This window comes from Cupressus sempervirens, chromosome 11 (assembly GCF_028749045.1).
Source record: "Cupressus sempervirens isolate cs-2001-9-10 chromosome 11, ASM2874904v1, whole genome shotgun sequence".
NCBI lineage: Eukaryota > Viridiplantae > Streptophyta > Pinopsida > Cupressales > Cupressaceae > Cupressus > Cupressus sempervirens.
The window spans coordinates 475134571-475278749 of NC_143128.1; the positions used below are offsets into that span (position 1 = coordinate 475134571).

Sequence of the window (144179 nt, forward strand, 5' to 3'; positions counted from 1 at the left end):
ATATTTCTCAGTACTCCATATTTGTGGTGGGGTGACTCCTTTTGCATCCCTGGTACTCCTTCCAGGGCCATGCAAAGGCCATAACCCAAGAACCAACGATAGAAGATTCTTGCAATTGGAGAAGAGGGGTCACAAGAGAGGGTAACGGAAACTCTTATGTAAGGCATAACAATAAGTAGCTTATTTAACTCTTATGCAAGGCACAAAAAGAAGTCGCTCATTAGCCAATCTCCACACTCAGATATACGTAGCCTACTGTGATATCCCTGATTTGTGCCAATTATATATCTATCCCTCCTAGAATTTTGTCAAACAACTGGCGTGAAAACTATTTATCCAATGTAATGGTGTGCTGAAGGTTGAGCAGTTTTGAAGTTTCACTAATTAGAAATATATAGGAATAGGGCTGGCTGTGAATTTGCAGCTCCTCTCACACGAACAGCAGCAACCAAAAATACCTGGCGATATATGACTTCCTACCCATAAGTTGCGAAACAATTGAGTTATCCATGCCCAGATCTGATTCTTCACCTCCAAGTATTTCCTGTGAGTGGCTCAAAACTCTAATGAACTGACTCTATCACAAGACACACCATTATCCCTTTAGTGGCGTTAATCCTCTAATCTCCATGCGGTGTCCAGATAAGGTCTTCACTCACTGATTGAATAAGCATTGAGATATGACTGCTCTTGCTCCACAACCCATGATATTTTTTTGTCAAACCTTGCGTACTGAAATATCTGGCCTAAATAAATGGCTAATGCATCATATGCACACAGCAAACGCGCAGGTTAAAACACGGCTTAGAAACCTTCAGCTACTATATTCCTCCACACGCAGTGTCTTTACTGCCGGCACTGATATCTATTAATCGCTAGAAAGGAAGTTGGAATGGAACTGCTTGGTTTTAGCTTTTAACCATTTTCGTTTTAGATATATGTCACTGTGGGTGGCTGTCTTGATATATTAATTAATATTAATGTAATATGATATAAGAATATATTTTATTTATACAGGCATATATTTTATATTAGTATTATTCAGCATTGATATTATATCTATGATTTTATCAATATTATATAAATAACATACATAATATTAAATAATATATTATATTCTTTCATTTATATATTAAATTAATTTTAATAATAAATAATTTTACTATTTAATCGTTTACTAATTTTTTTAATTATTTATTATTAAATCATATTTTAGAAAGAGAACATTACAGGTTTCCAAGGAACAGTTTCATCAATTGAGTAGGTGCATTGCATCGATCATTGTTATCCTCAAACTTCTCTAGCATAGCTTCAAACTAGCTGAGAACTCATCCTTACTAAATCTTTCCTCCAGATTAATTTTGTTCAGCAGCCAATCTTTCATCCAAATATCTGTAATAAAAAATAGATATTAAGACAAACTTGGGACGGTTGTAAGGAGCTACGGGAAGGGAAATGGCTCACCTCAGCGGGTTGGTTGATGATTAAGGCAGTACTATCTGCAATCCCAATTCACTCAATGTCATGTATGAAGCTCTCAGCCTCTATTGAAGATAACCTCAATCAGATCATTCACAGATTCTTCTGGAACGGGCCAAATAACACACATAGATTCCCCATGTTGGCATAGAATAAGATATGCAAACTGCAGACAGTAGGTGGAGCTGGTGTCAGGCAATTAAGCATTATGAATTTAGCAATGGGGGTCAAATCAGTCTGGGTGATGTGCAGGGGGAACCAAAAATGGTTTAGGATATGAGGAAAAAATATTTGAAAGAGGATCCTATCAGAATCATAAATAGTCCAAGTCTGCCAAGAGGGTTTGCTATATGAAACTTTATTTCTTTGAGCAGACATCATCTCCAAACGTATTATGTGGGAAGTTCATAACGGATGGAAGGCTTCCTTTTGGGAAGATTCCTGGGGTGAACATCCCAAACTTTGTAACCCATTGAACCTTGAGGAACTAAGGAGAGAAACAGCCAACGTTTGGGAGAAAGAAGTATGCAATTCTGGCTATGTAGTAACTATAGATGAAAGGGAGAGATGGCTTTGGTGAGATCTCATCGAGATCAATGCCCCACAAGAGCACAAGGACGAGCTAACAGTGATATTAAGGAATAGAGAGATCCCTGATCTGGATTCAGAATAAGGTGGTGTGTGTCTTCAGATGGGGAATATAAGGTAAAGGTTGGGAGTAAGATTAGTGAAAATGTGGTGGCAAAAATTGGGCAATTTGAATTTCTCTTCTTTGGGGAAAGCATGTCCTACCAAAAGCAGGTGTATTTTCATGGTTGGCAATACAGAATAAGATGCTCACTTAGAACAGGTTTGAGAAGAATATTGCCCATATGTAGAATATTGCTGGAATGTTTTTACAGTGCAACTAAACTTCCATACCCCTCTCCCCTGTGGAGTAAACAATTGGATATGTGCATAGGCTTGTAAGTTGACTAAAGGTGGTCTTAGCACTATGTGGCAGATATCACCCTCCACAGTATGCTGGGAATTGTGGAAGTAAAGAAATCGAAGGATATTCAAGGATCAGGCCATGAGCAGAGCACTATTGGTCAAGAAAATTGTAGCCTCTACCATTCAATTGGTGAATACTGATGCACGAAGCAAAGCTATTGATGGAAATATATATACACCAACAGGGATAAGAAGCTTCTAAAAAAGTTTCAGGAATTATTTATTCCTACTCTCTGGCCCTCAGGTAACAAAGGATAAGGCAAAACTGCCAAATAGCATGGTTTGGTGCCAGCTAGAAGATGGGTGAGTTAAGATCAACTTTGATGGTGCTTCATGTGGAAACTCGGGGTTGGCTAGAATTGGTTGTATTGCTCAAAATTCATCATGGGAGATAACTGGACAGAATGCAGAAACCATTGGGGTTGCAACAAATAACGTTGTTGAATTTAGAGCATCCTAAAGTGGAATTGAATTGGGTTTAAATTTGGGTGTTCCCGGACTAAATTTGGAGGGAGACTCCCTCATCACAATAAATTCAATCAGGAGTAATTATACACCAAATTGGATACTTCAAAGATGGCTAAGTCCTCTATCCAGATTGATCAGAAAAAATTTAGAATTTAAGATCAGCCACATTTATTGGGAAGGAAACATGATGGCGGATGAGCTAGCGAAAAAGGCAGCAATGAATAGTCTCTAAGAAGGGGTGTCATGGAGCGGCCTGAGGAATGGGCAGAGGACCATCTGCATGATGAACAGGTGATGGCCCCTGAGGACTTAATGGTCACCAATCTGAGCTTGTTTGATCTTAGGCATCCGGGGAAGGATGGATCGAAGATGATAACAGAGACTTCATTGAGATGATCTGGTGCCCAGCACAGCATCTAGCCTGTGGATCAGAATGCCTCGCATGGCCCAGGCATGGTCAATCCACAGATGAGGACAGATTGGGAAGAGGAAACGTCCTCAGGTGAGGGAAGTTAGTGGGATTCTGTGCCTCTGCTTATATTTGTAGTATATAATATCCACATCTTGGTACTATGTGGCTGGCTGGGTAATTCATGGAGCGGATAAGATCTCAAATGAGATATTTGTAATAAATATACTGACTGTAAACTCTTTAATGATCTAATACAATGGGCGCTGGAGAATGCTAATATATGTTGGAGAATGCTGAAACTGTGGTTATTTGTCATTTATAATGTCCCAGTACATAGTACATATAACATTTCAAGCCTCATCTAGGTAATTGAGTCTGTGTTCTGGTAAGAAGAAGATGTGTGTTTTTGCTCCCTACATTTTAAGGAGCACATCTGGCTCTGTACTCTTTATTCTAATAACACATCACCCTTAGTTATATATTATGAACTAGGACAATAGTCTAATTCTATTTCTAATAATTTAGAAGTGCAAACAAGTGAATATTTCAGATATAGCTTAATACTTCATTTGGCCTCAAAAGGATTCTTAACTTATATCAATGTCTGTTTCACCACATGTTAAAGGAGATACAAGAAGTATGTAAGAAATGTGCTGGCGTGTTTAATTAGCCATACACCACTCCAATATCTGACCACTGAACATTGGAACAATTGTCCCAAAACTGAAATTATATTCCTCTGGTACTTGCCAAGAGACCTTCTGCATGGTGATCTTAGATGTGTTACGAGGGAGGCCATAGAAATCAGGTCCATTAAAACTTGCAAATGCCTCAAATCTTTCAAGTGCTCCTGCCTGTGGACCCATTTTTAGAAATAGAAATAGATTAGGAAAAATCACCATCATTGTAAACCATATAGTTAATGAACATTAAAAACATATTTTCATTCATCCTCCTCTAAAGTTGACCAAAATAAATAACAAGAACCATATGTATAGTTTTTAAATGAAAATTAAAGTGATGTGTTCATGGATGGAGGGTCTCATGAAAGAGGGTTCAACCTTGCAGCCCTAACCCCTAGATCTAAGAATCAAACACCCAAAAGTCAAATCAAACAGTGAAACATTGCAAAATGAACAGAAAATAGTATTAGGCTTGAAAATGAAAGTCTTGAAAATTTACAACAATCTTAGACCAAAATGTCAAATAATCCAATAAAATAGACATCAATAGGAACTCATTCCAAATTCATACATGATATATAGATCTATTCTACACTTGAACACTACCGACAGTATTCATTCAAATAACTAAACCACAAGCAAGGCACATTCAGATCTTCACTAATGCAACACAGAACTTTTGATTATGCTACTTGCATTCACACCTGGGTTAGGCCTCTTGCCCGAATTTTCAACTTCACTCTCAAAGCTCATCTACAATTGCTGTGAACTTCCACATTCCTAGGTCCATACACCCCACAAATCTAAATGCTTGGTTTATGAAGGCGATTACCAAAGGAAACTCATTGATCTTTCAAGGTAAGAAAAATTCACCATCACATAGTTGAAAAATAGCATTGTTTTTTACATTTCTAAACGTATCCTTTGACTGAGTTTATGGTCAATAAACTAGTATTAGTTATATGAAAAATAGCTAGGTAACAATGTCAGTCTTCCAAAATAAATTTAAAATATAAAAGATCAACTAAACTATCTAGACATATTTCTTGATTGTTAAACTTTACCTCTTCGAAAACCTTTGCATAGAGAGGCAAAGCAACCGGAGCACTGTATATGCCAGCGCATCCACAGGAGCGTTCTTTCTGATGCCTCTCATGAGGAGCACTGTCAGTGCCTAGAAAGAATTGCTTACTTCCGCTTGTAACCGCAGAAACAATTGCTTGTCCTGAATGACATGATGGAAAATTAATGACCACAAACAAATAACAAAAGAAATACAAAAGAGCCAAGAAGATACAAGCCTTTTTAAAGGATATTTTAAAATGCTAACAGATTCGTCACAACTTAGGCTTTAGCCCAATTTGATTTCATCTTTTATATGGAATTTATTCAAAGTAATTTCAGCTTGACATTTGCAATTACTCAGGTTTCAACTCATACATGCTGAAAAAAATGAGATAACATTGCATAGACATGAAAATTATCTGGGTTGTTACATGAAAAATGCATGCTGATACATCAAATAAAAAAATTTAAAGTATTGGAGGCCTTCATTTAAATAGTTATGATGCACACCTCTTCCCAAGTACAAATTATTTGAAAACTGGGACAATGCACCCACAGGAAAAAATAGTCTTCATGTGATCTGATTAGACTAAACTGTATGCAGAGATTGACACTGCTTGTACAACATTGCCATGATTTTTAAATGGATAACTTGAATCCCTATCCATTAAGCTTATTAACTTTTAAGTTTTTTTAATCCAAATATCTTGTTTGCGTTAAGACTTGTTACTATTACACTTCCAAGAATTTTATGTGCCATGCAACTTATGTTTGTGTTTATTGGTGAAAAATCGTTTAAAAAATCTGAAATGAGAATCAGCAACTTATGCAAAAGTGTTTCAAGTATGTAGACTACTGTTATTGTAAATATAAAGGGACAAAACAAAATATGCATATAGAAATTAAAAAGTATGCACATAATTTTATGAATTAGAAAGTAGCCAGGATGGAGACTTACTATGAATCTCTCGTTTAAGGATAGGAAGGCAATAGTTATGTGGCTCAGCAACTTATGCAAAAGTGTTTTAAGTATGTAGACTACTGTTATTGTAAATATAAAGGGACAAAACAAAATCTGCATATAGAAATTAAAAAGTATGCGCATAATTTTATGAATTAGAAAGTAGCCAGGATGGAGACTTACTATGAATCTCTCGTTTAAGGATAGGAAGGCAATAGTTATGTGGCTGCAGTCCACCTTGAAATAAAGCATTTCTATTCAAAAGAAGATGTTGGGGTGTCACTGTTGCAGCCACAAGACCTGCAAGAGAAAATATCAACATGAAATTTTTTCAACCCATTGCCCACAAGGACTTGAAATCTGAGTTTTGAACTCTAACAAAGATTAGACAAAAAGAAAGCTTAAAGAGTTTTTTACTTTCTTTTTTAGATTTTTTTTAAAGAAATTTAACAAAAGCTTCACAGTACGGCAGAACTTGAAAGATCGAAGAAAATTTCACAAAATTACCTTCTACAGATGACTTTACAAAGTTTACAGCATCAATCGTCGTGATGTGCTCCATAACTATTTTAAGATGTGGTAATTTATTGACCAATGGCTTTAATATATTCTCAATAAAGACCTTTTCCCGATCAAAGACATCAACATTTGGATCAGTCACCTCTCCATGAACCTAGAAACATGTTACAATAGAGTGGAGCTGGTATTTGTCAAATCAGTGTTCATAATAAAGAAATTGTTAAAAGAGAGTCAAAGCCCTCAATTTCTTTCACTGTAGCTATAATTTAAATATTTATCCATCAAGCTCAATTTGAAAATATCCAAGATGTTGTCCTTGACCAGAATACTAGGCCCTAGCTTTATTCTTGTGACTACTAAAAAATGCTTCATAGTTTAAATTATACCAGCAATGGCAATCCACATTCCATCATTTCCTTAAGAACAGGCATGCATTTTCCAAAAAGGTCTGTTACACCATCCTCTGAGTTTGTAGTTGCCCCTGCAGGGTACAACTTCACTCCAAAAACCAGTCCACTCTCCTCTGACTCAAGAAGAATTCAGTGTAATGATATAATCAGTATCAGATATGACATGTCAGATCAATAATTGAAATTCGGTATGATATTATGAAGTTGTTCATTTAAAGTCCATTGGAATAACCCTAAGAAAGCACACTCTGCTCTATTGAATAAATTACTAATGTTAACTGTCTCAGACACCCTACTTTCATGATAATGTTTTTATAATTAGGCATCATCAATTTATCTAATAAAGACAACAGCCCAGAGATCTGAAATCCATTATGCATTAATTATGAAAATATAAAATGAATAGCACTGTTATGGACTCACTTGCAAGTCTAATCTCATTGTGATTTGTGTTATCTGTAAGGTAGAGTGTCATGAGGGGAGTGAACTTGCTATCAGATGGTAAAGCCTTTATTATCCTTTCCCGATAAGAAACAGCATCAGCCACAGTAGTTATAGGAGGCTTCAAGTTTGGCATCACAATAGCCCGCCCAAATATTCTTGCACTAACATATTAACAAATTCAGCAACAGAAGAATACAAGTTATTTTTGGCAAAAACAAAACAAAAAAATCACTAATCTGAACCAAAATGTTAGTTGCAAGGTATACCATTATCACAAATGTAATGAAAAGATGCTAAGGTTCAGCAAATTTTGACGAGTTTAAGAAACTCTAAGTTGCCCCATGTAATATTTCTCACTTGTACCTATGAGCAATAACAGATTCAAGGAGGTCACCATCTCGCAGATGAAGATGCCAATCATCCGGTCGTGTCATTGTGAACTCTATGCTCCTAGCTTTAGGGACTTCCACCTCCATGTTTCCCTTCAACAGAAATAATTCTCTTGATTCCTATAACACATTGCAAGTAATAAAAATTGCAAATTGGTAAATTTGAAAGAACAAGGCCATATAAATATAGGGAAATTTTTAAATATACAATGAAATTTGCAAATATACTTGTCATTCATATGAAACTAAGCACAAAGCATGTCATTTAAACATTATAGAACCTTAACATACACCATTTAAATGCCATCCAGGAAATAATAACCGATTCAGTACTCAATTATAAATATGTATTAAAATTTAACTCTAGTCCATTTTGCATTTATAAAACAGTTTCAATTGTCAATATGCATATCAGTATGTGAACAAAAATATAAGTTTAGCAGTGGACAATATCATAGAGATCTGAAATTTGTCTAGAAAACCAGTCCGATCCTAAGACTTTTTCCCCATTATTAGGCCTCACAATGCATGTTTGGGGTAATATTTAGCAAATTGTGCATTGATTTCTAAGTTTTTGACATGTTGCAGGTCTGTCCTCAGAAAATTCTCATCTGATTGGGAGAAAAATGAAGGGTTATGACTATATATTGGAGAAAAATGTGGGCTTATTTATGCATTGGTAAGGGGGTCTGATCTGTGCATTTGGGAGTTTACATAGTCAATTTAATCATGATCTTGATGTCCAAACAGTCTGGTTACACCTATTTGCAAACCATGTCTTTAGACTTTTGCCTTCAAACATATGTCCTCAGAAAATCTCTCAGATTTCATGACTTCAAAATTCTAATTTTTTTTAGTATGTAGCAGAAAAGGGACTATTTTATGCTCTAAAATTAGGTTTCAACATTTTATTTTTTATTTTTTTATGTGATTTAATGTTGGGGATGGTTGGCCGTCCTCAGTACGGTCAAGAGACATCTATGACATCCCCGGCCAACCATCCCCCATTTTTCCCTGTGACATCCCATCATTTTCGGGACGTCTCCTGCATTTTTCTGGATTTTAGGGACATGGGGGGACATTATACCCATCCCCTTGTCCCAGGGATGTCCCCAATTCGGAAACTTTGGGTTTTTAGGCAGGGACACGTGTCCAGGTAACATAGGTCTTGTGTGAGGTTTAGCTGTTACGGAAACAACTGAATAAAGGGGTCAAGCAATTATTGTTGGGGGGCTTACCTAAGAAATTTCCTCAAGAAGATATTTCTGGTGCTTGTAATTCTAGATCCTAACTCACATCAATAGTGATGAATAAGTATGACAGCATAGAAAGAAAGGCTACCGATTTTTGTGGATGTGAGTACGAAAGAACTGCGAGGAAAAATTTGTATTTCTACTTGACAATCAAAGAATTATTGTTTCAAATAAGTGGAGAAAAATAAGGCTAGCATTTGTTTTCTTCAGTGATTTGATTTTTTAAGATGGATGAATTTCTTCTATGCATGTCATTTTGTAATAGCTTCTGTAAGATGGATTGTCTGGGATTCCTGTCTATTTTAATGGAACCAAAGATGAATTATGATTGATGATCAATGATTAATTTGATGTCCCTAATTTCTAGCTATTTGCATTCTTCCTGCACAAGCAAATATTATGATAAGGGGTGGCAGACCTTGTCTCTTGTACATAAGTTATGATATATTTAGAACTAAATGAGCCATAGTAAGGTTCCTAATTATATGATGATTGATGCACTTAGTCCATCATCAAGACATTGGTACTCCATGCAGCCAGTATTATAACGATACTATCTAAAAGTGATTAATGTTTAGATCACTCTTAAGCGGTACCACAACCATGTTGACTTCATGAAGAGGTAGTGGCATGATGGTTGGTGAGGCCTGCCTATCATCATGTAAGAAGCATTCGTGACATGCATAAGAAGTCATAAATTGCATTCATATTCCACATGTTTCATGTCAGCCATAAACTTCCATATTCCACCATCAATGCACAATCATATTCCAATTTGCATTATTTGTTGGCCATGATAATTACCAAGAAACCGTGAAGTCTTATAGATAAAATGGTTTCCTTATAGAGAGAAACAGAGATAACAGACGATACCATTGATTTCCATACTTCATAATGGACAGTACTATCTCATGCATATCTTAGACATATTCCACATCCACATTCATATTGCATTTTCATTCTTAACCAGTCAACTATGGAGATTGTTAAATAAGATGCAGTTGATAGCTTCAATATCTTGATCGACTAGGTTGAGTTGATGGCTTGAATATATTTATTGACTAATTGAGTTAACATGCAACTTACAGAGACTAAGTGAAAAGTGATTGGTATAATAAACTAATCAATGACAAAAAGAGACACACTTTGCATAACAAACCAATTTGTTTATGCTTGAAGACATACGATTTGAAAGAGATATATCTCTTTAATAATCAAGAAGTGCAATCCCTTCAATATTGCAAGATATAAGAAGGTGTTCAAACTCATTCCATCTCTCATCATCAAATACTTGATTTTATATTCTTATCCTTTATGGATTCACTCTGCTTAGAGCTCATTGCCTTATGGAATATTTAGTGCAAGTTCATATAGCCTTATTCAGAGACAGCATCTCCACAGTGCATAATTAATTGATTATATCAGATGACCATCATTGTTGTTGTAGGGACATAGTTACAGATCAGAGGCAGCAACTATATCCACTCTAGCACTATCATTCTCAGACATTGCATATACTAAGTAACTTTATCAGAAACATAAAGTATTTATAATGATTGTCTAGACTCTACACAATCATTCTATCACTTTATGTAATCAATTTCTTGTTGTTACTATGACTATGGAGTTATGTAGACATGGTAGTAATAAAAATTGGGATTTGTTGATCAACAAAATAGTGAGAATATTTCAGATTGATAGAGCTGCTAGTTTCAGCCATGCTGATTGCATCAGAGTGATATAGAAACATTTTAGGCAGATTTTTGTATTCGTCAGTCCAAAATAAAAAGGCAAAAGCCTATTCGCTGATTATTGGAAATATCCATCATCCTTCATGATACAAAAGACAAGGAAAAAAGGCATTGGAAGAGATTCCAACTAATGATTTTCCTGGCATAAAATTTCTCTTGATGGTGCAAGATTTTTTGATTTATATGTCTACAATAGAAATCCTATTGGTGAACTATTGGAAATCTTCACCTCTTCTTCCTGGTAGAAGATAACCTACATTTAAGGTCACTCCCAAGTGACAAGAATTGGTGGATGAGAAATCCCCTTATGTAAGCATTCTACAAAACCACTGATTTCCCAGTTACCTTATTTATTGTTCACATGATGATGAAACACACATTTCCACATTAAGTTGCTAACGTGTATTCTCCAGTTCACAGCACACAAGCCTTCATTGTTATGTAAACCTAACTTGTGCTTTGGGCCACAGAACTGCCACAAGTGGAAACCCATTCCAACAAAGTCACTCTGATACAATCAGCATGGCTGAAACTAGCAACTCTATCACTCTGAAATATTCTTACTATTTTGTTGATCAACAAATCCCAATTTTTATTACTATCATGTCTCCATAACTCCATAGTCATAGTAACAAGAAGAAATTGATGATTATAATGCGAAGGTGGGTTTTAAAATTCTGATTGCATGTTTTCTCTCTTAAAGTTTTCTTGTAAATACACATGAGAATGCCCATTTAAGTTTGAAAAACTAACTATATGCAAATGGTGGCAATTTTGGGGGCTAATGCATGCCTTTAATCAAGTTTAAATATGTATTTTGTGTTCAAAGTCAATGGTGGTGATTTTTATAGGCAGTGCACATATTTTAAACAATGTTATAGCATGGTAATGGGCTTAAACAGCTCGTTATGACTAAAGGTGGCATTTTTTAATGCTCCTTGCATATTCTAAAATGCATGTGCTCACATCGGAATAACTTTTGAAAACCTGTTATCACATGTTAATGACCTTTTTATTAAGTTTTGCATGTGTAAATACTAAAGCCTATTCTAAAACCTGTCAGCAGCCTTGATGAGTTTGGGGGCCTTTTTAAATGAGTTGTATGTATTATATCAAATGATACAGGTGTTTTGAAAACCCATTATGACTTCTTAGATGCATGTATCATAACTTATGAATCCCATATTGGGCATTTTAACTTGCATCTTACCTTCTCTGAGCAAAAGTGCTGATTTTTGAAGCAATTACATGGTTCGCGTTAGGTGTTTATGGCCTCCTAAAACCCGTAAAATATGTATATTGGTCTCAAAATCTGATTTTTATTATCAAGCGTCATTTTAAGGGCATGTTGTGTTGAGTTTACAGCCCATCACAGTGCATTATATGCTGCGACTTGGCAATATTCACTTCCAGCAATTGTGTAAAAGGCTTTTGAAAACCCATCACTATTTCAATGGGCATCATTTTAGCTTGAAACATCCAATGTACAGCCCGTATATGGCATTCAACACTTGCGTCCAAGCTTTTAAAGCCTGTCTATGGAATTTAAAGCTTGCGTTTTCTCTTCCATAGCCCATTTTTTAGCAAAGATAACTCATTCAGCACTTGTGTTGAGTTTCTAAAAGCCCGTCTAGGGCATCACTCACATGGTTTTATGGTTGCATCATGGACATTTGTCAAAAATCTCTTCTTGACTCATGACTGCATTTATTTTGAAGAAGAATTAAGCAAACTTATTTGCCTATATAGCTTCAATCTTGGGATCTTTTGCTCAATCCAAAATCACTTGGATTTGACCAAGATTTGTTCAAAGATTTTGGAGATTCTTTCCTTGCATTTCGCTAGGGAAGGTAAGTTTTAATTTGCAATTTCTAGGGCTCCCTTCTCAAGTTTTTGATATATTTTCATTCATCCATGTTAATGCAAATCTCTCATTTCATTTTCAGATTTATATGTTTTTGTTTTTAGTTGTTCTTTCTATTTATGTCTCAATCATTCTTCTAAGTTGCATATGCAAGAATTTCGTCATGCTTGCAAATGCAGTCGGGATTATTAAAATGTTCTACGTAATTAACCACTCCAAAAAAGAGCAAGTATTTCCCTTATGCAATGCAAGGTAAAATGAACCCACTTTTTTAGTGTTTTGCATGCACTTTTCCTTGCTTTGAGAAGGCTGTAAATGGATTTTCTAAGTTGCATATGCAAGAATTTCATCATGCTTGCAAATGCAGTCAGGATTAAAAAAAATGTTCTAAGTAATGAACCACTCCAAAAAAGAGCAAGTATTTCCCTTATGCAATGCAAGGTAAAATAAACCCACTTTTTAAGTGTTTTGCATGCACTTTTCCTTGCTTTGAGATTTATTTCCTTGCATTTCTCAAGGGAAGGTAAGTTTTAATTTGCAAATTGTATCAAGGTCGAATGATATAAAAGCAAATTGTATCAAGTATGTGAACAAGAATTGGTTGATACACAAAAGACCAAATCTCATAAGGTGGCCCAAGATCATTCATAGGTCAGATTCCACAAGATTGAAGGTCTCAAATAATCTAAAAAACTTTGCACCATGGATGTATAAGTTCATCTCCATTATCGTGAGATCAAAATAGATCTTTTGGGGAGAGTTGATTAAAGTTACACTTTATAGATTTTATGAGATTGAGTTTTGAACAAACAATTACGTGGGTTTGTTTTCTTATTCTGGAAGGCCATTACAAACCCGAACTAAGAAGTTAGGCACTTTTTTTTTTGAAGGAAATCATCCTGAAAAGTTTGGCAAATGTTGATGGGAATTCTTCAGCTTCAGCAATTATCTGATGAGAAGATTATATTAGCAATATTAAATTGGGAGTGAATATATATGGATGTCGGCCTCTATATTTTTTGCAGAAGAACTATTGAAAAGATTTCTATTGAACCTCTATTGTTTATTCAGAAGCAAGATTTAATAACACTCCTCAGGTTTCTTATGCTATGTGGAAACATTATTGCCATGAATTATGTGGAAATAACCTACTGAAATATTAAAAATCTGGACCTATTCTTCAATTTGAGAATGCAGTATGGTAATTAAAACAAAGGAAGATAACAGTGCTTCAACATCCTGATATACATCGCAGTAACCTTCAGTGAGGACGAGAACCGTACTGGACAAGAAAGACCCTTGGATTGGTAGCCTCGTGATCCTTAGTCAGGTTGCAAGAGTTGGCATTGATATCGTAGAGATTAAATGTTGGGTTCAAACGTATGGGGAATGAAGGTAAGTAACGCTCCAAGGTTGCAATAGCTGGGCCGAGCATTTAGCAGGAGCACGTAGGACATAGACGAGTGGGATTCTGGACGTGGGCAGTGGGAAAGCATAGTAACACAGAATCGGCTTCCATTACGATATCCTCCAATGCAACTAACAGTGTTATATGGTGAATGGTCATGAGCATGGAATAAGTGCAACAGCAAACCCAAAATACTACAACAGCATCCGCTCTTGTCTATAAACGAACTTGTAAAACGGCAGATTAATCTTAGGAAGATTTAACCATCTGCAACCCATCAAGAAAAATTCAATCGAAGATTGTCTAGGCATGCTACCGGGTTGAGAACAAGAGGCGTGTTAAAAAACGACGACTACACAATTTCAAAGAGACTCGGAAGTCGAAGTTGAAAGGGCACAACTCGTAGCTTCCTCCTTGTGTTGAGCTAGAAGTATCATTATAACCAACGTAGTGGTATCACCAAATAGAAATTAACCATCGTGGTATCCTTGTTGGGGGAATTTAACATACGCATAGCTCCGAATAATCTAATAGGAGACCTGGGTTGTGTGCGTAGCTACAAGAATCAAACTCGCTTCTCTTCTAGAAACCAACATCACTTCACTCTTCGTGCACAGGTTTTCCAAATTCTAGAGAAACAATGGTGGACAAGAATGTAGGAATGGTTTTGCATAGCAGAAAATAAAATCGGGATAATAATTGGTAACGGAGGTAAACTGGACAAGAGACTTTGCAACATAATTTTGGAATATATTACCACTATAGCCAGAAGTTGAATCTTTTCCAGAGCGTTATTATTATCACTAAGGTGACCAGAAGGGTGTCGTTACTTGATAACACATTGAATACAAACTTTGGAGTTTGCGAAAAATATCCTTTGCAAAAACTAATTACGAGGCCACTTATCACGAAGCATTATTTTACCCGGATAGCGTGCTCATTCCTAGCAGAAGATGTTATTCATCAGATGCAATAATCAATTCGATTTAAGTTGATAGGTGTCGAAGAATGTTGCATGCCAAAATTGTGGGATAACATCATTTTCTTCAAGTTCAGATTGTCAAAATTAGAGGTTGGTGATAATGATGGAAAAGCTCCTTTAGCGAAAAGGTTACGACGAGCATCTTCAAACATTTCTCAAGATGTTGCCGGCGAGGAACTTTCTCTTTACAACTTAACTCCCAATAACAAAGATTCATTACAGCAAAAGGCCTTTTCATTTGCTATTAGGGACAGTTTGGTTAATGTTGGTCCATTGAAGGACTTTGCTTCTGGATTGAGAAGCAATGTAGATGTTAATACAGTGAGTGTTGCAAAGCAAAGCAACTATGTGCTGGTATGTTGTTCTGGGCATGGAAAGAATGGTTCCTTGTGCATTCTTCAACAGTCTATCCGTCCAAAGTTGATCACAGAGGTTGACCTACCTAGGTGCAAAGGAATTTGGACAGTTTATCACAAGGGTTCACGAAGTCATTCATCTGATTCATCAAGAGTAAATCCAGATGAGGATGAGTTTCATGCCTATCTGATTATAAGCTTGGATAACGTAAGGACTTAACATTAGAGCTTCTGAGACATTCAGGGATACACAATATCATTAAAACAGAGCAAGTTTCTTAATTAGGTTTCTAGCTCTTTAGGGAAATTTAAGATTGCAAAAAACCAAACATTGGTCTATGGACGAAAACATTCATCACAATAGGCTTTGACAGTTTGGTTTTAGGTTTTGAAAAAAAAAAATACAATCAAATAGTACCATTAAGTATTTAGCACTACTAGACTGTCGTTGGATAGATACTATCAGGTACAGGAAGTAGATCAAACTGCCTAGATTACAAAATCAGGAAAGGTACTATGAAGTTGCAAGCGCAATTAACTCAAAATTCAGACTACATTATAAGAGCGGAAATACTCGACATTTATGGAGAGTACAAAGAACTTCCTACCCGATTCCAGAATGATTTATCATTCAATGACTACTGGGATTTTTATCTAGGGCAACGAAATATGACTGATATGGCAAAAAGAAAGTATCTGGAGTTGGTCTATGATCTCTTTGCAAACGAACAGCACATAGGGGTGTATGAAGAAATTCCAATAGACCAAAATTATCATTTGGATGATCTTGAAATAGAGGAGCAGACAACTACTAGAGATGAGCAGCCTTCTCGCAATCACATAGAAGATGTTACGCAAGGTACAAGTTTCTCCATTGGAGACTTGGAGGTGATCTTTGTCAAGCAGAATAATGAAGTAGATTGCACACAAGGTAACAACAGTTTGGGACCGTGGTGTCATGAACCATATATACATGATACTCAAAACGTGAATTTAGAGGAACAACCTAGGATGACATTGCAAGACAATGAACAGTTTCAGCAGGGAGATAATGAAACACATGCCTTACGGAATCAACTGAAGATTAGTAAAGACATAGTTGTGGCATCCTTGGTGCAATATGACAGTACCTACAAGCTGGTTGAGGAGCTCTACAGGAAGATCCCAAGGGAAGGGGAAGGTGACTAGCATGTGGCCAAATTACAGAAGGTCAAAATAGCCCTCGAGTCTATAGAATCAGATTACTTATATCTGTTGTCCGATAAGGATTACATTCTCAAGGTTGTTGAGATTTATGCAGCATAGTCAAATAGGGAAAAGGATGAGATTGAAGATCTTAACAGGACACTTAAGTATGTTTGAGAGGCACTAAGTGAAACTCAATTTTCTCTACAGAAGGCAGAAAATCAAATCAAGCTCATGGAACACTCTCGGGAACATGAGAATAGAATGAGGCAAGAGTTCTTCCAGAAAGTCACTGATGAACTTGAGAGCATTCAGCAGATGTATGACTTAAATAGCTGCCCCAAACGGTTAAGTAGCAAAACTTCAGAACAATTTAAGCTTGTTGACAACCCTTTGTTTGAAGTTGTTGCTAATTGGACGTCCAACAATCCTCTTTTTGTGTTAAATGAGGGATCATCTCTTATTTGCCATGAAGAGGAAGAGCTTGATTTCAAACTTTGGAATCCTCGCTCAGATTCTAGCAATGAATCCGAATCTTAGCATGGGAATGATGAATCAACCTTTGTTGTTTATCACTTGATCTGCCCCAACATATTCTCCGATTTCACCAAATTCAGGAGTTGGGTGAATTTTTTCTTTTTTATCCTCTGAACAGTTCTTGGTGGAGTATTTATGTGAGGTTTGTGGTTAGATTCTCAACATCTTTCATATTCATAACTCCTATGCATTGAAGAATTCTCCAAGTTTATGTCGACAGTATGAATTTTGATGTCCATGGGATGGTGGTTTCATCTTTTGAGTAGCTCATTTCTTACATCATCCATCTAAGTCAGGTCTTCACATTCTACTGGATTATACATGGACCCTAGATATATTTCTATATCATCATAGCAACAAGGCAGCATAACAAAGTTTGGGATTTAGATGTTTGCAGATTGTATCTATGGTTGGACGAGGATTTTATTGTGGTCCTATTAAGTTTGAGGCTGATTATGGTGATGATCAGTGTTGATCAGTTTACAAACATAGCATTTCTTTGAAGAGTAATATGGGATCAAGGAATTCGGTTGACAGGTGTTTTGCAGAGTGGTACCATGCTTCACAGTTGGCCAGGTCTGTTGTCAGTTTGGGCCACTGGATTAACTACAGATTTATATAGGATCCTGGTACATATTGCTTGAGGGCAAGCAATCTCAAAGAGGGGAGATTTGTAATGTCCCTTCTTTGGAGACATTAGAATTCTTAAGAAGGAACGAATTTACAATATTAAATTTGACTATGTAAGCTGGAGATTTATTATTTAAAGTCAAATTAATATTCCTTGTGGTCACAAGAGGACGAGGAGGAATAAGACGATTTATGAAAGAGAAGTTGAAGAGTCACAAGGAATAGGACAAAAACCAGAGAGGAGATGAAGAGTCTTGGTTTGTGTATTAAAAGGGGAAAGAGGCTCATTGTTACCATGCTTGATTTATTATTCTGATTTTCAGTTCTCTCCTGTGAGAGTCATTCAAAAAGCTTCAGCTTTCAGCCAGTGTGAGGACATAGCCCCTTGTGTAGGCAAGCAGCGGATGCAAACCCATTGTCCTTGGAGATATCATTTCAGATGTCTCGATTGTGCTTACAGGTTCTTCTTTTATTTTCCAATTTGACTGTAAAATCTGGGTATAAGATTGGATCATGGTTAGCTGGTTATTGTATTGCTCTTGTCTAATACAATAACATTTTAGTTGCTAGTTGTTATATTGTTGTTGTATAAGGCAATAATATTGTTTACAGAATTATAAGAGTTTGTTGGTTTCATCTCATCAGTTTGTAATTCATGGTTATCTGTTTGACAACTTGAATGTTATTTTGGAAATAACGAATTGTTATCTTGTGGAGAACCGTTGGTTTTATTGTTGTCTCGTATTTCTTTTGTTTATAATTGAGTCTGATATTATATTCAAAAAAAGGCTGGATAAGTGTCGGTTGGTATTTCTACTGTTTACAATTGTGCTGGAAATTATTTGCAAAGTTTTATTGCTGATTATATTAGGAAAAAGAAAAATTCAATAAATATCCAGTTCAGGATATTACAAAAAATGGCGTGTTAGCATGGAAAATCAAGAGAATTGCAAAGCTTACCGTTAAGGGGGAAGAAGTTGAACCTAAGAGAATCCAATTGTCTGATAGTGAGGAAGAATTACAAGATACTAACACTCTTGAAGCGTTTCAGCTTTAGAATGCAAAAGTGATACCTACAGCACCTGAATCAGATTAAGCTCCAATGTCTCCACTCAACACATATGTGGATCCCTTCTCTATTGTATACCTCATGTGGGCCCTTCTGTATCACACCTTCCATGTCAATCTCTCTAGTTGTTCCAGTACGTACATCAAAGAATCAATATGGTAGGACACATACTCTACATTTCCCACCATACTTAATGCACCTATGACATTGATTGACACTACAGTTGTATAGTTTGAGCAGTTCATGGTTGAGGTTGCATGGAGTAACCATACACCAATAGCAATTCAGATAGAAGTCCCTGCTATAGTCACCACTATTGTAATGGTGGGGACAATGACTAGAATGACTCCAATACCAATATTCAGTTCTTCTTTTTCCTCCTTACCCCCATGGTTGAGTTTTATCACCCAAAATGAGGAAGTAGGAAGTTCCTCATGAAGAGTTTGATTTCAGACAACCCTACAAGGCTAAATCTCTAAAGAACAAGAAAGAAAAAATGATTTCTGGAGTTGGTTGATGATTAGGAAATCAAATATGTTGAGATTGTTGTGCTCATAATTGATAAACCAACCAAAGGGTTACAAACTCTTAACTACAAGTTCACCAGAGTTGAAATTGGCAAACAAGCATGGTTGGAGTGTCAGCAAGATGCACAAGACATAGTTACCTTGCTTACACAAAGGAATAACAAACTGTGAGAGAAGCAAAACCGGTTGAAGGAAGAAAATGCATGTCTTTTGGAAACAATCAAGAAGATAAACTCCTCACAAGGAGTTTATCCCAGCTCCTCATCTCTCTCAGAGTACTGTTGGCTAAAACACTTGCAAGTCACTATGACCACAACTTACAAATTTGTGACTTTAGGCAACATCTCATGAGGTCTCTCTCTCCTCTCAGCAATAAAGGAGGCTCCCTTATTACCATAGGTGGCTTCATTTGGAACTTAAACTAAAATTACAAAAAGGGATGGTTCTCTTAATCAATTCCTCTTTTTTAAGAATAATTTGCATACAACTACTACTTTCTAACTTAACAAAATGTGTCTTATTGCTACGATAATACCAATGACCTTGGAACTAGCGTAAGAACAATACCAGGGGCAACAATTTACCTTTTTATATTTTGTGAAACAAAAACAGAAATCCAAAGTCTCTTGTGCTTCTCTTGTGAGGATTTGAGCAGAATAGCTAGTAAGGCACAAAGTCTCTTACTGGATACTCCCAATTTTAATATAAACACTTACAAATGAAGCCTAGTCTTCATCTCTAAGTAATTTCGGCCACTAATATCTATCAAAATGTCCTTTTGCAGCACAAAATCTTCAAAAGTTCAAATTGGCTCTGAATACAACATGCAACTCAAAGTCTACACTATTGAATCCAAATCCCTCTTGTATGAAAGCATCAAAACCCACAAACAACTCAAGAAAATGTTGTCACACAATAGTTTGAATTAGCACAAACTCTCAAAACAATCTGCCTCTTTTATTAAAAGCAATCTAATTTACATCCAAGCAAAAAGTCTTAGAGTGCACAATACAAATTGACAGAAATTTCTTGTCTTGCAAAGAGATGATTATTTACAATGAGCTCCCTCCTTTATATAGGAAAAGAGAGGAGAGAAAGGTGAAGAAAGAAGGGGAAACACTTGATCACCTTGACTTATTCTCTAACAAACTTCTAACTAAGTTTGACTTTTTCTAAGTTGCACGCCTGATGCACTTGTAACCTGATTACACGTTACAACTTTACACGTGATACTATCATATGCAATTACATCTTATTTTTCCATTGCATGTAATCTCTAAATTACACATTACAAATATATGATGAAAATAATCTAAGTGCCAGACAAGACACGACTTCAATTACATCATCCTTTATTAGTCTCCATGCTGCTACAGAATGTTTTGTGAATGGTGTGCTCAAGTTTGGTGGAAGTATCTTGGTCTGAAATATAAATATGCATCCTTGATTGTTTTGTTGACCATTTTTGTCTTTAAAGTGTTCTATGCTTGTAATCATTTTTTCACCTCCTTGCAGGTTCTTTGCATGCATAAAATCAGCTCTTTAAATGGGGTGTAAAACTTAAGAATGGGGTTTTTTGGGAGCATTGGATTTAGAGTATGGCTGGAAACTTGTGGGACAACAAATGGATGCAAATGTTTGAGCTCATAAACATGAGTTTTTATTGTGAAAAAACCTAAACAGGTTTTTAGAACTGGAAACATATGCGGACAACGAGGGTATTATATGTTAAATGCATACAATTGAATGGGAAGACATCTGCTTATAATTAGATATTGTATTTTCATTATAAGTAAATGCACATGTAATGTCCCCATTTTTAGTAGGTTCCTGCAGTTGGCTAGGTCAATTCATCATCACGACCCTCATGCGCTAACAGTGAGTTTTGAGGTCTTTAAGGCAGACTTGCTATTTATAGTAAGTCTATTTTGGGCAGTTACTATATTTGGCAATGTAGTGGTGGCTTCATTATTATCAATGAGGCTTCATTATTATAGAGTACTTTATGTTACAATTTGGCGTTGTGAAGTTGAAGCCTCTTAAGTGAAAAGCGTCTTAATGAAGCCATGTGCTAGAAAAGTTGTCATTTAAAAGAATTAGATGGAAGCTTCTAATAAATGGTGTGATCATGAAGCCACTTTAATGAAAGGTGTATTGGTGAAGCTAAGTGGCATTATGAAAAGATGGCCTCATGAAGCAAATAGATTATCCAGTTGTCATTTTCTTTTTATTATCTCTTGTGACGGTTTGTGTTGAGTTGAGAATTTAATCCATTGCTGAAGTAAAATGGATTTGGAATGAGATTTCAGTGGCTTCTCATACTGTTGCATACTGCAGTTGAGAAGTGAAGAATTGTTCAGATTGAGGTGGTCTGGTAATTGCAGTCTGAGGAGTTATTTGTCATCTTCCCTTACTGTATTTACTGTGGCTAGGGAGATATTGAGAGATGAAGAATTTTGGTGGTTGGAAGTGTTGATTTTGAGCTGAGAGATAATTGCAATTCTATTTGCAATTGTGTGTTAATTCTGCTTTCAAATGCCTATAATTTGTGTTTTGGAGTGGCATTTAGGCGATCACAATTACTGAATAACCACGCCCTCATTCAGGTGTTTGAGCATTGCAATTGTTTGTAGAGTTTTAAGGGGTTTAGGCATCACAACAAACTGAAGTTGGACACCACATTTTGGACGCAAGTCTCTGCCATTATCATCAAACTTGGGGGCTCATACTGCTGACGTTTGGTTGGGTAGCATTTTCCAGTTCTTGGCCCATGCATGTATGGGAATAGACATCTGGTTGCGTGGGGTGTTCTCAACAGAAGATTGAAATCAAATTGGAGTTGCAATTCAGGTTGTGTGTTTATATGTGACTACTGTACATTGACTTGGGACTAGAAATTAAAGGTTCCTCATATTTTAATGAATCCATATTGTTCATCTATTTGATTCAATAAATCAGAAATTACAAGTTGAAGCTTAATTTCAGAACTGGCATATTAGTTGAATTTGTCGTTTAATATTTCAGTACGGCTATTTTAATGTATTTATCTATCAAAAAACCAAAACAAAAAACCATTATATCAAAAAAAGAAACTACAATATCTTCAATGAGCAATTGTGAGTCGGCTTAGGCTCATTACAGCGCAAGCATTTGCAAGCAACCACCATCATGAGTTCTTAAATCATGTGGCAGCGGTATGTAAAGTATGAATGGAGCGTGTGCGAGTATGAAAGTGGGGTTGTTGAATGCAACATGATAAATGAGCTCACTTTCTTTGACAGTCTCTTTCAAGAATAGGTTTTTTAATCCCGTCTACACATACAAGTAAGGTGAGGTACTTGCACATGCAACTTGGAAAATGTAGATGGAAGATAGAAGGAACACATCATATATACAAAACAAATGCAAATCTAAAAACAAAATGAAGAGATTTGCAAACAAAAATGTAAGAACATATATATACAACTTTGCCTTATCAAATTCACAAGAAATTCTACCTCTTTACACCAAAAACAAGAGAAACTAAGTCTCTTCAAATCTTTGTGCATAATCTGAAGCAAATCCAAGAGATTTTTTAATTAAGAAAAGATTGCAGCTAAGAGGCATACATAGACTTTGAATCTTGACTCGCTCCTTGCAAAATGGACGCATTCTTGAGTCAAAATTCATAGTTTTCCATGTGTATAATGTTGGAGATTAAAAATGCATAATATAGCAACCATTTTGACCAAGCAAAATGTAATTTGCAGTGCATATTAAAAATGGCGTCCAAGGCATCACATGCAACATGAAAAGAATTGTAAACAAGCTGGAAATAATAAACAATGCCTTAGAACTTACCTTGAGGCAATAAGTTAAAGATTTGGTCAAACATGAGGCATTTTTGTGCAAAAGCGTGCCCTAAACAGGCTGTAAAGTGAATAAAATCCTTCTGAATCTGCACTTTTGAGGAGCCAAGAATGATCTTTGAGAGATTTCATACAAAAATGACCCTATTAGAGGCAAAAAACTGAGTTTTGATGATGAATCTTCTTCTTCTTTTCTTAAAAACCCATTTTTGCTGAAAATGCCCAAAATAAGTGGGTTTTTACAACTCATAAACATGTGCTTTTCACTTGGAAATCACCACTCAAGGTAGTTTCATCAAAAAGACATAAAGTAGTGAGTAAAGACAGGCTTTTACAAGTCCAAAACATGTTCGTTGCAGCCTCAAATTGCCACTCATGCTCAAACGCACACAAGGCAAGTAAAGACAGGTTTTTAATAACCCAAAACACATTCTTTTCAATGCTAAATCACTACCTTTAGTCCAACGGTTGCAAACTCATTAAGTGTGCATTTTTTTGTAAATTTGTTGTCAAAACACATGCTTTGGACTTCAAAAACACCACTTTATATTATGAGTAAAGATGTGCTTTTGGCAAACACTTTACATTATGAGTAAAGACATGCTTTTTAGATGCAAAAGCATGTTCTTTTGGCAATAAAATCCCCACCATAATGAGTTTCTAGTGTTAAAGAAAGTAGTGACATATTTTTAGAATAGAAAAAGCATGTGCTTCTCACTTCAATAACTCTGCCCTATGCATTAACATGTCCAAACGCTTTTATTGGAGAAGTATTGAAGGGTTTTTAAGATGCAAAAGCACATGCAATTTAAAATACACAATTATGCATTTAAATAAACTCAAGTCAAAAAAACATATTAATGGACTTTTAAAGTGTAATAATATGTGCTTTTGGGTTCAAATTCCCCACTTATAAGCATTTAAGTGATATAAAAATATATTATTGCATATAAAAAGTCCACCTATATGCATTTAGGACTTATATTTTATTGGCAGTAGGTTTTAAAAGATTATTTAGATGTTGATGATATGCAATGAGTGATAAAAACCTCACCTTTATGCATTTTAAGCATCTTGTGCAATTAAATTTAATAGATAACTATAGTTTTCAATAAAATAACATGAAAATAGAATAAAAATAGCCAATTTCATTAAAACATTAAAAACTATGGTCAAATCAACTCAAAATGAGCTGAAATTTTAAAATAGATGTCAAGATCCACTTTAAATATTAAAAATAATTCTATTTCATGCAATTGCAAATAAAAAGCCCACTTTTGGAGATTTTTTAAACAAGCCATGTTGCCCTAAAAAAACCCACCTTTGCCTTTATAACTTGAGCTAGACAACTTTATTTGAGGCCTATGTTAGCTCAAAACAAGCGAGATTCCAAGGGTCATTATCCTAACTCTTAAGTGAAAAACAAGATTAAAAACTACTAAGAAGAAAGGTAAAAACAAAGCAAGGGTGTGAAAGTTTCCAAAAATCAAGCGCTTGCAATCAGAGAAAGAAAAGACTTACTAACAAACATTTGAAGATTTAACTTGACAGAAACTTTCAAAAAGAGCGCACAAATAAAGTTACATGAAGCACAATTCAAGGATGATGAATTGCCTTTATGATGCTTTACTAATACGTTAAAATAAAGAGGATGCACCTACAAATCCATAAGAAAATCATGCAAGGTTGCCACAATTTTGTGATGTCAAAATTGAGGACAAAAAGGAGCATAGTAGACAATAGAGCAACTGGAATGCAAGGCCAAAACTATTGATGATTGGTGCAGTCACGTAGAGTCACAAGATGTGCAAGTGATCAAGATGGACTCATGGTATTGAAGAATGCTAGGACAAGTGTTGCTAGCTTGAATGAGTACCTTGCATCATTCAATCAACAACTAAAAGTGTTGGATGAAGCTTTGAATGTTTGGAAGACTATGCCATATGTGGATTTGGGAACAGTCTTAGTATGAGACCATTCCCTTGTTGGAGATGTACCGCATCTTTTTAGACTTGATGACCAACAAACAACACATCCTCCAAGGGCTAGTAATAGAGTTGGAAGCATTAGTTGATTCGTGCAATGAGCACAAGCGCATGATCAAGGATGGCTTTCAGGAATTGGCATAAAATGGTTACTAAGAATGGGGGAACTAGTTGAGGAAGATGTTATAATGACAAAGTTCATAAAAGTGATTCACCTACAGCTTGAGGCAAGTGATTCTGATTTCACCATTAATAAACCAACAAAATACAAGATTTTGCTGAGCAATCTTCGAAAGGACATTAAAGAGTACAACAAGCTTATCTCCAAAGGCACAAACACAATTTGCAAAACAAGTGTCATAACATGTAATAACCTGCCTTGTTCTGCTATTTTAATGTCTATTTTCTTCCACTGGAATTTTGTCAAACAACTGGCTTGCAACTAATTTTTTGTTTTCAGCTTGATGTTGATTAATGGTTTCTCAAGATTGTGTGTGTTTCATATGAGATGCAAATAGAAGGCAACATAAAACCAAATGCAGTTAATAACATTGGCCATTCATTTATTTCTTGTTTCCAGATTTTCCGAAAGTTACAACTACCATAACAAGCATATCGTCTATTTAAACTCAACACATTATATCAATTATAGAGTTCAATAATGGCCCATACCAATTGCGGCTACAGCAGTGTTAATAGTTTTTTGAAGTTGCTACAATAACTTGCAGCTACAGTGATCCGTACTGCTACAGTAACTTGCTGCTACAGTGCCGCACTACAGTGACTCGCTGCTACAGGAACTCGTTGCTACAGTACCCTGCTGCTACAGTAAACTTGCTGCTACAATGCCGCGCTACAGTGACTCGCTGCTACAGGAACTCGCTACTACAGTGCCTCGCTGCTACAGTGCCGCGCTACAGTGACTCACTGCTACAGGAACTCGCTGCTATAGTACCCGCTGCTACAGTCCTTGTTGTTTCAATGTTTGAACCTCAAGACCATATCTTTCAATAGCGTCAAGATTTTCAGCTTGAAGGGATTTCGTCCTTCAAACTATTGAGACATAATCTCCCGAATATAACCAAATTTCTTGATATTTCCAAGCATGAATAAATGAGAGCTATCCTCTTTCTTTTAATCCCTTCCTCACTTGCTCCACGCTTCCATCTTGCCAATGTGGGATAATACATGACTTTTAATATTACTTCTTTTTTTTCTTTTTTACAAAGTCCATGTATGTACTCAAAAGGGGGACTCTTGATTTTTATAAAGTGACTTTATGAAACATTATAATATTTAATTTAAATAGTCACTTTAACGTTGTAACTTCAAACATTAAAATAATATACCAAATAAACTCGAAATCCCACATATAATAGCTCATTAGAAAGAGCCCAACAAAACGCATCTCATCCTGTCACTGAAAATTGAAGGCACTACATCCCCCTATTGGCTTACTAAAAATAGTAAGTCTTCCTGACAACCCAACAAACGAACTCCGTTTGGCCTGTAATTAAATTTGACTAGGCCAAATAACCTCAAGATCCCTTTTGAAGTCCTGGTTAGCCCTCGGGACCATACAAGAATGGGCTAGCGACAACATACCTCCAAACTGGCTAAGTGGGGGACATTACATAGCACAAAACAAAAAAGCGCCAAATTCAGTTATTGTACACTCTATTTTCATAAATTCTCTTTAAAGATAGCTCTCAAGTGTCGGGGACACTTAACATTTTTAAATGCATTAATAGAATAGGTGTAGTTTCATTTACAGATTACATGCAAAGCATGTACTAGTTGTAAATATAAGGGAACATGTACCAATATCTTAGTTTCATGTAATCGTATTGCAAGTGCTTTAGGCCTTGTAGCATCGAATAAGTCATGTAGAATATGATGCAAGAGCATCTTGAGTGTAAGGGCAATCTTACATCACCCAAAAATATTGTCTAGTTTTTCAATAAGATTTATCTTTGTGCAAAGTTACTATTTCGGAAGTTGCACTACTTAGGATAGAAAAATAAAATTCCTTTAAACACTTGTTTGAGTTTCAAAAGTTGTTTGGGCCGTACTCCATGTAAGAGAAGATAAATAAGAATATTTTAAGGATGGTTGGCCTCAAAGTTTAGGGTTAAATTTTTCGGAACCTTCTAGAGTAGTTAAATTTCCCCCTATATAGAAAAGATTGTGCGGCTATCTAGGGCAGTTCTAATGTTGCATATGGTGGCTCTATCTTGCAAATATTGTAATGAAAAGGCCCATGTGGCTGTAGCATGTCATATTTCTGGATATTGTAGTATCGCTTCATTAAAGATAATAGAAAGCAAGTTTGATGTTCTTGAAATTGTTAGTTTCTTGCAATTTGTTGTTTATTTCTCTATTATGTTGTGTTTGTGTTGACAAGGGAGTACCATTTATCACAATAGTTCAAAGGTGGTCAAGGGTTTCCCCTTTTTTCTCCACCCTTTCCTCAACTCCTCACCTACATAAAGGAGTGAGGTCCATTGCATGTTTTCATTTTTTTGGGGGGGCAAGAAGGTTGTGCTTGGATTTCTTGTATCTTGACTACTTTGCATTTCATGCTGCAATATTTTGAATTGAACAAAAGAAGCTAGATTTTCCAAACTTTGTGTTGCAAATCCTGAAACAGATTCATGTATTCTTATGTTGCATGAGTTAGTCTTTCTTAAATTCTTTTAGCTTCTCTTGTGTGAATCATATGAGCGTTCAATTTAGTTTCTTGAAAAGTTTGTGCTTCAAGGAAAAAGATTGTTATAGTTAAATAGTGGATGCAAATAGTGAAAGTTGAAGACTTTGGGCTTTAGTTTTAAGTGTTTTATTTAAGTTTAAGATAACTAGTAAGAGACTTTGTGCCTTACTAGTTGTTCTAGTTGAATCCTAATTTGGATTTATCATAGGAGACTTTAAGTTTGTGTATAGTAAAACTGTTGTCTTAGGAGTTGTTCTTATGTCAACCACCGAGCCACTGGTATTATCGTAGCAATAGGCACTTTTTCTTAAATTTGAAGTTATAGTTGTTTGCAAATCATTCCTAAAAATCGAGAGTTAATTAAGAGAACTGTCCCTTTTGTAATTTCAATTAAGTTCCGGTTGAAGCCACATATAGTAAGCAGGGAGCATCCCCTATTGCTGAGAGGAGAGAATGATCTCAGACGTTGCCTAAAGTCCTAATTTTTTAAGTTGTGGTATCAATGACTCAAAAAAAAATTAGCCAACACCTTGTAGGTAGAGGACTTTCAGATTTTGTAATATTCCTCATTTTTCCTTTAAAGATATCAATAGCCCTCTAGATTCTTCACATTGTAATTCAGAGTGTTGACTCATCTCATGCATCTTACACCGTCTTGACATGGGCACCTCTACTAGGAAGAGATAATAAGAAAATCGGCTGTCAGAAGTGGGAGGATTATCTAATGGTGAGTGTACACCATTATTCAGATTCATGTTCCATAATCTCCTCTAGTATCCTTGATTATTGTTGAAGGTACCCATAATTGTTTTCTTGATGCCCTTGGTTGTTGCTTTGGTATCCAGGACTATTCTCTTAATACACTTGAGTGTGTCCTTAGTGATTTTCTTGACGTGCTAGAGGATTTCCTTGATATCCTTGATTGGCACCTTGATGTGCTTAATAATTTCTTTGTGAATTCTATAGTTGATTGTTTTGATTTCTAAGGTAAGTGACCACTGTGAATAGTAAACAGTCCCTTGACTTGATCTATCAAATCCTTCACCACATATTTCTCTTCTTAGGTTTGTGTGGAAGGTGTCATGTTCTAAAGGTAAATGGGTTGTGCTGAGATTGCTTGAGACATAGGAGCTTTTGGGTGTGGCACTAATTAATTGGCAGGAATAGGTACCGGATTGATACCAGGAGCATAGATCATCATTCCTTGATTCAACATGCTAGCATTCCCAAAGTAACTACGTGCTCAGTAGCAATTACTAGTGATTGGAAACTAACTCTCTTGGCCTCTGCATATGCTTGTCTCAGATTGGTTGGAGTCGGCTGAGTCTTTTGAACAAACATAGAAGTGAAGCATTCTAAAGCTACATAATAAATGGGCCTAGCTGCACCATTGTAATGACCCCTACTTTGAAACAATATGTATGCCGAATGTTAACAATTTGTAACACCTTTGTCTTGGAGAAATGAAGCTCGAATTTTGAAAATATAAAAATAGATATTTTACCACAAATCTTTGCCAAACATAATAAGTCTTAAAGAAAATTGTTAAACATTGAGATGTATGTATATGGAACTAATAATGCAATATCAGGAACTAATAACAATAAATAATCAGCTTCAACTTCAACTTCAGCAAATTTGATTGTTTGCACAATTAATGACAACTGGAAATGAAATCGCATGAAATTCAATTTGTTTATAAATGGAACCTGAATATTGTGCAGGCTATTTTGTCCAAAGAAGCAATAAACATGCCCAGCTGAAAATCCAAACCCCTCGTGACTCACAGCAGTCACTGTTAATCCCTTCAATCACCCACGTTAGGCAGATTACCAAAGTTTGCGGACTTCAAGCTAGACGCAGCTTCCAGGTTGAGCTGCCTGGGCACCAAATCATGCACGTTGCCACCATAATATTAAACATCAGTCCTTAGAAATTTAGCACAGGCCTTCCAATGTTAAAGCAGACCTGTACAAACACTAACTGCTGCCTTATAGGTGATAGCAGCCTCCCAATATGCAAATTGAACCCCTCCAATAATCACCTAAGTCTGCAACAATACAGACGTCCAATTACAGGCATCCAGATGTAGTAGGAATGGTGTTCTTGAATGCAAATTGAGCAACACAAATAGAAGAGATAAACCCATGCCAACAACAGTTATAAAGGCGCTCTAATTCGAGTACTTTGATCACCAACTTCTTCAATGCCAACCCTCAGCAATAATGAATTCTAGCATACCACAGTAGAGAGGTAAAGAATAATATAAGACAAGACAATCTCAGAAAAAACTGATTCACAATACCTCCGCTGTGAATTACCAGGTACTTCTCAAATCCAAAAACCCTTATACTTCAGCAAGGGCACTAAAATCTAACTCAAAAACTCTTCGCAGGCAACAAAAGAAAATTATCAATCGGATGCTTTATTCATCAAATGGGCTCACATTTATAATCTCCAAATGGCACAAAGTTTCCCAAATGAACTTTCACTTAAGAAGCTTTCCACACACAACATTAGAATATAATAAAGTGCCATTATAATCTAATTTATTAATTGCTTTTGGCTCCAAAAATGACCTTTTCCACCATAACTTAATATTCTGAAACGTAAGGCCACTATTTCTTGTTCCCACAATTTAAAACTTTATGTCCTGGTTCCAACGAGCTATGGTACTGAGGTGACCAACAAACAACACCAAAAACAAATAGCAACCTTAGCGTATTTAGATGAATAATAATAATAATTCATCCATCTTGCGAAAACAGCTGAAGAAGCATCAAAATCAAAATCTAACACCAAAGCGATCATGACGATGAAAGATGATGGATGAACCTAACAGAGTGACTTACTATAAATAGACGCTCCCTCCAAGATTCTTGGAGCCCAAACCACCTGAAATAAAAACTGAGAGCATCACTCAACTCTTCTAACTCAACTGAGCTCATCGAAACCAACAGATTGACTTACTCTAAATAGTAAGTCCTTCAAATGGAGCCAAAACACACCATAAGCTACTAAAAAGCCTATAACCCCACAACTGAGACCCTCGAATCCCACTGTCAACTCACAAGGGTCATGATGGTGAACTGACCAAGCCAAGCGCAAGAACCTACTAAAAATGGGGACATTGCAACCTCACCTATGTGGTAAGGATCACGCAGCCTTGAATAAACTCTTTGAAATTTTTTATTGATGGTGCCCATTGGTTCACGCTCTTGTCTCCTTATCTCAATGAATTGCCTATACAATTCAGATAAGGTAATCAACACTCTAAACTTCCCCAAGAATGCATCCTTCAACTCTTGCCAAGTTTGAATTGAATTGGTAGCTAGATTGATGTACCAACAAAATGCTTCATCGCCCAGTATATAAGGGAATAATATACAAGCATGGTCTTCCTCTAAAATGTTTTTATTCTAGAGAACATCTTCAAAAATCTTGATATGTTCATCTACAGTGAATTGATGTCATTGACAAAGAACTTGGAACATAAATGCTCAAGATTCTTGATATGGCATGATAAGTAGCCAATGTTGTGAGAGGTGATGCATTTTGTGGACACCATTGTTGTGTCATTGTTGAAACTTGATGTTGATCAGTTGCAAGTGTAGTTGCTAGTGCAGGTACTTAACTCATTGCTTGTTGAGTTTGTGTATCTCCTTGTTAATGACTTCCTTGAGTTGATCCTTGTTACGCATGAGTAATCCCCTATGCTCGACACTATGGAGGTGGAGTCTAGAATAACCTTGTAAGATCTCTACACTTTGTGAACTCTAACTTGTTGATGCTTCTTTCTTCCGTAGCCTAGGCTTTGGATCAAACTTTAGCTCTTATAGTTCTTTTGCTTCCAAAGTGGATCTTAGGATTCTTCAATGTAGCTCAAGAAAGAATGAACTGATATGCTTCGGTATGCAAAGTCTTCTTGATATGAACGATGTGTACTAGGCCCTCCCTCTAGCACCAATTTTTGTTGATGTGAGTTTCATGACTGCATTAACAGTACAATAAAATATTGAAGTATCTTATCCTCTCTTGATAAAAATTCCACATATGCTAAGATTGTAAGATCACATAGGTAATTTTCAAGGCTCCTAAGTTGGATAAGCTTAATGTTTAATGTGATAAGTTGGAATTACGAGGGACTTATGTTATATTCCTCAAGTCAACTTCTAACAGTATTGGCTATGGAGTAGTTTTTTTTGGGTGGGGGGCCTTTTACAATATATGTTGAAAGTAAATGAGAGTGGGGTTGAGAGATCTATTATAATCTAAAGAACTTGAAAGATGAATATTGCTACAATGAAATCTACCAAACTTTGCGTCACCAAACTCAAGAACTATGCGAAGCTGGTGCAATATTTAAGGCTTGTCAAAATAATTTTCATATCACAATGAACACCATCATAATGAAAAATCTGCATCAATGATAGAAATAAAGCATCCACATAAGATCTCAAAACCAACCTTACATTGCGCTTAGGAGTCACCTAAGAACAAAAGGTATGAGCAAGATGATTTCACCATAACAACATTATCAATCCCAATCATTTGAGTGCTTGAAAACAAATCTACTATAAGTGAGGGAATAAAGAGAACATGAAAGTACCAAAATACATCAAGAAATTGACAAACTTCAATGACAATTTTATTATCTTGGTAGCTCATAAGAAACAATCTCCAAATTCCCTCCCTCTTTGATCAGACTCAGTCATCCTTTCACATTGCTTCCTCCCAAGCTTGGTGCAGATCAGCCTTTGAGAAGGATTTTCTCACTTCTACAAATTTCGTCACCTTAGTAAATTTTGCACTTTTAGGAGCAAAAGATGAGTCATGCTGAAATTTTCATTTTCTTTAATGTTCCTTCCCATGTTTGAATAGGTGCTCCAAGGCATATATCAGGCGTAATGGAGGAATTTTGGATATAGTGAAAATTCCTTGAAATGCGAGGAATGGCACATTTGATCTTGTACTGGATTTTGATCTTTGAACACATTCCTTGCTAGTGGCAAACTGGTGTTCATATGATGTTTTGAAGCCTGGTCAAGGATTCCTAGTTAGTCCTTTTTTATGTTTCTTGCTTCCTTCTCATTTGGCGCTTAACCGATTTCACCATTTCTTCATGTTTCCTTGACTAATGCTTAAAGAATCTTTGCATTCTCGTTTTTTATGACCATGGATTCTCTAGACTTAGTAGAAATTTATGCCTTCTCTCCTTCAGGTGTCATTTTCTATGTTTTTCAACCTTAACTATTTCCAAGCTTTTCTCCTAGAAGCCTTTTCCACCTTAACCATCTTTCAACCAATTGTTTCACTTTTCAACTTTTCAAATTCAAAACCAGACACTTCTCTTTTCTTGTTTTTGTCAGTGCTCATCAATTATCAAGAGATTTGAGACAACCCTACCAGAGTAGACTTACTATAATAATTAAGTTCATTCAATTCTGAAATCAGGGCAATCTGAGGCTTACTAAGAATAGACATCCCTAGAAAAAGGAAACCCTAAAAAATGGGAAAATCACCAAAAGACTTGAAATTTCATTGGTTCAAATTTGGGAGGATCCTTTAACTCAACACTTCATACAAACTCACAATTCTAGATCAGAAAAACTTCAAAATTGAAATGCTAAAAGGCGGTAAGCAACCCTTTACTCCATACTAAGTCAAATTCCTCACTTCTCAATTAGAATGGGAGGAACTTCAGGAGAACGATGCTAGAACTATTAAGAAAACCCAAGCCAAAAGGGGCCAAGTGAACCAAAAAGTTGTGGATCCCCATTTACAATGGGATAATGTGTGAAAAGGCCACAATAGGCATGTTTACAGACATCAAGGTCTTTGCATTTCCCCCAACTGAACCACTCATAGACATTTTCAGCTTGTGGTTACAATAAGGTGTATGCTGCTCTTCAGAAGTTAGTGCACTAACCATATCACCCAAATCTGAAAAAGACTTATTGTGACTTTGCACCTCTTTTAATTGATGCGCAAAAGAGTGTTGCCTTTCTATACTTGTAGACAATAGTTTTGAGCTCTTCATTTATAGATAAAACAGTAATATTCTCCAGCATTATTATCTCCTGTGTGCCTTTTCTGATTTCATATTTCATTTGCTTTCCATTGTTTTTGCAAAAGTAGATCTGGTAGCGGGTCCTGATAAAGTTCCACCCTATACACCTTAATAATGGTACTGTCACATCTCAGAAAATTAAATAACCCCGAAGCTGCCCTCAGGTTGAGATTCAGGTGTCTATCTGAACCATAAACAGTAAGTGTTTTACACAGGTCAATTTGCACATATGCAAGTAAAAGAAGAATTCCATGTACAGAAAGAAAAATTAGCAAACATCAGCAGTAGCAATCATGTATACCGCAGAGACAATCAAACAAAAAGCAGAGGTTGGAATTCATCTCCTTGAAATATTAATTAAGAGATGTCGTGTTAGTAGTGTCCAATCATTGCAAGGACATGACTCTTCTGCCACAAGGGGAAGGTATATGTATCAAACATTAAGCATTCAAGGGGGCACGGGCAGGGGGAGTGTGTTGGGGACAGAATAAGATCTGATGCAAGAGAGTCATACCCAGAAGTACAGGAGCTTGACATTATAATTGCAATTTGTAGAAGACACCAATCGAAGGTTTATCTGATATGAAGAAGCAATCCAGGATATCGATCTAAGAGAGTCATCCGACATATCAGACTTCACATATATATAACCATAGAAATGGCAGCCATGAATCGGGCAAAGCATAAGGCAATCCTAGAAGTGGACATTACATATAACCTTCGTCTCCCCAATTTTGTTAGGATTTCAGAATAAACTTCCAATTCCTCCTCATGGGGATCAATCTTAGTCGAATTAATCATCACAATGGCAAGACTAATATCTTTTGAAACATCATCGCATGGTCTAATTACCTCCATAAATTGTGAATCAACATTATGTGGTTCATATACTTCCATACCTCAAAATTGGGTTGCTGTATCTTGGACATCACCATGTTCTGTTATTGAGGAATCTTCTTTAAAATCATAAAAATTTGATACCTCTACTGTCCCATGACCATTAGTAGGCTGAATCAAGCAATTGATTTCTTTTCTATCTTTTTCTTCAATGATAAAATTTGAGTTTTCATCTTTCACAAATGCTCCTTATGGCTTCAGCTCTTTGCTCTTCCTATAATGCCCCACCAACGAACCCTCGGAGCATAGGGTAAAATATGCACAGATATATTTTTTTGCAATAATTACAATTTCAAGTGCATAACATAGATTCATGCATAAGCAACAATACAATAACAACAATCGTTTCACAATTGTGCACAAGCATAAGTCTTCAGACACCTCCAATGGTTCCAAGACAACCCCAAACACACAACCAGAACGGAATACACACGTTCAACAAGTTGCCTCACAAGAACTCAGACAACATCTGTTTATTGTACTAAAGTAAATGAATGAATCAATGCATACAAATAATAGACAAGAACAGCAGAACACCTTGTATTATTCACATATGCCAAAGACATTACATACAGCTGATTAGATGCTTTACAATGACCCAAAAGGGTGTATAAATACTTTCCGAAGAACCTTCCTGATGGGGTTTGTCGGCTACATGACAATTACCGAAGGGCCTGTCGGCTACCTAAAAAGAATCTTCTCGAAGGGACCCATCGACTGATGCACACACAACAAGAACCTTCCCGAAGGGCCTCGTCGGCTAATACACAATTTTACCAATGACATCATCCCCCCCCAAAAAGAAAAGTCATCTCCGGACGACCACACAACAAAACTCAACAAATAACTACAAGATAAATCTGCTTCTGTCACATCACTTTCACATTTGTCTCGTGCTTGCACCAAACTGGTCTCCAAACCACGTTGCATCTGCTGCCTCTACTAACACAATACTGTCTCCTTAGCTGACCTTGATAGGCACCCGTGCCGCTTTCTCTATTTCCAACTCCTGAGTACCCTGAGCCAAGTGTCACTGTACTGCCTCCAACTGGATGATCAACTCCTCCCGAGCTCTCTGTGCATCCACCAAGACAACCTCACGTCCAACACCTACTCCAAGTGCCTCTAGTACACAAACACTCCATGTCTGCAGTAGCTCCAAGTCTCATCAATTGGTCACACTTCCCACGACTGATATCTGCACCGACCGAGGGTCTAGGGGGCATCGCCCCCAGCGGGGTTGAGGGGCAGCGCCCCCGCGGGGTCTTGGGGCTCGTGATACAGGGCGAGGTCCAGGGGTAGTGCCCCTTGCTGCCAAGACCAAATTAGCACTCCGAAACCCACACAAAACTACATGGAACACACTATTTCAGCCATTTTCTTCCGATTCCACACTCTTTCTAGCAACTGCTTATGTTTACCCTTCCCTTTGGCATCATGTGTTACTCATTCTGAACATTTTTTATTTGTCTTCATTTTTTTATTTTTTTTTTTTTTGCTCCTACTTCTTCTTTTTTCTTCCACTACCTCTTTCCTGTAGACTCCATTGATTCTTAGGTCGGTTATTTCTCTATACAATTTCTTTTCCTTTCCTAGAGTGAAAGCTACACAATCCCTCATTTGCACCGCTCTAGCTGGCCGTACGGCCTCTCCTTGAATACCTTGCAACTTTGCAAATGGCTCCGTACGGATATAAGGCTATTGGGAGAAGTCGTATGTTGGTCCTTTCATAAGATCCTTGCAAGAAAGCATCAACTATCCATTCAAACAATTGCCGTACGGATGCATCACAAGAAACCCATACAATGTTAAGTTAATACTTTAAATTCTGTGGAGAAGTCCGTACGATGAGCAAGAACAGCTGCAAAACTTCTCAAATGCCGTACGGTGTCAAATAGAAGACTCTCCAAATCCGTACACTGCCAAACAGAAGACCCTTCAAATCCGTACGCTACCAAACACAAGACCGTTCAAATCCGTACGGTGTAGGGAAGAAAGAAATTAGAAGTGCCTCTTTGTACGGGTATGAGTGTTTATAAAGACCGTACGCCATTAATCCAAACCCATACGGCAGCACTTAACCTCCAAACCCATACAATAGCAGACAATCAATTTACTCTTCAAATTCGTACGCCAAACTTTACTCTTGAAATCCATACACCAAATTGTATTCTTGAAATTCGTACGGCAATTGAGAACTTAAACTTCTAAATCCATACTGAAATAAACCAAATCCGTACTGAAGCAATAGGCAACTTTTCATTCAAAATTCGTACAATAGCAATTAGGATATTTAACCAATCCCCAGAAATTTGAATCTCCAGACCTGTATGAAATCCAGCATTATGAAGGTAAACTTCCAATTGTCGTACGGTCACAGGGAATTAGACCTCCAAAACCCGTACAACCCCCAACCAGAGAAGCCAATCGCCAAAATCAATACGCTTAGCAAAAAAAAATTCATCTATTACCTTTCCAAAGTTCGTACGATGCTCAGCTGAGAGTTTAATCACTCTTCACTGCACATGAAGGGCTCTTTTTGGATGCACAAACATCACACTGAATGCCTCAAATATTCTTCTAAAATTTTAATGTTCAACTCTGTCTTTTATCTACCTTTACTTATCTTGCATATGTGCAGTATTTACATATATACAGTATTTACAGTCGTTCTTTTCTTAGTTGTTCATCCACGAAGGTGCATTATTTCTTCCATGGTAGACTTTCGACCCATTCACTGCATCGACTACTTCCTTCTTGTCGAGCATCCATAGTTTTATTGCTCTGTTATCGCCCACTTCAGAGATTTTATATGGCCCGACCCACTTTATTTTAAATCTACCTGGTTTGATCTCGTTGCGCCCATTATACTTCAACACTCGTTGTCTCGATTGAAACCTATTCAACTTCAAGTGCTTGTAGTGCCATGCCTTATGCCTGTTCTGTGTAGCCTTCGTGGCCCATTGTGCCTGCAATCGTCGCTCATCTAGTTTATTCAAGTTACATGATCTCTCCCTCAGGTTCTCCATATCATGCAGTTTGTTCTCGAAACTTGGTACCATGAATTCCATCGACTGCCACTCCTTGGCGTCCATAACTGTATTCTTGATTTTAGAACCTTCACTCTGTACTGTTGCAGCTTTTATTAAGCCCTTCCTCTTTGTTTCTTGTGCAGACTGTATGATGTGTCTTCCGTGCTGCTGGCACCTTTCTGTTATATCCGTGGTTCGATGTAACATTTTCTTTCTGTGCAGTCGTACAGTGATATCTTTCCTTTTTCTGGATTCGTACTGTATGTTCTTCCCCTCAACTTCAGCCGTAACCACCTTTCCTTCTTCCGCTTCTCTGTATTCCTTCAAACATTCATTTTCCTCTTCTTTCTCACCTTCGTCCACCCTTAACATATTACAGCTTGAAAAGAGTTCGTAGTCCTCTATCTGCCAGTGATAAAGACCGTTGACAGAATCCAAATCGTCGTCTCCTTCCAACTGCATACTCCCTCCTTATCTAGTTCCATACGTTGCCTCCCTTTATCCTCTTCTTCTTCGAAATCTGATGACAGAGCTTCTTCCCTGAACATCTAGGTATGTAAATCAATGATGTATTTCCGCCCTTTGTTTTCAAGTGATAGAGTGTTGTTCTTCCAGTCGTGTTTAACTTTGGCTCGAATGAGCCACCCCCAACCTAGAATGGCATCATATTCTTTCCTCTTCAGCAGGATCGCAACGAAGTCAAGCAGGAATGGTTGTGTTCCAATCGTTACTGGTTGTGCTGTCAGGACTCCCAATGTTTTGATTCCATGTTGGTCGGCCGTTAGCAACTGGAATGTAGGTGGCCACAATGTCAGCTATCCCAACCTTTTCCAATTATCCTCTAGTAACACATTGACACCGGACCCTTCGTCTACAATCGTGTCCGTCAAAACAGTCCCGAGTATTCCCATTTCGACGACTGTCAGATGCCCTCTGAATGATAGGGCTAGCAGCATTGGATCCTCTACACTTGCGCCACTTTCCTTCTCCCTTTTGTCTGTTGTACTTGCTCCACTCTCCTGCTCCCTTCATGTTCTCCTGGTAGTTTAGCAGCGGGAACGATGTTTGTGAGGGCCAATCGGAGCTAAAGCATTGTGAGCAGCAAATCATTTATCTTGACTGGTGCTTCGATTTGTAATATCTGTCATACGATGTTCAGTTCCACGCAGTTCCTTGCTGAGGTACCGACAGTATCCCTTAGGTGTGCTTTGTCTGCCTGCGTTGCCTTCTGAATCTCTGCCCGCGCTTCATCTAGTCTCTTCTTTTCTTCAGTCAAGTCGGGGTACACTTTCGCTTGCTTCCATATGATGGCCAAAACCTCCTCTTCGTTCGTCCCGATGGTGATCAAATTTACTCCCAACTTTGGGCACTTAGCATCCTCATGGTCTCCCGGACCACACCACCTGCACAATAACTTCGGTGTGTTTGCCATTGTACAGTCTCGGGCAAAGTAGCCCCACAAATTACATGCTCGGCATTGAACTATGGGCCGGCCATTGGCATCATACTGGATTTGACTCCTACCGCCATTATTATTGTTGCCATTGTTGTTGTTGTTCTGCCCTCGTTGATTATTTTGTATCCTCCCGACGTAGCACCCTCCATACTGGTGTTCCCGCTCCCTCCTGATGCGGAAGCCTCCTATGTCAGGAACACTTGGTGGGGTCCTCTTGTCTTCAAATTGAAAGGGCATTCCTTTGTCAAATGTACCATGATCTGGAAAATCTCACAAAATTGGTCCTTTGGACAAGATCCCTTCGTATGGCCTTCTTTCTTGCATTCGGTGCACCACAACTCCTTTCCCTTGGTCTCCTTCTGCATGTTTTTGAATTCTTTCATCATTCGAATCATATCCTTTTGGAGGGCGTGGACCTTCTTGCTGCCCTTTTCGTCATCGTTGCTCTCCTCTTCTAAAGATGCATCGTCATCTAAATCAGATGAGCTACTCTTCTTCTTCTTCTTCGTCTTCTGCTCACTTTCCAGGTTCATTGCTCGATTGTACGCTTCAGTGTATGACGATGGCAGTACAATCTTCATCTTCTTCCGCAACTTCAGGTGCAAGCCTTCAATGAACCATCTTTTTTGCAGTCCATCAACTGGCTTATTTTCCATTTTATTTATCAAATCTTTTAATTTCCTGGCATAGACTCGAACTATTTCATTTTTCCCTTGTTTTGTATTGTATATCTCCGCTATGATTTCGTTGTCGTCGCGCAACAATTGAAATTCAGCAGTAAACTCTTTCTTAAGGTTGTCCCAAGTGGTTAATTTCTGGGGATCTGCATCGGCGAACCAATAAATTGCAACACCCCGTAGGGTGGCCGGAAACTGCCAGACCCATTCATTTGTATCTGTTATGCCATTTGCTCTCCAAATCATTTCGCATGTTTTACAATGTCGGATCGGATCGGCTGCTCCATCACCATCAAATTTTGGCAACTTTTCCTTTGGTCCTGCCATTACTATTCGAAGTTGAGGGGTTTGTTGTGTACTTGCATTGTTTTGCACTCTCGCGTTGTTTTGGACTCTTGCACTATTTTGCACACTTGCGTTGTTCTGCACACCCACGCTGTTCTATACACCCGTGTTGTTCTGCACACCCGCGCTACTCCCGACAGTCGTGCTATTTGGTGAAGAAGGGTTTTCGTTAACCGAAGCTATCCGTTCCGGAATTGTATCTCAAATGAAGAGTTCACTCCACGCTCGTGCTCCCTTAGCACTCTGAGCCGTGCGAGTCAATCCTCTTCCGTCTAGATTCTCTTCCCTTGGCGTATGCAGGTTCAGAAACTCCTCCCTTGCTTCTTCCACCAATGCCACCCGCTGTCGAGTCTCCTCCAACAATTCTTCCGTACTACAATGTTTGTCAGTAATTTGCTGAAACCTTCATCTACGTTCGGCTTGCTGTGCCAAAATTAAGTTTTCCTGCGTGGTGCATGTTTCGTCCTTTTCCTTCAGCTTATTCTTGTCCTTGTTCAACTGATTCGGCATTAGTCTTCATCCATCTGCCTATGTACCCAGTCCATCAAGCAACGGCGCCAAATGTTTACTGCACTGAAGTAAATGAACGAATCAATACATACAAATAATATACAAGAATAGCAAAACACCTTGTATTATTCGTATATGCCAAAGACGTTACATACAGATGATTAGATGCTTTAGAATAACCCAAGAGGGTGTATAAATACTTTTCGAAGAACCTTCCCGAAGGGGTCCATCGGCTACATGACAATTACCGAAGGGCCCGTCGACTACCTAAAAAGAATCTTCCCAAAGGGACCCATCAGTTGATACACACACAACAAGAACCTTCCCGAAGGACCCCATCGGCTGATACACAATTTTACCGATGACAACGTCCAATGAGCTACAAGAGACTAAGCTAGACAAATAACTCATGGCTTCCAAAAGAGGAGACTAGGCAGATCCTCCAAATCCATCTACACAGAGATTCGTTTGATCTAAGCATTAAATAACGGTTATGGCAATACTGAGCACATAACAATAAATCCCCAAACCAAATAATAACCAAGCATAGTAATCTACAATATCTCAATGACCACATGCACATACATCAGTAAAGCACATGAAACACATCAGATCAATGTAACTGAATTTCCTCTAATAAAATAGAAATCAGACATCATCATATAACATCATTGCACATCAAGTAGAGTCATCCTGCATATATGATCATCACTGCAATCAAAAGTAATCTACAATCACAATGATATCAATATGAACAAAAAGAATCATAAGTGTACTGATTGCATATCACAATACTAATACCAAAATAATAACATACAAACAGTCACAAAATCACATAATAAAGTTTGGCTTGGGTCAAAATGGAAAAGAACGTAATGTAACCATGATACTTCCCATTCATTTCAGTTTCTCAATCCAACTTGTCTTTAAGACAATACTCAAATTCAGCATACTTAGAACCTGTGTCTTTAGCAAACTCCTCAAGCATTTTAAACTCTACATCTCCACAAGCATCAACTTCCTCTTGACTAGACACAATTTGACATTCTTTTAATCTACATCTCCACAAGCATCAACTTCCTCTTTACTAGACACAATTTGACATTCTTTTAATTTTGGTTGAGACTTTGATTCAGCATCTATTTCTTCTTTCCTTTTTCTTTAGTAACTATCAAAAGATTCGGTGGCTTTGACATACTAAGATTCACCTAAGTATTCATTGAAAACCCTGGAAATCTCCTCAGTCACTGCTATAATATTTCCCATAGCAGCAAAAACCATTTAGGGGAAAAATCAGTAAACCAAAAATATATAAAAAATTGAAAAAATTGGGGAAAAAAAAGGAAAATTTTGGGAAAGATCTGATTTTTCAAGAAAACGGAAAAAAAATGTTAAAAAAGTGCCAAAAACTATTTTTCTTAAAAACTTAAGGCATTTCCATAGCAAAGAGATATAGAGAGCAAATATAATAGAGTTTAACCCATGAATTATAGAAAATAGACTTTGTAATTTATATTCATGTTGCTGATTACACAGGTGCATATTCAGACATCTTTTTTAGAGAGCAGCCACCAAATAGTTGTCTTAAGTCCGAGATCAAATATTAGCAAGTCTAGGAAGTAGCTAAGATCAAATGAATTGTATATGATAGATTTTCTCATTTATATACATACTTCTAAATTTCTAATTACATAGGCAAATATTCAGCTAACTTTTTGAGTAGGTAGTCACCAAATAGTTGTCTAAGTTTGACATCAAATATTAGCTGGGTCTATGAAGTAATTGAGATCAAAATTTATCAGACTTTTTAAGTGGCCAGTCGCCAAAAAGTTGTCTAAGTCAGATCAAATATTAGCTAAGACAATGAAATGACTCAGATCAAAATATATCAAACAACAATCTGGCTATTGTTAGGAATTTTGTAAATGGTGGAAGCCATTTTGAAGTGATTATGATTGAGGCAAGGAGATTTGTAGGGGTAGTTCAACATTTGAGAAAGCTTATCAAATCGCATCTACAATTGCAATGCTTTATATTCCATAATGGCAATTAATAAGTCATTTATATGGGGTACAATTCAACAAAAGACATTTGTTTAGTTGGAGTAAAAGATTAGCATGCCACTGGTTTTGGATCTAGCTTGCAACTATTATATTATGCTAATATTAAAGTTAAATATATTGAATGAATTAAAATGCGCACACACACACACATATATATAATTTGAAATTTATTTATTTTTTATCGATAATAGGCCAAAGCCAAGATTAATTATTATTATTTGTTTTAATTTATTATTATTAGTTAAGCTCAAGTAGGCTTGAACCCAAGACCTCCCAGATAAGAGGCTAACAATTTACCATTGTGTTGTAACTTGCCTTATAATTTGACATTATTAATTATATACTCGAAATTAAATATATACATTATAGATTTTACATTATTTTTAATGTACAATTTACTATATAACTATTAATTATATATATATATAGTTAATAACAATTTAAATCTTAAAACTACTTTATAATACCAATTATAAACTAGAAGGATTTGCTCATTCCATATCAAAGTGCCAGCTATAATACTGCATAATGATAATAGTTATAAATTTAAAATTAGTGTATAATATTTAACTATATATTTGTTCACATCAGAATCCATGGGGTGAGGAATGTAGAGAGCTCAGGCCATATCGAAGCTACTATTTAGGAAAGGCGCATTAGTTGCTTTGACACTATCTCATATGCCCCCCATGATCTAGGATGATTGAGGCCCTTTCAAACTCAATTTATGAACACCATTGCTCCTCCAGCTCCTTGCTTTAGGGTTTTCCAGAGGTTGGAAAGAAAACTAAGGGACAAAATAACAAATTGTTTCCAAGCCAATACCACTAACTTTGACTTCCTCTTGGAATGTACCCTTTTTCTCAGTGATTTGGCAATTTCACAAGTTTTTCTAGGCTTTCAAAGAGGGATTTTAACATGATTTTGATGCACTTTATAGGCAAAGGGTCATCAAAATTTGGGTAAATGAATTTTATACAAATTGAGACTTTTTTAGGGAAAAAGTTTGGGTAGCTCTAGGATTCAAGATTAATTGGGTATAATTGCAATGCTTTTGTAGATTATCATTTCTCTAATATTTCCTGTCAATCTTAGATATTCTTGGAATGTTATTTAAGTCAAAAACTTTAGGTATTTAATATACCATCCAACAATCTTAAAAGTACAAATTTTCATTGTCCCTTTCTTTCATTTCTATAATCAACCTTAGTAGCCCACAAGCTGGCAGGATTTTTGGTTCTGATACCACTATAAGAACCTGAGGTCTAGATAGTTCAAAGCTCGAACCCTATAGATTCTGGAGAACTAATTGATGCAATATTAAGTTTTAGCAGATGCACGGATGATTGATTTAAAAACAATACATTCGATGACAATCTCAAAGCAGATTGACTATAGATAATCAAATAAATATACTGAACTCACATCTCCAAAGTAGTATTCAGATTTCCATTAACAGTGATACATACAATTATAACAGCAATAAGCCCAACTTGTAATCAAATATGTGCAACCTGAAATAAATACATAATTTTCCCAACAAGCTAGCAGATCTGATATCATTGTCAGACACCTGAGATAATGCAGACCTGAGTGTGCTCATGGCTGATCGTAGAGGTGTGATTATGTGCAGGAGACACTTATGACAGTTGCCATTTTCTTCCAATATATCTTCCCCAATATTGCCTGAAAAGAGAATGATTGTGGAACTCTGAGAGTAAATACAGCCCAATTTCTCCACAATAAGAATTCTGCTTATAATGTTGCTGAAATGATATTTGTGTAATCTAGCCACTTTTTTGTAGCCTTCATGTTGCTGCTAGATCAAAGGGGCCAACCTGGATAATGGTTATTATTATTTTTCTATTCTTTATAAACTATAAGCAGAGTTGAGAAGGTTTGGCCCTTTAAATTGACTATAATCAGAAGCTGGCTCCTGGCACCATATTCATTGCAAAATACTTGATGATAATGATGATGATCTCTCTAGCACTTGGTAAGGTTGTTGAGCACATGATTTATCATACCAAGAAGCTCCTCTTTCTGGGCTCATACTTTATAATGGGAAGAATCTACTCTATTTCTAACTGCAGTGATAGAAAAGTCTCCTCCATCAGTTACTTTATCCCATCTAACAGGTTTCTGCATCTGTACTCTGCAAGTAACTTCTTTTAGAGTCGCTCCTTATTCCTGTTTTTTTTATTTTTATTTTGTTTCATATCAGGTGGCCTCTACTCTTGATGGAATCGACATTTATTTTAAGAAACACAAATTCTCGAGTTCTAAGGAATACCAATCAGATGATGGTGTTATATTCATCCATTAAAAAAAAAATCTATATTCCATGGGGTTTTGGTTTAGGGGATGGGGACGTGTTTTCAGTATGGGTACAGGTAGGGGATGGCTATTAAAAAAGTAGGAAATATAGAGAAATTTCAAATATGCATATCATAACATTGATAAAGCATTCATCACAGACATTTTAGAAGCTTAATACGTAGCATTAGACTTGAATAAGTTTTCACATGTGCATTGATAAGCAAAATAACAAAATTTGAATGCTTTCATTATCAGTATATGCCATATGGCATACATTTAGCGAAAATGCCCAGAGGCTCCAAATTTCAACTATGGAATAACATAAAATATTAAAATGTAAATACTATAACTAAACTACTAAACAGTAAACATGGAAGTCCGCAATAATATATAACTGTCCATAATCAGTAGATGGTAGGTCTAAGAATCTAAATCAAATAGATTTGATACCCTAACCGACTCTTTCAACTATTGTACACTCCTTGATTAACTGCTCCTCTTGCTGCTCTTCTCCTTTCCAAATGTGAGAATGAGTTTCATTTTCTTCTTTATTGTTATTTTATGCTTAGATTAGATTTTGATATTCTTAAATGTGATTTGGATGTCCTTGTGGGGGCAGCTAGTCTTTTTCTAGAATTTAAAAAAGCCTTCATTTTTAACACTGGCAGTCCAAAAATGGCTTGAGCCATAGGGGACAGCCAAAAGTCCCTGGGATGAGTAAGGGACTTCTACCCATACCCCTGTACCCTGCTGCTCTCAAATCGGCATTTCAGGGATGGTACCCAATTTGCCCATTTTGAATGCCATTGGGGACGGAAAAAGTCCATCCCAATATCGGACCAAGTATGGAAGCAAGTATAAAAGTCCAGGAGACGCATCCCTGTGGAGCACAGAAAAATATGCTAGATGACAATGATGGTGATCTCTATATTGCTTGGTAAGGTTGTAAAGCACATGATTTACTGATACCAAGAAGCTCCTCCTTCTAGGTTCATGCTTTATTGTTGATGCTTGATAGCTTCTATTGGATAAACTTATACATAATTATATGAGATATAAGTATATGAAAGAAATTAATATAATAATGATATATATATGATTAAATTTATTACTACATTAATTATCCGATTAACAAATAAACATATCCCATGAATAGACGTCTATTAATGACTTATACTCAATATAAATATAAGTGATTGTTGCATTTGAAAAACACATACCAAATATTTGGCAGTGCTATTACATTTGCAGCAGATCCAGAAAAATTAACATGGTCTCAGAGCTAGGATGCGAATGTAAATTAAGTGGGAGCAACAAAGAACATTACCAGCCTTAACAATCCTTCTTTGGCATTAAATTTTGTAACGTTGGACTCCAGACTCTCCTATAACCATTGTGGTGTTAGACCATGGGAATATTAAATTTGTGCTGCATATACTCAATTATACAAATCAATGCAAATTTATCTCCATATTGTGCTTTGTGACAGTGGAACCAAGATTGATGACTGAAATAGTGTGAGACATTCGACACTTAACTTTAGAGGATGATGGAAAAAAAAGAGCATCCATGGACGAATTGGAGATAAACCTTTAGAATTGCTACACAATACACAGATCAAACATTAAGTATGGATCTTAATGGCAAACTCAACATACGAATCCACCAACTCTGTGCATATAGTCCTATTCATGCCGAGTATAATTGTCGAACACAAAACAAAGAATATAACTGTGTGATAGGAATGGATCGAGCACAAAGTGAAGACCAGCCCACGCCATTTAATATTTGGGAAGCACGAAGGAACATCTAGTGAAGAGTCATTAATGTTGGAGAACCAATTATAATCAAAGTAACAAGCATCAGATCGGAATCGGCAAGGCCGAATCGAATCGTGAATCGGCCATGAATCGGAATCGGAATCGAATCGGCTATGAATTGGCAAATTTAAAAAACCCTTGAAATTTAGAGATTTTAACAATTTAAAACTTATTTCATGCACCCTTTATTGAATATAACTTAAACACACTATAACATCATCAAATAGAATCTAATATACATAAACAAGTAACATAAATGATAAATCCATCACATATGTAAACTATAAATTTAGCTTAAGTAAATAGAAATCATAGGATCATAATGAGTCACGACATAGATATATAGAATTATAAATGTTGTCAAATCGTAAATGTATGTAAGATGAAGATCCATAAAACCAATGACATCAAATCATAAATGTATGTAAGATGAAGATCCATGAAATATATGTCTATCTATTAACAAAATGAAAAGACAAGTCTATCTGCTCTAGCTCAAGTCTATCTCTCACTTTTCCTCTCTTTTTGTCATACTCAACAAATAGAAGGCCTTTTACAGTTCTACGAAAGAGAAATGTGAAAAAAAAATCATTAAAAAGTTGTATTTTTCTATGTTTTTAAGTTGCCCAATTGGGCTGCCTGATTTTTCCAGCCAATTCATGGTGATTCATGTGATTCATGGCGATTCATGCCAAGAAACCATCAGTTCGATTCACCGATTCACAACAAATTGCCTAGCTTGAATCAAACTGTCGAATCACATGAATTGTCGTGATTCTCGTTACTATGATTATAATAATGAAAACAATTACAATCAACAACAACTGTGATCATTATTACCGTTAAGTAGCATTTTCTAATTTATGATGTTATCTGTCATCATTGAACAATATATTGGGATTGGTAACTTAATTTGTGCTTACTGATTGTGAGTAGAAGAGTCGATTAGTTAACTATATACATACAGAAGAAGTATGCAATAGTTTCTACCAGTCCAAGATAAGGACCCACAAGTAGTTGCTCAGTCATTGTTGAACTGAATGCAAAAGAGTTGAACCAACCACAACCTAGTAAGGTCAGGCATAAGAATATATGGATTCGAACTAAGGACGAGCCACATCATCACTTTATATCGCAGGGATCCACACAAATCGCAGATGATAAAACACATGACTTATTAAAAGAGATAGACAAACTCTCTTGAGGCGGAAGAAGACAAAGTAAATTGAGCTGAATTAAGTTCCCTTTTCTTTTGACAGTATGCATCAAGTGGTCAAAGATACATATTACATAGAAGCGTTAGCATTCCTCTAAGGCAATATTATATTGGCATAACAATAATAAAGTCTATTATTGTTTTGGCGCTGGGATAAATGGATGACACGGTGAATAGATTAAATGTAGGGGATGATAGTTATTTTTGGGATATAAAACAATTACCATCGTCCATACTTCCATGGTTTCATCATGGCGTATATAAAGCAATGTGGACAATAAGAAGAGGACCAAATTACAATCAAGGGCATTTATAATCAATAAATGTTATTTATGTGATTTACTTTTTGGAGGGAATAGAAGTTCATGTGAGGAAGAGGGAGATTGAGATTCAAAGGGAGCCTAACATTTCATTAGAGGCAACCTTGAAAGAGACAGAGCATATAGAGGATATGATTTAGTCAACCTTGGTGATCTTGATCATATTGATTCAGAGGGAGTAAACCATGTTAAGATAGATTAACCTGTGATCGAATAAATTGTATCAAACAAGATGATTGTGACTCATGAATATTCCTTGTGACTGTGAATCTAATGGGCCTACCCCCAGTGTACATCATGAGGAAGTGACAACTTCCAAATGATGTCACTTGTATTTGCAAAAGTTATTGTAATGTGATGATCTTACAATAACTTGGATTATGAGCTCAAAAAAATTGAGTATATGGTGAATGTCTTGCATCTCAACATTTTAGAAGGCCATTAATAAGAGAGTATTTGGTGAATATCATTGATATTCTGGGAGGCCAATACTCTTGATATCAGATGTGATATCAAACCTTATTTTGAGCACTTGGTAACTATCATTGATATTCTAGGAGACCAATACTCTTGATATCAGATGTGCTATCAAACCTTATTTTGCGTACTTTGTGAATATCATTGATATTCTAGGAGGCCAATACTCTTAATATCAAATGTGATATCAAACCTTATTTTGCATACTTGGTGAATATAATTGATATTCTGGGAGGTCAATACTCTTGACATCAAATGTGATATCAAACCTTATTTTGAGTACTTGGTGAATATCATTGATATTCTCGACTACTTTTGATATCAAATGTGATATCAAACCTTATTTTGAGTACTTGGTGAATATCATTGATATTCTAAGAGACCAATACTCTAGATATCAAATGTGATATCAAAATGGTGGATATCTTCCGATCAAAGTTAACCTTAAAATTTGTCAATCCTAATATTATCAATGCTGTAATATATGTCTTGTGTTTATCCTCCCTAGCTAAGCGGGAGTGTTGATGTATGATAGCTTTTGTTGGATAAACTTATATAATTATATGAGACATAAGTATATGAGAGAAATTAATATAATAATGATATATATGTGTGATTAAATTTATTATTACATTAATTATCTAATTAACGAATATACATGTCCTCTGAAGGGACATGTCTATTTATGACTTATACTCAATATAAATATAAGTGATTATTGCATTTGAAAATCACATACCAAATATATGGTAGTGCTATTACATTTGTAGCAAATCTAGAAAAATCAACATTTATAATGGGAAGAATATATGTTGGCTGCTGCTAACTGTTGTAATTGAAAGATCTCTTCAAATTAATTTCCTTCTCCATCAATTTCTTTATGTCATCTAGCAGAGTTTTACATCTGTACTTTGCAATAAACTTATTGATGGAAATGTCATTTCTTCTCTCTTCTTATCTTCTTCTTCTTTAAAAGTTTTTGAGTCATGTAAAGGTCCATGTATCATGTAATTAATAAAATAAAGAGTGCAAGCCTACTTAGCACCTAGATAGGAGTCTGTTTGAACATAATTTGCTAATAATTAGTGTTTTTAGCATTTTTTTTTTGCAAGGAAAAATCCTAGATCCGAAAATCGCATTAAGGATGGGGTTTCCTATAAGTACAGAGATGTAATATGTATTCAAGGCCGACATTTTGCAATAAAGTATGCTATTGGTGCTCTTATTCTGTGTGTAGAGTTTCTTGTTAGAATGTGTGTTTCCTTTTTGAATTTATGTTCGTGAATAGCGATGAAGCCAATGGTTTTCTTGTGTTTTAATGATTGTGCGACCTGTTAGTTCTAGTGTTTGTCATTTGCTAACAAATTCCTCTATTGTGACGAATTGGAGAAAGGATCACCTTCAAATTCTTGCATAGCAATTTGTCTCGTGTGCACGCACTTCTTGTGGCTGCACGATTTGATGAATTGTGAAACATATCTCAATTTCTACTAATTTCATTTGACAATTGCATCGATGGAGTTGAGAACGCGTTGCTCCTAGTTCCATTGGTCTTCTTACTCAATCATTTTCAAGATTTAATTCGCATAAGCATTGTTTCTTTGACTTATGTCCATTAGAAATTTCGTTTTCAATAATTTCTTTAAATTTCTTGTCATCCTAACTCTGTTATTTGCTTTTGAACACGTGGTTAGAATAGGAATTCATATAGTTCCATGATTAGAACTTGCATTCATTAATAAATCTGAAAATACAAACAATACATCAGTTTGTGGTCACCTCTCAAAAGTTTTGGCAGATTTACAGATACCAGGAAAGGCCTCCTTGTAAACATTCACATTTATCTTCAATTGAGCTACCTAGTGGGTTGAAAAACGACCCTCTTGAACCTTGGAGTTGGTTAATTTGATCAACTTTTCAAGAGAGAAATTCGTAAATATTTCTGTCGTTGGCATTGTGCAAAACTACCACGCAACAGATGTGGTGCTAGGAGGGTGTTCTGCAAAATTTTAAAAGTATGAAATTATGTTGCTGCAAAGGCTGTGTTGGTGCGCTAGTGCACTAGGTGCGAAGGTGCACTAGGCGCGTAGGTGCACAAAATCCAAAGGTGCGCAAACTGGAAAATGTTGATCCACCATCTCCCTTTCAACGACCATTGAGGTCCTTGCCCAGCAAACACGAATTCTTGGAACTCAACCATTTCCACAAACCTCGCAATGACAAAGGAATATCGAAGCTCCACCTATTCACACCACAAATTCCATCTTCCTTATCTTCCACCACACAGTCTAGTATTTCCATTCCCACCATTTCACAAAACCAATTCCAAAAGCAAAGTCAGCCGCCACTACTTCCACTGATGGCTTTCTTTGCAAATGCTTAGGATTCACCAATCAACTTGCAACCACCACTCCATGATCTTCCAAATAATCCTGAGAACTTTTTCCCAAAGTTCATCTATGGAGATACACAAACAGTGGAAGATCACATCAAAGTCTTCAAGGAGATTTGTAACAAAAAGCAAATCCAACATGAAGATCTGGTCTTCTACCTATTCCCATACACTTTGGGAGAAATTGCATTCAACTGATACGGGAATTTACCGTTAGCTTCCATTAGGAACTAGGCAGCTTTTGAGAAGTTCTTCTTGGATCAATTCAAGACATTCATCAACCCAGCTATCTTGCACCACCAGTTCTTATCAAACAAAAGGGATCCAGCAGAAATCATCTCTCAATTTAACCATCCTTTTCATATGAAATATTGAAAATTGGATACTCCCTACACCGTACTGCTAGAAGCTGCAATTCAAATCTACTTGAACTCTATGGATCAGCTCACCACCATCTTCCTAAGAAGACTTCCTACCACAAACATTGATACTTTGGAAAAAGTCTTCGAAGAAGCGGTCATCTTCACCAAACAAGCCAATCCTAATGGTGGAGGGAGTATAATGGTTCCAACTAGCACTATCGCAATTGCCCCACCTTATCCTGCAGGCACACAGATAATGCCCAACTAGTACCCTCCTCTAAGTTCGGTACCAATTCAATAAGTACCTGTTGTCGCAACCCCAACCATCACTTATCCCGAGTACGAACCTCCAAAAGCAGCATTCTTTGAACAAAAGATTACACCAGCTATTGAGGCAAAAAACAGTGTGATAGCCAAGTTGGAACAAATGAGGAAGACCATGTCCTAAATAACAAACGAACTCACTCACCTTTGATTATCACAGAGACAAAACAACAATTTCCAACGATCTACTACAGCCTTAAGCAATAACATTTATGGGAAAAAACAATCAAAGAATTTCAACTCATATGGGAATAACGCCATAGGAAATAACTTCAACCAATCAGATCGTGGTAGCGGGTTTCCCAAGCAAAACTGGCAGGGGAAGACTCGCCCAAATAACAGAAGCCTCCCAGCTAATACTAACAACAATGTTCAGTTTGTAGAAATCAATCAAGTGGACGGAAACCAGAATACATCCAATGACAACATGTTCTTTGGAGGAAATCAGGATATGGGCCAAAACTCACATGATGCTAGCGACATGCCCCCTCTTCGGTTCAACACAATGTTATTGGAATCCCATGATACTCCACTACATATGGAGACAGAAGATTTCACCAATGAAGAATTTATGTTCCCATTCAATCAAGAGACTGAGCCCGAACCTGCTGAAATGTTTGTTGTAATGTCCCTAATTTTGTCAGCATCAGAATTTCAGGGGTTAACCTATTATTGTGATCCTCGTAGGCTAATTATTGTGGATAGAGGATCTTCTGTGGTAGTGGCAGTGGCTTGGCTTGGGAGGGTCTTATCTTCTCCACATCTCAATAAGCTACAAGTTGGTCTTCGTTTGGCTCAGATCGGACTTCATTTGGGCTTATTGTTGTGTACTTACTATTTGTGGTAAGTTGGTGTTGATCGAGATGGACCCTTCCTATTTTTGGAAAGTACATTTGGTCACATGAAGAAATAATAAGTATGACTCCTATTTCAGACGGCATATTTAAATGATGAGTATTTTGGCATATTTAAATGATGAGTATTTTGGGAGTTATTATATTTTTGGTGACCAAATTATCATTAATTATTAAATGGCTTATTATAAAGTTATAATTTAACTTTATAATTTCACTTAAGTTGAGAGTTGAGTTATCATTGGAAAGTGTCATTTATTAATTAATTAAGCCAAGTCAAGTGAGAGAATCTAATGGAAGCTCCTAATTAATGTTGTGTGGAGAAGCTTCTTGAGTGAAGTTACTTTTTGGCAACAAAATGGAATCTAGAGGTTATAAATACAAGCCCATTTGTTGAGGAAAGCACACTTGAATACATATTTGCTTTTGTTGCCTTTGTGGCTCTTTCCTAAGTTATGATTTCTTCACCCTTGCTGTGGTATAAGGGTTAATTTTGAGTATTGTGAATTTGATTTCTCAGAATTATTAATCTTCCATTTCTGTGTTACTGTTGCTTTGGAAGAAGTCTTTGTGCAGCGAGTTTTTGTCTTGCTGAAAGATTGAATTGTGAAGGGTTTGATTTGAGGATCCAGTAGTCTGAGATCTGCAATTAATCTACTGCTGAGATATAGTAGATTATTTGAATTTGTCAATTTCAAATTATGGTGTCTTCTTTCTGTATGTGTCGCTGCTAGATGATGTTAAAGATCTGGGAGAAATTAACAATAATAACTATTGTGTATTACATCTCTACTCTGGGGCTCATATCTTTGTTATTGTGAGCAAATTGCTGCTGCAACTTAAGGCAACTTTTAGTACGGGATTGTCTCTGCCTTGACATCAAGAAATCTGGTTTTTGGCAAGGGTTTTATCTGCTGCAGATTGCTACTGTGCATTTGCTTTTAGAGTATCCAAGGGCTGTCAACCCAGGCGACTATCTGTGTAGAGGACGATTGCATTTCTTGTGAGGGCAGATTGCTCTATCGGGTTACTAGATGCTACAACCGATGCTAGTACATATGTTGCCACTGCCTGGATGTTGCTGCTAGAAAATTGTCCCATTTATTAGCAGTCAATCTGTTTGTGGAGGCGCTGCAAGATTGGGACACACACATGACAATATTGGAAAGGGATACCCAGTTGCTTATTTTACCATGCAAGCTGGATTGAGCAGGTCTGTTCAAACTATAGTGTGCTCTTGTACAAATCGACTGGTTAGGAGCAGTGACAGGTTCATCTTTAATCATAATTTAATGCAACATTGATTGGTTTTCAAATTTGCGAGTCAATATAAATTTGTGAGTGTGCATCTGCTGTTAATAATTACAATGCCTGGGCTGCAGTTCGTTAAAGGCTGGATATTTTAGTGGCATACTGTCATTTACATTACCTTCAGCATTTGTCTCTATGCATATATTTATTCAACACAAATAAAAACTTGAGTCAAGTTAGCATTTCCAATTACATTGCCAAAAAGTTTGTTTGACAAGTGTTTGACAAAATGCCAAACATCTGATTAGTGTTAAAAAATGATGAAATTGGAATCGTTTAAGTTATAACCATACTGAGGGTTTTTACATTTGCCTTCCACGATGATAATCGGAACACTTACAATTGGCACAAATGGAAGAAGCCACTAACCGATGGAATCCCTCTAGGATTGCAGCCAACTCCTCCCGATCTGTGAGCAAGCAACAATCCCATGCCTATATGTGCGCCTTCTCGAACACAATAGTCCCAGGTGCAAGGAATTGTTCCCACCATATTAAAGAATCCTACTTGGTCTGCAGAAAAGTACAGTGCAATTGAGGAGCTGAAAAGCATTGAGGCTAATATCTCCATATATGACATGTTGCAAAGTTGTCCCAGCGAAAGAGAAGCGCTTCTGAAGACACTTGATCATACTAAGGCAGTTGTTGGTGCCACCCCACAAAAGATAACCTCTCCTCAGGTCAATATTGTTGAAGCTATGCCAACTATGTTCAAAGACGAGCCATAAGTGCCTCCTTTTCTACTAAGTATCTGAATCTTCATAAGTTCCCCATAGATTCAAGCACTTCATGCAACGTCATACCACTTCCAATATGTCAAAGGCTGGGAGTCACTCCACAACCTACTAACCAAGTGGTAATCCAATTTGACAAGATGGAGTTAAAGGTCATTAGAGTGTTGAAAGATGTACGCATTCAACTGACCACGGATCACAGGATTCAACATATCATGGATATTCATGTAGTTGACATATCCGAGACGTATGGCATGCTCCTAAGTAGGAAATGGACTAGATGCCTTAGACGATGGTTTTCTACAGATTTCACTCAATTATGGTTGCTATGGAAAGGACTGAATAACCAAATTAAGATCGATGACAAGCCTGATGATCACAAAGTACAATGCCCCTAACGAAGCATTGTTCCTCCAGCCAGACTTAAGATCTTACAGAGTAATGGCACTCAACGTCCTTTAGACAAAGAAATCCAATAGCAATCCCATTGCAAGTTGGCAAGAGCCTTCACCCCAAGATGAACTCATCAGTCAATTCATTGACAACATGGTTGCCAATTTGCAATGCCTTGGAGACAATGCGGATCCAAATATCTTACTCCTCCCCGGATTTTGTAGATTGCACCACACGAGCCAATCCAAGTTCGAATGCTCGAGTTGTCAAGACGTCGTTGCCCAAGTGCTGACTCGGCTATCTCAGCCCACCAACATAAAGTTAGGCGATCTCGCAATAACAGACAACCAAGTAACAAATACCACAAATGATCAAGATATCGAGGTCCGCCTAGAAAAGTCTAACACTGCAGAAAACACCTTTATGAAGGAAATCGAAGATGATCTTAATGCATCGTATAGTGACACATCTTTGGATGGCGGCACTTTGTCTTCTTCTCCCAAGGGGATGGTCACTACACACAAAAGGCGACACTTTGTGAAAGGTCAAGGTTGGGTCTCGGTGGTAGTGCACCCCAAACGCCAGACTTCCAAGGTCGCCACATTGATTGAAGAAATTCAAGAGAAATAGAGGGAGCAGACTGTTCCTGTATCGGAGGCAACCAGTAGTAGTGGACCAACTCAACGAAAGATGCGGTGGGTCACCAAGAAGAAGTCTTTCATAGAGCAAGTGAAAGAAAAGGTCAGAACGAATAAATACAAGTCCAAAGCGCCCAAAAAGGAAGCAATTTGGACTCTCAGGGTCAACGGCTCCAAGTGTAAGCAAGAAGCAGGAGCTAGGATCAAACTAATTAACCCCAAAGGCAAATCTTTCTATGCTACCTATCGCTTGCAATTCATATGCACCAACAATGTGGCGAAATACGAAGCCCTAGTGCGAGGACTTCTTTTCACACTTGAAAAGAATGTCAAAGCCCTTGTAGTAGAGATTCTCAATTGGTGAGTCAGCAAGTCAAAGCAATCTATTCTTCCAATAACAAGAGGTTAATGACCTATTGTAAGCGAGTTTGGGACTTGATGGAGGCCTTTGAGGCGTTGAACATCAAATCCATCTGCATAAGTAAGAATGTGGTTGTCGATGCATTAGCTATCTTGGCCAGTGCATTGCAACTTGCTGAAAGGACAAAACTCAAAAGGTTTTCTATTGAACTTGTGTCTGCCCCATCGATTCCTAACATTATCACAAATTTCCAAGTTTTCCAAGATGATCAACACATCCTCAAGTTCATCATGTGCAATAGTTTGATCGAAGGACAAATAATTGATAACAAGCCCAAAGCAAATCAAGGAAGAAGATCTAAATCACATCTTGAACCTCAAAACCAACACTATCCCCAAAGAGATGATGGAGTTGGAACGTATCTTCGATCATGACAAATCCGCACACTACAAGAGAACCCCTGAAGAGAAGGGGAACAATGTGTGATTCATACAACTTGGGCACCCATGATGATCCCAAGATGATTAATATTGGCAAGGCATGTATCGTTCAAGAAAGAGATGAAATGCTACAACTTCTCACTGGAGTACAAGGATGTCATCGCTTGGAGTTATGAGGAACTCAAAACTTATGATCTCGACATCATTACGCATAATATCCCTCTGAAGCCTAATGCTAAACCTTTCCGTCAAGGGTAAAGACCTATGAACCCGATCATCGAGCCACTAATAATGAAAGAAGCCCATAAATTGTTTGATGTCAAGATCATTTTCCCAGTTCGGCACTCCACTTGGGTTGCCAACCTGGTGCAAGTAAGAAACAAAAGCAGAGAAATTTGGCTTTGTGTTGACTTTAGAAATCTCAATCGAGCATCTCAGAAAGACAATTACCCATTCCCTTCGCTTGACGAAGTATTGCAGATTGTGAATGGATCCAAGATGATGTCATTCTTGGATGGGTACTCTAGGTATAACCAAGTGATGGTAGATGAAGAGGATGGATTAAGGAAAACATTCACCACCAAGTGGGGAACATTTGCATACAAACGAATGTTGTTTGGCCTTATCAATGCAGGAGCCACATTTCAACAAGCCATGGATGAGGCATTCAAAGGTTTGGTAAACAAATGCATCATTATCTACATGGACGATCTTACAGTTTTCTCAAAGGAGAGCGGCAATCACATTGCTCATCTGAAGCAAGTACTTAATCGATGCAAAAAATATGGCATATCCCTCAATCCCAAGAAATGTTCGTTTGGGGTTACAAAGCGGAAGCTCCTCAGACACATAATTTATAAAGCAGGCATTTCCATTGAACCAAAGTGAGTAGATGCAATACTCAAACTGTTGTCAGACATCAATCATAAAGAGTTGAAGTCCTCCTTTGGGAAGATTAACTGTGTACAGAAATTCATCAATGGTTTCACTGAAATAGTGCGCCCTCTCAACGATCTACTAAAGAAAGGGCTAAAGATTGAGTGGACACTCGAAGTCAAGAAATCTTTTAAAGACATCAAGATGGCTATTTCTACGCCCCAGTACTTGTCAGCCTGGATTATCAACTGCCATTTAAAGTCTACTCTTTTGCTTCAGAACATTCACGCGCAAGCATTCTTACCCAAAAGAAGGATGGCGAAGATGAGAGGCCGATTGTGTTCATGAGTTGCCCTCTAAAGAACGCAGAAGTGAATTATCCTAACCTGGACAAACAGTCGTTTGCCTTAGTAAAAGCAATCAAGAAGCTTTGTCATTATTTACTATGAAGCAAGGTGTATGCCATTGTGCTTGACCCAGCAGTTAAGTCTTTGCTGATGCAGAATGAGCTAGGAGAAAGGAGAGGGAAATGGATGGCTATCTAACAAGAATTTGACTTGGAGATTCAATCAATGGAGCTAGTGAGAGGGCATGGGTTAACAAAGATGACCGCCAATAACAAGGAACAAGGCACAATATCTCATGTGTATACAAGCGAAGGGGTCATAATGGATGTATAGTAGCAAGGCATCATGTATTTTCTTCTACATAACCGATGCCCTCAAGGGATGAACAGTTCCCAATGCCAAGGTTTAAAGATGAAATGTGAGTCCTATATGCTCTAGGATGGAAAACTCTACAAGAGGAACTACGAGGGAATATACCTAAGGTGTTTAAACCATGAGGAAGCCAAAGAAGTGCTAGAGCATTATCACGACAAGCATGGCACTGGGAATGGGTCAACAGAGGCTATAGCTCATCAGATTTTGAGGTTCATATATTATTGGCCTACCCTTTTCAAAGATACATACGAGCATGTGCGGTCTTGCCATGTTTGTCAAACAACCACTGGTAGAGAAAGAAATCCAGCCATGTCGTTGCAACTAGTGTTTGAGGTTCACTCTTTTGCCAAGTATGGGTTGGACTTCATCAAGCCAATAAACCCGCCATCTTTGACAGGGCATGCATTCATATTGATAGCTACTAATTATTGCACAAGGTGGACTGAAGTTGAAACATTTCGGAAATGTACTAACCAAGTGGTCACCAACTTCCTTAAAAAACATATCACAACTAGGTTTGGGATGCCCTTCTTTCTCGTATGTGACAACGGGTCCTCGTTTGCAAATCTTCCTTAGCCAATGGGCCTTGAAGAATCAGGTGATAATCAAGTTTCGTCCAATTAGTACCCACAAGGCAATGGAGTAGCTGAATCAACCAACAAGAACTTGATAACAGTCATAAAGTGCTTGCTCGCAAAGAATCCAAGGGACTGGCATACACAACTAAGATACGCCTTGTGGACTAAAAAGGTCAAAGTGAAGAGTGCTTTGCGCACATCCCCATATTTATTGGTTTATGGCCAAGGGCCTATTTTTCCCCTCAATGTCAAGATTCCAATGCTGAAATTCATGAAGGGATACGTTGAAAATGTGGATAGAGTCCAAGTTAGATCGATGAACCTATTAGAATTGGACAAGAAAAGGATAGCCACATTGGAACACATGTCAAAACATCAAGTAGTCATCAAAAGTTGGTTCGACAAAAGAGCCACAACAAAGGCTTTCAGAATCTTTGACCTCGTCCTCATGTGGGATAAAGTGAAGGAGAAACCAGGAAGTCATACCAAATTTCACGCCTATGGATTGACCCCTACCGGATTGCGAAAATTCTAGGAAACAATACTTTCAGGTTGTGCACACTCGAAGGGGAAGTGATCTCGTTGCCAGTCAATGGCCAATTCCTCAAAAACTACTTCGAAGCTTGAGTTTTTCAAAAAATATTAATATTATTGAGTCGTAGTTAGATTGTTTTAGTGTTGTTGTCATTTTAGTCTGAGTCAAGGAAGTAATGGGTATTCGGGTATTGCCTAGGTGAGTGAACCATCTCAATTGGCCTCAACCTTCAGAAGGGGTGCTTTTTCATCAAAACAGTTGAACAACGCCGTTTCTTGTAACGGCTAAATACTCGTGTCATCTGCAAGTAATAGGAGATTTTTGGCTTTTGGCTCAAACACTAGGCTGATGGCTCTCAACATTGATGATTCATATAAGGAAACCACTGACTGAGTTGCTCATAACTTGGGTAGGCAGTGGCTAAGTCCAGTTTAGAACTTTCTAGTTTGAGTAAAGGTTTTTTCCATGGCCATACCAAGATCACTTGTTAACGTGCGAATTCCCCAAAAGTTCACTAAAAGAGTAACGCAGGAGACATCAAAAGACGAGGTCCAAGAAAGATTAAACACCACCTCTCGGCTACACAATCTAAGCGCAATCAAGAGGACATAAAAAAAACAACAAAAGGAGAAATGGTGTCACAAAAGGGCCCCATCAACAAACAAAGTAGGTCAGTAAAGGTTAGCACCGTCTAATCACTACCTTGCTGAAACAAAATCAAATTTCAAAGAAGAATCAAGTGGAAACATGCGAGTTCTTCGAAGTTGACAAGAAACCTACGAAAGCCAAAATGCAAGAAAAGATGTGAGCCCTCTGAACGGATTTTCGCATCTAGTCAATAGTGATTGAAGGTCTACTTATGGGAAACTCTTGGAGCTCTTGCCAGTCAACGAAGGGTTGTTCAGAAACTATTGAACGCCTGTGTTGCCAAGCGCTCAAGAAAGTCGATAGAATTTAGACACTAAAAACACACATTGAGCCTGAAGGTCGAAGGTGAATCGAAGTTTTCGAATGACCTCTTATGACACTTGGAATCAAGTCCAAACTTGATGCACGTTTGAAGACTGCTTGCTGATAGAGAAATGCCTTTGTCATTTCATCCTTTCGTCGGGATTATTTGTAGTGGCTTCACAACGCGCCCCATTTTCGGCTCGAAAATGGGGACCCCCCTTATTGCTTTTTAGGACAGGGGAATCCACTCTCCAGATTAGGGCACCTCTCTAGGCACCTCGGAGATCAAACCCCCCTGTAGTTCTAGGTTACAAGTCTGGTTGATCAATGTCATTCAAGGATCAAGAGGTTGGGAGACTAATTTTCCACTAAGGGCCAAAATAGCGCACATGCGCACTAGGTGCCCCTATGCACCTCTACAAGGTGCGCAAGGTGCACCATATTAGGCATTCCCCCTTTGAGCAAACAGGCCCACTAGCGGACCTTGTAAGCCCTCAATGATGCGCTAGGTGCACGCCTTTGAGCTTTGTATGCCTATAAATAAGTCTCCCCCCCATTAAGCACTCACTTGCACTTAGTGACTCCAAAGCATCACACATTCGCACCTTAAAACTTGTGCTACCTCTGACTCCAAGCACCAAGGTAAGGGTTTAGCGCATCTTGCGCACCCTTGAGGGTGAGCATGGTGCACCATCTGTGCCAACCACACATCGACCTCCCCCAGTCAAGACATCTATAGCTATGCATGTCATGTAGGTGCACGCATGTGTGCAACTGTGCATTCGGCGCAAAACACCGACCCACTCTTGCCAAAAACAAGTGCGCAATTGCACCAACTTTCACATAAACCCAGTCGGTGCACTAAGCACACCGTGTGCAAGTGCACCTAGTGTGCCAAATTCAATTTTCTGCCAGTTTCATCCTTCTCAACTTGCTTTTGTCAGTTTTTTGCCAGTCCAACTTAGTTATTAAGCGTCTTTTAGATCTTTCAATAAGGGTATGTTGACATTTGTCTGTTGTGCAAATTAAGATGGCATCTTCATCATCCTCCATGGCGGCAAAGATTACACCCAAGCCAATGATGTTCAAGTTTCAAGGTGCGCAAAGAAGTCTCGATTCATTAAGCACTCAAAAATCCACGACACAGTTTTGGGACACATAGACTGGAATGCATTCTTGGTCCTATACAAGAAGTCGTGGAGAGATCGGAGATGATCTCATCATTCATTCTAAGCGGGTTGGTGAATGCAACATCACAACCTGTGTCTATACAATCCTCTGAGCTGATTATGGTGTTGGCTCACTGCTATGTGCTGGAAGAGAAGGTAGCAAGAAGCATTACTGAGGAAATCGTCTAGGACATCAGCCCAGATAACATTCACAAGGTTTTCCACAGATCAATATTGGAAGATAACTTATGATATAGTAGATCGGTGGTACAGGGAGCACAAGAGAGAAGCCAAAGACTTGGTGCAAGAGAAATACCTTCTCGCTAGGCTCCCTCCTAACAGAAGACATGACTCATGGTTATATGATAGATGACATTGGCTACTACATAGTCCTTCTAACCAAAGTCATGGGCTCCCCACGGCAGGACACTTGGAGATGTGGATAGTCCACTTTATAGAGACTATCAAGAAGAGAGGCCTCCAAATTGATTGGGGCACCATTATCGGCAACTCTCTGAATGAGCAACTCATATCAGTGAAGTTAGATCCTTGATTTTACATGACCTCCAATGTGGTCTACTTGTTGGCAAAACGAACAACCATCCTGGATTGGTGAAGAGGGGAAGCATGCAAGATCCTAATGCATGGTCGTACGTAGTGTATCCCCAGCTGGTACAAAAGAAGCTCCCAAATAGCAATCCAGAATACAGAATAGTAAACAATGCCTTTGTTTTGGCCATAATTTGGTTCCTAGAAGGAGATTATGTGAAGAGGATATCTCTGGAAGTGGCCTCCAGAATAACGAAGGTGGGGGCATACTTCATCCAATTCAATACATTCACGTACACCTGGTTAGTTGGGACCTTCTTGAGCCCTAAGAAGCTTCCTCTCTATCCTTCGGATAGATTGATATTACTAGAGATTTCTAGACAGTTGGCTTCGGCCTATTACAGAGTGCAGAAGCGGCACAAGAAGACATGGTGTGGCCAATCATCATTGGAGCTTTCGAGGTGAAGCAAAAGCAAGACATTGCAACCTATGAAATTGAATGGAACCAATACCCCTTAGATGATTATCTAGTGCATCGCCCCTACTTTAACAACATTGGGATGGTCTAGCATCTTGTGGGAAGGGAGTTCATACTCGATGTGGCCATCGAAGATCATTAGATGAACTGCGTAGATGACTATGATGTTCATATCAGGAACTATTGTAGGATTAGTCTAAAACTTGCAGAAAGGGTACTCAATTTGAGTATACCCCTAAAGGTGTGGAATAAGGACAACTTTGACGTATTGGACCCACTCTACATCAGGGAAAAAATCTTCAAGCGGCCCATAATGAATGCAGAGATTGGCTGAGAGGAGAACGATGACATCCAACATTGGGCAATGTATGTCATCCAACTTACAATAGACTAGATTAAGAAGCCTTTCTACTTGGAGCCAGTGCCTAATGGGCCAACCTTACAAGCACCTACAAGGCCCAAGAAGGGTAAAGGGACTAAGAACACAATTCCTACATACCAGGAGAAGTCCCTGGTTAGGCCAGAGACCGTGTACAAGCACGAGTGAGAAGTGGCATACTTCTGCAGCGACAAAGTAAAGGGGAAGAAGAAGAGAAAGGCTACTGAGGAAGAAGGGGCTCAGCCTGAAGAGGCCCTAGCACAAACAGAAGCATCCCTATCAATGCCAAAGAAAGCCAGGACTGAAACAATGGTGGTAGGGGTAAAGAAGAGAGAATTGAAGAAGAAAAGCACCCCTTCACCCCAAATTCTAGAAACCATACCCGAGGCATGAGGCAAAGAACAGGAGGAAGAGATTGAATATCTCACTCTAAACAAGAGGACTCAGTCAACAAGGGCCACTGAAGAGGAGAGGAGTCTGACCCAGGCACCCTGTCTATTCAAGAACAACCAATTCAGGTTGAAGAGTTCATTGATAAGGAGGTGGAAGGATGGACCAAGTCTATGAAGGGGGATGGATCGAATCTGTTTGACCTTTCAAAGTTTGATTTTATGCCCACAAAGACTCATTTGGAGGGAGGGGTAATTAAGGATACTCCGTATAGGGAATCATTGCATGGGAATTGGAATCAACTGCCTCCACTCCCACAAGGGCCATTGGACATACCTCCTCCACCTCCAGGGGACCCACTATCTCCGCCTCCTCTGCCAGAATAGGAGACCACTACATTACCCCCTCCGATCACAGAGCCTGAAAGCTAGACAGTAGAGGTGGAAGAATATGTCCAGCTACACACAGATGAAGTCTTAGAAGAAGAGCAAATTGCCAAAGAAAGGGAACAGACGCCACCCGTGGAAGAATCGGGATCCTCTCCTCCGAGAACCATAATGATTACCCCAGTAGTGGAGCCACCGAGAGTAGAGAAGACCCAAAAGAGGAGTGATAATGGAAAAGGGCCAGCTTCAGAGACAACCTCGTCATTGGGCCAGTATATGTCTCCTACGGGTACTACTCTAGCATGGTTGAAACGAGAAGTTTTAACTCATCAAAGGAGGCATGTGGAGTATAACGAGGAAGAAGGATTGGAGGTGACGAAGGCAGTAAGGGCACTGGCACCCATCCAGGGTGATCCTAAGCAACTAGCCTTCATTATTAAGAACCAAAACAATGATTTAATGGCACATATTGCTATTCCTCCTCCCCATGCAGATATAGAATACATCGCCCCTAAGGATTACCAAATGAAAGAAGTGATATTGGGGAAGGCCACCAGAGATACGGCCAAAGTTTTGACTACCATGGACCTGAAGCAAGTGTTCCAGCACTTGGACTAGGATGAGGCAGAAATTTTGATGTTGAGGAAACAAAATGATCATTGAGGGAGTATGTAGAGGAGATAGTAATCCCATTGACCTTGATCATCCTGAGGTTACCTTAGCGCCTGCCCTCAAAAAATGAACTCCAGCCTCAACATAGAGAGATTCATTTTTGGACGCATGTAAGAGATGGAGTCACAGTTTTCAGGATAGAGGTGTACAGATAATTGAGGCAAACATGAACCTGTTGCTCAATACCCAGAAGAATGTTGATAGGTTGGTTATAGTGGTTCAGCAAGATTTTGGGTTGATGGGCGAAGTAGCCACTTAGACCAGGGACTTGGAAGCATTGAAGACCATCAAGGGTCAAAGGTACCAGATGTTGTTAGATGTATATTCAGCAGAGGAATTAGATAAAATAGATGATTGGATAGAAAAGATAGTGGCTAGTAATAGGGTTATGATCGGGGTATATGAAGATATTCAGGATATGAAGAAAAGGACCCTAGATCAATTTTTGGAAGCAGACAAATATTACAACATTGCCAGCTTGGATATTTTTGGAGACAACTCTAGGTCACAACTATGCTCAACTGAAGTAGTTGTACAGCAGTTCCGAGCACCGTTGAAGCAAAGGAGCCATTAAAAGAGTTAGACTCCCACCTGGAATATTTTGCAAAAATTAGGCAAGAGGTCAGTGAATATCGCCAGGAAGTAAGGACTAAATATGAGTCTCTAGACTTGCTAGATACTCAAGAGATTACCACTATTATCCAAAAGTTTAAAGTGACACATCCAGACATCATTTTAGTAGAAGGGCTAGAAAATCCAGATGTTGGAAATTATAATTTTGATACTTACACAATTTTTTCCAATTTTGGTTCTGTCACCTCTAAAGTTGCACAAGTGCGCTGACAATTTTGGATAAGTTGCAGTGGCACCGATAGTTAAGTGTCAGTTCCCTTTTTTGAGCATTTCATGCACCGAAAATGTGTTTTGCTAGCAATTTAACTAGTAGAGACTCACAATGAAACTCAAGCTCGCATCTAAAGAAGTGTCAAAGACTCCCAAATCATCCTAAGTCTTCTCTCTTCTTATCTTCTTCTTTAGGAGTTTTTGAGCCATGTAAAGGTCCATGCACCATGTAATTAATAAAATAAAAAATGTAGACCTACTTAGCACCCAGTTAGGAATCTATCTGTACATTATTTGCTTAAAATTAGTGTTTTTTGCATGAATTTTGCAAGGAAGAAGCCCTAGAACCAAAAATTGCATAAAGGATGGGGTTTCCTATAAACACAAAGATGTAACATGTATTTAAGGCCAACATTTGATGCAATAAAGTATGCTATTGGTGTTCTCATTCTGTGCGTAGTGTTTCTTGTTGGAATGTGCATTTCCTTTGAGAATTTATGTTTGTGAATAGCAGTGGAGCCAATGGTTTTATCGTGTTTTTATGCTTGTGCCACCTATTAGTTTTGGTGCTTGTCATTTGCTAACAAATTCCTCTGTTGTGACGAATTGGAGAAAGGATCACCTTCAAGTTTTTGCATCACAATTTGTCACATGTGCACGCACTTCTCATGGCTACATGATTTCATGAATTATGAAACATCTCTCGATTTCTACTAATTTCCTTTGACAATTGCATCAGTGGAGTTGAGGATGCGCTGCTCCTAATTCCATTGATCTTCTTACTTGATCGTTTTGAAGATTTAATGCACAGAAGCATTGTTGCTTTGACTTAAGTCCATTAGGAATTTGATTTTCAGTAATTTCTTGTCATCCTAACTCTATTATTTGTTTTTGAACACGCAGTTAAAATAGGAATTCTTATAGTTGCATGATTAGAACTTGCATTCATTAATAAATCTGAAAATACAAAAAATATATCAGTTTGTGTAGAAGTTTTTTCAGATTTAAAAATACCAGCAAAGGCCTCTTTGTGAAGATTCACATTTATCTTCACTTGAGCTACGCAGCGGATCAAAAAACAACCATCTGAAACCTTAGAGTTGGTTAATTTGATCAGCTTTTCAAGAGAAATCGTAAGGATTTTTGTTGTTGGCATCGTACAAAACGACCGCTCAACAGTACCTAATGCAGTTTGGTATGGAGAATTGATCTAATCAGCTGATAGGACTTGCTAAAGACAATTGGACCTTAGTAGCTCAAACTCAAAAAGTCATGTTTAGTAGGGCTTTATTGAGAATATTTCTGCGTAAATCTAGTAGCTAATATGGCTTGACAGTGAGAATTGATCTTTCTCAGCAACTAGCATGCTATTGAAAATTAAGCCTCCCAGTTCAAACTCAAAAACTCAACATATTTGGCAGAATACAGAATTGAGAATTTGAGAGACATTGAAAGATGGAAATATCAAGACTGAAATCATCTCTGGAAATTTTTATGTGTTTCTAAAAGATCAGGACACATCATATCTCTACGCTTTAAATTTTAAGAAGAATGAGAATGGCTCAATCATAGAAAGAAGAAAAAGAACATAATTCAGAAGCATTCACCCCGAACAAAAATAGAATTTATGCCTGTTCATTAACATTATTTGCGTGAAAGGAACAGACTTTTCATTCAACAAGAATAAAGGAAAATAAAAACATACTGTTGCTCTGGGGACGGTTTGAACTGAAGACCTCCTGAAATAAGCAGGCTTATTGAAGCCTTTTTGTCGCGCTCTTTCCCCGGCGTGAATATATGTGTAGCGTGAAGCTGGCCATGAATGTAAACGCATGCATGTTATAGACATGCTGAGCCTAGTATTACGACGTTAGTGGATATATTTCACTCGTATTCCGAATAACATTTTGAGATTGGCAGCTGTGTTAAAACTTGACTTTTAGCAATATCACCAAAGGAATTTTACCTTTTTTCAATCTGCGATTCCTGACGAGGCCCAGAATGATTCAAAGTGAGCGCTAAAGGAAATATCGTAGTCACAAGTTATGGGTATCGAGTGCTCAATCCTGTGATTTCTGCCTATTCCCTAAAACAATTGTGCCAGCGCACAACTTTCACGACGTCAAACCCTCCACTCAACCTTCAAGGACTAGGCCCTCACATTGTTGTTCTCATGGAATTGGATGGTGGTTGTCGTCCATAAAATGCCGTCATTTTCATTATTGTATGACAACAGTTTAAATCCCAATTGGTCAGGAAAAATGCAAGCATATGATAAAATTCTCCTTGGATTTGTCCAATGTTAATACATGAGCTTCTGATTGTAAAGATCCGAATTTAATTCTCCAGAGTGCTGCTATGAACACATCAACTACCCCAAATCTGGCCCAACTATCGTTCCAATATTAACAGATACAACCACTGTGAGATTCCTTGATTGTCATTGAAAACAGCAACCGCATTTGTTGTAGCATGTACCTGCGGTTGCTTCTACTACTGGTTCCCGGCTAGTTTCATCAAGGCAAAGGTTAAAATTTGGGTATTTGCTATCATAACAACACTGATTTTTTTTCAGTGGAAGAAATTGTTTGTGTTGCAGGCTGTTCGCAATACCAAATTGCATTAACCAGAATGCAATTTCCAGGAATACGTAGCACTGCTTAGCTTGCCTGGGCCCCTGATTATATGAAGATTTAAGTCTCTTCGTTTAGCTACTGCAGTTTCATGTGCAAGAAGCAATGGAAGCTGTAATTTCCTTGACGCAATCTGATTCACACTGTTCCGTAGGAATTTTGTCAAACAGACCTCTGATCCGTTATGGATCAAAACGATAGATGATATATTGAATGTTCCTCAATTACAGATTACAGAGATACTTCTATTGCGTACCTAGCTACACAGGAGTATCATGGCTCGGATCTCACAATGTTTGCTATTGTTGTATGCCAGACTAAACACAGATTCCCAGTCCTTCACGCCCTGCTATGATCTGTCAAGGAACCGGAACCGCTGAAGATTCTTCCTCAACTGGTTGTGTAACTGTTCTTCCTTTCTCTATTAGGTCTGTTTGGTTGCAGGCATAGGAATGGAGCAAAGGAATGTCATATTAGGAATAGGAATGACTATTACAATAATTATTATTTTTTGGGAATGGGTATAAGTTCATTTTGAAGGTAAAATACAAATATGTATTCCTGATCCTATTTCATTGATGAACCAAACAGAAAATAGAAAGCATATTCTAAATTTTCTATTTCTATTCCAAGACCATGTGAATATGATTTACAAATATCCATTTTACCCAGCCAAAAATTGAATTAATACATGACAAATGCACACATGTCCATTTTCCCTTCAAGCCAAGCCTATTTGATACTCAGCCAATAAGAATGTTGTATTAAACTAAGAAGACTCTATGAAATCTTTCAAACATCTTATTTCATAAACTTTTATAATTAGTCCTTTAATGTGGAATTGCACACTATGAAAAAATGATATAAATATTATATATTTTAAATTTTATTTGAAAAACTATTTTATGTAATGAGTAAAATAAATATTATTAATTATATATTTTATTAATCAATTTAAAAATTAAAATAAAGAATAAAATAATAGCAAAATAGATAAAATTAATTGTATAAATCTAAAAATTATGTTTTTTAGGTAAAAAAAACATGTATGTTTTTTTGATAAATTATAATATAACAGGTTTATTTTTTCTTATTCTTTTAACAATAAAACTAAAAATAAAATTATTTTTTAGTTAATTAAAATAACTATTAAAATTTTGTGACACGGGTATTCATGACAGTAAAGGCTTTTATGTTTCGCATAAGTGTGACTATGTTTTTTAAATTTTCCTCTGGTCTAGCTTTGAAAGGAGCAAGAATTGTGGTGGAGGTAGCTACAATGGCGGGAGATCTATTATGTATTGAGCCTTCGATGATTGAGGATAGTGCCCGTTAACCCCTAACCTAGTACATGCTTAAGGAGGGGGGATTGCTTTTGTTCATGGAGGCACTGAATGGTTTTAATGAGAGTTGTTCTAAGCAATTTGTGAATTCCTAGGATGATAGAAAGGTGACAGTTAATGGTATTGCGTTTCAGGTTTCTGAGGAAATTATTTCTTTGGCGATAGGCCTTGCAATGAAAGGGAGAAAATGGCAAAAAGTGACTAGGGTTGTAGATGAAGCTAGCCTGAATCACTTTTTTCAGGAGGGTGAACAATCCATCTGCCGTTGTGAAGGGTTTCTGCACGAAAAGCTCCCAGAGCCATGGAATGAAGTTTGTTTGATGTTGATGAAATATTTGACACTGGAAGGGAGATATGGTGTTTGCTACTACTATCATTTTCCCCTCCTAACTCATTTCCACCATCATGATTATATTTCTATTCCTTTCTTCTTGTTACATGAATCAGTTGGTATTGTTCCTTATGTTAAGGAAAAGATGAAAAAGGGGGTTAATTATACAATCCTCCACTAGGGGTTGATGTTTCATCTTTACCAATTCCATCTGACCTTGTTACCCCCTAGAATTGTGGAGGTAGATATCTCGACTCTGCATAACCCCTACCCCCACCACATCCCCCTGAGAATTACCAGCCCTAGAGCCCCTACCCCTTAACCTTCACCTAGTGCGTCTCTTTAGGAAAGGAAGATTTCCCCCATGGTAATAAAGAGAAAATGGAGAAAGGGGAGGAGAAGGAGCTCGAGGACTCGGATGATGAGGTTAGAGATAGAAGGCGAAGGTCTAGTAGAATTGTGAAATCTAATGCCAAAAAGAAGATGATGCCCACTACCTTGCAGGAGGAGGGTTCAAATTCTGAAGAGACAGCCCATCCCAAATAGAGAGTGTAATAGAAGACGTTGAACTATGGCTTGGGAAATCAAGAGGAAAAGGAGGTGGAAATTTTGGACTCTTCTATGTAGGCTCAAGTGAGGCTAAGGAAAGCAAAGAGATGACCCATGTCTTCGCTTTTGTTACCATGGGTAGAGTGGACCTTACGCAGGACCAATTCCCAGAAACTGTGGAAAGAGCCCCCTCCCCTGTGATAGTGTCTTCTCCAGCCAAGGTGATACCTAAAGAAAAGATTATTGCTAACCCTCCGATTTTGTAGGATAATGACATGGACATGGTGGAGGGTAATTTGAGTGGTAAGTTGGAGGTTTCTGAGGAGATCCATAAATTAGAGGTTAAAGATCTGAGAGAGAGGATGCAGGCTCTGGAGGAAAAAGTCAAACTCTTGTCTAAGTTCACCATTAAGGTGACATGCGGCGGCCACTACACTGCACCTGTTGAAGGATAACTAGGAGGAGGATTTGACTCACGAGGACTCTAGAATGTTGTTTGATTTCTTGGCAGAAGATTGGGCCAACATCTTCCTTAAAGGGAAGGATGAGAATAAGCCCAATTAGAGCCTGGTACTCTTTGGTTTTGTGTTTAATGGTTTGCTAGTTTAAGGACTTAGTCAGTTTAAAGGTTGTTATGCCTATGTTTAAAAGCTCTTTCTTTTTATGTAGTATTGTTCCAAGCAATCTTAGTAGGATGACTAGTAGACTTTATTATTATGCTCCTTCAAATGATGTTTTTGTTTTGATAAGCACTAGTAGAGGGTAATTTTTGTTTTGTTGCTAATCTTTGGTTGTTGACTAGTTTGTCTTTTGTAAGGGCCAGCGCACTTGTTTTGGCTACTTTATTATTAAAAACTATTACAATTTTTTTATTAATTAAAAACAATAATATCCTTGAGTATATATATATATATATAGATATATATATATATATGCAATGATAACATTTTTTTTTTTATTAATAATAGCTTTAAAACTTTAAATGGTAAATTTAAGATTATTTTTTATATTAAGAATTAAATTTTATATATATATATATATATATATGCAATGATAACATTTTTTTTAAATTAATAATATCTTTAAAACTTTAAATGGTAAATTTAAGATTATTTTTTATATTAAGAATTAAATAGATACTTTCTTTAAATTTTAATTCTTATAAAAAATAACTATCATCTATTTAATTAATTTAAACAACTTAGTATACTAAAGTTAAGATTTTTTTTAAATCAAAAATTATTTTTTAAAAAAATATTTGTATTATCATAAAAATTAAATATCGTCTATTTAATTAATTAAAAAATCTTCCATGAAAATTTCATTAATAGAAAATGTATGTTGTCATTTTTAACATTATCTTTTTTATTAATCATAAAATTAAAATAAACAATAATATTGTATAAAATAATAATATAATAGATAAAAGTAATTGTATAAAACTTAAAATTTATATTTTTGGTATAAAAAAGATATGCATTAATCAAATAAAGTATTAAAATTGTAAAATATTATAATTACAAAGAAAAACCTCATTCTAATTAAATTAATATCCTTGAATGAATAAAATAAATTAAAAATATAAATATAATAATAATATCTTTACATTTAAAAAAAATTATAATAATATTTGAAAAACTTTATATGCTAAATTTAAGATTACTTTTTATATGAACAATTTTTTTAATATTTTATTTTCATAAAAAAATAACTATCATATATTTAATTAATTTAAACAAACTTAAATTTAACATTTTTTATATTAAAAATTAAATAAATATTTTCTCAATATACATTTTTCCTTTATTTGTTAATAAATAAAATAATCAAAAGAAAGAATTTTAATTCAATAAAAATATCAAAATTAAAATGAATAATAATAAGATATCTAAATTTCTACAAAATGAAATAAAACAGATTTGTATTAATTGATAATTTATATTTTTTTATTATAATTTTTGCAATTTTTTTTAATTATCTTTTTTAAATGATTAAAATAATCAAATTTTACTATCTATTTTATTAAATAAAAATATAAAAATTTAGAATAAATAATATAAGACACGTAAATCTCCAAAATAATAAATAAAACAATAAATCATTTATTTTTTATTATTTTAAATTTTCCTAAAAATTATGTAAAAATCTTATCATGTGTTGAACTTCTATCTATAAATATAGGGTCAAGACTCACATACTGAAAGGTATTTAACATATTTGTATGAATGAAGTTCAAATTGGATTTTTAATTGTTAGTATTTTGGTAGTTGTTTATTTTGTAGTGTTAAGTATCAATTGTCCATTCAATAGACTGATTATTGTTAAAATGGAACAACTACTACAAACATTGATATTTAAGATTTGTGAGTTTGTATTTCAAGGCCCTTTAGTGAACCACTTGTTGGATCCACCGTTGATGTTTGTGGATGCAACTACCCAAATAGACCCAAAATATTTTGTCAAAGACAACTTGGCACCTAGTAATATATACTTGTGTTTTAGATTGTAATAATTTTTAATAAGTAAACCAAAAAATTACTTGTGTTAAACTTGGATATATACTATTTACTTATGTTGAAGAATCTTGCAATTGTTTTGAATTTAGTTTGTGTAAGTAATTATTGCATGGATGGTTGGTTTTTGGGGTGTACTACCTTTACTTTCCTTACTTTTTGAACCTTTTGATCCAAATGTATTGACTTTGTATGCAAAATGTTTCATTAGCATCTCTATGATTGATATCAAACGTATATTGTGATAAACACTTGGTTTATTTGAGCTAACTTCGATAAGAATTATTTCCTACAAAATTTAAGCAGTCTTACTCTGAATTTCTCTTCTTATTACATCTATAAGTTTGCAATCATGTGGAGAGATTCTTGTAGTTGGTCATCAAAATATTTTGTGTACCTCCTTTGGGATGAAGGGGGGTTCTATGTCCCATATTGGATAGCAACATGTGGGAAGGGTTCACTCATCAGTTATCAAAATATTAAACCATCAAGTGGGAAACTAAAAAACATGAAAGGACACTTGGCGTTATGCTCTAAATTAATTCTTTTGAACCTGATAGTTTGTCACTTCCAATCATCAGGTTTCCTATGAACAAAGTAAAGAGTGATGAAGCTTTAAAAGGAAAATCACTCTTGCATCAATACATCCATAACAAATGGCAAGGGACATAAGAAGGATTTGTCTTGGAGGCATCCTTTAATGTCACAATGAAGGAGAATGGACTTGATGCTCCCTATAAATTTATGAATCAAGATAGTGCATGGTGGTTTTCCCTAGAATTTTCACCAGTCAAGCAAGTTGAGATACCTTTCCTTTTCTTGTTTCTTGAGTTCTTCGATTCATCTACGATGACAAGAATTTGTGGCAGAGTAGCCTATCTATTGGGAAACTCTATTTTTCATGCCATGACTATAGGAGCCAAGAAAGCTCTTTGATTAGGGAAATGATTCATGCAGTAGGAATTACTTTAATAATTTTCTCAATTTTACGCAATTGGGCATATAGGTAGTTAAGTTAAAACATATACAAAATTGTTTATTGGTTATTCCCTTGCACCTCTATGGTACAAGTGCTAGTTTATTTGTCAATCACAAGCAATCACACTTTAGTGTACAATGCCTATGTGCAAGATGTGGGGAACACAAAATATGAAATTTGAAAGAAGGTGCATTGGTAGATGTATTTTATTTATTTATTTATTACATTAATAGTTATAAATTATTCTAAGTTAAGTGTTTTTAAGCTAATAGTTAAAACAATTTACAAAAATATTAAAAAAAAAATTTGCATCTCCAATGTTAAACTAGTGTTATGTTTTAGAGTGAGCAATATCTAATAGATCAATACTTTGGAATAGTATATGTGGGATCAACAACTTTTGAATAAACATTTAAGAAGATAACATATGAGGGTAAAAAGAATATATCTTGCACTTTCTGTGTGTCACTCCATATTTCTATATCCGTATATGCCTCTCTCTGCCTCTATTTAAATATCACTTTTTATTTGTATCTTCATCATTCTAGCTCTCCTCTCATTATTCCATTATGTCTCCTCTCTATATATTTGATCTACCGTCTCTATCTATCCTTTTCTCATTTTTGTTTTTCTATCCCTTTCTTCTCTAGAGGTTCCTCTCCTCTACATCCATCTTCATCTCTATCTCTTTTGATATAAGTAGGATATATTTTCTATGAAAAAGTCAAAGTGTAATATAGCAATCAAGATTCAATTGTGTAGGTTTTGAGTCACAATAGAGTCATTGACCCATTTTTGGTGAGTAGTGATTCACAAGAACCCATCTCTCATGAGAATGAATATGAAACATTTCACTCACTAGATTTAGGTGATGCTCACAAAGGTGAAACATTGGGACTTCCCTAGAGTTCACCCATCCTAGTACAATTAAACTCACTTTGATTGCAAACCCATTCATAATTATAATTATCTATTCATTAAAAAACAAAATATTATTACACTTAAATTTTAGTAATTTGACTCAATGACTTAAAAATCTTCTCTTTTGTGTGGGAACAATCATGAATAAGCTACCATCTTAGACCAAATCAATGCCTAATCTAGATTGTTCTTGATTATCTTTAAGTTTATCCAACATGGGTCCTTCCTGTTACAGATGTATCTAAGTTTCACAAAGCTTTACTAAAAAACAATGGTGATTAGTGTAATCAAGATTTGCATCCACAAAGATTCAAAGGTTTAAGATGACATTAAATGACCAAACCATCATAGAAAAAATACACATAAGACAAGTATGGGTCCATCATAGAAAAAATACACAAGAAGTATGGGTGAGGTGAAATTCTAGGTCTGATTTAAGATAGATTTATTTTATTTTTCTTTTAAACATTTTTTGGGATAATCACTTGGTAACTATTTATTACATAAAGAAGAAGAAAAAATATTGCAATTTTAATCATAATAAAAAAATTTAATTTAAAAAGTGATTTTTAATTTTACCAATTCTACTCTTTAAAATTAATTATTTACATCATTTTTTCTACATGAAATGAAAATTTATTTTTTTAAAGTTATGAATTAAATATAAATATTTTTCTTATATACTAATTCATAATTATCCATTCATTAAAAATAAATACATGATTTGATTCAACCACTTAAAATCTTCATTTTGTATAGAACCGATCATGAATAAGCTATTCCTAGTCCAAAGCAATGCCTAATCTAGATTGTTCTCGATTATCTATTTTAAATTTGTTCAACATGGGTCCCTCCTAATACAAAGTTGTTTGAGTTTTACAAAGCTTTACTAAAAAATAATGGTGATTTAAGATGACATTAAAATGATCAAAATTTCATTAAAAAATCTCAAATTCCAAGTGTGGTTTGAATTAGAGTTATAAATTATGATGGCTACAAATGGATTGGGCATTGTGTCTTCACTTGTCTAGAGTGTTAGAATTATTAGAATAACTAAGAGGGGTGGGGCATGAATCAGTTATCCTCAGGTCCATATGTGCCAATTCAACTTTTAACAACTTCAAACAACTTAATCAATCTCATAAATCCACTTGACCAATATAACAACTCATCAGTAATTCAACTTATTCATCTCATCACTAGCTTTATGTTTAGTATATGCCAAATAAGAAAAATATATAACAATAAATAGCATGCATCATGAAAACAACATTCACACAAGTATGAAACTAGGATTTAACGTGGAAACCCAATTTGTGAAAAACCACCAAGTAACATGCTACCACTTTTCAATCCTTTGAAGTGAGCTCAATTAAGAGCCAACCCTATTAAAGGTTACAAAACATGTTGTTAGGTGTGACCCTATTGAAGGATTTAATCACCTATTAGGAGTGGCCTTGTTAGAGGTCCTTAGTGTTGGAATGAGTTAATTACAAATAAGATACTAAGAGGGGGGGAGCCAATTAGGATCTCATACTTTTGACTTCTAAACCAATTTTATGAATTCACACCTAATGCATCTCATATAATAGATCTAACATTAAAACTATAATGTTGAAACATAAATGAAATACATCACATCCATGAAAGATTTCAACAAACAACACAGTGATTTGGTAACCCAGAAACACTTCAATGCGAAGGTAAAACTAGGGTGGGGATGAAATCGACAAATCTTCATTTTTGCAACAAGAAAGTTAACCTATTAGGGTTACAATGTTTGATCATAAGATATGATCTACCCTGTGAGGGGTATGCCCTGTTAAAATCTTTAGAGACTATTAGGTCTCACCTTGTTAAACGATTTTACACTTGCAATGAAGTAAGGACTTTGTTATGAGGTCTACATAGGTCTGTGAAAACCACTATGTTAAGATATTTACCTTGTCTCAATTAACAATAACTGATTCAGTACCTATCCCTTGGTTTCTTATGTAAGTTGGTCTTTAGTCTCCTCTTTGCTATATCTCCAATCAAATCTCCTAATTTGATAACTATGTTCAGTTCTTCACTGCTCTTATTGCTCTCTGGTTGATCTCCTTTCAAACTTAGTCTTCTCTTCTTCACATATGCATACACTTAGTCATTCTTTCCTTCATACTTGCATAAGGGATATGCCTCTCTCTAACTCATTATGATTTTAGGGTTATAATCCTCCTTAAATAGATATTTTGTGAAGGTTCTAGGTCTTGATTGACGATTTACAATTTATCATCTTTTGTTGTTTCTATCTCATTTTTAGATTGGTTAGATTACATGCCCAAGGATCATTACCTTCTGAAATGATGTGTGATCACCTCACTAGCTAGCTCTACAAATATTAAATGTTATATAAAATTCAACAAAAATGGTTTACATATGTGTTTGTGTCATTACAAACTTATATGTCAAAACTAAAATGCTTGGCACTTGAATGCTCTAACGCTTGGCCATGTAGACTTCTTCATTTTGTCACTCAGCTTATGTATGCCTGCTTGCTCGACAATCAATAACTTGATAATGTGCTCAATATCTACTATATTGCTCAGTGCCTACATGTGCTCGATCTCAATTGGATACACAAAACTCACTATCATGCTCAATATAAGCTTTGTATGCTTGGCCTTTACTAGATAACTCAATCTTAGTGGTGACTGTGTAATATTGCCTAGTAAATGACTAAGTGTTTGGACACTAATCAACAACATAGGTTTAGAGATCAACACTTAAAACATCCCATTAGAATGTCACGTTGATTAAAGGATTTATAATATCACTATTAGGTCAACCTTGATTAAAGGATTTTATTGCCACAATGGTTAGAAATTAACAGCTAGGTTTGATCTAATAAAGTACAACTCACTTTGCAAATTTAGATCTCCATTCAACTCATTTCTAGTTCATTGACTAGACTTCATCACACACTCTATCTTTGATCTGCTTGGCAATTTGTCAAGCAATCTTGTTATATCAACTTATCACTTTTCCTCTACAACTTTGTTCTTCACAAGTTCTCCACAAATTTGCAAGTCCAACAACTAGCAATGTAACATAAAACATCTCTTATGCCTCCTTAAATAGATGGGTTTGATCTTTTGCCACTTAAACATAACTGTAGATCTTATGGTTTGATCATATCATTGAATATGTCCATCATTTTGTTCTTCTTCTCCTTTCTTAAAGCTTTTGGAAATTTCTCTTTAAATCCTCACCTTAGATCACTTAAAAAACTCAACTTATGCATTACATATACCATCTCATCATCCTTATCATTAATGCATTTTGACCAATTTGTAAATTCAACTATGTCAGCCTCAAATATATTTTTTCACAATCTATTAATTTTCTAACACTCGTTCATTGGTATGTTCTTCATCTCAGTCCTCACTATGTAGCTCAGTCTCTACTGATCTGTCTCACTCAGCTTACATTGGCTCAGTCGACCTTCACTGTGCTTGGTCAATACTACAATTTTTTCTTCATCTTGCTTGACCATTACTAACACTCGACTAACATTATTTTTCTCAACTAATACTTAAATTCCTTAATCTTCTGGTTCAACTTCTTCATTGACCTAGTAACCAGTCACTATTAGAAAGGACAAGGTTACCATTGCATCAAAAGATCGACTTGTCAATGCTTGATACAACCAATAGTCTTATAGAACTATAAGAGACAATTACGCCATGTCATAAATCTTGTGAGGGACACTAGCCCACTGCCAACAATCCCCCTCCTAGCATCACTCATCATGGAAAGATTGACCTTTCAATGCCTGATACAACCAATAGTGTTATAGAACCATAGGAGGCAGTTAAGCCATTTCACAAATCTTGTGAGGGATGTCGGTCCACTGCCGATAGTCACTTAGTCAAGCTTGTGTTTTACTCAACTTATTGTTTACACTTCAAGTCATCTGTCTTCTTCACTTTATACAATGATCAAACAACACATTATCTTGTCAAATACTAACTGATCAAGTTCCCATTGTAATTCCATCATACTTACTCTTCCTTACTCGACAACTTCACTAGATCATCTTATTATCTTCTCTTTTAAAATCATCTTCATCAATCAACTGATATGACACCCTACATTGTTAGCAAATGTCTTACCAATGAGGTTTGACATCAATGAAAACATAACAATTGTTCCAATTGTAGTTTCCAACATAGGGAGGGTATGTCCTAGCCTATTTCCTTGGGTTTCTACCATAAATTTTCTTTTTTGGGTTACATTTAGAGTTTTGGGGAGTGTTTGATCAAGGGTTTCTCTCTGGCATATATGGGTGAGTGGAGTTGTGGGTGTTGTTTGGTGGCTAGGGATGAACACTTTTTAGGTTGTGGTTGGTTGGTTCATGCATGGTGCATGCAACTAGTCTATAAGTTGTTGCAAAAGATGGGATTTATGTGTTAGTCAATCATGGGATAGAGGGGCATCCCCTCATCAAAAACTTTGTCTAAGGATTTCGAAATAGTTGACCCTTCTCCATCTGTGCAAATCAATACCAAAGGGAATACTAGTAACTAGCAATATGGAGTTGATAATGCTTCTTCTAAGGCAATGGTCCATATTTAAAAAGTGAATGGGTGCTTGGAGAGATCAAAGGATTGACCAATTTTCATCATCCAGTGAGAACAAGTTTCAAAGGATGTGGAATACTCAGGCAAGCATGTGGTCATCTATAAGTTTTTGGGCCTCCCCCTTTCCCTTCTGGTGTTGGAATTGTGGATGCATCAGATCTAGAACCCCAAGGGGGATATGGAGACTCTCTTAGAAGCTAATATGTATTTCCTAGTTATTTCTCAAATATGAAAGTTAGAAATAAGGTGTTTGAAGAAGGTCCTTACTTCTTTAACCAAGTGGGCCTTTTCATCAAGCCTTTACACATAGGCTTCAACTCTATAGAAGAGATCCCCTCTTCAGTTCCTGTGTGAGTGCCTTCCATGGTCTCGTAGGAATTCTTGAGAGATGATATTCTTTAGTTTATCTCGCTATTGCTTGAGAAACTCCTTGGGTCATCTACACAGACTCAGGATTGCAAGGTAATATCCTATGCATGCATGTGTATTGAGGTTGATTTAAATAATCCATTACTAAACTCTATGGAAATATTCTTGGGCTCTTCATCTTAGATTCAATAGTTTGACTATGAGACCTTGCCATTTAGATGCAAACTCTATCATGAATATGGACATTTATAGCACAGGTGTCCCAGGATTAAATCTTTACCCATTGGACCTTCTTTCCCTTTTGTCTCTACTTCCTAGGATGAGAAGGGTAAGGCCGCTATGTCTAATGACCTTGAAGCTAAGGAGGGATTTATTCATGTGAAGTCTTGTAATAAGATAAAAGGTAAGAAGAGAACTTGAATGGACAAACAAAATGATGACACTTTTAATAGGTTCCATGAGCTAGCTCAAGAGGAGGGCATTCCAATTGAACTTTAGTTTGGTGGTGGGGCTAATTAGGAAGCTCAGGTTGAAGATTCAAGAAATCTAGTCCAACCACTAGAAGAACAATAGGGTGGATAGTTGGCTTTGATTGCTCCTCATTTGCATCAAGATTGTTGTGTTCTTGGGGAGGCACATGCCTTGAGGAATTTAGTTAATTATGTTTCCACTCTCCTTTCTCATAAAGGGATGACAAATAATGCAAAGGGTACCAAAGCCTTACCTATCTTAGGCTTGTCGTAGAAGCCTTTCAAAGAAGCCTTTTAAAAAGGGACCCTTAGAGAAGGTCTCTAGGAGTGATAAGAAGACTAATCAAGAAAAGGTCAAGATGATGGGGGGGACATTAGTTGAGTTGGGGTCTTTAAATCTCATTGACTCCCATTTCTCCTAGCCCCTTAAATTATTATTCTATCATGGAATGTAAGGGGGTTAAACAATATCCCTAGACAAAAGATCATTCATATATTAATTGAGGCTCAGTCTCAAAATATTGTTTTTATTTAGGAAACCAACCTCGTAGTTGATGCTTTAGCTAAATATGCTCCAAAGTTGTGGCCCTATGGCTATTGGCAGGTTGTGGGTGCATAAGGATGTTCAAAAGGATCTCTTAGGTTTGGAATCTATGGAAGGTGTGTAATGATTTTGACTTAGTTTAATCAAAGAAATCTAAATCTTAGCTATAGGGAATTTAGTCAAGCACTTGGCACATAGTCCTGATTATGACATTCAGATGTTGTTGGTGAATAACTTAAATCCAATGGAATAACACATATTGCTACAAACCTATACGTACTATGATAATCTCACAGAATGATACTATTGTATTCTATAGAGTCCATGATCACAACAAATGTATATAATTTTTAGCAATCATGCTTATTAGAAAACATTTCCCAACACATGTTCATCAACCATTAATTATATTCATAGTTTAATCATATGCTAGGAAGGTTGGAGGAACTTGGTATTGCAAAACTTGCCATAGTGTTGGTTTGCTGAGAGTTATTCTACCTTGGTTTAGTTCATGACACCAACGTCAACTCCCAGGAATGGTAGAAGTCGACGATAATGATACCTGACTGTACTTAAATCCTTTCCCACCCGATTCTGAACTTGCCTTGTCACCAATACTTTGAACAATGTCTTTAAGACTGACTGCTACCTCCACTAAATGTCATTTGGAGTTGAGTAGAATGTCGTATATGGGACACGTTGCTCACAGACTGCCATTTGTGGTATTCACTATCCTCCCACGTCTATACTCTCTTCCAATTCCTTGCTACCATGATGGATATATAAAACAAAACTACACTATAGAGAATGTAATCCTGATGCTAATAAACATGACTATTGTGTACTAAATTTAAAAACAATGCTTGCATTTAGCGAGAATGGTTTGACTTCCCCTAAAATGTATTCTCTATTCACCATCCTCTACTAATCTAACTAATACTCTGGCTGGCCAGTCACTTTAGATTTGTATGCTACCATAAACTTTCATATCAATCTCCCAGTCCATTAACTTTGAATCCTCAACTCTGTAATTACAATGTGAGCCACTAGGTTTTCATCTAGTCTCACCACTTTCCTCAAGGGTCTCGTCCTTTAGAAAAATGTCTAGTCACATTAAAGCAACCATTTAATATTTTAAAAGATGCATATATTTGTTGTGCTTTTCCCAATATTGAGGCTTCTTTTTATAACCTCAAAGTGAGGAAAAAGTGTTGGAATAAGAGATGTGGGATAAAACACCAATTTCGTCCTTTAGTCACTTAAGTCACTTTATAAAGTGAATGTCTTAATAAAATATAAAGTAAATTTATTAAATTACTTTAATACAATAAATGCCAAACTTAAGACAAATCTTCCCTTGTGACTGGTAGGCATCCTTTCTGGAAATATCTTTAATCTATCCAGATGTGGAGATAGATTAACCAGGCACCAAAAGAACTAGCACGAAAGAGGGGACATGACAATCCTCCCTTCTTGAGATTGCTTTTTCTCAAGCAATCTCAATGTTGGATGCTATAAAATAGACTCACCTTCCCAAGTGGCATCTTCATACGGTAAATCTTTCTAATGGATTAGATACTCTCTAACCAGATATGTTTCACAACTTCTTTTCCTTGGCCTCAATCACCTCTACCGACTCCAATACAAACCTACACTCCTCGTCAAGTGGAGGCAAGCCCTCTGATAGTACAACCTATTGACCAACTACCTTCCTAAGGTATGAGAAGTGAAACACATTGTGAATTCAACTATCACTAGGTAAATCCAACTCGTAAGAAACCTCACCAACCCTCTTGGTGATGCAATAAGGTCCATAAAATTTGGGCTTAAGTTTTTTTGACCTACTTTTCTTCAAGGAGCTCTGTCTATAGGGCTAGAGATGAAGATAAACCATGTCACCTATCTCGAAGCTCCACTCTATATGATGTCAATCAGCATATAACTTATGTTGGTTCTACACCTGCTAAATATTATCTCTAAGAGATCTGAGAATATCTTGTTGATTGTAGACCCAATCTTTGGCTAAGGGAGTCCTACTGTCCTGTAAAGCCAAATCAATGAAAGAGAGAGGTTCTTATCCATAAAGAGCATAGAAACGAGTCATCTGAATAGACATATAATATGTCAAGTTATATCAATACTCCCCTAAATAAAACCATTTAACCTAAACTCTTTGTTGACTTGCAATGTAGCTTCTCAAATATCCTTCTACCCATTTATTCACTATTTCAATTTGACCATCTGTCTGTTGTTGATAGCTAGTACTGGGAGTTAACTTTGTACCTATCAACCTAAAAACCTCCTACCGAAAGGTACTAAGAAACCTGGTGTCCTATCACTCACGATAGTCTGAGGCAATCCATGAAGATGAAAAACCTCTTGAAAGAACAACTCAACCACTTGAGAGGATGACTAGTCTGCTACAATAGCAAAGAAGTGCGCAAACTTAGCAATCTATCTACCACCACAAAAATGCAATCTTTGCCCTGGACCCTTGCCAACCCTATGATAACATCCATGGAGATACTCTCTCACTTTTAAGCTAGAATAATTAGAGGCTGAAGTAAGCCTACTGGAAAGCCTTGTTCTAACTTGTTCTGCTAGCAAGTTTGGCACTCTCTAATATGCTGCAATACATCATCTTTTAGCCCCTTCCATGGAAATCTCTCTCTAATCTTCCTGTAGGTTCTGAAGAAAACATGGGTGACCCACTGAAGGTGCATCATGTATAGTGTGCATAATGTCCCTTTTAAGTTTAGATTCTAGTACTAGGTAGATTTTATTCTTATAATATAGTATCATTCATTACCTTGTACTTATCATCTTGAAGTATACCATCCATAATCTGACATGCATGAGTATTTTTAGAATACTCAGCTAATAACTGGGATCTCTAATCTGCTAAAATCTTAGAAATGTACAACACTCTATCACTAGGGGTCTTCGGGAAAGTACATCAACAACTATATTATTTTTTCCCTTTGACATATTCAATGTCAAAATAGTATGCTTAGACCTTGCTGACCCATTTATGTTATCTTTCATTCAACTCCTTTTGTTCTGGGAAGTAACGTAAACTATTATGATCAGTCTTCACTGTAAATTTACTTCCCACCAAGTATTGTCTAAACTTGGCTAAAGCATGCATTATGGCCAACATCTCTTTATCATATTTAGAATATAATAGCTTGTTGCCCCTAAATTTCCTTCTCTCAAAGCTATGGGATGACAGTCTTGCATCAAAATTGCCTCAATTCTGCTCCCTGAAGCATCAGACTCCAAAACAAAGGATCTAAAAAAATCAGGAAGTGCCAGAACTGGGTACATGCTCATCACCTATTTTAGTCTATCAAAGACTACCTTTCAATCCTCTGTCCATCTAAATGCCCCTTTCCATGTCAGATCGGTAAGGGGGGCTGCTACCTAGGAAAAACCTTTGGCTAATCGCCTATGTTAAGAACAAAGGCCAAGGAAGCCCCGCAACTCAGATACATCTCTCAGTGGTGGCCAATCAAGGATTTCTTGTATCTTTTCCTGATGTGCCCTAACTCCCTCTACACCAATCACGTGACCCAAATAGAGAATCTCAATTATTCCAAATTTGCACTTGGACTCCTTTGCAAATAAAGAGTGTTATTCCATGAGGCTAAGGATCTCATCTAGGTGCTGCAAACATTCCTCCCAAGTCTTGCTAAAGATCAATATATCATCAAAGAAAACTAGCACACTCTTTTGTAGTTGCTTTTTAAGGATGTGATTCATGCATGACTAAAAAGTAGCAGGTGCATTAGTGATCCCAAATGGCATCACCAAAAACTCATAGTGTCCGTAGTGGCATCTGAAAGTTGTCTTATGCACATCCTCCTCTTAGACTCGTATCTAATGGTATCCTGATCAAAGATCTATCTTCGAGAAGTAAACAACTCGATGAAGCTCATCTAGTAACTCATCAATGCAGGGAATCTAATACCTATTTTTAATGGTTCTCTTATTAAGGCCACAATAATCAATACACTCTAAAGGGTGCCATCCTTCTCAACCAACACCACTAAAGAGGCAAAAGAACTGGAACTGGGCCTAATATGTCCCATATCTAGTAGTTCCTTAATCATCTTCTTTATCTCTTCCTTGTAGTGCCTAGGATGATGATAAGGAGTGGTAATGACAGGTTTGGCACCCTCCTCTAGCTTAATGATATGCTCAAACCCTCTATCTAGTGGAATACCTAGAGGCAAATCCTCAAATACCCTCATGTGCTTGTCAAGCACCATCTAGATGTCATAATGGTACTGTTACCTTGTATCCTGTGTGTCCTTAGAAGAGGTGAAACACTATGTTGCCCACTCGATATCATCATGCCTCAAAATTGATTCCATCTTATAAGTTTTTATCAACCTGGGTCCACTATCTAGTATGGCCTTTAGGACAATAAATTGATCACCCTATAAGAGTTCAAACTGCAGTGTCTTGTGATCAAATGTGTACCTATGGAGAGTCCTTAACCACTGTCTACCTAGAATGGCATCCAACCCATCCAAATCAATAACATAAAAATCAGTCTCTAAAAGATAATCATCAAACTATGTCTGAAGACTAGATACTTTCTCTGTACAACTCAAAACTTCCCCACATGCTACCTTCACTTCAAACTCAACTATGTTGACTATCTGCAACCCTCTCTTAGATACCATCTGTGTGCTGATGAAATTATGGGATGCTCTTGTATCCAAAAGGAAAAAAATGCATTGTCCCCTAACAACACCCTTCACCTTGAAAGGATGACACGTTGGATCACTAGAAAGGGTGGCTATAACAAGAGGTTGTTCCGTAGCGATTTTCTTCTTTTTATCTTTAAGGGGTTACTCCTCAACCTCTTCCTCCTTGTTGTCCTCAACATCAGTACATTCCTACTACTCTCCTTCATCTTCTGCAGGAACCTCAACATAGTGAATCTTGCCTTTACCAAGGCATCTGTGATCAAGAGTCCAAGGTTGCCTATAAGTGAAGCACAATTTCTTCCTCCTACATTCATTATGTGTCTCAAAATCCAGTATGGGAGGATTTGGTTTTTGCTGGTTTTTTTTCCCTTGGGATGATATAGGCCCTTTATAGGGTTTCTTCAAAGGCTGCAATAGTGAAGACAGTGAATCCAAATCATGGGTGATCTTAATCGCATCATCCAAGGTGTTTGGTTTAAGGACCTTAATCAAATCCCTAAATCTATCTTGCAGCCCTTCTATAAATGACATCACCTTACGTTGTTCTATCATATCCATTACCATCACTAAAATCTATTGAAACTAATCAATGAAGTTATCTAAGAATCTACTCTATCATAACTAGGCCAAATGCTATAATAAACTTCAATATCCTTCCTGTCAAAATGAGTAATTAGCTTGGAGTTGAAAATCTCATATGAAGTTATGAGGCCATGATCCTGAGTAACTAAACTATGATGCCACCAATCATACATTGCTCCCTCAAGGTGCATCATGGCAAATCTAATGGCTTCTATCTCTAACATAGGTTTAAGAGTTAGGCACATGTCTAGCTTGTGAATCCAAGCTCTTGCAGACATCTTACTACTACCATCAAAAGTAGGGAGAGTTAATTTGTTCATAGCATGCTTTAGGTCCATGTTTGGTGTTCTAGGCCTCCTATCCTGCTACTGCCTATCTGACTCCCTTTTTTTATTTAGATATTAGATAAAGGACATATTTTGTTTAATAGGATCGGGGAACAAATCCCATTCTTCATATGTTGCAATTACATTATCTGGTAGTAAATTTGGTTTTGCTGGTGGTATTGCCCCTTCATCTGTATTAAACACTGGCATTAAAGGTCTATCAGTGTTACGTGTGGGAGCCCTAATAGCTCAGGGTGATCGAACTACACTATTTCCTCCACTATGATGGCTTGGGGATCTCCTATTAATAGAAGCTAATTGTTGTATATTAATTGCAAGTTGTTGAAGTGCATCACCTATGTTGTTCTACCCATCTCTAATAGCTCACAATGTTTCCCATACTTTCCTGTCATGTTTAGTTTCATTATGTGCCATTTGAATTTTTTTACCGGTTCTACTTGTCCAAAATGATCAACTTATTTAGTTTGTTCAGTTTTTTCACCTGTCCCAAAAATTAATTCCTCATCCACTGAATGACTATCTTCAATCTCAATATGTTATGAAGAATCTGCTTGTTCTAGCTGTAGATGACTACATTTATTAATGTCTTTTACTCATTCCTGGCTATCATTTTTGGATAAAAATTAATCTACAAATATTTTTCTTTTCCCCATAAGATGGCAGGTCTTGTGGCTCTGATACCATTGTAATGATTTTGACTTAGTTTAATCAAATAAATCTAAATCTTGGCTATAGGGAATTTAGTCAAACACTTGGCACATAGTCCTGAATATGACATTCTGATGTTGCTAGTGAATAACTTAAATCCAGTGGAATAACATATATTACTACAAACCTGTAAGTACTATGATAATCTCATAGAATGATACTATTGTACTCTATAGAGTCCATGATCATAGCAAATGTATACAATTTTTAACAATCATGCTTATTAAAAAACATTTCCCTACATGTGTTCATCAACCATTAATTAGATTCATAGTTCAATTATATTCTAGAAAGGTTGGAGAAACCTGGTATTATAGAACTTGTGATAGTGTTGGTTTGCTGAGAGTTATTTTGCCTTGGTTCAGTTCATGACGCTAACGTCAATTCCTAGGAATGGTAGAAGCCAACGATAATGATGCCTGACTATACTTAAATCCTTTCTCACTCGATTCTAAACTTGTCTTGTCACCAAAACTTTGAACGACATCTTTAAGACTGACTGTTACCTCCACTAAATGTCATTTGGAGTCAAGGAGAATGTCGTGTATGGGACGCATTGCTCATAGACCACCATTTGTGGTATTTACTAGTCCTCCTGCATCTAGACTCCCTTCCAATTCCTTGCTACCATGACAGATATATAAAATATAACTGCATTGCAAAGAATGTGATATTGATGCCAATAAACATGACTATTGTGTACTGAATTTAAGAATAGTACTTACATTTAGAGAGAATGGTTTGACTTCCCTTAAAGTGTATTCTCTACTCACTGTCCTCTGCTAATCCAACTGATACTCCGGGCAGCCAGTCACTTTATATTTGTATGCCATCATAAACTTTCATATTAATCTCATAGTCCATTAACTTTGAATCCTCAGCTCTGTGACTATAATGTGAGCCACTAGGTTTTCATCTAGTCTTACCATTTTCCTCAAGGGTACCATCCTTTGGAAAAATGTCTAGTCACATTAAAGCAACTAGTTAATATTTGAAAAGATGCATATATTCGTTGTGCTTTTCCCAAGACTGAGCCTCCTTTTTATAACCTCAAAGTGAGGAAAACGTGTTGGAATAAGAGATGTGGGATAAAACACCAATTTCTTCCTCTGGTCACTTAAGTTACTTTATAAAGTGAATGTCTTAATAAAATATAAAGTAACTTTATTAAAGTACTTTTGATACAATAAATGACAAACTTAAGACAAATCTTCCCTTGTGATTGGTGGGCATCCTTTTTGGAAATGTTGTTAATCTATCCAGATGTGGAGATAGATAAACCCGGTGCCAAAAGAACTAGTGCAAAAGAGGGGACATGACAAGGTGTCACCCATGTGGTAGATTTCAAGTAAGTTTGATATTTATTTTGTCGCCTCTCACTTTAAGACTAGAAAAAGGTGCATATTCTCTAATATTTATTCTTGCAATGATTTTGTAGGTAAATCTCTTCTTTGGACCCATATCACTTTTGTTTGCTCCTTGGAATTGTTTCTCCCATTGATTGTGGTTGGTGATTTTAATGTCATTACTAGTTTGGATGAAAAAAGAGGTGAGATTTCTCATTTGGATCCTTCCTCCAATTGTTGGAAATGGAAAGGAGTAACTGTGAGGTGAATTAGTTACTACAAAAACAAATCCAAAAGTCCTTTTAAGATGTCAACACAATATAAAACCAGTAACTTGTTGTAACTCGATTAACATTGAATATCTTGTTGTAACTCGGTTAACACTGAATATATTGTTGTCACTCGGTTATCACTAAACATGTAGATTTTAACTAGATATTTAAATGTGATTAACCTTAGTTAACTTAGTTGTAGAAACATAAAGAAAATAACATTAACACATGAGACACAAAGATTTAACATGGAAACCCAATTTGGGAAAATCACTAATTGCAACTAGTTACTATTTTTCACTTTGCTAAAGTGAGCCTTGTTAGGAGTCAACCCTATTAAAGGTTACAAAAAACACTATTAGGTGTAACCCTGTTAGAGGATTTAATTCACCCTATTAGGAGTGGCCTTGTTAGATGTCTTCAGAGACTTCATTCTAGAACTACCACCTTGTCAAAGGATTTACCAAATAGTTGTTAAGATAACTTTGTTAGGAGATTTGATTCACTGCTATAATTACTATAGAGTAACAATGACTTGACCTGATTGTTGATGCAACTATCTTTGCTGATTTCATATCTTTATTCTATCTTGAATACTTGATCCTCTTTGATTAGAATGATCTTTGTAGCTCATTCAACTCATATACTCTAATATCCTTCCAATTCACTTAATTTATCTTCTTTAGTCCCATGCTTTACATTCTTCAATCCTCAAATTGACCTTATACTTATATGAATAATCTTTTCAAGTTGACTTGAATATACTTTTAATCAAACAACTTTTATCCCTTAATTTGGCTAGCATTAACCAATAAATCTATCAGACTCAATATGATGTTAGTCAACTAATATAGAATTGATTATTTGGTCAACTTATAGAAACTCTTCATTAATTGACCCAACTCGATCAATACTGATTTTGAACTAACTTTTCTTTGGTAACCGAGTGAACTCAGTTAACGTAGGATTTGCCTTTGATGCCTGAGTGAGCTCGGTAAGAACTAACTTTGAGCTTGGTTATAATTAGAATGCTCGGCATACATAGAAAACTATCTTCAATGCCTGAGTGAGCTCAGAAATCATTGACTTTCTCGATAAGGATTGAAATTTTGTGTAACATCAAAGACAATATATAATTGCATAATAGTTTTCAACAATCTCATTCTTTGGTATTGATGGAAACACAACATGTCATAGTCCAATGAAATTTTGGAGCAAAATAGAAGTAAGGATAATAACCTTAGTTTCATTATGATTCTTATCCATAAGAACTCCCTCTATTAATGAGAACTCCCTTTGACATTAATCTATTCCTCTGACAATAATTTCTCACTTTGACAACAAACTTTCCTCCTTTGCTGATACATAAAATTTCTCTGATATGACAATGAACTCTTCCTCTTTTATATCTCATGCCAAAGACAAAAATCAATGTATTTTTCATGTAACTAATGTACTAATCCATATGCAATTTTCTCTTACAATACTGCATCAACTTGTCTGATCTTCAAAGTGCTCAGTTTATGCATCACTAAAATCTGATTAGTGAGCTTCAGATAGGGGAATGATCCCTATCTCACCTCTTAAATATAAAAATGTGTCCTTAGGCAATGGCTTGGTGAATATGTCTACAATTTGTTCTTTTGTATTCACATATTCCAATCTCACCTCCTTTTCTTGCACTAATTCTCTCAGAAAATGATATTTTATTGCAATGTGCTTTATTTTGGTATGCATCACTGGATGTTTGGAAATGTTGATTGTAATGGTGTTATTGCATAAGATAACTATTGGATCCTTGATTTCTTCCTTCATACTTGACAACAGTTGCTTGAACCAAATGATGTTGGAACAATTAACTATTGTTGCAACATATTTTGTTTCTACTATGGACTGAGAGATACAATTATGTTTCTTGCTTGTCCAAGACACTAGTCTCTTTCCAAGAAAGAATGCTCCACCACTAGTTCTTTCCTTTCATCAATACTTCCTGCCCAATCAACATCAATTCAAAATTGCCTCCTTTCTTATACCATGGACCATAATCTTCAGTACCTCTTAGATACCTCATGATTCTTTTTATTGCCATCCCTTTGGATTAGCAGAGCATCTTGCCACCATACCAACTACTAATACAACATCAAGTCTTGTGTGTACCACATATTGAAGTGTTCCAATCATTGATTTGTATGTAGTCAGATCTACCTCTTGGGAATCATCATTTTTGTCCTATGTTCCAACTGGTTTGGAGTCTTCCATTCAAAATTTCTTCAATATCTCCTTGATGTACTTTGATTGAGTAATGTAGGTAACATCTTCTATTAAATTTGCAAGCCAATAGATAATTTGATCTCTCCAGACATTGACATTTCAAATTCTTTGCTCATTTCCTCATAAAAAGATTTACATAAATCATGTCCAGTGAATAATGTATCATCCACAAAGATTTATGCTAGCACTATCTTCTTATCTAATCCTTCCTTGATGTATAGACTTATGTTGTCATCTATCCTTTCAAAACAATCTTTACCAGATGACTATGAAATCTTTCATACCAGGCTCTGGGGGCTTGTTTAAGACCATATAAAGCTTTGTGTAGTCTACAATGTTACAAGCTAGAGTTGTTGTTGCACCAAAAGATCGACTTGTTAATGCCTGATACAACCACTAGACTTATAGAACATAGGAGGTGGTTAAGCCATGTCACAAGTCTGAAGAGGAAGGCTGGTCATTAGTCCAACAATTCTCCCCTCAACATTACTCAAGGAGATTTGAACCTATGACCAAGCTCTGATACCACTTGTTACAAGCTAGAGTTGTTGTTGCACTAAAAGATTGACTTGTTAATGCCTGATACAACCACTAGACTTATAGACCATAGGAGGCAGGTAATCCATGTCGCAAATCTCGAAGAGGAAGGGTGGTGGTTTGTCCAACATGCAAACCATATCCTTTTTGTTAGGATCTATGAAACCTTCAGGTTGCTCAATGTAGACTTCTTCTTCTAGGATTCTATTCAAGAAAGTTGACTTTACATCTATATGATATACTTTGAATCCTTTATGTGCAACATAGCAAGAAGTGTTATAACACCTTCTAGTCTTGCAACATGAGCAAAAGTCTCTCTATAATCAATACCTTCTTCTTGAGCATAACCTTTGCATACTAATCTTGCTTTATTTCTTGAAACTTCTCCATTTTCATTCAACTTGTTTCTGAATACTCATTTTGTGCCAATTAGATTTTTGTTCTTGGATCTAGGAACAAGAGTCCAAGTTTTGTTCCTTTCAATATGATCAATCTCTTCATTCATTGCTTCAATCCAACTTTGATTTTCTAATGTATCTTTAATAGTTCTATGTTCAAACTCAGTAAGAAAACATGTACCTTTTAATTTTTTCCTTACCATTGTGCCTTTTGACTGATCTGCAATGATTTTCTCAAGTACATGATGCCTTCTGACATATCTAGAAAGTACAAGTACCTTATTTCTGAATGCACTTGATTCACCATGCTCAAAATGATCTTTTGAATCATGCTTGGGTCCCACTATCCGTGACTTGGGTCCTTTAGACTGTGACTGAGTTTCCACTTGCTGAAAATTAGGTCCTTTTGACTATGACTCAGGTCCTTTAGACTGTGACTTAGGTTGCACTACTTGTAACTCGGGTTGAAATGGAGATTTAGGGGACTTGGGCAGTTAAGACTATTGATTTCCAATTGCATTTTCTTGATTCTTAGGTATAGTATTAGGTTCAAAGTAGAAAAGGCTTATGTAATTTTTAGGTTCCTTTCTACTTTGTTCTTCACTCTTTTTTACAAACTTATCAATTTTTACATGTCTACTTTCTATGACTTTGTGATAAAGATATCTCATCACAATGTCATCTCCTCCATAGATATATTTCAGCTTGTTCCACATTTCATGAGTAGTAGGATAATATTTGACTTCATCAAATTCAACATAATTTAGAGTAGAGGCAATACCAATCATCATTATGTTATTATTCCTCTTTTCCACATTTTGATCCATAGACAAAGGTCTAGTAGGTGCCACATATTTGTTATCTAGATATTTCAGGCCTTTGTCTCCAATGGTTGCCAAATGTAGCTACATGAGTTCCTGCCATGCTTGGAAGTTATCTATGTTTAGCTTAGGAATCTCCCTTCTATAAGACATCTTGATCTTTAACTTAGGTCTTCGAAACCTTATCTGGAAGCACCAAATGCTCTTATACCAATTGTTGGAAATGGAAAGGAGTAACTGGAAGGGGAGGGGTGAATCAATTACTACAAAAAAAAATCCAAAAGTCCCTTTAAGATGTCAACACAATATAAAACCTATAACTTTTTGTAACTCAGTTAACTCTTATTCTGTTGTAACTCGGTTAACACTTAATATATTACTATTACTTGGTTATCACTAAACATGTAGATTTTAAGATATTTAAATGTGATTAACCTTAATTAACTTAGTTGTAGAAACATAAAGCAAATAACATGAACATGTGAGACACCGATATTTAATGTGGAAACCCAATTTGGGAAAACCACCAATTGCAACTAGTTATTGTTTTCACTCTTCTGAAGTGAGCCCTATTAGGAGCGAACCTTGTTAAAGTTACAAAACACACTATTAGGTGCGACCTTGTTAGAGGATTCAATTCACCTTGTTAAGAGTGGCCTTGTTAGAGGTCTTTAGACACTTCAATCTAGAAATTCCACCTTGTTAGAGGATTTACCAAATAGTTGTTAAGCTAACTTTGTTAGGAGATTTGATTCACTACTACAATTACTAAAGAGTAATAATGACTTGACCTGATTGTTAATGCAAATATCTTTTCTAATTTCAGATCTCTATTATGGCTTGAATATTTGATCCTCTTTGATCAGAATGTTCTTTCCAGCTTGGTTGACTTAGATACTCTGATATGCTTCCAATTCACATCCTTAATTTATCTTGTTTAGTCCCATGCTTCACATTCTTCAATCCTCAACTTGACTTTATACTTATACGAATAATCTTGTCAAGTCAACTTGAATATACTTTTAATCAAACAATTTTCATCCCTTAAGTCAACTAGCATTAAGAATAAATCTATCAAACTCAATATGTTATCAATTGGCTAATATAGAATTGAGTACTTGTTCAACTAAGAGAAACCCTTCCTTAACCAACCCAACTTGGTCAATATTGATTCTGAATTGATTTTCCTTTAGTAACTAAGTGAACTCAGTTAACACAAGATTCATGCTAACTTTCCTTTGGTAACTGAGTGAACTTGACTAATAGAGGATCTGCCTTTGATGCCTGAATGAGCTCAGTAAGAACTAACTCTAAACTTAGTTATAACTAGAACACTCAGCATACATAGGAAATTGTCTACAATGCTTGAGTGAGCTCAGCAATCACTGACTTGCTCGGTAAGGCTTGACATTTTGTGTAACATCAAAGACAACATACAATTGCATAGATTTTTTCAACACCAATATGTTGAGGGATAACATTGGTATCTTGAATCTTATTGATGTTAAACCAGCTAATGGTATATATACTTGGACTAATAGGAGAAGTAGGGTCGAGGCTATTTTTGAAAGGTTGGATAGGTTCTTTGTTTCGTTCTATTAGATGAATGTCAGGAAGTTTACCAACTCATAAATTCTTGAGTTTTGACCACTGGCCTATTAAGTTATCTGTCACTTCTATCAGGGTCACAAAAAATTCTTCCTTCAAATTCTAGCTAATGTGGTTAAGAGATCACTCTTTACAAGATCATATGATAGATTGGTGGTACATCAAGAGGGGATTGTTGTGCATGCTACTACTATGTTCACTTTTGAGAAGAGGCTCCAACATGTGAAATTTAGGCTTAAAAGATGGATAAAATGGTGCTTTGGGAATTTTCATAGTCAAAAGATGGTGGCTCAGTTTAGGTTGTATATTGTTACTCAAAACATTTGGGACCAAGGGATGACACCTGGCCTAATAACTATTGAGGCTTCAATGCTTAGAGAGTCAGATGAACACTGCCTATCGGAAGGAATTAGGATCATTGCATTTTTCCATAACTTGCTTAAGTCCCACAAGTTTGGAAACTCCATCTTGTCCCTTGTCTTGGCTACCGACACACAACTTTCTTCCTTAGAAGATATCTCTAAGGAGGCTATTGGTTATGTTAAAGTAAAGGATTAATTTCATTATATTTTACTAAATTACCTTTACTCCCTTGTCAAGATTTCCCTTTAAATGCACATGCATTCCTATTTTAATACTTAAATATTAATTATTAAATATCATTTACCTCTTAGGGTTTCCCTTTTAGGTTTTATGAGCTCCTTCTATAAGGATTGAAAATTTGTAAATTTCATTAATTCTTTTAGTTTGATAATATATTCTTCCATATTTTGAGAGCCAAACCCTTGCCTTCTCTTTGTCTTTGTTTCTCTGTGATAGGTTCTTGCATGCAATTGTTCTTTAGGTTTTGTGGATTATTATTGTTCAAATCCTTCATGGTATCAAAGTTGGATCTGTTGTAGCTTGTTCATCTTTTTTAAGAAAGTGGGATCAAGGATTTGTTGGATCAATTCTGATATTTTTTTGGTATTTTTTGTGCAAGTAGGGGGTTCTCTAAAAATTGGAGCTCTTTGAGTCCAAATGGACATCACAATTGGATTTAGAGCATGTCAAAACACTTATTTTCATATAAAATTTGTCAAATTTGGACATAATTGACTTGGGTGGCAATTTTTTTTTGCATACTAGGGTTGTACGACGTTGGCACACAATTGAAAAAGGCAAATATGATTTTTTAAATACTTTAAATTTTTTTTTTTACAACCATCATAGTTAATAAAGACCATGTGGTGATTAACACCCCCTGCAGTGGTTAACTAACTAGATGGGGGTCATAACCCTACTGCTCGTAGCTAGTTTGAAACCATCAATAGTTCAAGTATTTGCACTACCTCCATTGATATCAACACCCCAATGCTGCTCACGAACCACCAGGCCTTAGGTACACCCACTTGCGGTTAGGATTTGAGGGCTAAGGTCTTCTTTGCATTTTTTTTTTTGCTCTTATAGGGTACCTGGCAGCTTTGTTGCGATATCTTGAGCATATGGTATCATTTTTTGGAAAAAAATATATTGTCAGAAAGATGATTCCAAGATGGATGCATTTATTAAGGTATTTTTTGAAAAAAATTCATTTTTGTACCTATTTTTTTGCTCAAAGTCAAATGATGGTTTCTACCTTTCGGGGGGCATAACTTGCTTGTTTTAGCTTCATTTTTTGATCCAAAAAAAGTTTTAGAAAGCTTTTCTCGAGCACTTTCTAGATTTTCTATTATTTCACTAGTATTTTTTTTAGGTATTTGTGATACTCAAATTAAGCTTTTTTTTTTTTTTTCTCTTTTCTTGTATACATATTCCTTCTAGTAGCTGGGGTCCAATTTTTTGTATTGTAGGGGGTCTTTTACATTATCATTTCTATCATTTACATCAATAAACTAGTGTAGACACCTAAATCTGATTACATCGCTTCGATAATCCTATTTAGCTATCTCTAAAGGCATCATTAATTAAAATCTTATTTAATTAATCCTTTTCTGTCCCCTAGCTGATTAATTTAATTAATCATCTATAGTCCTAATTGATAAATCAAATAACCCATTATTTATCAATTAATCCTATTCTCCTATCTAATTCCAAAAATCCCCATTTATTAAATAAATCACTTTAATAAATAAAGCCCTCAAAACCTAATAATCCTAAAACTATCCTAAATCCCCCCATTAGCTTAATCCACCCCATCCACCCATACTAACTAAGCTTAGCCACTAACTCACCCACCCCCATCAATACCATCCACTTGCACATCTCTAACATCCCTAATATAATCCTAACCCAAGCCTAACCCATCCCCTAATCATTTGCACAATCCTAAATGAGATTAAGACTTTCCTAATCCAAGCCAAAGTCTATCCCCTCAAAATATCCCATCCACCTAGTCATAAAGGAAGCCCACTATCCCTTAAATGCCCTTAAATGCTCTTACAAGCACTTATGAGGGCCATTTAAAGCCTTGAGCCCCCTTTGTTGACCCCTCATAGCCCTTTGCTCTAACCAACCACCCTGTGACATCTGTCACCTCCTGATTGGCTGTAGACAAGCACAATCCATGTGCTCCCCTCTCATTCAATTTGAGCCCTTCTTAAGCTTTCATTTCTCCTTGCATCTTGACCATCCATCCCTCAAGCCCCTTGCCTATAAATTGAAACTCCTCCCTTCACAAAATAATCCACATTTCATGCAAAGTTATAATGCTATTTTGAGAGCTTAGAAACTACCAAAATATTATTAAAATTCTGAAATACCTCCATGACTCCCTTGTTTGAAACCCTCACCCATACACACACTTGGCAAAAACGCCCATCCATTGGAAGCTTGAGCACAAAGTGAGCATACATCCCCTCCCATCAGGGACATAGCTTCGTCATCATGAGAAGCATTTGAGGAGTTTACCATTCTTGGTCTACTTTCCTCAATTATGTCTTCTTTGGTCCTATCATAAGTGTTTTCCATGTTTAGTATGGTTAAAGCTTTCATTTAATAGTTAGTTTTCAATTTTCACTACTAAACTAGGCGATACAACTAGAACTATTCAAAAAAACAAGCACCTTCTAAAATAATGGCCTTGACCTCTTCTTGTCTAGAACTTTTGACCCCTCATAACTATCACACATGGAAGTCCCTAATGAAATGACTTCTTCAACCAAAAGGGTTGTTGTCTTCTTTAGACACAATAAAACCAATTTTATAAAGGCCTTTTAAGGTCATACAACATAGGGACAAGATGGATGAGGTAATGGGGTTGATTTCTTTATAAGTATTTGACTGTATATGGTTTCATCTTGATGGATGCAATACCCCTCTAGTTATGTGGACCAAGCTTAACAAGTTGTTTGTTACAGTGAATGAGTTCAAGGCACTTTAGATTGAGGCAGAGCTCAACTCTCTTATACTAGATTCTTTTCCTTCCATTGCAGGCTTCTTCATGAAGTTGAAACAACAAAGATCTTTATTGCAGGGTTATGGGAAGATCAAGATTGACATTGAGTGCATTTACCTGATTCTTTCTAAGCTTCATGGAAACTTTCATATTTTTACTTCTACCTTCCATTCCACTATGGATACTTTGGTTACTAGATTAACCATATCATCCTTCGAGGTTTTTTGTGGTCATTTGGCTTGAAAGAAAGCTAAGCTCTCTTAGTTGGATTCTCTCATAGGCTCATTGAATTATGCATTGGTAGCTCAGTCATCTTTTGGAAAGAAGGAGAAGAAACAAAAGTCACATCCTACATAGTCTTAGATTGATTCTAGCCCTCACATCTCATCAGGCCCACCTCCTCCTAAGGGGGATAAATCAAAGCCAGATAGACCAAAGTGTACTTATTCTAATAAACCCAATCATGATGAGTCATATTGCTATGAGAAGAAGTTAGATGGATATGCCAAAAAGGTTTTAGATTTGATAGCTTTGCTTCAGAAGAGCAACATTGATATCCTATCTACTTCTCATAGATATTCTTCATCATCATCATTTTAGTTAGATTGTAAAGATATAGGAAAGGGTCATGAATTATGTGCAAATAATACTCCACATAGATGGTTACTAGATTTAGGTGCTTCACACCATATTGCATCTTCTCGAGATTTGTTCTCTCCTTTTTAGGTTTCTCTAACTCCACACATTTTGATGGGGAACAACATTGTTATGGTTGTATGTTGGAAAGGTTCCATTGACATTGATGATGGTATATTTCATGATGTACTATGTGTTCCATCTTTGTCCTCTAAGCTTCTATCTATTTATCGGATTACACACAATGGGACAAGAAATATAGTTGAGTTTGCACAAGATTAAGTGCACATTAGAGATAGTGGGATGGGCAATATTGCTGCCATAGGGATTGTTGATAATTCTTCCCACTTGTACTCTTTCTCTCATTTTGGTCTAGCATCTCCACTATCAAAGACTCACTCTCCTTCTTCATGAGATACTACTGAGGTGAAGTTGGGTCACTTGAACTTACGTGTTGTTTGTGATACCAGTATTGTGACTTCTACACCTTCACCTCATGTTCAAATTAAATCTATTACACAGAATTACTCTTCAACATTGCCTAACATTGTAGCATTAGTCATCAAGCCACCTAGTGCATTTGTTGAGGATATATCAGAGGACATAGATCTCCTCTCAAATGATAGATTCAAAATAGTTGTTATCCCACCTCCATTGGAGATTCCATTTTAGGATTTACATGCATTCCCCTTTGAGCATTAGCGAGGTCTTCCAGCTTCACCTTACATTCAATGAGTTTCATTCTTCTCCTTCATCAACATAGGAGTTCTACCATTATGGTGGGGGCTGGGGGGGGGGGGGGCTATGGAATCTCAAGTCTCTATCATGGGGGGTTCATTGTACTTCTAGTTTTTAGAGAGTATCTTGAGATATATCATTTGTACTTTTTCTTTCAATCTCTTTTTAGAGTAGGGCTTTTTCCCATTGGGTTTTCTCTATTTCTCTATTTCATAGAGATTTTGTTTTGATTGGGTATCTCATCAAGCCTTATTGTTAGTGTTGACAATTGGCTTTATGTAGTGATGTAATTGTTATCATTAATGGCAACACATGATGTACTTACTTGTAGAAAACCTTAGAAATAAAGATACTTAGCTTTCAAAAAATTGTCTAAGTATGAAATTGGTTTACAATAGTACGTTATTTTATATTTAAAATGTTTCTAACATCATATTATGACTAGCCAAGATAGATGGAGATAATATACATGTTGATGATGATGTGTATAACCTTGGAGTTTAGTACAAATAGCATAAAAAAGAGATATTTATGATTTACCAATGAAATAAAATAACCTAATTAAAGGAAAAGGAATTATTTTTCTAACAAAATAATTACTTGACCAATTAGGGCTGACATCCTAGATGTTTATTTTAAGCTAGAAAAGTATATTGTGGTCTTAGCCGACCTAGCAACACTTTGTGAAAAGGCATGGTATTTATGTAAAGACATATTGCGAAGTCATTAGCGATGTGAAGTAATGTACAATTGTAATATGAGAAGTGATATGTGAACTTTTTGTGAAGTGATGTATGTGAAGTTTTTGAGAACTTGATTTCATGATCTGAGATCGAGCTAAGGTCAAAGATTAACCAAGAAAGAAGATACATCATCTATATACTTGAGGATTAATTACTTGTTTGGGTAGTGAGCTATTCTTGTAATTGGAAGTGCATGTTTTGGTAGTGAGTTCTTCTTGCATCCACTATACTACAACTCCTAACTGGGTTGGAATCTCCTAATAGGGATTTAAAGTCTCCTAATAGGGAATCTCTATACTAAATTTTCTCATTGACTCCTAACAAGGTCCATCCTCTAACTAGGAACACATATATTAATATATTATCTAGTGGGTATCATCCCCATCAGGGTTTTCCCTTGGCTAGGGTTTCCCTAGTTAACAAAATATGGTGTTATGAGTTCTCTTCATGCATGGTTATTATTACTATTCAACATTACTTGTTTACTTTCTTATGCATGGTTCAAAGTAACTAATAATATCCAATTGGTGACAAAATTTTGTAAATTACTGATTCACCCCCTCGCAGTATTCTCTATTTCTAATAATTGGTATCAGAGCATAGTTACTCACAAGAGGCTTAACAGCTTGAGTAAGATCCCTATAAATATGGAACAATTGATGAAGAACCTTGAAGAGTCACTTGAACAAATTGATCTCCTTACAGAAGAAAGAGATGAGCTGAAAAAGATAGATATGAAGACTTGAAAGTATATATTGGATGATTGAAGGACAAGTTTGAACATCTCAAATCCAAGCCCAAATCTATTGAATCTACTAGTGATGATGAATATTCAAAACTGAAAATAAAATACAAGATCTTAAAGCATGAATTGAAGATTATCAATTTAAAGTTGAGTTTGAGGAATAATCCTAGCAAAATTGGATCTGATTTGAAGACTAAAAATGTAGATCTTAGAGCAAGTCTAGCTAAGAAGACATCTGAATTTGAAACGTTGAAAGAAGATCATGAAGAACTTCATAAGTACACACTATTGTGAAAGGTGAACTAACTAAGTGCAAGCAACAACTTGAGAAGCTTTACACTAGTAGAGAAAAGCTTGATGAATCAATGTCAATATAAAGACCTACCTATGATAAGACTAGTCTTGATTATCTATTTAACATGTCTATAAAGAAACCTGAAAGTAAATCAGATCCAAAAGAGAAAGATAAATCTGATGATAAGATTGAATCTAGTTAATCTTCTGATAAATCCAAAGAAGTTGGATAAGAGAAGGAAACTGAGAAATTGGATGAACCTAAGCAAGTGGAATCTCCTAAGGAAGCTTAGTATGAATTTAGAGGTAAATTTTTTTCATGTAATGAAATAGATCATATGAAAAGAGATTGTACAAATAAATCATTTAATCATGTTACAAAATTTTACTATCATAATTGTCATGGTATTGGTCATAATTTAATTGATTGTAGGAAACCTAAATATGATAATGATAGAAAAAATAGTAGAATGTTTGGAAACACTATCCCTATAGATAGAAGAAAATCTAATTAAATGACATCAAGGGAAAATAGACCATATGAAGAAAGGAAACAAATTGTGTGTTATAAGTGTAACAGCTTTGGACACATAGCCCAAAATTGTCAAGAACCTATTGATCAACAAAATCTTAGAAGTAGAACCTCAGTATATTAGTTACGCAACAACTTTGGACATACAAAAAAGTATTGTAGAATGGACAAAAGCAATAATGGAAGGAATTTCAAAAATGATAGAAGGAATCATGGAAGAAACTTTGAAAATAGAAGCAACAATGGGAGGAACTTCGGAAATGACAGAAGGAATCATGACAGTAACTCTAGAACTAAGAAAGACAATGAAGAACAAAAAAATGTAGATAGTGAACTTCAAGAAGAACTTAATGAGGTATTTGTAAAAGGATTAGATATTTCAGAAAAAAAGTTAGATGATGCTGAGATAGGAAAATCGAAGTCAATAATCGAGTTTGATTCAACCAAGTTGAATTGAGCTTGTTCAAAGAACTAGAATTGGAAACTTCATTTAGAAATTAAGCTATGAGTAGTGAGGTTGAGAGAAGATGTATCTTGATGAGTTTGGACTATAGTTAAGCTCACTTGCAATTTGGAGCTTATTGAAACAAGTTATGAAGGAAACAAGAGTTACTATTATAATAGAGAAAGTTTACTCCGTGACAGGAGATAAAATCTATGTTTCTACAGTAAATTTTATGAAGTTTTGTGGAGCATTTTCATGATGAAAGGAAGCTATGGTGAACCTCAGTTAGCATTTGAAGATCAAACAATTGGTCTTGAGCAGATATTTGCTTTCAGAGTGAAATATACAACTTTTTTGATTTAGTGAAGTACATGATTAATGCAAGTTCTAGATAAATAAATTGAGTACAAACTTTATTATTTCTATATTATGATCATCCTAGAAGCTTAGAGCACCTAGAAGCAATTTGGAAGAAGGGATTTCGAGCAAAATCCTACTCTAAAAAAGGTATTTTATCGTTCTCTACATAGAAATTCTTCGATAATCTTTTTTTTTCAGTGTAGTCATGGATATGTCACTTGTTCTGAATGTTGAAAATGTGGAGAGACCCAAATTAAAGGTTGTTCCTATGAATCCCCTAGAGGAAAACCCTAATTTAGCTTTGTTAATTACTCTAGAAAATGTAGTTTTCTTGGAAGATGTAGGAAGCTACCTATGTAGTAAGTTTGAAACCATTGGAAGTGAGTTTATGAACAAAGATATAAAAATTGTTTTCAATCATGATATGGCTACTAAGCCCAGATATGAGCATCTAAAAGAATTAGATTTAGTTAGATATCATTTTTACCACAAACTTGATATAGAAGAATGGACTCAGATCATATTTAGATGAATTCATAATGGAAAGATTTGGATGGGAGACAATGTAGTCGACATCTTTGTTGACCTTATTCATGAGGTCATTGGTCTTATAAAACAAGGCAGTGTACCCATTGGTGAGAAAATAGTTAAGAAAAAGGTTTAAGGTTAAACTAAGGTAGTTTATAATGGTAAGACAATGGCGATCAACACCATTAGACAACATGATGTAAGATTCTTGAGCAGAGTCATTGCATATTCTATTTGATCAAGTTCTAAGAATAATGAGTTGTCAACAAGCTTCATTTATGTAGCTTATAAGATATGTGTTGAGAAAGAACAAGTAAATTTGAGTGAGATTCTGAGGGTACAACTTCTTGAGAATTTGGAAAAAATTAAGAGAACTAAGAATGGTGTATTCAGATTCCAGTCTCTGATTAATCATATTTTCTTTCATGTACTTAAAATATTTCCATTTTTATTAGTTATTGATATTATGAGCAGTGAAAGATGCACTATGGACAAGATAATAGATGTCTGTAGAAGGCATCCAATAGAGAAAATCTTCGACAATGTAAATTTGATTGTAAGAACATTTCAAAATGAGATGAAACAAAGATTCAAAATTGCCCCTGCAATCATTGATAGATTCAAGAATGATATATGTTTTATGGTGGATACTGACTTAACTTATATTGAAGTAGTAGAACCTTAGGAAACATTTCTTGAGCCCCTAGGTTATGTATTAAGCAATGATATAGCTATCAGTTATATTGATTTAATGTTGAAATCCAATATAGATCAAGCATCATATAGATTTGGAACATATCACGAGATAACCCAGTTAGCTTACTAGACACCATTAGAAAATAAATCTCATAAGAAGATTACACTTGTAATGAAAAAAGCACTATTGAGGCTAGTATATCAAAACAAGAATCACAAGAAGTTAGAAAAACTATCTCCAGACTAAAACAAACTGGTGAACAAGGTGTAATGTATGTGACACCTCTGCAAGTTGGCCAAGCATATAATGTATCTATTTCAGAAAATCCTATAGAATAGAGCATTCTATATGTTGTTGTATCAACCAAACAACCAAGTGGATCTAAAAGGTAGTCAAAGAGAGTTAAGCAACAAGCTGCTAGACTAGAGAAGAGAAAGAAGACATTGTTGACAATTGAAGGCTCTAGTGATGAAGAAGAAGAAGAGGAAAAAGAAGACAAATAATGAGAGAAAGTCATTGTTTCCAAGTAGCTAGCAGGTAAAATAAGGCAACCCTGGAAACCTAAGATAGAGAAGATTAACACAACAATTGTTAATGAAGGAAACTTTGTATAGATGAACAATTTTTATGATTTGTACAATGATATGGAAAAGGAATAGATTGATATCACTACTTGGAGATATATGATTCTAAATAACTTGAAACTTAAGGATATTAAAGGTTTTATAAATTAGAAAGTCTATGGTAAACTTATAGCAAAGAAGACACTAGTTTGGGAAGAAGATAGGGAACTTCATAAATCAATGATAAGAACTATGTGCAAGGCTAAAGCTAAAGAAGAAATTAAGAAATTGATGGGTAAACTAGCACCCTACCTACAGAACAAAATAAGGCTTGTTCTATTTATAAGAGGTGATAAGAATACTATAAGAAGTAAAAATTTTATAGCTATCAATAAAATGTTGATGGAGGTAGAGACAACTCCTACCACTGTAGAGAAAACTTTGGAAGTATCAATAAATGGTGATACAATGCAAATTGATCAAACTAGTGTCACAATTAACATTGATTATAATCCTTTTGTAAGTTATGATCAGCCTGAGCCCCTCTCTGAAGATATTTAGGATCATTGAGACTGATAGAAGAAGAGAAAAGACAAGTTGAAGAAGAAAAGAAGAAGATTGACTAAGCCAAGCTAAAATTGCTTGAAGAGGAAAAGAAGTAGAAAGAAGATGAAAAGAGGAAAGAAGAACAAAAAGAGAAAAAGTTAGAAAAAGAAAAGAAATAAAAAGAAAAGGAAGAAAGAGAAAATAAAGAAAGAGAAGAGAAGGAAGAAGAAGAGAGAAAGTCAAAGAAGGTAGCAGAGAAGATGTTGGAATTACAATAGGAAAGGTAAACTTTGAGGGGTGGGGGGTGGGGGGTGAATCAGTGTTTTAAACTTTAATCCATAAAAATATTCACCACACATCCATCTTAAAATTCAATAAGTAAACGAAAATACCATGTAAAGCATATACATCTAAAGTATGTAAACAAGTAAGCATTCACACATATATGACACAAGATATGATTATCCATAAACCCTCCAATGAGAACGTAAAACTAGGGTGGGGATGACACCCACAAATCTTCACTATTGCAATAATAAAGTGTATCTAATGAAGGTTAAAATGTTTGATCATGAAGCATGATCTACCCTATGAAAGGTCTACCTTGTCAAAGGCTTACAAAGATTGATCTTACCATGTTAAAGGATTTCAAAACCCTATTAGAAGTGTGTCTAGTTAAAGGACTTCAACTCACAATTAAGTAAGCACCTTGTTAGAGGATTTCAATATAGCCTATTAGGACTACTTTGTTAAGAGATTTAACTGATTCACCTATTAGAATGTCTTAGCAATGATCCTGCAATTAGCACTCTATTGCTTGATGTCAGATCACCTCTATACTAATGTGTACTGAATCCTTCTTGATCATATGTCTCTCTATTGTTCACTATTTCCTTCCTCCATTCTCCTTTAACTGATTTTGCAATGCAATTTAGATCATAATACCATGGTCACCATGAATGTCTTGTTTGCACATGCAATCTTTCTTTCTTCCTCCTTGATCATTCATTCATTCCTACATAAAAATCCAGGGTTTTTCCTCCTTAAGAAGACCTAGGTGACTTAGGGTTAGGTATGTATCAACAACTGTGACTCATCCATATTGCCGCTTAAACCTTCTGTTCGTCTAATTGGATGCATGTAATACATAGGGATTCCCACTTAAGATTCATCCTTATCAACAAAATATCATAATTCAATCCTTAAGTCATCCCAAAAATGGTTTACATAGTAGTTTGTGCCAATACAAACAACTGTGACAAAACAATGTTACTCGACATTTGAAGTCCCTGGTGGTCGACACTATTTATGACTTCAATATTGTCACTCGACATTTGAATGACCTAGCATAAACTGCTTGCTTGGCTCCTGTATCACTTAGAACATACTTTTTTCTTGGAACTTGAGTGACTTAGCATATGATTGACTCGACACTCACTATTTACTTGGCATGCTCTAACTTATATGTTGTGCTCAACATATGTCACTTGTTCAACATGAACTAAGTAAATGACTTAAGTGTATAGATACTCACTTATCAAAACAAATCTAAAATTAACAATCTCCCCCTTTGACATGAGGATCAAAAACACTTGATTATAAATTAATAATCTTATTCTTATGAGCATAACATAAATGTCTATTTGGCTTCCATACAAAATTTCAAAATATCAAAATTTTGCAACATGACTTATACCTCAAAATCTTATAACTCCCCCTAAGTTATTTAATTTTTTCTGTACTATACTCTATATCAAAATATTTCTCTTACTGAGTAGATTTGCATCAACTAATACTCTTTCTCTATTTTCTGTCTCTTTATTTTGCTTGCTTGCTTGCTTTCCCACTTGCTCTTACTCCCCTATTCTCTTACTCCCCCTTTTTGAGACTGATGTCAATGGGTTATGCACCTATAGTGTATTTGACCAAAAAATATTTATGTACCTTAAGTATAATCTTAAAAGTTGCATCCCAATTATCACAAGCTACCTCCAAAGACTTAATTTGGATGGCCATCTCGGCAACAAGGTATACTAAGCCATCTAATATAGAAAGATTGGGGTCTTTTTTCATAAGCATTTTTGCATAACCTAGCTCCTTGTGTGAAATATCCATGTGGGAAGTCAATGTAGACTAGATGTTGATCAATTTAGCCCTTATATTGGCTTCATCTGCTTGTAATGTTGCTAATTGACTTTGGGATTGCAAAAGGGTCTTGAAGTGTTTCTCACTTTGAGCTGGAGACATGGGCAATTTTGCACCCAATGACTGCATTTGACTCTCCAAACTCAAGATGTGATTACTTATCTCTTCTATGAAGAGTGTAGGATTACATAATTTGGTGTATAAAGAGACAATGATCTCTAATACCTTCTTCACACTATCTATCTTAGTTTTTAATGCAACCTATGTTAGTGCAATATCACTAGATATCTTTTCATTCACTTTGTTTTACAACTTCTTTTCAAACTATTCTAATAGTTTGACATTAGCATCTAGGTTTGTGTCACTTAATCTTTCCACTATATTAGTCAATTATTTAATGATTGGCTTTGTTTCATCTGGAGTAGTTAGACCAAATACATCTAAGAAAATCTCTTTGAAATCAATCAAATCTTGCTTCTGCCTATGCTCCCTTTTGAGTAGTTCTTGATGTTTCTTCCTAGCTAGGGCTTCTTGTAGTATACCCATCTACTCAATTGTTATTGCTGCATAATCAAAATTTGGACAATACAATTGCTTCATCTAGGCTAACATCTCCATAAGTAATTACCTCTTTTGCCTTAAATGACAATCGCTTCATCTAGGGTAACATCTCCATAAGTAATTAACTCTTTTGTCTTAAATGATCTAGGACTCAACACTAAGAATCACAAAGTTGTTACATCTGTGCTCAGCTTCTGAAGAGTTTGACTAGAAGGAGTAGTAGATTCTAGTAATGTCACTAGTGCTTGAATTGCTACTAGCTCCTTTAGCTTGGGTGTCAAACTTATCTCTTTATACTTATCCTTTTTTGCCTCTTTGGTTTCAATTGCACCTTGATCCTGTGTTGCAGGTGCAAGTGTATCTACCTAACCTATTTGGCTTTGTATCCCATTACTTGTATTTTCACCTTGTCTTCTCCAACTATCTCATCCTTGTCTTTTTCTAGGTTCTTGTACATTTCTGAGACTAGGGTGCCTTCCATGAGTGTTCTAATAGTGCAACCCGCTATCTCCTTCCTTTGATATACACCAATGGGTTGTGAAGGTTGTACACTTGTGACTTGAGGAGTTATTATAGGTATTTCTTATGTTTTCACTTCTTCCCCTATAGTTATAGTCTTCAACTTCTGAACTTCATCTACACTCACTAGTATAGGGTTGTCACATAATTTGGCTTGGAGAGTGGATTGGGCAAGTATCATTTTCAACTCTTCCTCTATTAGGGGATTGATGTTCTGAGCAATAGTATCAAAAAATCCTTAACTTTGATAGTTTTAGTGTTTGCATTTGTCACTTGTGGAGGGCTGGCACTCAACATTTGTGTATCTTGTACACTATGTTATGGTTTCTACTCTTCCTCAGCTATTTCCTGATTATCAACATTCACATCAATGCCTCCCTCAACTATGCCTTGTTCATTATCATCTTCCTCATCTTCTCCTACCTCAATAGGTACTTGGTCAACTTCTTTGGCTGTTGACAATCCATGTGTTATCTTCCACATTTGTTTGGATTTATGTACAACATCCTCTATGTTGTTCTGTAATATGCTAAATACTCTATACTTAGGCACAAATCTCATAACATATTTCTTAATGACTTTTGACATTTCAGCCTTACTGAGTTCTGACATAACTTGAGCAAGGGATGTCTCCCTAATTTATCTTTCAATGTTCAAACAATAATGTCTTTTTTTCTCAACTCTATCATATAAACTCTTAGGTATGGAGTTAGAAATTTCTAGAGGAGTCTTCTTAAATGTAGCCATCATGGCATATACTACCTCCTCTACTTGGTTCTTCTCAATCTTTGCAAGATTGTCAAACTCAATGTGAGAGATTCCTGATAAATCAACATTGTTTCTAACATTGTCACATAAATTGTCTAAGATCTGAGAAGGGATTGTGACTCACCACTTGGAATTGGTTGTTGTTGTTTGATTCAATAATCTCCTCATCGATTTCAGGTTGGGAAATATACTTTCTCATTGGTCTCTTTTGTGATCCAACTTTCTTCTCTTTAAACTTGACTACCTCTTTAGCCTTCTGTGCAGTGACTCTTGTACTAGCCCTTGTGGTACGTGTTGTTGGTTTGGGCTGACTAGGTTTTGCAATCTTCTTTGGTTTTGTCACTGCTTCTGTCTTTACCTTTCTTTTTTTCTTATCACTAGTTATAGGTGCTTCATCAGCTTCTTCTTCCTCAACACCTTCTGTTGTATCTACTTCCTCCTCTTGTTGATCTTCTCCTTGACCTTGTGTCAATGCCAATGGTGGTTGAGCCTATGTGTCCTCTTCTTCTTCCTAATTGGCTCCTTCACCATATTTTTCTTTCAATTTCTTCACCAATTTGTTCTTCTTTCTCATCACTGAAGCAGTCTTCAAATCCATAGTGATCTTTGATTTGGCCAAGTCATAATTACCAAATGCTTTGGCTTCCTTATCTGCTTCTTCTATAAGTAATGTTGTGATTGATGTAGAGGCCTCACAAACATTAATCTCATAACCTAATGGCCTTAGCCATATCACTCTAGGAATTGCTACTTGAACATATTTATGATCAAGATCAACTAGGAAGGAAACATCATCATAATGTTTCTCCACTAGTCAGACTGGCATCCTTAGTCTTTTCTTCATGGATTGCTTAAAATCTTCAAAATAACTAGTTATTACTGACTCAAAGTTATCACCTAGTTGCTCAATAAATTCTCCTATTTGAACTACAATTGATCTATTCATCTTCCAAGCAACCTTGTCAAATGTAGGAAATGTATTCTGCACATAGAAGAAAATACATATCAAAATAAATCCAAATTTATGCTGAGCACTTTTGGTTTTCCTTATGGCTACTAGATTTTCAATCAATTGTTGCAATTGCAACTCAGCAAAATCATAAGTATGATCTTTCTTCACAATTTTTTAGTCCATTGTAATGCAAGATATACTATTTAATCTACTTGACTGATAGAACTTGTGTGTTATTACCCTCACTACAAAAGCTATTAGGGGATTTGTGATAGTGTCAATGGTCATTCCCCTTTTATTCCATACAACCCCTATGTTCTTTTCATTAACTTCCTTTGGCTCATTTCTCATGGTCTTTGGATGATCTAGGGTTGGATACCCTATTACCCTATGAAAAATTTTCTTTGTGATTTTAACTGGCCCATTTTCTAACCATATAGACCTATCATGAATTTTACTTAAGACAATCTTGATCCACTATGTTTTGAAGATGTTGGGGAAATCTATGTCACAAGTTAACCCTTTCTTCTTGACAATCTTGTATTCTTCCTTCAACACTCCATTTTCACATAGTATCCCATATTCTTCTCTGATTTCCATGTCTCCTATGCTTCCAGTCATGCAAGTGTAACAATCCATAACATCTTGAATCATCAAGACTCATAGTGGTATCATAGACAACACACTAGAGGGATCTTGCTTAAAAGATATGTCTAGAATAACTTTGAAAATAGGTTGTTTGATTTCATTGCTAATTAACTAATCATTCAAAACTTCCTTTCCCTCTACACCTTTTGCTTTAGAAGAACTAGATGTCATTACATATATCTAGGATTTGCAAAATTTGAAACTGCATAGCTTGGCACACGGTAAATACCTTATAAATCCTACTAAAATGGTGTTGAACAACCATTCAAATCTCCTAAAAATGCTTAGATGAAAATTTCTAGATCATCTTTAGCTCTTTGTGTTATTTCTCGAATTCAAATGATGTTAAATGAGCAAAAATTGATTAAATAGCCCTTAAAATACTATAATTAATGCTAAGTGCTTATATAGTTGTAAGCTCGACATCAATTGATCTCTAGCTCACTCAACATCCACATTTCTTTTCATATGCTCAACAACCACTATGAGCTCAACCTAAACTAACCAATTTCATCAACTTGGCATCCACTAACATTTCACTTTATTCATGCATATGTAATCTTTCCAAAAATAAATCCTTGGAACTGATGTATGGTATATCTTTTTAAATATCAGTCCCAAATACCTCTTAATTGCTTAGTTTGATGAGGTGTGATCACCTGACCCATTGGGTGAAGTGATCCCATCTGTACTTGATGTGCTACAATCCTCCTTTCTCTTCCATGTATTGTTCATCTCATCTATGACATTTTCAATATTTGCCTTGCATTTGCCTTTGTTGAACTCACAACTTGGTGCCTTTGACCTTGTTGGACAATATCTACTGATGTGACTAGTCTTCAAATAACTATAACATGTGGTTTGATTCAACCACCTTTCATAATGACTTATGAAGTGTGTTCTAATATAGTTCTCAGGAACATACCCATACTCTTGATAGTAGTGACAACTATACCATGTATTATAATCTCAATTATAAGAGTTGCCATTGTTCTTTACCTTGGTTTTCTTGTTTGATGACCACTTGGGATTGATTTTGCACTCAAAAGCTCTATGTCTATACTTCTAATAGTTATAACAATATCCTTCAAATATTTGAGTGTGCATGGTCTTGGTTCTACATTCATGTGCCTAATGACCTTGTTTGTTGCACTTATGGCAGTGACCCATGCTCTTGTGCTTAACATTTTGATTTACAATCTTGCTCCTACACGCATTAGCATTATGTACTTTCTTACCACAATTATGACAAGTAGGTTTGGAGTCCTTATCTTTGTTACTTCTTTCTTTAGCACTTTTGGATGATTCTCCTTCTTCAATACTAGTCTATCCCAGTCCAAATGTATCATTGTTAGATCTAGGAGATCTCATCAATTGTTCAAAGTACTTGATGGCTTCATTTGGTGTATTGAAACTTTCAGCAAACTCCTTTTCCCTTTTCAAATCATTTCTCAACTATTCATTTTGCAACTTCAGCGTTGTTATCTCAATGTCTTTACTATTTATTTCATGATTAGCAATCATGACTTGATTCATTATTTCCAATTGCATGTGAGAAATCTTGTTTACTTCTGATGATTTCTCTTCTAGTTTGCTGGTCAAAATTCTTTTGTCATCTTCAATCATGACTTTGTCTTCTATAGCTTTTTGTTTCTATTCGGCCACCTCTCATAGTAATATGGCTTGTGGTTCTTGCTCTATCTTAAGATTTATAATCTCTTTAGCTAGGGTTCTATTCTTTTTCATTAGATTTGCAACAGCTGCATCAAATTCATAGGAGTTTCTATTTACAAATAGCTTAGTAGTATCCATCTCTTAGTATTGTGTGTCATTCTCCTCAATAGCAATTTCCTTCCTTCTTCTCAATGATTTCTTTAGATCTTCTCTTGCTTCATTCAACTGATGTGGAATGAGTTGTATTTCAATTTATTGTTTCTCAATAACTTTCCCCAACTTGTAGACTTTCATTTTCAAGATCTTTCCTCAAAGCTGTTAGGCTTCACTTTCAGAGAACAATGCTTTGATACCAATTGTTGGAATTACAATAGGAAAGGTAAGCTTTGGGGGGGGGGGGGGGGGGGGGGGGGGTGAATAAGTGATATGTAAACTAGGATTTACAAGTTTTATAACTTAATCCAAATTACTAATTTAATCCTTGATCCATGCAGTAATTGCGTGGCTATCTATTTTAACCATTGAAATTACAAGAAAAATTATGCTTAAACACATAAAAGAAAATAATATAAAAGAAACTTAAATAGATGAGAGAATAAGGAGACCCAAACAATTTGATACAGAGTTTTCCTTGTCAGGACTATGTATCTGGGTCCACTTCTCAATTTGAGGGACCACTTTATTAATGTTGTTAGGCAAAACAACTTATTACAACACTCAAGCTTTGAACTCGTTCAGAGTCTCTCTCTTTACAATTTTTGGTGTATCATAACACCTTACAAATTCTCTCTCCTCAAAAAAATCCCCTCTCTAGAATTACAAAATTTCTCTCCAAGGCTCCTTGTCCTCCTAAAGAAAATTAACCCCTCTTTTATACATGAAAATGACTAAAAATGGCTTCAAACCATATAACCAACATTTACTAAAATAAACCTCTTACATTAAAAAAAAAACTTCATTTCCCATTCATAACCCTTATTGATATTTATGGTTTTGTTGAGAATATTTATTTGAAGTAGTTATTAACCATTTCTAAAAAGTTGGTAGCTATGCTTGTTTAAATAATACATGCTACACATTAATTGACATATTCGTAAATGGTGCAACAGTCATGCAAGATTTTAGTAAAGAGGAGGTTGGGAGTTCAAACCACTTAGCTTGCATTTTTGGTGGTTTACCAAATGATTCACAAACATTTAATAGAAATAACATCCAATCAAATCCTAACATTTACGAATGGCTTAGTGGTGTAAAGGGAAAGTTACATTTAGGAGGATATGAGTTTGAATTTCATAAACAATTTTTGTTTCAAGAAAACTAGATAAGGTTGTCGATCAGATGGCATGTGGCACTTTACAGTTTGCTCAAATATTAACACATGTCAACTCATTATTGGTCCAACTTTTGAGTGTACCTATTGATGTCAAGCTGATGTCATCATTTTGCTTTAATCTTTTTACTATCTTCAAACGAGCATATCTTCCACTTACGAACTCCATTTTTGACAAAATGGAAGTTGTTGGAAAGCTCTTGATGGCCTCTTTAATTTGAAGTGCTTTAATCCATAAAAATATTCAACACACATCCATCTAATAATTCAATAAGTAAACTAAAATACCATGTAAAGCATATACATCTAAAGTATGTAAAAAAGTAAGCATTCACAGATATATGACACAAGAAATGATTACCCAGAAACCCTCCAATGAGAATATAAAATTGGGGTTACAAATCTTCACTACTGTAGTAATAAGGTGTATCTAATGAAGGTTACAATGTTTGATCATGAAACATGATCTACCTTGTGAAAGGTTTGCCCTGTTAAAGGCTTACAAAGAAACCCTCCAATTAGAAGTTAAAATTGGGGTGGGGATGACACCCACAAATCTTCACTACTATAGTAATAAAGTGTATCTAATGAAGGTTCCATGATTACCCAGAAACCCTCCAATGAGAAGGTAAAATTGGGGTGGGGATGACACCCACAAATCTTCACTGCTGTAGTAATAAAGTGTATCTAATGAAGGTTACAATGTTTGATTATGAAACATGATCTACCTTGTGAAAGGTTTGCCCTGTTAAAGGCTTACAAAGACTGTTAGGTCTTACCTTGTTAAAGCATTTCAACTCCATGTTAGAAGTGTGCCTAGTTAAAGGACTTCAACTCACAATTAAGTAAGCACCTTGTTAGAGGATTTCAATATAACCTGTTAGGACTACTTTGTTGAGAGATTTATCCTATTCACCTATTAGAATGTCTTAGCAATGATCCTACGATTAGTACTCTATTGCTTGATGTCAGATCACCTCTATATTAATGTGTACTTGATTCTTCTTGATCAAATGTCTCTCTATTGTTCACTATTTCCTTCCTCTATTCTCCTTTAACTGATTCGACAATGTAATTCAGATCAAAATACCTTGGTCACCATGAATGTCCTATTTGCACATGCAAACTTTCCTTCTTCATCCCTGATCATTCATTCATTCCCACATAAAAATTTAGGGTTTTTCCTCCTTAAGAAGACCCAAGTGACTAAGGGTTAGGTTTGAATCAATGATTTTGACTCATCCATATTGCCACTTAAACCTTCCCTTTATTTGATTGTATGGATGTAATACATAGGGATTCACACTTAAGATTCATCATTATCAACAAAATTTCACAATTAGATCCTTAAGTCAGCCCAAAAATGGTTTACATAGTAGTTTTTGCCAATACAAACAACTATGACAAAACTATGTTACTTGACATCTGAAGTCCCTGGTGCTTGACACTAACTATGACTTTAATACTATCACTAGGCATCTAAATGACTCAGCATGCATTGCTTGCTTGGCTCTTGTACCACTCGGCATATAGTATCTGCTTGACACTTGAGTGACTCGACACTCACTATTTACTCGAAATTATCTAACTTATATGTTGTGCTAGGCATATGTTACTTCTTTGGCATGAACTAAGTAAATAACTTAAGTGTATAGACACTCACTTGTCAAAACAATATGAGATTAACAGAAGAAACTAGTTGAAGATGAGGTGAAAGCATTTAGGTCATCGTCTCCTATATCTCTTGCTAACCATATAGGTGATGATGATGATCAATCTAACCTAATATCATCCTTGACAAAATTCTTTGAGAAGAACAAAAAGGTCAAAAGTCTATGGAGAGCATTAATGGAGGTGACTAATAGATTGCACAACACCCTCACAACCAAATACATTGAAGTAAATCCCAAATAGAGAGCACAAGCATTTGTAAAATTGTTTGATGATGAGTTAAAAAATTTGTTGAATGTTACTGAGTCTAAGGCTCAAATTTTACATAATGCTAATCTTTTTACCACCATTTATTAGAATATTTAGAATGATTTGTTGCATCTTGACACTTGTATCAAGGAACTTTGAAGATGTCAACAAGTTGGCAAGGTACTATACATCAGATGTACTTTATCTCATAAGTTGACCAAAGATTTGGATAGAAAGATTCAAGGGAAGCTGAGTGAGTTGGAATCTTTAACTAGTTAGGTACACCAACCTTCTTATAGAGCTAATGAATTGGAAGGACAAGTTGTCGATGTTCACACAGAGATCAAGAAACTGGAACTTGAAAAAGAACTAACTTTGAGAAGAATATCACAATTTAGAGAGACTATTTCTTTGAAGATATTAGTCCTTGAAAGATAGTTGGAAGAATGGGTCAAAGTAAAAGACACTTATGAAAATTTCACCTACTCTGACCTTAATGTAGTTAAGATTGCATTATATGCCTTATATGCAATGCTCACTACTATTGCAGTGGAAAAGGACACATGGGAGAAAGTTATGCACAATTTGAAGGAAAATTTTGATGATTGTATGAAGATTTTAACAACTTAAGGCAGCAAGACAATGCTTTGACAGCAGACAGACAACTTTTTTGACAGTTTTTGGATTTTCTGACCTTTGTCATTGATGTCAAAGGGGAAGAAGTTGTAGAAGAAAAGTGTGTAGTAAGTTATATATGTAGCAATCATATTCAAAGGGGAAGCAATTTAGCAATTGAGAAGTATATGTAATGTAATAGATGATAAGTATTGTAAGTTTTTGTTAAGGTTTTGTCACTCAACCAATTTTCCTTACTTTGTTGCCATCAATGCCAAAGGGGGAGATTGTTGACAATTGGCTTTATGTAGTGATGTACAATTTTTGTCATTAATGGAAACAAATGATGTACTTACTTGCAGAAAACCTCAGAAATAAAGATATTTAGCTTTTTGTACTCAAAAAATTGTCTAAGTATGAAATTGGTTTACAATAGTACATTGTTTTATATGTAAAATGTTTCTAATGTCATACTATGACTAGCGAAGATAGATGGAGACAATATACATGTTGATGATGATGTGTATAACCATAAAAATCAGTATGGACAACAAAAAAAAGAGATATTTACAATTTACTAGTGAAACAAAACATCAGAATTAAATGGAAAGGGATTATTTTTGTTTACAAAATAATTACTTGACCAATTAGGGCTGACATCCTAGATGTTTACTCTAAATTGGAAAAGTATATTGTGGTCTTAACCAACCTAGCAAAAATTTGTGAAAAGGTATGGTATTTATGCAAAGACATCTTGGGAAGCCATTAGCGATGTGAAGTAATGTGCAATTGTAATATGAGAAGTGATATGCGAACTTTTTGTGAAGCAATATATGTGAAGTTTTTGAGAACGTAATTTCATGATCCGAGACTGAGTTGAGGTTAGAGATCAACCAAGAAGGAAGGTACAATGTCTATATGCTTTAGGATTAATTACTTGTTTAGGTAGTGGGATCTTCTTATAATTGGAAGTGCATGTTTAGGCAGTAAGCCCTTCTTGCATCCACTGTACTACAACTCCTAAGAGGGTTGGAATCTCCTAATAGGGATTCAAAGTCTCCTAACAAGGACTCTTTATATTGAATTTTCTCATTGACTACTAACAGGGTCCATCCTCTAACTAGGAATATATATATCAGTATATTATCTAGTGGGTATCATCCCCACTAGGGTTTTCCCTTGGCTAGGGTTTCCTAGTTAACAAAATATGGTGTTATGAGTTCTCTTTATGCATGGTTATTATTACTGTTCAACATTACTTTTTTACTTTCTTATGCATGGTTCAAAGTAACTAATAATATCTAGTTGGTGATAAAAGTCCGTAGAATATTGATTCAACACCCCCCGCCAGTATTCCCTATTTCTAACAGTCGAGACCCAAGTTTACTTTCAGCATTGTAGTTTCCTTGATTTTTCTTGCATGTTTATAGCTGCATTATTTCTCATCTTAAGGGGGGGGGTGTTAGAGTAAAGGATTATTTTATTTTATTTTATTAAATTACCTTTACTCCCTTCTTAAGATTTCCCTTTATGCACGCACATTCCCATTTAATAATTAAATATTAATTATGAAATGTCATTTACCTATTAGGGTTTCCCTTTTAGGTTTTACGATCTCCTTCTATAAGGATTGATCAATTGTAAATTTTATTCATTCTTTCAGTCTAATAATGCATTCTTCCATATTTTCAGAGCCAAACCCTTGCCTTCTCTGTCTTTTCTTCTCTATGATAGGTTCTTGCATGCAAGTGTTCTTCAGGTTTTGTGGATTTGTATTGCTCAAATCCTTCAGGTTATTTCTCCAATATTTTTTCCATGGATGATCCTACTCCCTATGATGGAGGTGAGGTCCATTTTGGATTTTATTCCTTGGTTGGTCTTTGATGATATGAATATGGCTCTCTTATGATCCATATCACTACTTGAATTGGGAAAAGTGGCGTTTGGTATGAAGAAAGGTAATACCCTTGGCCCATATGGGTTTCCTATTGAATTTTTCCAAGATTTTTTAAAGATTGTAAAATTTCATCTTTTGGAAGTGGTCCAAGAATCCCATAGATACAAGCAAATGCTTAAGTCACTAGATTCTACCTTTTTGGCTCTTGTAACCAAGGATTATGGGGCCAATAGATTTCATCAATTTAGATTCCTAGCTTTATGTAATGTTACAAAATCATCACTAAATTAATTGTTGAAAGACTCAAGACTCTTCTAGCTACTTTGATATATTAAGAGCATGGAGGCTTTGTTGGTGGTAGACAAATCCTTTATGGTGTTGTTATTGCAATGGAAGTTATTAACTCTATGGCTACATCCAAGGAAAATGCTACATTTATCAAGTTGGAGATGGTTGAAGCATATGAAAAGGTAAGCTCGAATTTCCTTAATAGAATCATATTGGTCTTTGGTTTTGATGTGGAGTGGTTATCTTGGGTTCTGAGTTGTGTGATTTCTCCCTACTTCTCTATTCTTATTAATGGGGAACCTATGGAGTTTTTTTCTGCTTCCTAGGGTCTTCGACAAGGGGATCCTTTGTCTCCTAATTTTATATTATTTTATTCGAGGGCCTTGGGAAATTTATTAAAATTCAACTTGGCCAGGGGCTTATCCAAGGTTGGAAATGAAACAATAATCTTCCACCTTACTCATCTTCTATTTGTGGATAATATTAGATTGTGGGTATGGCTAGAATTAGTGAGGCTATGAATTTTAGAATGGCCTTAGACACCTATTTCAAAGCTTCAAGGAAGCAAACCAATCTTCAACTTATTTCTTCAATACTCCTTTGCTCATTCAGAATAGGATTTTTAGGATTTTAAGATTTCAAATTGGTTCTCTTCCTTTGATGTATCTGGGAATCCCCTTGGCTCTGGGAGCCCAACACAAGGATTATTGCCAGGAACTTTTGGATGAATTTTAGATTAAGGTCAGCCATTGGACTTACAAGTGACTTTCTTCTATGAGGAGAGTGATTCTTCTTAAGACAATGATACATGCTCTTCCTATTTATCGGTGTTTTGTGTAGGTTCCTCCAGCCTCTTTTATGAAAAAAATTGATGTCACGTCTCAACAATTTCTTTGGTCAATAAAATCTCTTGTAAGTAGAGTTTATTTAATTCAAAAATAGTTTGTGAGAAAAAAAATTTGGTGGTCTTGGTCTTAGGTGTATGGCTCTTATTGGCCAAGCTCTAGTAGCTACGATATGCTACAAGTGGTGCAATAATCAGGATTGAGGTTGGGCCAAGATTCTTGATCATAAGTATTTTATAGGGGTTGACTATCAGGAGATACTAAGACTAGATTTGGTTGGAAAAGGCTCTTGCATTTGGGAAACTCTTAAAAAAAAGAGCTCAACTTATTAAGGATGGTCTTTTCTGGATACGTAATGAAGACTCATATTATTTGTTCTAGTAGGATTCATGTGATAGATATCCCCCCATTCTTTTCAATCATCCCCAACTCCAACCTCTTTGCCATATTTTTATAGATGTTGGGTGGACTATGGTGGATCACTTTAAGACTATTAAACATTGTGGACTAGTCAACATGACTTTCTAAAAGGACCCACATGAGTGGCCTCTAGGTGGTTTCATTGAGAGTCAGGCAAAATTAGCTAGAATCCTTGAGGGAAGGTTTTGTAGTTCTACTAGGGATAGGGACATCCTTTTTTGGGGCCCTAGTCCAAAAGGAAAATTTACTATTGCTCAAGGATATACTTGGTTAGATTGATAATGGCATGGGATAGTTGAAGTTCCCTAGGAATAAGGTTTGGAATAACTTTTCTTGGGATAAATGTAATTTTTTTCATGGTTGGTTGCTCCAAAGAAATGCCTTATATGGGAGAACCTTAAAAAGAGAGGATTTTAGGGGCCCTCTCTATGCTTCCATTGTATGCATAATGAAGAGTGTATGTCCCACTTATTTTTTCTCTTCCCTTTTTCTAAGGAAATATGGCATAGGTGGTGAGAGGTGTGGCACCATGGATGTGTCCATGCTACCTCCTTAGTTGAATAATGGGAAAGCCTAGGTAGGCCTCCTACTAGAACTAGTTTCCTTCAGGTGGCTTGGGCTATTGGGCCTATTTTCATTAGATGGAATCTTTGGCTAGAATAAAATCATAGGATTTTCACTGACTCTAAATTGGGACATGCCTAATTGTGGTAGAAGATTATGAGAAAGTTTCTGGAGACTATCTATGCTAAGTGTGATATGTTTGAAAATATTGATCCTGGAGATTATGGTATTGTAAATAACTTGGGCTTGGTGGAAAAGAAAGTGGGAAATAGTGATGGCAAGAGGTCTCATTAGATCAAGAGAAGGCTTCATAGGACTAGGAGGTGGATGCCTCCCTTGATCGATGTTCTGAATATTAACATTAATGGGTCTACCTAAGAGAATCCTGGGCATGCTAGCATTGGTGAAATAGGTAGAGCTAAGGATGGAGAGGTTATATTTCTCTTCTTTATCTATTAAGGCCAACATTCTAACAAGATGATGGAAGCCCTTTCTATTAAGACTATTGTTGAGAGGGGTTGTTCTTTAGGCTAGAAGAGGATTATATGTGAGTCAAATTCTTAGATTGTCATGGATATATTAGATAACTAGAGGGTGGATGATTCTAACTAGCAATTAGCTTATGTGGTCATAGAGATTTTGTATCTTTCCAGGTATGTGGATGTCATCTCCTTTTGCCATATTCCTATAGAATGGAATGTTGTCTAGAATTTCTTAGCTGGGCATTAGATAATGGTGATGGTTGGGATATTGCAAGAAAGGATAGGCTTCCTGCTAATTATCTTGGGATTTTGCAGAGATTATTGGGTGAGGATGGAATTGAACAATTTTGTTGGTATTTTTTTTTACTCCTATCTTGTCAAGCTAAGGCCTTTCATACTTTCATTGCTTTAACTGAATAAATTTTTACCTCTTTTAAAAAAAAAGAAAAAAGTATCAACTAAGAAATCAATCCTAGTATATAATCCAATCATGAAGTAATGTCATATAACTAAAAATCAAGTATCTCTGAAAACTAACACGAGTTTGAAAATTGGCCTAAAAGAGTTTAATGATAAGAACTAAAAAGAAAACTATGGGTGGACACTATATTCCCTTGCACATTTCAAGGCGAGTAATTTATCATTCAATCCACTTTTTAGTTTAGACCTATTTTCATGTTTTAATTGGGTTGATTGCATATATTTAGCATCAAGATCTATCTTACACTTGTCATTTAATTAATTAGTAAAATTGCATGTTTACAATATAACATTTTAACCAAAGTTTACATTGCATGAAAGAGAACTTTCTTGCACACTGCCTTATTGCAATTTGATTTTAGCATTGGGATCCCTTTATCAATTTGGGTTTTGTTAATATAAATTGAGTTAGATTCAAAGTTATGTTTGGAAACCCCTCTTTCTCTTGTATTGAATGTTAATGTAAAGTGAAAGCCCTATATTTATATATCTTATTGTGTGTTTCAATTTGTTTACTAAATATATTGGTAAACTTGATGAGCCTCCTCTTTTGATCTTGGAGTTAGATTCTTTGATTTCTCTTTTTTTCTTTTTGGTATGGGGTGTTTACCTTATTTTGGTGAACTTGACTTGTTTCCCTTTCTTTTTTGGAGTTTGATTTCGTCTTGGTGTATCTAGATTTACTTTGCATGCTATTATTTGCATTAGTGGTATTTAAATATCCTTTTTCATTTACATTGTTTTCATATATATTTTATTTCATATATTTGTATTATGAAAATACAAAAAAAAATTGCATCTAGTTCATTAGTAGCTTCCATTGCTTTCATAACATTGCATTTCCTTTCAATGGGGTGGTTATCTTTATTTTCAACCTATCTTCATGATCTTCAAGACATTTTGTTTAATAATTCAATGTGTTCTTTCATTGAGCCCCATCTTTTGAAGATGATATTAATCAAGCTTTAATCAACCATGATGTTCCGAATATAGATAATACTGCTATTTAGGATAAAATCACAACTTAACCCTCCTTCATGATGAAATTGTTAGAAGTAGTGATCTTTTATTGGTTGTATTTATTTATTTAATTGAGAAAACTAAGTTATATCTTATTTTATTTTTGTCCTCTAGTCCAAGTTAGAGGACATGTCATTTCTTGTATTTTTTTTAAAAGAAAAATAGTTTATCCTCTTTAAGAGGATGTTGACACATGCACTCACATATTATGAATGTTGGCATTCATAGATTGGTGAGTTGTTTTTATAACTCCTCTCCTTGTCTCTATTTAAGAGATGCTCTCCTCTCTCATTTTGACCACATGATACATTATTGTTATTGTAATGAGATACTCACTCTTTTTATTTGTCTCTTTCTCATTCTTTAGGCATTTTCCACATTCATAATAATTCACAAGGGGTTTTTCTTTGCTTTTCCCCTTCAAAAATTCTAGTCTCCTTGTGTTGATCTTTGGAATACTCTTGCAAGTTTTTAATTTTATGGTAGCAATCTTCTTAATAAAGCTTAATTGGATTCTTTCTTTATATGTATTTTTTCATTTCAATACTTCTTTCATGGTATCAAAGCAGTTTAATCCTTGTTTGAGTGTTGTTTTGAAGGTTACAATATCTTTGGAGACATTATTGTTGAGAAAAAGGAGAAAAGCTTGAACTTCATTTCTAACATTTTTTTTCTGTTGTAAATTTTTAATATTTATATCTTAGTTTTTCTTTTACAAAATAATTTATAGTTTTTTTTTTCAATTTACAACCCTCTTTGAAAGGTTTACTTCCCAAGAGCCTTTTTTCCTCTTTTTTATTTGGATGACTTGTTGCCAAACTTATTAGATTTCAATATAGTTTTTTTTTTCAAATTCCAAGTTGAACCTAAATTGGTTAACCACAAGTTTTTAACTTGGCTCTCTAACATTTTGGTTTGTAGATCTAGTATCAGACTTCTTGTAGGTTAATATGTATAGCTTTATCATTTTGTTTCATATTATTAGTTTTTAGGTTTTTAATCTTCTTGAAGGCTTATAAGTTTATCTTTTTAAAGACAAATATTTGCATTTTTCTCTTGTGGTTGCAAGCATCTTTTTAAAAAATTGGTCATTATCCTTCTTTTATCTTTATCCATATTTATCTCTATTTTATTATTATTTTTTACATGCATTGATTTTTATTACTTCCACCATAGAATCTAATCATTATTTTTTGTCTATCTTTTTCTTAACTTTTCTCATAGCCATTGCTTATTCTATGTTACATGCATTGGTCTTCATTACTTCCATTGTAGAATCTAATCGTTGTTTTTTGCCTTTCTTTTTTTCTCAACTTTTCTTATAGCCATTTTTTATTCTCTATTACATGCATTGATCTTCATTACTTATACCATAGAATCTAATAATTGCTTTTTGTCTTTTATTAACTTTTCTTAAAACCTTTTTTAATTATGTCCATTATAAAATATTAGCCCCTCACTTAATTTATAATATTTCATAAGAATAAACTTTTCAAGTATTAATTTTTTTATCATATTTTCTTAATCAATATTTAAAATAAAACAAGTTCTTCCAAAATAATATATATAAGGCCCCGAGGCCCATGATTTCTTTTATTGAGTTTCAAACGCTTATGATTTATTAAATTCTAATTGTAAAGTTCATCATCCTTTGTTTTGCTATATAATATCTATTTTCTTTTTTAATATTCTATAGAACTTGCATTAAAACTTTGGCTAAGATCAAATTGTTAGAACCTTGTAAAGAATTAAATTAGATGAATCAATGATTAAATTATTTACAAAAATTTCATGATAAATAAATACAACATATATTATTTTTGAAAATTAAATCTTATATATATTTATTGTAATGCCCAGCCCGGAGATCCTTGGAAACAAGGATTCAAATCAAGCCAAGATATATATATATATTTTACAAGTATGAATGCACAAGACAACATCATACAGGGATCACAAAGATCGCAACGGAAGACTTCAACACAATCCCGACAACCAACGAATCTCCGAACGCCACTACCAAACTGACACACACAAACAAAGCCAACAAAGACAACACACATGATGAGGGCACAAGAAACAACCACTCATCAACAAAACACCAAGCTGGGGTAAAATGCAGAATCCCAAAATTTGGCTAAGCCTGGAATCCTAAAGCCCTGAAAATTGGCTAAGTCTAGATTTCTGAAGCCCTGAAATTTCCTAGAATCCATAACTTATCTCCGAGAGGTCTGAAACCTATCTCAAACGATTTGTCGCATATATTAAAATATATCTTAAGTATACGTGAACTTATACTTAAATGATATATTTTATTTTAAACCCCTAGGAAATCTATTTTGAACCAGGAAGGTGTAAGAACCAAAAGGGTGTCCAAAACCAACTTTCAAACTTTCATCCGACAAGCCTAGATAGCCCCTATTTCTCGCGCGAGAAAGAAAATTGGTCTCGAGTTTCGCGCGAGATCTTTCACCACTTCGCGCGAGAAAGTGCGCACTTCGCACGAGGACTACTAAGCTTCGTGCGAGGATTCACATTCTCGCGTGAGGATTCCTATGCACCGCGTGAAGATTTACATTCTCGCGCGGGAAGTGTATTCTTTTGCGCGAGGAAGAAATAGTCTCGCGCGAGGAAGAAATCGTCTCGCACGAGGAAAATACAATCTCATGCGAGGAAACAAATCAGCACAACACAAAACACAAACAAAAAGCTAAACAAACAAGGAAACCTCCACACTGGGGAGTACCGGATCCACGTAAATCGAGGAATGAAAACTCGAGAGCACTAACAGTAAGAGCACTAACAGTAAGGAAAGAGGAACATCTAACCATCTAAAACATAAAAGTAAAGCACATACTGAAATAAACATCGCAATGAACAAAATACATTTCAGAACTAAACAACCAAATAAATGCGTGGTTCCTCCCAACCGTCAATAGCATCATAAGACCATCGTGGGTCCTAGCCATCCCCCGCGCGTAACATCCCAAGCCACCAATCAGATCGTCGGTACTGTCGTAATAGGGACGTCACTACTAAAAAACATGCAACAATATAAGCATAAGGAAATCTAACATGCTAGTGATAACGCATAAGATAATCCTACAGTAGATAACATCACCTATCACATGCTAAACAACAGTAAGCAACAGATATACTACTAAATTAAATAACATCATCTAATCATATGCTAAACATCATGATAAGGGAATGCGTCAAGTAAAATAACATCATCTAAACATGATATCCAAGCATTCCAATGAAAGCATAAATCACAAGAAAGCATACTCCGGAACCCGAAGTACCAAGTGAAAACATCTAGCAATGGTCACACTAGGATAAGAGACTGTCTCTGTACACCAGTCCCTAGCAGTGGTGAAGGTAGCTACGCCTCCCAACCATGTGGCACCCATAGGTCCACACCCGTCGTGCTGATGGAGATAATGATCCAACCACAAACACACATAAAACACAACATCCAATGCTAACACTCATGCCAGACAGTATGATGGCTGCAACCAAGAACCTAAGACAATGCAAGGGGTAAAGGTCCTGGTCAGACACTCAATAGGCTACTATGTAGGGGCTGACATCCTAGAGAGTTGCTTGGCATCAAAAGCCCAAGCTTGGATCATGTGTCCTCAAACTTAAATGGGTGCTCACACATTGTGTCCTTGAACTTAATCGAGTGCTCACACATTTTACTTATCTTAAGTTTTATTACCAGTCACACATTTTATTTAGTTATCACTTATATAAAGCTTCCTCTTCCAACCCATGACGCTATGATCGTCGGGCTGCGAGATAGAAGCCCCCTCCATATGCTACCCTACTCTACCCATGCTCATCCTACGACAAGTGCCCGTGGGCATGCATACTCCCATCCCAACCCCAATGATCATAACTTCCGGCAAATCCACGAAAGATTGGGCCTCGCAAGTCACCTAAAAAATGTACACGCACGTACTCGTGTGTGGCACACCACCATCACGAAGATCATAACACAAGGACAGGAATGAGAACACAATGCAAAGAAAACACCCAACTAAAAGCAACGCAGGAAGGATGGATTCTACACGAATCCCAAAGCCAACAAAACCATACATCATTAAATCACTCAATCGGCTTCAATCCGAGAGTATGGATTCTACACGAATCCCAATGATGTAACAAGACCAAACATCATGAACTCACTCAACCGGCCTCAATCTGAGAGTATGGATTCTACATGAATCCTAGCGTTCACGAAACAAAAGCAAAGGTCCAACAAAAACCAAAACAAGTAAAAAAATCACTCAACCGAACACAACGTCGGGAGTACGGATGTAACACGCATCGCAATGCAACATAAAAGTGCAAAAGTGGTCTAACTGATATCCAAACAGATCATCAAGGTCCACGACCCACATTGTGCCAAGAAATCTCGAGAAAACAGGGCGACACACAAAACGAGGTAAAAACTGCAAAAATTTGGAAAACTTCAAAATTAAAACCCATTTGGCCTTTGGGTTCAAAAACCCCAAAAATCCAAAAATAAATGGAATTGGACACCGTATGCAAAAATGGCCAGCATAATGGTGCAAAATCCCAAACCCTCATCTCAAAAAATAGGGAAATGTTCATACCCGCCCAACCGGGTAGAACTAACATACAAAAACGGAGGGGAACACTAGTTCTCAGCCTCCAAACAAACGGCTACCAAAAACAAAAGCAGAAACGAAGCAGAAACAATAAAACAAGAAAGCCCTACCTCACAGCCAAAAGGGCAAAACGGGAATATGAACCATAAAATAAATATCTCGCAGAAGTAGCTGAAAATCGTGGCAATCCAAGGTTTCCCCGAGCTGGATCCAACAAGCCCAACCTTGCGACAATCCCATGCCCGTAGCTCCTACAACGAACAAAACAGTAAATCCTTATGAAGAGGATTTTGGGTTTTACTCTCCAACTTTCCAATTTGAAAGTGAGAAGTGAGGAATTAAATTCCTCTTTGGATACTTATTCACTTTTCGGGTGAATAATCGATTAGGGCATTTAACCAACCAATCTAGTTAAACCCCGAATTGATCCAAACGAAAATAGGCTATTCCTATAAATAGGAATTCATCTATGGAAAAGCTGCCAAAAATTAAAATAAATCAATTAGAAAGCCCGAAAACCCAAAAACACATAAATCTCCTTAAACAACTTTCGCGACAATGCGAACCTCTAAATGCACAAACACGCTTACTGGTCTAATCACATAATGTAAATGGGTTCAGATTTAATAATCACCGAAAGGTTTAATATAAACACTTTAATAAATGATACATCGACCATATAAGGACGACATTGGTAAAATATGAAAGGCTGAATCACTAACTCCATGTGCCACTGCCAGGGATATAATCCTGCACACTAAACAACACGATCAAGTGCAATTGCATACAATAACATAGCCGAAGCAATAATGCGTTAAATCACCTAATTTAAGAATTTATTTAATTATATTAAAATAATCTATTTACATCACTCACGTTCACATAACAACGCAGGAATGAAGTAAATAACCATAGCATTAAATCCATCACATAACAAAATCAGAGGTATGTCCAAATACCAGATAACCAAATATCATCATAAAACACACTGTCATCTCAAAATAGCATCATCATGCAATATGATTAACTGAACAACATAGTAGTCTAAAATCCATGATACTGGAATCAAAGAGTAACATTTGACCCTCAGGTCATCTCAAATGTAAATCATCACATAAGAACAGATATCTCTCAGATCAAAATAAAACAAGGTAAATGTCCGCAGCACATAACCAAAGAATGCAACAAGAATAATCCATTTCTAATCATTAATGCATTTAATAAGGCACTTAAAACACATAAACGAACACAGTCATAACCATGACTAACCACTACTACAGGAACCTAGTCCAGTGCAGCATGGTAAAAGAACATAGTGCAATCTCTGCACACAACTCAAGGTAATCACGGAACAACCTCATGATACCACATCGATCCTGGTATCCACTGGCACAAACCTCAGTGAACCAAAAATCACATCATAATCTCAAAGATTAGTCAAAAGCATAATCAAAGCAACTGATATAGAAACATAAATCCAAACACCTCAATGGTGTAGACCACTCAGGGTCACAATCATGATCCATCACAACAAAAGATCAGCAAGGGTGCATCCATCAGGACAACTTACAAAATTCAATTGGGAGAGGCACTACATCATCCCCCCCAAAGACTAGGCTTACTCCTGGAAGCCTGCAATACAAGAATAGAAACCAAACACACCAAGAACAAAATCAAAAGCGAGCAATAGGAATGACTCAACAAATCTGTACAAGTCAAACCCAAATCACTCCAACATTCTCCAACCATCATGTTAACCCCCAAATAGGTTAACCACGAGAGAATGGGTGTCACATAGACACAAGGTCCTCCAACAAGGAACCTTCTATGCGCTAGGAAGAACCCATCTAGCCATAGAGTCAACAATACAAGGTAAGGAACAAGCCACTCTACCTTGTCAACAGGTACCCAACCACGACATGTACCAACCACATGACCACAAAACCAGGTCAAAACACTAAGCACTTCCAAAAAAAGTTGGAATCATGGTGAATAACCATCCCAAACTCCCAAGAATACTATCATGTCACACATGATCATTCTGGAATCCACGTAAACTCACCCTTAGAACAAAGAGGATGAAAGTTTACCAACAAAAGGACACACTCCAAAAGACTACTCACCACCAAGCGTAGGAGCACAACACCTCACCAAGGCACAAAAGCTCAACTACGACTAGAAACTAGGGTAACATAACCCAACCAGACAAGATATCACATTCCACAAGGTTGCACAGACTTTCGTCAGTGGACACAATCATGAAATGTCTGCATACCAACTCACGAGATGGTAACATGTGTCCAATGATACCATGTCCCTCTAGCACCGTGCTAGGAAAACTACACCCAATCTACCGCTAAACTCAATCTCTAGCCTCAAGTCAACAGTTTAAGAGAAAAATTGACCGAGACAATCCACAAGAAGATATAAGCTTAGGGAGAAGGATACTACAGAGTATAGGACTGAGAGGGAGTTGCTCTCAACCTCAGCACAAAATCAGCCCAAGATGCATTAGGGAACTCACAATTTCCCCCAACCATCAACATACTCACAAGAGAACACTAACTGAGCTAGTGGCATAACCATACTAGCCTACTCTCTCAAGAGAGAAAGAATACGGAGATGTGCCAAGGTCAACATCTAGAAAGGAGAATGTAGACTCATCAAAGAACTGAGTCACTCCCAAACGATAAGGCAACATCATCCACAACAAGGAACGCTCACAAACCACACTACACCTCACAAGGGTGGGTCAGTGTAATAGGAAACACAAAAACGCAAGCATAAACTCCAACAAGTACCTTGTAGAGTATGAAGACAAGATAAATCTTCCATTATGAATAACATGAGGAGTTAAACTTCTCCAATGGCCATAATTACGATATGTCATGATTTAATTGGCCTCTACTCAAAAAGGTACTCAGAACATCGATCAACAACTCCAAAAGCCAAAGCCTCATAGCCAGACTCAGATTGAATCCATTTGAAAAGTGTCAAAAAGATATCGACAAGGACTACAACAAGAAGAAGCTAAGAGAGACCAAGACCTACGATTTGAGCCACCACTCAAATCAAAACAACAAAGACAAAACCAACAGCCTTGGTCACTAGGACAAGCAACAGACGAAATGTCCAAATCCACACAAGAGCACACCTGCCCAAAACAACATAAGGCATGGAATGAAAGGTAAATCACACATTGAAACCATCATTACTTTTCTTTCATAAATTTATTAATTAAACATAATATAAGCACTAATGCATAATTGTTAGAAATGGAAAAAGAAATCTGTAAATAAACAATACCAGGAAAGAATCTAAGTGAGTAAATGCATGAAAAGATATTACCATAAAATAGGAGAGAGAAAGCTTCAAGCTCCAACACCATGAGATAAGATATTTGGAAAGGGGAAAGCAAAGAAAACCCCTTGTGACATTATGAATGAGGCATGAAAAGCCTAAGAAGGAAGAGAGAGAGAGATAGAGAGCAATGCTCATACAATAATTGAGAAGAGGAAGAAACCTCATTGTTGTTGAATGAGAGAAGAGGGTCATCTCTTAAATAGAGATGAGAGAGAGGAGTTAGAATGTAACTCCCATGTCTATGAATGCCACCATTAATAAGTGTGTGATGCCAAGTGTGAGATTCCTCTTAAGGAGGAATAATCTAAAATTAGAAATTACAATATATATTTGTCCTCACATATTCCACTAGATGACAAAATAAGATGTAGTGGAAAAAGGACAAAAAAGAAATATATTAGGATACCTTGGCTTATAACCTAATATATTATAATAATAAATAAAGGAGTTCTAACCTTGGTTTATAAATACACCAAGGAAAGATTACAACTTCTAACACCCCCCTTTAATCTTTACTTGGGGTAATTACATCAAAGGGTATTAAACCCATAATTTTTACAAAAATCTGCAACTTAATCTTCAATATGAAGTAATTTGATTGTCTTGAAGCCATGTGGAACATTTGTAGATCCAAGAGAAGTACATGAGTCCTTTGAATGTGATCATGTGGAAGCATAGACGCATCTTCATATGTGGAAAACCAAGAAGGTTCCTTGATGGATCACCGGAAAAAAAAAGAACAACAAGACAAATATTCACAAGTAGAATGCCATCATATATGCAAATTCAAAATCCTTTTGAATAAGGATAATAAAAATCTCAGAGAGAAACAATGAGTAAAGCATGTTACCACAAAAAAATGGAGATAACCTGATATCAAGATAAAGTATATGCTAAAAAATTGTCAACAAGGACAAATTGAGTAAAAATAAATGAATGTGTTCACCAACATGCAATGGAGTTAACATGATATCTAAAATAAGTCATAAGCTCAAAAATGAGCATAATATGGGTCAAAATGACCAATCTTTATTCAATAAGTCTCTCATGAAAAGAATATTATACTAATGCACAAATGACCACAGACAAGGTCAACTAATGAAATCTGCAGCAACATTGCGGCAATCTCATGGATATAGACAGTCCACTAATGAATCATCCCACTACAGGTGAATGGGTCATGACTCCATCACCTACATGACCCACGATCTAGGCAATAAAGCATGCAGATCATTATCACATTAATCATAAAGGAGAGACATGTTGATCAAAGTAGAATTATCATGATTTGATAGGATAATCAAAAGAGTGGATTATGAGGATATAACAACATATTGCCTTCAAATTGGATCAAATTATTTGAATTTGGAGGGAAAACTCCAATAATAACAATATGGAGGGAAACTTCATAAAAATATTAGCCTATCAAAATGGAACAGATAGGATCAAATGGAGGGAAACTCCATATAAAATGAGTGCATACCAATATAGGATGGAGGGATACTCCATGGGCCAGATAAGGAAACTATGTATCAGTTATACTGAGGGGACCTACATAGTTAACCTTGAAAAAATATTAAGCTCCCTATGCAACTCAAAAATATTATTTAAATCATGTAGATCAATGGTATTAAACCATAAAGTGCCAACATGGGCATAGAACGATGCTATAAAAGCATAAAAGTGCAACTATGGGCACATCAAAATATCAAAATGAAGGCAAATGTGTAAGATTACTCATAATCCAATTAAGTAAAATGATTTAAGGAAGATCAACTAAATATAGATATCAGGTATAAAACTCCATTAAGGGTAAACATGGATATGAAAATTTTAATAGCTGGTATATTTATCTTGGTATATATGTGTGCACCCATATATACTTGAATAAATATACTTAAAAAATCATAGTATGAAATCATACAATTACAATTATTAAATGATAGCTTGATGCTAAAAAAAATGATTTCCCCTTCTTTTTTTATGTAAAATTTGTTACAACTAACCCTGCAAAAAAGGTTAGTAAATAATGATAGAGTTCAGATCTGGCAGATAAGAATATACTAAAAAGAGTTAAAAAACGTTTCTAAAAAAAGTTTGAAAGAAAGAATATTACACTTGTCTGATAGTGAATGATTACCTGCCAAAAATAGGTTGACAAGAGGCAATAATAAAAAATAAATGATGCCTCTGTCAAGAGCTCAAAAAAGAAAAAGAATCTTGCATGAAAAGACAGGCTGCCTAAATTTAGCATCCCCGATTAAATCAAATTGTTGAGCTTAATCGTCCTTCTTCTGACGGCTTCGGTAGTCTCCAAATGAAGCACTTACTGAACATAGTATTTTGTTGATAAAAAAAAAACCTCATAAATGAATTGTTGAAACTAACAAACACAATAACATGCCATTCATATTCCTGCGAATTCTCGCACTAAATGAGCCTCAGCAACAAGAGAAGAAAGATAGCATCACCTTGGCTTCATGTGACAGAAATACCCTTGAGGCTAACGCTAGAGGTTTGATCAAAGCTGGCCAATGCGGGAAAGCCAGAGAGGTTTTACTGGTTGCAAAAGACTCGTTATGACCTCAGTGTTATGGTGATACATTTCGATCAGGAGCTGTTGAACAGCTTCGCACTCAAGCTCAACGGCTTCAGATTCCTATATTTGAGAAATAAGACATTGCTAATATTGAATACCATTGTGGATTATCATATCGAGTGGCGTACATACTATTTTCTCTTGCAGATCTCTGGACAAAAATAGCGGTATCGAATGCGGACTGCAGGGATTCAATTCTGTGGCGCAACACATCAGGGAATCTCACAATTAGCGGTGTGTTCATTCCTAGCCCTCCATTGGATTTGGGGCCTACAGGCTTCTTGACGACCTTCATGAGATCGATCTCCTCTCATGGAAGAGTATGGGGCCCGTGAGGCCTGACTGTGACATTGCCGCTCTCGCTCACCTTGAAGTAGGGCACTCCCCAGCCGTCTACTCCATTTTTTAGCTCAACGTTAACTGTTTCGATATTTAACTTCATCAGAAACCGTACAAGCTTCATGGTTGCAAATGTTGCAATGCTTAGTTTTAGTCGACTGTTGTCCTAACCATGCAGTGACCTTAATTCTGCTATACAGTACTATAGTAGATAATCTAAATGCCTGCAGCAAGATCTGGATTCCTTGCTTGCAATCAGTGTTGGCATCGGTCGTAAAAAAAATAGCAAAAATCGGAAGAAAAAAAAAAACAAAAAAATTTCAGCCTTTTTATTTATTTATTTATAAGCTAGTCGGAGAATGTTATCGGGTCTGTTGTTTTTTCACCTTAACATTATCTGTACATCGACAACAACAAAATATTTATTCAAAATTTCTCGTCTGGTCCGAGTGGTGGGAATGGCTCCGCTCATATGTCGGCCACGACGCTTCTTCAGAAGGCTGCCCAAATGGGGGCGACCGCTAGCAGCAATTCAGTGTTGCTGAGAGGATTCGGTGGGCAACAACAACAACAAGATCAACACCACAACGGGCAGGGAGCTGGTTGTAGTAGCAATACTAATGGCAGACCCACTGGTCAGACTAGTGCAGGATCAAGGTAGATACAAGTTCTCGAGGCTGATCTAACTTATTTGCGTGAAGCAAGGAATGGAAGTAAGGAATGCAGCAGGCAGACATTAATGGTAGAGATCGAGAAGCTTCACAGTCAGAGGCAAAGGCGTAGGGTTCTGACATCGAGCCCCAGGAGGCAGCGGAGCGACTTCTGAAAGGCAGAATAAACAAGGAAAAAGCCCACAAAAAAAAAAAAAGATACAATTTTTGCAAAACTATCTCTGTAAATCAAGTCGAGATAAAAAATTAAATTCAAAAAATGAAATGGATTAAAAATATTTTAAAATATGAGTAAACTAAGATATGAATTTGAAAGAGATAGGAAAAACCTTTCTTAAGATAAGACTGAATCATTCTTAAGATAATTTTTTTTAAAATGGAAAATAAACATTGATATCAAGATGGGAAAACCCTTTGGCGGCAAGCCTTCCAAAGGGGGTTAGATGAAAACTAATAGAAAATAAAGAGTAACCTGCACAAATTAGAGTACACAAAAGTTAATCGGGTTTGGCGGTAAACCAGCCAAATCCAAAAAAAATTCAATTTCTTCCTTCTTAAGAAGATTAAGGAAGAAATTAGTGAAATCTTCAAGAGCCTCCTTCGAATCGTACCTTCATGCAAACACTCAAAACAAAGATTAAACTGCTCTGATACCATGTTAGAAATGGAAAAAGAAATCTGTAAATAAACAATACCAAGAAAGAATCTAAGTGAGTAAATGCATGAAAAGATATTACCATAAAATAGGAGAGAGAAAGCTTCAAGCTCCAACACCATGAGACAAGATATTTGGAAAGGGGAAAGCAAAGAAAACCCCTTGTGACATTATGAATGAGGCATGAAAAGCCTAAGAAGGAAGAGAGAGAGAGATAGAGAGCAATGCTCATACAATAATTGAGAAGAGGAAGAAACCTCATTGTTGTTGAATGAGAGAAGAGGGTCATCTCTTAAATAGAGATGAGAGAGAGGAGTTAGAATGTAACTCCCATGTCTATGAATGCCACCATTCATAAGTGTGTGATGCCAAGTGTGAGATTCCTCTTAAGGAGGAATAATCTAAAATTAGAAATTACAATATATATTTGTCCTCACATATTCCACTAGATGACAAAATAAGATGTAGTGGAAAAAGGACAAAAAAGAAATATATTAGGATACCTTGGCTTATATCCTAATATATTATAATAATAAATAAAGGAGTTCTAACCTTGGTTTATAAATACACCAAGGAAAGATTACAACTTCTAACACCCCCCTTTAATCTTTACTTGGGGTAATTACATCAAAGGGTATTAAACCCATAATTTTTACAAAAATCTGCAACTTAATCTTCAATATGAAGTAATTTGATTGTCTTGAAGCCATGTGGAACATTTTTAGATCCAAGAGAAGTACATGAGTCCTTTGAATGTGATTACATCCAAAATAGTCATCATGAAACAAAATAAAAAGCCCAAATGGGAGAATTGCCGATTCCAACAGTAAGTACCAAAAAGAGCTCATTTCAACAATAAGTCAAATGTGACAACTACCACAAAGAGAGCGATAGATAAAATTTGATGACTACTCCAAGAGAGAAAAATACTAAAAACCAATGCTAGCCCAACAACATGAGGAAAGCACCTCTAGCCAAATAAAATAAGGCATCAAACAAATCACATTACAAGTGACGACTGAGTACAGTCACACAAGAGGGATAAATCACCACACAATGCTAAGGAATACATCATCCTAGCAATGTTAGAGAACACACTCACACACATCAAACAATATACCATTAGTAACCTCATGCATATGTAGACAACAATAATTTCCATGCAATGCAACATTTAAATATTCATCAAATTAATATAGTTCTACATAAGCTTAAGAAACAATCAGATTGGGGACTTAAGTCATTAACCCAAATATATAATGCAAAACTACAACTTTGCAATGATTCACAATAAACACTCATTTTCAATGAAAGGAACCATTTCATCATTATAACAACAAAATAAAGAATCACAATTAAGATTCATTCATTTACTTGCAATAAGGAGAAAATAGGGAAACAATGCACCTAACTCCACGAGGAGAAACGAGAAGAGGCACACAAGGCCAACACATGGACACCAATCAGTGGCTCCATCCAAAAAGGGTCACACACGTAACCAACCAAACAAGGCACATCGATCCCACCTACAAAGTCAGGAAGACTCACTTCCTTCTCCACACACTGCTCTAGTTGCATCTATTGGACAAGCAAGTCCATCATGAGTAGATACCAAAGCAACAAAGATCATGAGTTCTCACCAAGACACTCGCACTCAACCAATGCAACAACAACTACATGGGCAACATAAACACAGAGATCCCAATTTTTGAACATGGGCTCTGATACCAGATGTAATGCCCCACCTGGAGATCCTTGGAAACAAGGATTCAAATCAAGCCAAGATATTTTTTTTTTTTACAAGTATGAATCACAAGACAACATCATACAGGGATCACAAAGATCGCAACAGAAGACTTCAACACAATCCCGGCAACCAACGAATCTCTGAATGCCACTACCAAACTGACACACACAAACAAAGCCAACAAAGACAATGCACATGATGAGGGCACAAGAAACAACCACTCATCAACAAAACACCAAGTTGGGGTAAAATGTAGAATCCCAAAATTTGGCTAAGCCTGAAATCTTGAAGCCCTGAAAATTGGCTAAGTTTAGATTTCTGAAGCCCTGAAATTTTCTAGAATCCATAACTTATCTCCGGGCAGGGCATTACACTTATAGACAAATTAAATCAAGGCTTAGCTTTCTATTAACATTTAGAGATGTCCATGGAGAAGGCCAGCTTGGACATTGGGTAGGCTAAGGATGATTTGAAAGGAACCAAGGACTCGGTGGATGCTCAAAACTAGGACCAGGAGGATGCGGACGACAGGAAGACCAATGAAGCTGCAGAGACCCTACAAGTTCTTGATAGAGATAACTAATAGTTAGTGCTACTTTGTTGTCTCATATTTTCCTTGTGTAGCTGGTTTTTTCTTTTTCTAGTATAGCTGGTTTTTATTTCTTGGTCGTGGACCTGTTGTTTATGTTTGGCTTTTGATAAGCAGTTTCTTTGTAGTTGGACTTTTCTTAATATTTCTATTTCAAATATGTTGTAAAAACTTTCGGGTTTCAAGATCCCAATAAAACTTGTTTTACTTAATAAAAAAAATTTAGAGACACCCATAAGAAAATCAACATTTCTTCTAATTACAGACTTCAACTTGTTTAACCTTCTTTGATATTTTATAAATACTATAGGGAAACGAAAAACATTGTTTCTTCTCAAGATATTTTTATCGTAATTGCAAGGCCTTGTAATTAATCAATCTTCATTTATATTAGTCAATACTTTTTCCAAGTCTCCTAAATACATACTTTTAAACAATCTTCTACAAAGAATATCTATACCAAATTATTTTTGCTTCGATTGTATGCACCATAGCTACAAACATAGATGTTATATCAAATGGGACTCTATATCTATCAATGTTGGAGATAAATTCCTTTCCTAAAATCTGATCAATTGTTACAAAGAAATATGTAGACAATAGCATGTCCTTAATCATGAAGCCTGTTATCAGTCCATCATATGCTATTTGATTTGAAGGCCCGCAAAGTTTAATAATGGTTTTAATTTCTTGGATAAACTTGATCTTTATGTGGGCCTATTTGATTGTAAATGCTACCCAACTTTAAATAAGGAAATATATATGATATTTATAGGATATGAAACATTTAATTTTTTCATTTGAAGAAATTGAATAGACATTGAATGGTTTTTGGCAGTGATTGAAAAGCTCTAGGTAGGTTAATAAAACCAATACTACATAAAACTAAAGAAAACAAACAAGAAAATGAAAGGAGAGGAAACAAAAAGATAGAAAATAAATATACAAAGAAAGATAGAAGAAAAACATCTCTAGAGACATTCTAATGTTTGGTGTAACTAGTTTAGTTAATACAAACATACAATATCTCCTGAAATGTTCATCTCTAGGAGAGAGAAATCCAAGAAACACAAGGAAAAGTTTCATGTAGCTAACCAAAAGATAAAGGAAGGGGTGACCTAAATAGGCACAATTACAAGCTAATAATGATCATAGGACTAACAAAAAATACTTGACAGGATTCTAAAAGGCTTTAAAAAAAAGTATGAGAAGGACAAAAGAAAAAGAGATAGGGAATGTTTTCTAGAGGCCAAATACTAAATTTAAAAGAACATAGGTGCAAAAAGAGCAATCAATCCTTAAAAAGAAACCAACATGCAAGAGAATCTAAATAACAACTAACAGAAGAGAAAATAATAAAAAAGAAGATCCTAGAACAAGAAATGAAGGAAGCAAACCCATAAAACATGTAGATGAAGATTAGGATTAAAAAGTGATGAAGAGTGCTCCCCTTAATACCATAAACACATAACAGAAATAAAGAAATAACAACAATTTGTGAGAACAAAATATGGGCTTCTTATTATCATCATAGATGTGAAATTACAAAATTTAGAATTACAATATGTTAACCCTCATGGTTGCCTTCATTACAATAATTTGCAAGAAAAAGCTGTGAACTATCACCCAGAGTTGTCCTAGACAATGTTTGGGAATTTCTTAAATAGGCAATTTTATGCCACCTGAGAAGGTTCTAGACACTCAAACTTAATACCTAGAGCCAAAAAACCCTAACAATATATATAGAGTCAGCCAAATACACTTTTGACATTTATTTTGGAAGTTTTGGTCAGCTCAACTTCGGAATGCCATAACTTTTGAACCGTTTCTTTGATTGGCTATTATAACTACTTTTCAAAAACCTCAACTTCTGATCTATAGGCACGAATTTGTGCAAGCGCCCATCCATCAATTTTTTGGGCCTCATCCAGGCACATTTAGGCCTTCAATAGTGAGCCTAAAGTTTATATACCAAAATTGTAAACCAAAAATATGCAATAAATCCATGAATACACATGATATGGTATTAAGCCCCAACTAGTAGGTTGATAAATTCAAGATGAATATCCAACTCTAAAATTAGGATATTTTGAGCTCGTATGATTGATTTACTAAGTAGAAAGCCTCCATAGATAGAAACTCTACATTAAGACAACCCTTATTCAAATAACTGAAATGAAATATTTTTAGTTGATGCAAGATTGCTCTTACACAATAATTTGAGAAGTGACCCCATCATGTCTGAAGTATTTAGAGGAAAACCAAGATGGTTAACTTCCTCCCTTATTATCCATGATGAATCTTGTAATGGCCTCCCTTTCCATTTGACTAGATATTCTTCATAAGTTTTTCTCCTTGTACTTTTTCCAACACAACTATCCAATATCTCCTCAATCTCCTTTGTAGTCGAACAAGATGATGGAATATTCCACTGTGATTATGAAACTTCATCTCAATTACCTCCTTCATAATACTCTGTCAAATCTAAAATGTTAAATACTAGTGAAATATTCAATTCAACTGGAAACTCCACTTCATAGGCATTTCTGGAATCACACCTTTTCACTATCTTGCATGGTCCAAACTTATTCATTTTCAGCTTATTATATGTACCTACTAGAAAAGGCTCTTTTCTCAAATGAACCATGACTTCATCTCCTATCTAGAATTTCTTATACCTCCTTTTAACATCTACCTTAGCCTTGTACTATATATTCATCTTAATAATGTACTTCCTTATCTCCTCACATATATTCTTCAAATGTTCAAAAAATTCTTCTACTTCAACACTACTTCTCTCTCCTTTATCAAATTTCCTTAATTCAAAAGCATTTCTAGGACTACTTCCATATACAATCTAGAATGGTGATTTACCAGTACTATTGTTGATAGAATTATTATACACAAATTCTATCTGTGGTAAAATCAAATCTCATCCTTTTGGTTTATCTTCAACCAAACATCTCAACAAGTTTCCCAAACTGTGATTCACAGCTTCTATTTTTCCATTGGTCTATGGATGATATGATGAACTAAACTCCAAAAATGTCTTCAATTTCTTCCACAATGTATGCTAGAAATACCCAACAAACTTGATATCTCGATCTGAAACTATACTCTTTGGCAGACCATGTAGTCTCACCACTTCTCTGAAAAACAACTCTGTCACATGAACAACATCACTAGTCTTGTTGTAGGGAATGAAATGTGTCATCTTTAAAAACTTGTCAATGACCACAAAAATAAAATCATGCCCTCATCAAGTCCTTGGTAACCCACGAATGAAGTCCATGCTGACATCCTCCTATAGCTTCTCTAGTACAAGCAATGGCTGATACAACCCCATATTCTACTTCACTCCTTTTTCCATCTGACATACTCTACAAATCTGTACAAACTTCTTCATATCTTGCTGAAATCGTGGCTAATAATAATTATCACAAGCCAAAGCAATGGTCATATCTCCCCCAAAGTGTCCATCCAATCCTTGACTATGCTTCTCCTTGATGATATTCTCTCTCATTGAACTTCTTGGAATGCACAACTAGCTCCCTTTAAACAACATACCATCTTGGGTTATGAAATCCAACCACTTTATCCTATCAAGAGTATCAGGTTCTTTGCAATCCTTCCATGCTTCACCAAAAGTAGGATCCTCTGGATACAAATTACTAAGTTCCTTGAACCCAACCACCTCAATCTATATTTATATCAGCAAAATTTATCTTCTACTAAGAGTATCTGCAACTCTGTTAGACTTCAAACTTTTGTGTTTCGAAACAAATGTACATAACTTTGGAAAAACTCAACCCATTTCAAATGCCCCTGGTTTAATTCTCCTTGACTATTCAATTATTGCAAAGCTTGATAATCAATATTCAAAACAAATTCCTTAGGAAGAAGATAGTGTCTCCACTTCTTCAATGCCTGAACTAGAGCACAAAATTCCTGATCATAAATAAAATATTTTCTTTTGGCATCATTCAACTTCTCACTGAATGAAATGAACAGCAAGTCTACCTTCTTGGCTCAAAATAGCCCCTATTACAGTACCACTTGCATCACAAACTACTTGAAATACCTTATTAAAATTTGGAAGTGCTAAAATACGTTGTTTCATAACGTTTTGTTTCAACAAATTAAAACTCTTATCTACTCCTACAGTCCACTTAAATTCTTTCCTATCCACTCTCATTGTTTCAGTCAAGGGCCCACAAATACTACTAAAACCTCTTATGAACTTTTTATAAAAATTGGCCAATCTATGAAAAGATGTTACCTCTATAGCACTATTTGAGTAGGCCATTCAAGGATAGCCTTAACTTTATTTCGGTCCATTTTCAAACCTTTTATTGGAGCTACAAATCCTAGGTACACCAACTCCTTCAGAAAACTACAATTCTTCAGGTTTATCAACAAATTTTCTTCCCTCAACTTATCAAACATCTTTCGAATATGCATCAAATGATCCTCCAATGTCTTACTAAAGATCAATATATCATCTAGGTAAACAATGAAAAACTTACCCAGAAACTCCTTCAGTACCTCATTCATGAGCCACATGAAAGTGCTTGGTGCATTGGTTAACCCAAAAGGCATGACTAACCACTCGTACAATCCTTCCCTTGTCTTGAAAGCAGTCTTCCACTCATCTCCTTCTCTAATGAGAATATGATGGTATCCACTTTTTAGATCTATCTTTGTGAAATACATAGCTCCACTCAAACTATACATAATATCATTCATCCTTAGCAATGGAAATCTACACTTGATTGTTGTCTTTTTGATAGCATGAGAATCTAAGCACATTCTCTATTCTCCATTCCTCTTTGGTGATAATACTATTGATACAACACATGGACTCAACCTCTCCCAAATCAACCCCTTCTACAGCAACTCATGAACTTGTCTGTTCAACTCTTCACTTTTTGTTGGTGTCATTATGTGCAATGCCTTGTTTGGTAAATTGGCTCCTAGAATCAAATCCATCTGATGACTAATCTTCCTCATTAGCAGTAATCCATTAGGTACATTACCTGACAAAATATCAGGAAACTCTCCCAACAAATCTACAACTTTTTCTCATACCTCCTCTACTTCTTCTTTACCATCTTTTGGGATTACAACAAAACACATACACCCATGCTTCATACCTTGGAGAAACTCCTTTCCATCAATAAAACATATTCTAGCAGCACTCCATACCTTTTCTTCTTTATCCTCCAATGGCTTCAACTTATGTTTCACTCCATCATTTGTTAGAGTGTAGGTATTTTCTCACTCATCATGTACAACATACTTGTCAAACTGCCACAACCTACCTATACATATATGACATATGTCCATAGGTATGCTATCACATAGCACCTCATCCTAGTAGCTTCCAATCTTGAACTTCACTAAGCATTGCTCACTAACCATGACCTTGTGGTCATCTTGCACCCAAGCAATACGGTATGGACATAGGTGTTTCTACCTCTTTAGCTTCAACTTTGTGACCATCATTTCTAAAACCATATTGTTAGTACTTCCACCATCAATGATCACATCACAACACTTATCTTCACGTCTTCACATTGTGAAAAACAAGCTCTTTCTTTGATTAGGTTCATTCTCACCACTTAGTAGGACCTTCTATTAACTAGGACTTCTCCTCTTTCAACATCTTCAGAATGTGATGATCTGGCATCTTCATCAATGTGTGTAACTCTGGCCTAGCCTTCTACTTGCTGATTTGTCCTTCCTTGGCACTGGGAACACTCAAATGCTCTATGCCCTTCTTCACCACAATGAAAACATTCCCCTCGTGAGCCTCCTCTTCTAGATCCTTATCCTCTTCCTCTTCCTTCTTTGATCTCTATTGTTTTGATCATGTAAATGATTTGAATTTTTCCCCTTGCTCACCTCATCCTTGTTCTTCTGATAATCATTCCAACCTCCATAAGATTGTTTTCCAAAATCTTCTTCTACAACCTCTACCACTATTTTTATTTTTTATTTTTTTCTCAACTTCTCTACTCTTAGGGAAAACTAATATGCCTCTTTAATACTAGTCATTTGAACCAATCTCAACTCCACCTAAATGCTTGGCCTTAATCCATTTAGATAACAAGTAAATTTCTCCTTATCAACTTCTACATGGTCGGTTCTAATGAGAAATCAATAGAACTCTTTAGTATACTCTTGAATAGATCTTCCTACTTGCTTCAACCCTTATATTTTCTTTAGTAGATCCAGGTCATAATTTCGTGGGAATGAATTGTCTCTTCAATTTAGCTATCATTTTGTTCCATCTGGTGTTTTTTTCCTTTCCTCTTCTATTTCTCTCTAATTGAATCTCCTGCCAGCAGATCTTCACATGTCCCTTTAGTTTTTCCTTTGAAAACTTGACCTTATTAGGATCCTCAAAGTATTGCTCCAATTCATTGATCCATTGATCAACTCCTCTGGGTTAAGATTTCCCAAAAATGTGGGAACCTCAAACTTAGGTCTTTTTCCAATCTTGGAGATGGCCTTAAAAAGTGTCTCTTCCTTTGGGTTTAGAATTTCCTCTACTTTGGCATTTTCTTCTTCTTTTTCCTTATCCTCTTTGTAATGTCCCCATTTTAGCAGTTGACCAAGTGTGTGTGCGTTAGCCTTGTTCTACATGGTCCCGAGGGCTAACGAAGGGTTTAATGGGATCTTGGAGTGTTTTGGCCTAGTCATTTCCAGTTTGGGCCAAAACGAAGTTGATTTACTTAGTTTCAGGCATACTTACTATTTTTAGTAAGTCGGCAGGACACAGTGCAGGTCAATTTTGGTGATTGGACTCGATACTCCTCGGTGAGAGCTTTCCGATGAGCTATCACTCGCATTATTTGGAGTCCGATTGCTAATACATTTTAATGCCTGAAGTTTTATTAAAGTAACGTCTAATTTAATTGTAAAATATTAAAGTGTTACTTTAATATATATTTTATGGTGATGTGTACCCAAGGGAGACATAAGGGGTATTTTAATATATGTTTTATATTACACATCTTTTATCCCACATTGCCCATATGAGTTGAGGGGACCCGTGGGAATAGAATAAAAGGAAGCATTTGTGGCTTCATTAGAGGGGTTGAATATGAGAAGAAATTGATATGTGAGTTGCAGCTCAGTTCTTGGCATTTGAGGACGTCTATCCTCTCTTGTAACATTCTAGACGTCATTCCCTTGGGGTTTGGCCTTTGGAATTCTTTGTTTTTGGCTTCATTATCAGGCAGTTTAGTTGCATTTCTGGCTACAGGCAGATTTGATATTTTTCTCATATCTTCTTCACTACTTGTCCGACGCTTATGCCGCTTGGAGGGAATGGTATTATGAAGGTAGTGGACTGATTGGAGGACAAAGTATTGTAGCAGCAAGTTCGTAAGCATGGGCTGGAGTATTATGACAATATTGCTGAAGTAATTAGTGAGTTGATAAATCTGCTATGTATTTGATTTTATGAATTCTGAAAATAACATTTTATTAGCAGCAGTTCATTTCCACTTTGCATATCATTGTAGTTGCTTTCTTGTTTATGTTGTATGATACCAATTCCATGCACGAAACACAACAAACAATAAATGTTTGATTTCCAGAATTATAAGGGGTTTAAAACATTAAACGGAGAAATAAGAAGTTGAATGCAAACTGTTTGACATAATTCCTTTTAGCAATTTGGTTTAGTTTTTTGGGACATCCAGGGGTGCCCATTACAGTGGTATCAGAGCTATAAGTCCTGCCATCCTGTGGAGGTCTTATAGGGAATTTGGAACAGCCGAATAGAGGGAAAAAGTAAGTAAAAAAAAAACACAGGCTAAGCATTTATGTTTGAGCATGCGACAGGGGTCTTATAATTTCCGCGATACCAGAGCAAGACAAAATAGGA

The 144179-nt window shown here is 36.0% G+C and overlaps 1 protein-coding gene across 3 annotated transcripts; it reads right to left on the reverse strand.

Moving 5' to 3' along the window:
* Positions 1 to 3905: 3905 nt before the first annotated feature.
* PYR4 (pyrimidin 4) lies at positions 3906 to 68641 on the reverse strand. Of its 3 annotated transcripts, none has more exons than XM_089808616.1 (9): positions 67433 to 68641; positions 67172 to 67278; positions 7798 to 7943; positions 7414 to 7595; positions 6967 to 7103; positions 6569 to 6734; positions 6245 to 6361; positions 5100 to 5260; positions 3906 to 4206 (listed from the first exon to the last, which is right to left on the reverse strand). In XM_089808616.1, exons 3-9 carry the CDS (start codon positions 7908 to 7910, stop codon positions 4015 to 4017), a joined length of 1068 nt encoding a protein of 355 aa, XP_089664742.1. In that variant the 5' UTR covers positions 7911 to 7943; positions 67172 to 67278; positions 67433 to 68641; the 3' UTR covers positions 3906 to 4014. The 3 variants fall into 3 exon arrangements, with proteins under 3 accessions (XP_089664742.1, XP_089664740.1, XP_089664741.1); XM_089808614.1 differs by having other exon boundaries at positions 67172 to 67322; XM_089808615.1 differs by having other exon boundaries at positions 67172 to 67316; positions 67433 to 68547.
* Positions 68642 to 144179: the final 75538 nt, after the last annotated feature.

Excerpts from the sequence above, each read along its gene's own strand:
- PYR4 (XM_089808614.1), bottom strand. The coding sequence starts at position 67,315 with ATGTCTATAACATGCATGCGTTTACATTCATGGCCAGCTTCACGCTAC. Across the intron at positions 7,596-7,797 it reads GAATCTGTTATTGCTCATAG|TGCAAGAATATTTGGGCGGG; the intron begins GTACAAGTGAGA and ends TTAATATGTTAG. Across the intron at positions 6,735-6,966 it reads AATGTGGATTGCCATTGCTG|GTTCATGGAGAGGTGACTGA; the intron begins GTATAATTTAAA and ends ACATGTTTCTAG.